Source organism: Aquarana catesbeiana, linkage group LG05, assembly GCF_042186555.1.
Source record: "Aquarana catesbeiana isolate 2022-GZ linkage group LG05, ASM4218655v1, whole genome shotgun sequence".
NCBI lineage: Eukaryota > Metazoa > Chordata > Amphibia > Anura > Ranidae > Aquarana > Aquarana catesbeiana.
The window spans coordinates 208966843-209084029 of NC_133328.1; the positions used below are offsets into that span (position 1 = coordinate 208966843).

The 117187-nt window shown below is 43.1% G+C and overlaps 1 long non-coding RNA gene across 1 annotated transcript; it reads right to left on the bottom strand.

Moving 5' to 3' along the window:
* Nucleotides 1-22730: 22730 nt before the first annotated feature.
* Nucleotides 22731-88332, bottom strand: LOC141145851 (uncharacterized). Its single transcript, XR_012244673.1, has 3 exons — nt 88098-88332; nt 72961-73031; nt 22731-22926 (listed from the first exon to the last, which is right to left on the bottom strand). It is a non-coding gene; the product is annotated as an uncharacterized lncRNA (long non-coding RNA).
* Between the last annotated feature and the right edge of the window lie 28855 nt (nt 88333-117187).

A 117187-nucleotide genomic window follows, 5' to 3' on the forward strand; every position in this document is an offset into this window, starting at 1 on the left:
TGAGAAATGCTATGAAATGGGGATGGGAGGGTGGGTATCGCGCACAGGAAACCGACAAGCACCACAGGTGAGCGGGCTGCTTAAATACCCCCCGGGCTCCTCCCATAAATTCAGGCCACCATACTGGCCTTCCTACTTATGGTCGGAGCCCTATGTCCGATATGGACATAGATAACACTTATAGTAAAGATAAGACTTACCATCGGAAATAGACCTAAAAGTGTGGACTTACCATATGAAATGGACCTGAAAGTGTGCCTTGGTCTAATGGCCGGTATGCCAAAATAAGGGGGCAAAAACATTCAGGTAGGGTTATAATTTTATTGGTTTTCAGTTATTTATTGAGCCAATTTGGAGAATGCCTGTGCCATCTCTGTTTGTGGATTGGGGATGTACCGGGCGAAGCAGGCTGATTTCCACCTGCCTAGTCTTTTGATGATGTGATCTGGCACCCCGTGGTGGGACGCCGCGGAGGCTGCTCCGATGCGGAAAGAGTGTCCGGAATACTGACTAGGGTTAAGGTGAAGATTGCGGAGAAGTATCCTTATGTGACTCACAAACTGAGAGGCGTTTAAGGGTTTGACTGGGAATGGTAGAAGGGGACTGCTGTCTGGTTGCTCAGGCAGGAGAGATAGGAGTCGGTTGAGTACAGCGACTGGACACCAGCTGTTGTTGGTTCTGTAGAGGTGGATGTTCACTCCCGAGCCCGTTTGCTGGGTTTTAGAGACCTCGAGGTGCAGGATAAAGTGGTCTTGGTGTCGAAGCAAGTGTCGTCTGCATAGTACTTGGTCTGTGGGTTTGTTAGAGGTGAATTCGCCAGGCCGCAAGAACCCATAGTAAGCTAAATATATGGCTGCTTGTAAGACCGTGCTGGGGAGCAGACCGAATGGCGATGTAGCCAAAATATTTGACATGTCCCTAAAGATGGGCCCTGTAATGGGCAAGCGCTTAGTGCTGATGACTGGTTGTTGTTTCTGTATTCCCCTTAGGATGGCTCGTATAGCGTGAGATGAGAACAGTGACGATTTCGTCGGGTCTTTAAGTGCCATGAAATGTTGAATGCCGGCTAGGTATAACCGGATGGTGTTGTAGGATAAGGCCAGCTGCATGTGGCAGTGTGCCGTGAAGGCCAGTACCTGTTTGATATCTGTTGGTTCTTTGCGGCAGGACGTGAGGAATTTATTAAAAGCCTTCCAAGCTGTCTGGTAGGCTTTGAGTGTGTTGCGGGAGAGGGAATTATTTATGAGTTGCGTAGCTCCGTGTAGATGTTGAACTAGTCCAGGGTCAGTTGTGACCAGACGGGGATAGGGGCCGACATTGGATCGGCATCGGGAACCTGTTTGAAAAAGGAGGGATAATTGAAACGTGATAGTGCGTCAGCTGCTGAGTTGTATCTGCCGGGTATAAATTCACAGTGTATGTTGAACTGATGTTGTAAAGACAGTTGTACCAACCTGCGCAGGAAGGACATGACTGCTAGGGACTTGGACCTGCCTCTGTTGATGATGTCTGCCGTGGCTTGGTTGTCGGTGGTGAAGACTACGGTTTGTCCTGTCCAGTGGTGGCCCCAGAGTTGTGCGGCTGCCACTATGGGATAAAGCTCAAAGAGGGCAGATGTTTGGGAAAAGCCGGGTATCGACAGTATCTGTTGAGGCCAGGGTCCTGAAAACCAATGATGGCCAAAAATTGCCGCGAAACCTGTGGAGGCTGCAGCGTCAGTCACCACCTGGGGTGAATGGATCGAAACCATAGGTATAAATAGAGATATGCCGTTCCAGGCGGACAAGAATTCCTCCCACATTGATAGGTCCGCTATAGCTGCGGAGTCTAATTTCAAAATCTGATTAGGGTCTTGAGTTTCTGACAGAAATCTAAGCAGGCGTGATACAAATGTGCGGCCTTGTGGGATAATTCGCATAGCGAAGTTGAGCATACCCAGGAGAGACTGCAACTGTTTTTTGGTACTGCCCTTGGTGTGTGTAAAGTCGTGAAGGACTGCCCTAATGCGTGTTAATTTGTCAGGGGGGAGACTGGCCTGCATTGCGCAGGTATCCAAGCTGACCCCGAGAAAGGTGATGATGTTTGCTGGACCATCGACTTTGTGCTCGGCGATAGGAACATTGAGGTTTCCAAAAATTGCTCTAAGTTTGTCGAGATCTCCTGGGGGCTTGTTGGGCGGTTCTATCAGTAGGAAGTCATCCAGGTAATGGATGACTTCATGGCATTGAGCCTTGTGTAAAAGTATCCAAACGAGGGACTGTGCGAACGTGTCGAAGAGCCACGGGCTACTCTTCGAACCGAAGGTGAGTTTCGTGGCAAAATAATACGCTTCCTTCCATTTGATGCCGTGCCAGCACCAAAGGGATGGGTGGATGGGCAGGAGCTTGAAAGCATCCGAGATGTCGGCTTTGGAGAGCCAGGCACCTGTGCCTGCTTTGATGATCGCTTGTATTGCCATGTCAACGGAGGAATATTTTAGGGAAAACTCTTCGGAGGGGATCAGGGAATTGAGACTGGGTATGTGCGAAGAATGAGGCGCAGACAAGTCGTACACCAAACGCAATTTATTAGAGAATTTGCCCTTGACAAGCCCAATAGGGCTGACTCTCCATGTGCTGAAAGGGGGGCAAGTGAAAGGGCCTATTACGTAGTCTCGCTCTACCTCTGCCTGTAAGAGCTGATCTATGGCCTGTTCGTCGATGGCTGCCGAACGAAGATTGGCGCATTCGTGAGTATTGTGGGGCAGTGCAATGAGGCCGGTGTGAAAGCCTACTGTGAAGCCTTGGATAAGGTAGGTGGCCAGGGAAGGGGTGGGGTGTGAAGTGAGATACAGTCCTAACCATAAGATGTTGATTCGGCTTAGTCATGCCCTCTTGTGTTGCTTGACTTCACACAAATTCCTAGGGTGTGCTCTTTGGCATAAAGTGCAGATGTGAAGTAGACGGCATTGGCTGAAGTTGCAGGACCCATAATTGAAGTTGTTACAGATGGCTGCCCCTCCCACGGTTCGGACTGGGCGTCCGAGTTTGTCCACCTGAGGTGTTGGTTCAGGGATCGACTGGCCCTGTACTGTACCTGAGGTAGAGGGGAACTCGAAGGGCCGTCTGATCGCCGTATTGGCGCACCAGGTGGCAGTGTGGGTGGAAGACTGGCAAATTGCACACAGAGGTGAGCGTAAGCCGGCAAAGTGGCGGCAGAAGAGCTCTGTGTCCATGAGACTCCAATCTGTCGTGATCTGGAATTGTGAGAATCTGGCGGCGGCCTTGGCTGAGAAGGAACGATGATAATCGTAGAAGGCGAAACCTCCATACTTGTGGCCCAAGTCTACCACAGTATGGAGGTATAAGTCCAGCTCTTCCCGCCTGCTAGGGGTGGCTGAGCACAAGACATCTCTGAGCATGCCAAAGGCCAGGGTAAATTCAGGGACTGATAGCTTGCGGTTCAGCCTGGGGTCTTTGGCTTTAAGGACCACCGATATGTCGCCCCAGGAGTAGGCCTTATTTTCTGCCAAATCATGCACGGAGATAAGGAGAGAGGCCAGGTTGACGTCCTTGCCGTCCAAAATGTCCTTCCTGATACTGGTTGGGACCAGGTGGGAGGGGTAGACAATGGCGCTTGAGCCTGAGGTACCTGTAGGAAGAGGTGTCAAGGTCTGAGTTGCAGTTGGGTCGGGGACAGCCGTGGCCGGTCGGGCCTCCAGAAGTGCCACCCTGGCTTGGACGTCTGCAACTGAGGTGGATAGAGATGACACCATCGTGTGTAATTGTGAGATGGCCGATGATATGGACTGGAGGGATGCCTGTTGGGTACTGGGTCCTGCTGCTGGTGGGGGGAAGAGGAGTTTGAAGAGCTCGCCTTTCCTCGCTGTGGCGGGGAAGGGGACACCTCTGCGTCTGAGCTCTGCCGTCAGTTTGGGGATAGTCCATCCCCTGAGGGATTGCACGCTGCCGCTTTCTGAGACCGGAGTAGGTGATAGAGGGGCCGTGAAGTCTTCACTGCCGGCCTGGGACATGGTTGCTCTGGTGAGGATCTCTCGAGCTTTATTTCCTGGTTGACTGTAACCTATTGGGGGTGAGATGAATTTCAAGTTTTTCTTTGATCCGCTGAGTCATACTTACCCGACTTATTCTCCCTTTTTTTTTTTTTTTTTTTTTTTTTTTACCTGGGGGGATATCGTCCAACCTGGTGCAGGGTGGACCTACTGAACTTTGACTGACCTGAGGAAGATGAAAGGTGACAATTCGTGAAGGGATTGCTAAGTAACTTGAAGCCATGATTTGTATGGTGCTTGCAATTTTGTGACAATGAAATGATTCGAAATGTTTTGCCTTGATTGTGAAATGAATGAACTGCATGACAGAGGTGCGGCCTGGTCGTGTCACGATTTGTTCGACCGTGGACCGGGCTCTGGAGCGTGTATTGGAATGAGGCAACTGAAAATATTGGTGCTCCTGGGACGAATCGGTGTTTGTTTGATGCATCTGGATTCGAATAGGAGTGCAGTATTAAATGAAATGAGAGAAATGATTGTTTTGACCGAGGCTCGAATTGGTTGTGCCGTGTTAGCGACTGGCAACTAACCGAGCTCTGGTGTAGGTATGAAATGTGATCGGAACCAGTGATGCATGCCGTGACGAATGGTGCGCCTCAGATGCGACTGGTTCCGAAACGGTGATGCGTTGTGGGAGTGAAATGGTAGAAATTGCATGACAGAGATATGGGTCAATCCCCCGATGTCTACGATTTAGCTATGATCCGGACTCTGGAGCATGTATCAGAAATGTGGCCAATCCTGGGCACGCCAAGACGAATCGGTGCATTTTCATGCGACTGAATTCCTGTCGGAACGTGATACGTGGGACTGAAATGATAACCATGACAGAGGTACAAATGACCGATAACGTAACTCTGGAGCATGTATAGAAATGAGGCCAATCCTGGGGCACGCCGGGATGAATCGGTGCATTTTCATGCGACTAAATTCATGTCGGAACGTGATGCATGGAAATGAAATGATAACCATGACAGAGGTACAATTGACTGATAAACGTAACTCTGGAGCATGTATAGAAATGAGGCCAATCCTGGGGCACGCCGAGACGAATCGGTGCATTTTCCATGCGACTGAATTCATGTCGGGACGTGATACATGGAAATGAAATGATAACCATGACAGAGGTACAATTGACTGATAACGTAACTCTGGAGCATGTATAGAAATGAGGCCAATCCTGGGGCACGCCGAGACGAATCGGTGCATTTTTCATGCGACTGAATTCATGTCGGGACGTGATACATGGAAATGAAATGATAACCATGACAGAGGTACAATTGACTGATAAACGTAACTCTGGAGCATGTATAGAAATGAGGCCAATCCTGGGGCACGCCGAGATGAATCGGTGCATTTTTTTTTTTTTTTTTTTCATGCGACTGAATTCATGTCGGAACGTGATACGTGGAAATGAAATGATAACCATGGCAGAGGTACAATTGACTGACAATAACGTAACTCTGGTGCATGTATAGAAATGAGGCCGTAATAACTGGGGCACACCGGAACGAATCGGCGCACCTTTGGTGCGACTGGATTCGAATCGGAGCGCGGTAAGTGACTGAAATGAGAAATGATTTGAAATGTCAGAAATGAGTTTAGAAATGTTTCAGAAATGAGAAATGGTTGGTATCGAACTGACTTGATAAATTGCAATTTGCGACTCGCTATGGCTGTCTACCGACGCATATACATATTTTTTTTTTTTTTTTTTTGAATACCGACATGCTAGAAATGAAGCGACGTCTGCGTCGCGGTGCTGTCGAAAGGGTAACATATCGAACGTACGAGCGATATACATTGCAGTTTGTGAAATGCGAGTGAAACGAAAATTTGAAATCACGGTTTAGTGACATGATATGAAAACGAAAAGTCCGACGGGACCTTACCTGCGACAGCCAAGCCAGACGCGTGGTACAAAATACGAACGAAAAACGCGAACTTCGAAGGTTTTGAGAACGGAATATCGAATACGGGAACTTGCGAGGCAAGAACTTGCGGACGCTGGTATATCGAATAGTCGGCCTAGTGACGTATATCGCGCACAGGAAACCGACAAGCACCACAGGTGAGCGGGCTGCTTAAATACCCCCCGGGCTCCTCCCATAAATTCAGGCCACCATACTGGCCTTCCTACATATATATATATATATATATATATATATATATATATATATATATGTATATATACACAGTATCTCACAAAAGTGAGTACACCCCTCACATTTTTGTAAATATTTTATTATATCTTTTCATGTGACAACACTGAAGAAATGACACTTTGTTACAATGTAAAGTAGTGAGCGTACAGCTTGTATAACAGTGTGAATTTGCTGTCCCCTCAAAATAACTCAACACACAGCCATTAATGTCTAAACCGTTGGCAACAAAAGTGAGTACACCCCTAAATGAAAATGTTCAAATTGGGCCCAAAGTCTCAATATTTTGTGTGGCCGCCATTATTTTCCAGCACTGCCTTAACCTTCTTAGGCATGGAGTTCAACAGAGCTTTACAGGTTGCCACTGGAGTCCTCTTCCACTCCTCCATGACAACATCACAGAGCTGGTGGATGTTAGAGACCTTGCACTCCTCCACCCTCCGTTTGAGGATGCTCAATAGGGTTTAGGTCTGCAGACATGCCTGACCAGTCCATCACCTTTACCCTCAGCTTTTTTAGCAAGGCAGTGGTCGTCTTGGAGGCGTGTTTGGGGTTGATATCATGTTGGAATACTGCCCTGCGGCCCAGTCTCTGAAGGGAAGGGATCATGCTCTGCTTCAGTATGTCACAGTACATGTTGGTATGTTCCCTAGTGCTGGCAACACTCATGCAGCCCCAGACCATGACACTTCCACCACCATGCTTGACTGTAAACAAGACACACTTGTCTTTCTACTCCTCTCCTGGTTGCTGCCACACACATGTAGCAATAACTCTTGGTGGAGCTGCTGGTTTATTATTGGGCCTGTCCTCTATTCTCTTCACCCCTCTTAAGTTGTTCAATCCCCTTGACACAGCTGTAGTGCAGTGTTGTAATGATATCAATACCAACTTTAACCCACAATATACACTTATAGTTATATTTACCTCTACCTGGGTACTTGTAGCTCTACCTGCAGGAGAAATAACAGCACTGCACATAAACTGTAATAACCAAAATAACTTCTTTGTTTGGATAAATGATATATTTATATAAAGAATTATTACAGTGACTACACTATCACACCAACGTAGTGCAACAGTACAGTAAACAGTTCTGACAATCTTGGTAACAAACACAAATATACTTAAAGCGGAGCGCCGCCGAAAAATTTTTTTTTAAAAGTCAGCAGCTACAAATACTGCAGCTACTGACTTTTAAAACATGGACACTTACCTGTCCAGGGCGCCCGCGATGTCGGCACCCGAGGCCGAAGCGTCTCTCTGTCCTCGGGTGCTGCCGCCTCCATCTTCGGTAAGGGAATCACTTCCCGGTTCCCTACTGCGCATGTGCGAGTCGCGCAGCGCAATACGGATGGTCCCTGCTGCCTCTGGGACCCATGTGTTTCCCAGCAGGCAGCGGGGAGGGAGCAGGAAGTGGCGTAAATAACCGCAGATTCTGCGGCTATCTATGCCAGAAGTGGGTACAGATACCTGTAATATACAGGTATCTGTACCCCCCTCCCCCCTGAAAGGTGCCAACTGTGTCACCGGAGGGGGGGAGGAATCTGATGAGTGGAAGTTCCACTTTTGGGTGGAACTCCTCTTCGCTAGCTACAAATTTGTAATTGTAATCCACAGAAGGTTCTTCTTGGGTGTTGCGCAGTGTAAGGTAATACACTAAGGCAATTATAATCCAGAAGATTGATTAAGTGTTCTTATACGAAGAAAACAAACATCTAGTATCAGTTCTTGAATACTGGAATCTATGCAAATGTAATGTTCTCCAACTTAACTTGTTCCGTGGGACTATCAGTCCCAGCAATACTCTGTAACTGTCCTAAGTGTGTGTAGTATTAAACAAAGTTCCGGGTGTTAACCCTCTCACCACCCGGGATCCGGGCAGATGGGTGTCTCCGTTTCAGCAGTTCTCAGTTCGTATGGAGGCACCACCACACCGTCACACTGTTCCGTTTACCAACGACCGGGAGTCCTCGGTTACCTCCCCCATGGGTCTCTGAAACAATCACTTCTGCTGCTTCAGCACACTGGGATACGATGGCAAGATCCCTGCTGCTGCTCCGCTCCTTCACAAGGTAGGCCGCAACCCTGTGGGACACACACACCCACAGAGTCCTGCTGGCAGGCCACGCGTCCCAGGAAAGGGAGAGCTAAGATGGCCGCTCCCAGCCCTTTTATATCCTCCCACAATGCAATTCAGTTCTTCTCTTGTCCAGGAGCATTGTGGGTAGGTCATAGTTAATGTTCAGAAGTAAACAATCAATCACTTCCATGTCACTTCTCTTAATCATGAAACATAAAAGTGTTGTACATTTTCAATTGTCCACTAGATGGCACTAGATCAACTTATATTCTTTTACAACACACATATGACTAACAACAAAAGTTGTCAGCGTTACATACTCCCCCTGCTTATGCAAGACCTTGTTTCTGCTACACATCTTAGCCTCTAAATGAGTGCACAGGACCGACAGAGGAGCCTCCCACCAATTTTCAGGTGTTGGAAAGCTATTCTGTGTACCCACAACTGTCACCTTAGTATCAGATACAGATGTGTCAAGGGGTGAAACAGGGCTCTCATTGTCCAGACTGACTGAGGAGGGACTAGGCTCATCGACATTCCTTTTACTGGTAACCTTTGTTACTTCAGAGCACTCGCCCAATGTATCATATGTCAGTCGTTTGGGTGGGTGAATGCTCCTCTTTCCCCTTTGCTCTTTTGGTGTGTCCTCTATTTCTGAATGAACACTGTTTTCTTCTACTTCAGAGGGAGATAAACAGGTTTCAGCTCTTTCAGACAATGGTATAAACTCTGGAGCATCTGGCCTGAGGGCCTCACTACCCTCCTCGGTTGTCGGAGATGAAACACTCTTTTCAGCTTCAGGTATATCAGATGACCACAACCAACTAATGTCCATGTCTCTCTCCTCACCATCTTCAGTTGTTAAAGTCCCAGACTGAGACCTAGTTACAGGCCTTTGTGCAACCTCTAATGTAGATGGTAACTCCTCCTCAGGGACTATCCTGACTGCATCAGTAAGGGGCAAAAGATGATTCCAATGCCAAGTCTTAATGGGTCCAGCACTTCCCTCTGGTCTGATTTCAAAGACTGGAAGTCCTGGGAGCTGTTTACATACAATGTATGGCTGTGACCTTCAGCGATTTGCCAGCTTGTGCTTCCCAGGAATACCCAAATTCCTTAATAGAACTCGGTCACCAGGTTGTATATCTTGAATTCTTACTTTGAGGTCAAAGTTCCTCTTATTTCTATTCCCTCTGTTGTTTGACATAGTCCGAGCCTTCTCATAAGAAATCTTCAGACTCTCTCACAGCCTGTTTGTATATCCTCGATGAGAAGTCTCTGAGGTGTGGTCCAGAGAAGTTCCGAAGGCCAAGTCCACTGGTAATCTAGCCTCTCGCCCAAACATCAGCCGATAAGGTGAATATCCTGTGACGTCACTCTTGGTGCTGTTATATGCATGTACTTAAGCAGCAATATGCTTACTCCAGTTGGGCTTTTGCTCAGAGGTCAGTGTCCCCAACATATTGAGAAGAGTTCTATTGAACCTCTCTGGCTGAGGGTCTCCTTGTGGATGATAGGGTGTAGTTCTCAACTTCTGAATTCCCAACAGATCCAATAATCTCCTGATGAGCGTACTCTCGACGTCTCTTCCCTGATCTTAGTGAATCCTCTGTGGTAGGCCATAATGGACGAAGAACTTCTCCACTAGTGTCTTTGCCACTGTGACTGCCTTCTGATCTTTCGTGGAGAAAGCTTGAGCATATCTGGTAAAATGGTCTGTGACTACCAGAATATTACCTTGCCCACTCAAGTCAGATTCTAGACACAGAAAATCTATACAAACTAAATCCATGGGACCTTGGCTTGATAAATGACCCATCGGAGCTGCCCGTTGCGGCAAAGTCTTTCTCTGGATACACCTATGGCAGGAATGGCAGTAACTCTCCACCTCTTTCCTCATGTAAGGCCAATAGAATCTATCCTTTATCAATTGAAGAGTTCTTTCTGCCCCCAGATGTCCATGACAATCATGCAGAGCGATTAACACTGTCTCTCTGTTTCTCTGGCAGAAACAGTTGCCACTTCTCCTCCAGATCTTCAGAGGGGCCCCTTCGGTAGACCACCCCCTGCTGCAACTGCAACCGTCTCCATTCTTTATGTAACAACAGAGCTTCTTTCCGGGCACTTTTCAAAAGTAGATCAGGGTGCTGACTCTCCAGAGCTTCCAATACCAAGCTGCAGAGTGGATCCTCCTGTTGGTCTCTCCTAAGGTGTTTTCTTGATAATTTAGGCAGACCTTCTGCTGCAATCTGAGAGACATTACAGTAATACCTAGGTTCCCCTGCTGTAGTCACTCCAAGCTCTTCAGCTCTGGCTCCACCTTACTCCTGCTTTTCTGCTCCTTCACAAAGGGCTCTTACCCCTTCGGGGGCAAGCTGAATCATATCCGCTTGGGAGCTCAGGGGACTGTGAGGTCTTCTGGATAGCGCATCTGCATCTCTATTGCCCACTCCTGGTCTGTATTTTAAGCTGAAGGAGAATGTTGAAAGAGCAGCCAACCACCTATGGCCTGTGGCATCCAACTTCGCGGTGGTAAGCAAGTATGTGAGGGGATTGTTATCAGTTTTAACTACAAACTCTGCACCATATAGGTAATCTCTCAACTTGTCTACCGCAACCCACTTTAAGGCCAGGAACTCAAGCTTATGAGTAGGGTAGTTCTTCTCGGCGGGAGACAGGCTCCGGCTCACATAAGCAATAGGCGTTAAAAGTCCATCATGATCTTGGTAGAGTACTCCACCTAGCCCATCTCGGCTAGCATCCACGTGCAGTTCATAGGGCTTGGTAGGATCCGCATAAGCTAACACTGGAGCAGTGGTAAGGCTCCACTTCAATGTCTGAATGTCTCCTCACACTGCGGAGTCCACTGATCCAGGATAGACTCCTTTTTCTTCCGAGGCCCTTCCTTTCGCCTCCCAGGTTCCTCTGAATCCACATCAGCCGCTTCCTGATTCTTCAGTAGCTCTGTGAGGGGGTGGGCTATCTTCGCAAACCCCTCCACAAACCTCCAATAGTAGGAGCAGAATCCTAGGAATGATCGGAGCTCAGTCACATTCGTGGGCTTGGGCCAAGAAGTAACAGCTTTCAACTTCTCAGGGTCAGTTGCTATCCCTTCTTCAGACACAATGTGCCCCAAATAGTTCACCGAAGATTGATAGAACTGACATTTCTCCATTGAAAGTTTCAAGCCCTCATCATGTAATCTCTTCAGAACCTTTTCCAGTCGCTCTTCATGCTCTTCAAGAGTTCGGCCAAAGACTATGATATTGTCTAAGTATACTAAGACCTCAATCAAGTTCATGTCGCCTACTGTCTTTTCCATAAGCCGCTGGAAAGTTGCTGGGGCCCCAGACAAACCTTGTGGCATCTGGTTAAATTCATAAAATCCCACAAGGGTGATGAAAGCAGTCTTCTCCTTGTCCTCAGGACTCATGGGGATCTGATAATGACCACTCTTCAAATCTAATACACTGAACCACTTCGCCCCTGACAGGCTCTGTAGGGCATCTTCCATACGAGGGGTAGTGTATTGATCAGGAATGGTCCATCAGTTCAGGGTCCTATAGTCAATACACAGCCGTAGTGACCCGTTTTTCTTCCTCACTACTACTATAGGGGAGGCGTATGGACTCCTGGACACCCTGATAATCCCAGTCCTTTTCAGCTCAGCCAGCTGTTCTCGGAGGTCCTCAAGATCTCCCAGTGGGATCCTCCTGACCCTTTCCCAAAAAGGTTTGTCTTCCTCCAACCGAATCTTGTGCTCCGCACTCTTGGCATACCCCACATCAAACTCACTCTTTGAGAAAACCTCTTTCCACTTCATAAGCTGGGCTTTGGCCCTTTCCATCCAAACAGGCGTAAGAGAGGTGTTCTTTGGGTAGAAGTTCTCTATGGGAATCTCCTCTTCAGGTCCTCTTTTGACATCACTTGGGGAAACCGGGGTTGCTTGATTCGCCTGCCCCAGCAACATTCTTGCTGGTATCTTCACAGGCAAGGCTGTCGTGTTCCGAACACTCACTGAAACCCTCCCTCTGCTTCTCTTGAGTGCCTTAGTTGATAACACTTTTGGAATTATTTCCAGAGCCACATCCTCTTCTTGGGTGTCTGTCTCCAAGACAACAAAAGGACCCGGTTGTCTCCAACTCAACTTGACGGAGGCCCTCATGCATATGACTTCACCTGGTTGTAGCAGTTCTTCACATCGGTCTAAACGCCAAACTTTTCCCACCCCTTCTTGCGGGGCCTTCTGTTCGTGTACCATATTCTTGTACACTTGGGTTAGCATGGGGTGTACCTTCATGGCCGGGGGACTTTCCTTCTGTACAAGCGGTGTCAAGAGTCTTCTGACCAGATCAGTATTTGTTCCGATGATAAGGGAACTTTTATGAGCGAAAGTCTCCGCCTTTCCAGCCACACTCGGGTCAAAGGTAAGTTTGATAGGGATATACCCCTCATAAGGGAAGTTCTGGGTACCTAGGCCCCATATCTCCAACTCTTCTAACTTTTGCAGGGGCAGATGCTTGAGATGCTTCATGTAGAAATCTTTATATAATAAGATCACTTGGGCTCCGGTATCCAGCAGTGCTTTGGCGTATATTCCTTCTACCTGGATGGGGATGATCGGAGAGGGTCCCACTAGGTTGGGGGGAAATTCACCATGAGTGTTCAGCTTCTTTTGCCTGTTAGTGCGCGTCCTGACTTCTTGTTTCCATGGACGCTCACTCAACTTCATTCCTCCTCTTACTCTCCAAACTTTGTGAACCTGGGTTTCATTGGAGTTGATGACTGTTACAGGGCACCCAGTTGACTCCTTCACTGGGGCCCTTTGAAGTTTTCCGCCTGTTTTTGACGTTGTACTGCTGCCCTTGGGCTTGGGCATACTCTCCCAACATGTCCAGCTCCTCCACAGTTGAAACAAAGTCCAGATTCCCTTCTGAATGTGAAGTCTGATGTTTTTTTATTTTCTTTAGTTCCTCCATTGGGCAGATCAGAGGATCTTGCGGTCAGCAAAGCCATCATTACCATTAACTGGGCCACCTGAGTCTTAAGGAGTGCAATCTGAGGATCCTCTTCCATCACACTAACTGTCCTGACTCCAACAGTGTGTTTTGGTTCTTGGATTTTTTCCTTCTTCCTTTCTAGGATAGCTTCTTCCTCCCGTACAATCCGAATTAGATCTGGGTACTTCAATATGCCTCCATCTTGACGAGTTCTTAACTGGAGGGTGATGGGATCCAAGGGCTGGGCACCTCTCAACACTTGTTTGGCTCGAACTTCGTCCACCTTACTAGGATCTAATCCCTTCTTTAACAATATCTGGTGAATGACCTTGTCTAACCGTCTCATATATTCTGACAACTTCTCTCCTGTTTCTTGATAGGTGTGTTCTAATTGATAAATTAGGTCAGAAACCTTCTCGGTTCGTCTGAACACATCTTGCAGGATATCTAAGTAGTCTTGGGCTACACAGTTTTGTTTGCTAAGCTTCAGATTTCGAATAGCCTCGGAAGCAGGCCCTTTCAGGCTTTCAGTAATCCGCTGTTTTTTTTGCGTTTCAGGGATGTCCCACTCATCCAACACTTGAGTGGCCTGTTCCAACCACTCTTCAAAGGTGTCTTCTCCTTTGGGTAAAGGCCGTTGGCCCGAGAGAATGCCCAGTTTTCCAGTCCCTGAATATGTTGGGTTCCCTTTTTGACATTGGGACACCAAATTTCCCAGGGCTGTAAAGAGTTCTGGCTCAATTGCAGCCGGTGCTGACTCTGATGGAACCTTAGTTTCTGCTGAACTCATCTAGGGGGAAGATGGCAAGATTCTCCCCTTCTTCCCTTGGGTGGGTCAGATAACATTTGGTCTTGTCAGCAAGTTCAACACTTGCACCCCTGAAATTTTCCGGAACTCCCTTCCTCCACTCCAATAATGCATAAGTACGGAATGTCTCATGATTGGGTCTTACTGCGACCACCTTGGCTCTTTGTTCTGGGGATAGTGCTTTTACCACTCGGTTAATGTGTTCTTTCTCCCAGATATCTCCCCAGAGTTCCATGGCCACGCTTGCTTCTGAGCGGGTGCCTTCCGCCTCACACCACTGTGCCACAGTGGGGGGATCCATTCTATGGTTCTTAAGGGGGTGCTTGGCTTTAGAGTGACAGTTATCCCGGACAAGCCCCCACATGCAGCAATAACTCTCGGTGGAGCTGATGGTTTATTATTGGGCCTGTCCTCTATTCTCTTCACCCCTCTTAAGTTGTTCAATCCCCTTGACACAGTTGTAGTGCAGTGTTGTAATGATATCAATACCAGCTTTAACCCACAATATACACTTATAGTTATATTTACTTCTACCTGGGTACTTGTAGCTCCACCTGCAGGAGAAATAACAACACTGCACATAAACTTCTGTAATAACCAAAATAACTTCTTTGTTTGGATGAATGATATATTTATATAAAGAATTATTACAGTGACTACACTATCACACCAACGTAGTGCAACAGTACATTAAACAGTTCTGACAATCTTGGTAACAAACACAAATATACTTAATTATATTTCTGTACCAGGGAGCTCCCCCTGCTCTAAACCGTAAAGTCACTACCCTTTGTAACTAAATGCAGGGCCCTGCAATAAAAGAGATAGTCTTGATGTCTTCAATCTTCGCTAGCTACAAATTTGTAATTGTAGTCCACAGAAGGTTCTTCTTGGGTGTTGCGCAGTGTAAGGTAATACACTAAGGCAATTATAATCCAGAAGATTGATTAAGTGTTCTTATACGAAGAAGACAAACATCTAGTATCAGTTCTTGAATACTGGAATCTGTGCAAATGTAATGTTCTCCAACTTAACTTGTTCCGTGGGACTATTAGTCCCAGCAATACTCTGTAACTGTCCTAAGTGTGTGTAGTATTAAACAAAGTTCCGGATGTTAACCCTCTCACCACACGGGATCCGGGCAGATGGATGTCTCCGTTTCAGCAGTTCTCAGTCCATCCACAGAGTCCTGCTGGCAGGCCACGCGTCCCAGGAACAAGAGAGCTAAGATGGCCACTCCCAGCCCTTTTATATCCTCCCACAATGCAATTCAGTTCTTTTCTTGTCCAGGAGCATTGTGGGTAGGCCATAGTTAATGTTCAGAAGTAAACAATCAATCGCTTCCATGTCACTTCTCTTAATCATGAAACATAAAAGTGTTGTACCTTTTCAATTGTCCACTAGATGGCACTAGATCAACTTATATTCTTTTACAACACACATATGACTAACAACAAAAGTTGTCAGCACTACACACACTTGACACCCTCTGAACCAAATACATTTATCTTGGTCTCATCAGACCACAGGACATGGTTCCAGTAATCCATGTCCTTAGTCTGCTTGTCTTCAGCAAACTGTTTGCGGGCTTTCTTGTGCATCATCTTTAGAAGAGGCCTCCTTCTGGGACGACAGCCATGCAGGCCAATTTGATGCAGTGTGCGGCGTATGGTCTGAGCACTGACAGGCTGACCCCCCACTCCTTAAATCTCTGCATCAATGCTGGCAGCACTCAATTGTCAAGGCCTGTTCTGAGTGGAACCTGTCCTGTTAAACCGCTGTATGGTCTTGGCCACTGTGCTGCAGCTCAGTTTCAGGGTCTTGGCAATTTTCCTATAGCCTAGGCTATGTTTATGTAGAGCAACAATTCTTTTTTTCAAATCCTCAGAGAGTTCTTTGCCATGAGGTGCCATGTTGAACTTCCAGTGACCAGTATAAGAGAGTGAGAGCAATAACACCAAATTTAACACACCTGCTCCCCATTCACACCTGAGACCTTGTAACACTAATGAGTCACATGACACTGGGGAGGGAAAAATGGCTAATTGGGCCCAATTTGGACATTTTCACTTAGGGGTGTATTCACTTTTGTTGCCAGTGGTTTAGACATTAATGGCTGTGTGTTGAGTTATTTTGAGGGGACAGCAAATGTACACTGTTGTACACTGTTACACAAGCTGTACACTCACTACTTTACCTTGTAGCAAAGTGTAATTTCTTCAGTGTTGTCACATGAAGAGATATAATAAAATATTTACAAAAATGTGAGGGGCGTACTCACTTTTGTGAGATCCTATATATATATATATATATATATATATATATATATATATATATATTCTCTTCCTTTGTTGATTTATTTTTTATGTTTCTTTTTCTGTCGTTCCCGCCTTCTTCCCTCGGAGGGGAGAGGACAGGAATAATTGTCAGGTATGCTAGAAGATTCACTTCAAAGTATATTGTATATTCACTTTAGGACCATATTTCCCTGAAATTCCTTCTTTTTTTTGTGCCTTTCAAAATACTGAGAATGAAATCAACAATAATTCCAGCTGTTTAGAGAGGCATATGACATATATTATACATTTTCTTATCTAAGATTGTATTTAAAGATGCATATTCATCTGCCTTTGGATAACTATTGAAGGACCGTGGAATTGGGTGATTTCAGCGCTGTTGATTTCTTATAATTTGGAGATCATTACTGCTTGGTAAGGGAACTGGCACACTTGTCTGTGAGGTGGTTTGAGATTCTCACATGTGGACTTTCATCATTCTCAAGATTTCACATTTGGACTTTTATATATTTCTGTATATTTACTTCTTTGTTATGCACAAGTAAATTATATGTTATGTGACTGCTAATGCTATTTCACCATTTATGTGATGCACATTGTTCATTATGGTTTAATATAAGGTCATTTTATTTTTTCATACACATAATTTTGTATTGATCACTACAAAGATATTGGTTTTGCGCACCATTTAGATTAATAACGTTTTAAGTTAGTGGCAAGGTCTCTTTAATGCCAGAGGGAAGTCTTGCTGCATGTGGGCGGGGCTTACTGCGCCCAAGTGGAGGCCCGGAGAGAGCGCTCACTAGTGCCCCCAAAGTCAGGCTGAGGCTGCTTTTTGTAATTCCTTTGTGTCTAGAATATAGATTGCTGCATTACTACTTTTTGTACTAAGTGCAGAATTTTTTTCTGTGTTTATACAATAAAAAATTGCAGGTAAATGTTCAGGAAAAAATCTGTATTTTAAATGCTTACTTGGAGTCTTTTTTCATTCCATAAATCATTCTTTATTCACTTGCAATGTGCCTTTAAACTTGCTAGAAAATTTGATCACTCCAGGAGAGTCAATTCCTTATGATAAACAAAAGGATTAAATCCACGCTCAGTTCAAATACCAAAAAAACGAAAATATTAGCAACCACTTAAACTGTGATACCAGTCAACGAAATAGAGAAATATACATATATAAGCGGCTATTAAAATTACCTACAGTGCAAAGGATGTCATATTTTACATTGCAACCCAACCAAATATAGAATAAAGTGCAAATGTGACTGTGTAAATAAATATTGATCTTAACAATATGTGAAAAACATAACAAAAATCAGTCCATATCAATAAAAAGTCCATAAAGGAAATTAATTCATCTTGAAAGTGCTCCGTTCATGACTCAAAATGATTAGGAAAAGAAATACTGGTGCTTTCATAGTGAAGCCCATCATATTATTAAAGCATTTTATTAAAAACAATAACCGCAATTATATATAAGGACATGGAAATGGGGCAATTGTATCCCCGGGATTTTGACGGTGCTTTAAATAATTGATGGTAACAAATGCTACAAAGAAGGTATGTAACTATACAAATATAAACATAAAACCACAATTTTATTATGAAAAATACATATTCACATAAGGTTAAAAGAGATCCACTTTTTGAGAAGGCACACAAGGCCCATCATTTAGAGAATACCAATTTGCGACTCAACATGTTTCGCTCAACTTCTTGAGCTTCATCAGGAGTTTATGGTACATAAATGGTCTCAACTGCGGATGACAAAAATAAGTATAAACCAACAGAGTAAAGTAAATACAACCCATGCTACCAGTGCATGGGTAAAAAACAATAGTTGCATATGGTTATTACACAAGTTATATCAATGTTGTTAATAAATACTCATAAAGGTTATTGCACTATGACAATCATGTCTCAATGTCTGGACATAGTATCAAAAAACACAGTATCAAAAAAACACATGAATTCACAAGAGTATAAAAACAGCTATCCTACCAAGCCTGTTTAAAAGAAAAAGCACTGTGCATTGATTGTGGATATAGGAATGCAGACTATCGCATTTCCAATATTGAGCGGGTCTCAGATACCGATACCTCCCAAGTATAGTGGTCACAGAGGGACTAGTGTAAAAAGTAGTGGTAACACACTGAAATAAATATAAATATAGGGAGTCTATAAATAAAAGGCAAGATAAAGCAAATTAGATACCTGAAACATTTCAAAGGTTAAAAATGAATGAAGGGTTACCTTGAATTGAATCAACAATAAATATGGTAGGGGGCCTTACCAAGGCCTATCAGCATATAGAGTCATTTGTTTGCAGGTCTCAAAGGAATGACAGCTGCCTACAGACTAGCTCAATAAAACTACCAGAACCCAGCAGTGCACATATGCTGCAAAGGAGAATGACAGGTATCAATGGAAAGCCTTTTCCCCAAAAGAGGAGACAAAAGTTCTAGACAAATAAGTGGTCACAATTACCTGAATGTAATAACCTGAATGGGCAAGCAGGGACGGGGAGGGAAAACACCACCTCCCCTTATACCGAGGAGCCTCAGACAGAGCGGTGGCGGCTGCGAGGCCGCACTATATAGTCCCATCCATCGCAGCGGCGCCTGACGTCACAGCCGCGATGCAGACAAGCAGTGAGGCATTTCCCCACGTCTGTGCAGCGTCACAGCGAGGGGTGGGTGGGAGGTACCTTAAGTGTAGGCCGGCCCACCACCCCGGCACCTGGAATTAAAGCGTCCATGGCGCAAGAAGGACCACTGCGCATGCGCTAACCAACAGCGGTGAACAACATAGAGACTCCCTCTATTGTAGGAGTCCTAGAACGCCATCTTGATGGAGGGAAGAAACCATTATCAACAGGGCAACTACAGAGTAACCATTAATCAAATGAGACAACAGGATAGATTTGGGCAAGTTCAGTACCCTGATTAACTATTTAATACATTTTGAAAGTAAAAACAAAAAGAGGAATTGAAATTAATTTAAACTTAATTTAAACTAACAATTATATCTACTGCGGTCATACCGGGTCGCATATCTATTTAGATGAATATGAAAGGGTCTGGCTTTGCTGGAAAATCCAGAAAAACCAGAACTTTATCAGGAAGTAAAGTGGGCCAAAATTTAATGTAGAGAATGGAATCTGTAACCCCTCGGTTCCAAACCACTGCAAATACGTGGGGGTCTGCGCCTCTAGGGCCCCCAAAAGGTGAGCGATTGATTACTCGCAACATCCTTAGGTGCCCCTGGTGTCCGTGTGAGCCAAAGGAGAGGGAGGGGAATCATGGTAGAGAAAACCAGCTTTCAAGTCAACTAGTAAATCAAAATAATGTATGAGGGGCATATATCAGGCTTGGAAAGAGAGTCTGCTGCATACTTAGGAATAAACAATGAAGAAAAGAAAAAATAATATATATATACAAATCACGTTTCAAACACTAGCATAATTAAATTACAATCTAATCATGTACAGATAATTACATATCCCTAAGAAGGGAAAAGGGAAAAGAGGAAAAACGGAGGGGGGGAAAAAGAGAAAGAAAAAGAAGAACAAAAGAGAAAAAAGAAGAAAGAAGAAAGAAAAAAGAGAAGAAAGGAAAGAAAAAGGAAAAAAAGGGAGAGAAAAAAAGAAAAGAAGAAAAAATAGGAGAAGAAGAAAAGAAGGAAAAGGGGAAAAGGAGAAAAGGAAGAAAGATTAAGAAATGCAGGGGATAAGAAGAAGTCCTGTCAGTCGGATAGCCAATCGATGTTATAAAAAAGGTTTGAAGCTGAAGGCGTCATTGAGACCTGGATGCTTCAAAGCTGAAAGGTCATGAATCCAGCGGGCCTCTCGTTGCAAGAGTAATTTGTCATAGTTGCCCCCTCTTTCCCCGGGAGGGATGTGCTCTAGAGCATAGAAGTGCATTTTACTGCTATCGAAGTTATGGTATAGGCCCATATGTCGACTGATTGGAGTTTCCATTTTCTTCTTCTGGACTAGGGATACATGGTCCCTAATCCTACAGAAGAAGGGACGTTTTGTTTTGCCGACATAGAAACTTTGGCATTCGCATATCATAAGGTATACGATTCCAATAGATTGACAAGTGACAGAAAAATTTGGTTTAAACAGACGACCATTGGGAAGTCTGATACTCCTAGCAGCAAATATGAACCTACAGAACTGGCATTTATGGCAAGGCCTGCTGCCTTTTCTGGATTTTGATGGTGATTTGGCATTGGTATCATGGTGACTATGCACTAAGGCATCCCGCAGGGAGCGAGAGCGCCTAAATGTGATTTCTGGATAGACTTTAAGATGTTTCGAGATTTTGTCATCCCCCATTAAAAGATACCAATATTTCTGAATGATATCTCGAACTTGTTTCTGTTGGCCTGAGAATCTCGTGATTATCCGAATACTTGGGTCAGTTTCCTTTAACTTCGCTTGATGCATAAGCGAAGACCTATTTTGTTTTTTAGCTTTTGAGTAGGCCCTTTTGAGGCATTTATTGCTGTAGCCTCGTTCACGTAGGCGGGACCGAAGCAATTTGGCCTCTTTCTCAAAGTCGGAATCATCGCTGCAGTTCCGTCTAACTCTGAGATATTGTCCGTATGGTAAGTTGTTAATGAGGGGGACCGGGTGGGAACTTGTGGCGTGGAGTAACGAATTACCCGCAGACGGTTTTCGGTATAATGTAGTCCTGATACTCCCAACCTCATTGACTAAAATTTGGACATCTAGGAAAGTCAGCTGATATTGACTTACATCAAAGGTGAATTTAAATTATATTTGTTGGTCTTAAGACTGTCCCAAAAAGAAAGGAGGACGTTTTTGCCATATGAAAAAAATATCATCAATAAAACGTCGCCACACCGGAATGCATTCAAAGTAGACCTGCATATCGTCCCTGTAAAATATTTCCCGCTCCCACCCCCCAGGTACAGGTTGGCATACGATGGGGCACACTTGGTCCCCATCGCTACCCCCTGCACCTGGAGGTAGTGGGAGCCCCCAAACAGAAAGATGTTGTTGGACAAAATAAAGAGGAGCAAATCCAGAATATATTTGTTATATTCTGCCGAGATGTCGGGATTCTCAGAGATGAAGCCCTCTACAACTTCCAACCCCAATTCATGGGGGATGGAGTTGTAGAGGGCTTCCACGTCCAGAGCTACCAACCAAGAATCCGGGGGCACAGAAATACCATCCAGGACACGAAGGAGATCACCCGTATCCTGAAGATACGATGTGAGTCCTTCAACATGGGGCCTCAAAAAGTCATCCACAAGTTTACTGGCCATCTCAGTAAGTGATCCATTTCCGGATACTATAGGCCTTCCTGGAGGCTTTTTCGTGTCTTTGTGTATCTTCGGAAGTGCGTAAAGGGTGGGAGTTCGAGGTGAAACTACATTGAGGAATTCCCAGGTGTTTTTGCTGATGAGTCCCTTATGGTATGCTGTGCCTATAAGATGTTTATATCGAGTGATGGTTAAAGTAAGGTGACTGGGGGAGACTTTTCGATACCAATGGTGATTTTGGACTATAGCCAAAACCATGGTTTCATATTGGTTTTTGTCCATAATGACCAAGTTCCCCCCCTTGTCGGAGGGCTTGATCACAATATCTCTGTTGTTCTGTAAAAGTTTAAGAGCCTCTAGTTGTGTAGTGGTTAGATTGGAACAAGACAAATCCTTCCACTTAGTTTGAGTCATTTCTTTTGTCACCTGGTTGGTGAAAGCCCATATGTTGGGGTTCCCTTGTAGGGTGGGGAAGGTTCGAGATTTGGGTTTGTATTCCCTAGGTTTAAGCGAAGTCAGCAAAGGGGGGACAGTCGGGACGGAGGGTGGAGGTGTGTGAGGAGGGGGGTCCGCACCATAATCGAGGGAGTTGGCCTCAGCTAGGTCACTCTCCTCCAGGCCCCCCTCCTCCCATAGCTTGAATATCTGCGATGGTCATACCTTCCCAGCCAGAGCTGGTGGAGGCCTGGTCAATAATGGGTGTGTTAGATTTATCAAACAGAACTTTAAACATTAATTTTCTAGAAAAAAGATTAATATCTTTAATTAGCTCAAACTGATCTATTTTTTGAACCGGACAAAAGGTCAAACCGAGCTTAAGTACAGATAATTGCTCAGTTGAAAGAGGATAGGAGGAAAGATTTATGACTTCATATTGGTTCTCGACATTTTCGAATTTTGCGAATCCGCACTCATTACCTTTTTGGGATCCGTGACAGGTTGAGAAAAAATAGGGGCTGGGCGAAAATCCATTTGGGAAGGCACAGGATTGACATGACTTACCTGTTAGTTTGAAGATGGTGTTAAAGAGGTATTAGTGAGAGAAGTGCTCGAGTGAACGTCACTGTGACCCGGTGCGTGGGCTGTTGAATTTTTGGCCATACTCGCACGAGTGATCATGGGGGCTTTTGTGCTCGGGGTGCGTCTTACAGTGCCCGTGGTTCCGCTATCCTTGTTGTATTTAGTTACTTCTTGAGTTCTAGTACTTCTCACGTCCTGTGCCTGAAGGGAGGAAGCAGAAGAGATGGATGAGTCCGAATCAATGGGCTCACTGGTAGGTTGTTTAGGGTTGAGCATTTGGTTATTGCGCCTTCTAGATTTATTAGTTTTTTGGCCCCAATGGTATGCTTGTTTGTTGTCATATGCCAACTTGTCCCTGACAAGTTTCTTTTCCTTTGTTTTCAAAATTTCAGTGACATATCCCTCCAAATTTGTGTTTAGAGTACCCTCCCATGTAGGGCAAAGGTCATCTAAAGTGATAGATAGATTGTCTTCATATAGTCTCTTAATTTCCTTGTCTACCAAGACAAGGTCATTCGAACATTGTTTACAAAGCAGCTCCATCATTCTGAGGGAGCAGGTTTGCAGATTTACTTCCCATTCCTGCCTGAATTCTATGTCAACATGAGTAATGGAGGGAAAGATTTGAATTCTGAGGCCCCATGATACTTTGTGATCTTCCATATATTTGGTAAAATACCATTTGTTCCAGAATAACCTGGATTTTTTTTCAAGCATCCGCTGTAGCCTAGAGAAAAATCGATCCATCGTTAAGCCTCCACTGGATGCATTCTGGGATTTCTGAATGTGGTTCATCAGACCATCAAAGGCACTGCCACAGTAATTTGCCATGCTGGTTTCTGCTCTCGGGTATAGAGGAGACAAAAAGGTAATGAAGAAAAAGAAAAAGCAAGTGGATTGTAATCTATAAACAATGCGTAAGTGTAAGAAAAACCGCCACAAGATTTTTACATTGTTCTACCTAAGTTGCAAACTTTCCTTATAACGCAAGAAAAAATAGTAATCCAAGGATTAATTTGTTATACACAGAAAAAGAAGGGGGAGGGGTTGTTTTTGAAAAAAGAGAGGTTGGGGAACTGTAACTGGCCTCGAGCGTGTGATGGGCGGGTAGACTGAATAAACGCAATTACTTTGCAACAGAAAAAAACAGTGTGCATATATTAATAATAGGGGATGCAGCAGGCTGTCGGCTCATACAATACCACTTGATGTTGGCTAGGCGTGCATGATGTCATCACTCGTAGGCCACTCCCTGATGTGTTTCCTCTTTAAAAGACGTCTATGGAGGATAGGCCAAATGATGGGCTTCAAAAGGAAGTTTTTCTTTTCCTAATCATTTTGAGTCACCTCATGGGATTTGTCATCCATTAACGACTGCTCTCCTGGATGTCTTGCTGTTTTTGTCTGTGTGACCATTATAATTTATGTTCCTGTATATCCAGTAAGAGGTTTGTTTGTGAGGGTGCTATTGGTGATGGATCTCCTTACTTGCTCACATATGCTCGGAGCACTTTCAAGATGGACTAATTCCCCTTATGGACTTTTTTATTGATTATGGACTCATTTTTGATTTTCATGTATTTTTAAGATCAATATTTATTTACACAGTCACATGTGCACTTTATTCCATATTTGGTTGGGTGGAAATGTAACATCTGATATCCTTTGAACTGTAGTTTAATTTTGAGCGTCGCTTATAAATATTTTTTTCTCTAATTCTTTATCATAGTCCCCTTTTCTCCTTGCATGTCATAGCCCTCTTCTGGCAGTGTTTAATTACAGTTGGCCCAGCATCACCACCCCCCTTCCCCCATTTAGCGCCCTACATAACCTTGTATGTAGAGGCTGGACAGGAACCAAGGACAATACTGTAGAGTGCCACTTGAGTGACAACTCTGAGTCTGCTGGGTTGCTGATGTCACATCCAATATGGCATCACCCAACAATAGTGTCAGAACTTTTGTATGTCTACACAAAAAGGCTTTTACAGGTAAATATCATACTACAGTCTTTTGGAAAGATTTCTGTTCAAGATAATGGTCTGACAACAAGGTTTCTTTAAGGTGATTTGCAATAGTACTCCTTATTTTCTTCTCAAGTCAGTAAGCCCCATCTGATCTTGTTGTTAAGTACCATCCCTGTGATTAAACTGTCCAATGCCGTACCTTATATAGCCAATAAAGCTGGGTACACACGGTCCCAATATTGGCTGGTTCAGTAGGAACCAGCCGAAATTCGGACCTTGTGTACAGCTGTCCTTCTGACAGAACTGGTCTAAGCCCAGATAGCAAGGATAACTTGCCACTAATTTGTATAGCATGATATGACACATGTAAAGAGTCTGTGAGGCTGCACACCCCGAATGACAAAATGTTGTAAAAAAGGAAAATTTCCCCGTGGGGTTTTTTAGCAGCAATTATGAGTCAACAAAATTATAAAAAATATATAAATAATTTTATTATCAAAAAAGCAAGTAGACAAAGTGAACACAGAAGTTAAAACATGAGCTCTGGGTATGTACAATGCGAGACTAATAAATTGGAAAAGGGGAGAACACAATGTTGACAATACCATAAGGGTTAGAAAAAGGATGAAATTATCTAATTTTGCAACCTACAATAATTGAATTGTGGTTGTACTGTTCGATGTTTGGAACAAAGCCCCAATGCATTTTGACCTATATGTTTACGGTCTTCCTCAGGGGGTTCTGGTGTTTCCTCTCCATCAAATAAGCTAGCTTATCCAGAGACTTCTTATTAAATCAAACACATGCGAAATAGACAGCTGATATTCCCACTGATGGTCTTGAAGACTGCTGGGGAGCCGCCCCTACCTCGACCCTGTAAAGGGGCCACCCACGGCCACGGGACTTACAAGTGGTCACAGATTATTGGGCACTAATTTGTGGCAATGTTGAATTGTAAGTCTGTTAACTTGCTGCACATTTTCACTGGCAAGTTGTACACTTGCAGAGCACTAGAAGCACAAGTTATAGTTGACACTTTTCCAATTTGTAGTAAATTTGCATGGCAAGTCTCTACCAAGAGCAAAGTTGCAAGTCTACAGCAAGAGCTCTGCAAATTTACAGTATAGTCAGTATAGTCATCGGTATAGTCAGCCCAGCCACAGCGACCCCTGTGGTGGGATGACTATTGCACAACTTAACTGAACCAGAACATGCATCAGACTTGCAGAATGTTTGCAAAGAAAGTTGATCTGGAGTCATGCAATGTGTCATTTTCAAACTTGCAGCACAATTGCTTGCTATCTGGGAGGACTGGCTTTTGTCAAAGGGACATGCTGGAAATCCAGTATTCGATCAGCGCTCACAGCCAATGGCAAACCCCCTATCAAAACACAAAGGCACAGTGGGAGAGATCTCTGCACTAACATCACTTAGTTAGTACAAGGACCTCAGGGTTTTCTTCCGTTCAACCCACTTAATGTGTGTACCGGGCTTTAGGTCCTGCCATTTGACACTTGAATAATAGGGCAGGGAACTTAATATCAGAAGGGACCCCATAGACATGAACAAAAGATCAGGCCATGTGTACACCATAGACCACTAAAAAGAGTTCTCCAAAAGGACATAACACTGCAAGATAACACCGATACTGTCTAAGTGTTGTTACCTTGGACAATGTTTAGTCTACAAAAGGTGAGTGGTGACTTATTATGAAGTCTATGGGTTTACTACAAACTAGTAAAATGACTGTGGCTTGAAAACTTTATTTTCTGCCATAGTAATTTCACGTGTTCCTTGTGTAAAAGTAAGCTATTTTGTTAAGCTAGTGTATGCTACCATGTAATGCTCACCTGTGGTCATTGCTCACTGTTGGCTCTTCATATAATAGAGATGGCAAGAGAACCTTCATCAACTAACCCAATGAAGGATGTAGCTCATCACAATACAACCTTTGTTCTTTCAGCAACAAGTGGCATTCCTTTGACATAGAAAATACTTATGGCTATTTGCATGGTGAGGCCTACTGTGAAGCTTCTGTTTGTGTTGTTCATCTACCTGCAGATGCTTTGCATGCCAGCATCTGGAAATCTTTCTACCTAACTAGACAGCTGTTTACAAAGCATACATTGTGCCTTGTTTTAGATTCCGAGATAGGTCAGAGAATATTTAGAAAAAGAACATTTTGTTAAGGTTAGCATGGAAATTATTGAAAATGCAGCCATTTAAAATACATACCTTCTGTCAGTATTCAAAGTTTCATATTTCAAAATGTACAGTCAAAACTGTAGATATCTAATATAAGATATAAGTTATTATAATAGCACCTGTCACTTATCCTGCAACCCCCTGTACACATGCCACCAGAAGAGCGTCTCAATTTACAGTATGTAATTGCCTTTAGTGAAATAGGAAATAACATTCTTCCCTGCATTTCTCCAGCCTGAGATTTGGAGCAATTAATACTACAGGTGTTTAGCTACAGTGATAGACAAGTGTTTATTTTGTAGGATGGCTTTGCTCCTAGACTTAACTGAAAAGCAGCTTGACTCAAACATTGCATTTTTTATGTAGTGTACCTAAAGTATTACTGTATTAGAAAATCCTTGTGGTGACAGAAATTTTCTTTGGGGGTGTCAAAATCGAGGTAAAGAGCAATGAAAAACATTTGGGCTGATCATTAAAATTTATACTTACAGTGTGTTTATTTAGATTCTACAAATGCCCAAATGACAAACCTCCAGGGAAATCCCAAGATTTGGGAAGGGTTAAGAAAATCAGGCACTAAATCAGTGCACAAGACTAATAGCAGACAGTATTATCAGGCATCGACAACTATTAAACTTCCAAATCAATGGATGATTCCTTGTATAATCCTGTCACACATACAGTAAAACCATTGTAAGGCTATCAGGTGATTCTGTGTAAACTAATTCGTTCCATTAATGTACAATGTAACTATTACTGGAGGCACTAGCTACTGATCAAACATTTTAAGAATTCAGATATCCATGTTGAAGAATGATTGGTTGGGGTGTAGGCATTCTTTCAGTAATCCTTAATCAGCTGTAGTTCACAGTGATGTAGACAATATTAAAAGGGATTTACCAGAACCAGTTTTGTTTGTGCAGGCTAGCTGGTAAGTGTGCTGGTAAATTTTTGTTTGTGATGTGGGTTGTTGCCCTTCTATATGCGCCTTACTGCAAAGGCTATTTTTAATTTGGGGTGGTTGTCATTTTTTTGAATAGCTTGTTGTCTAGACTTGGTGTGGGAACATACATTATTGCATGCTTTGGACGCTGTTGGGCCTTTAAGGAGGAGGTGGGCTCCCTCCAGGCAAACGTGCTCTTAATTTATCCACTGATATATGTGTTCCAACTTTGAGACTCTCAAATTAGAGTTAGGACCACAGTACACACAAGAGCGTTTGACGTGGTCACTGTGGCTTCCACATATACAGTATTTGCAAAAGTGTGCAACTAAAAGATCTGTTGATTTGTTTTTTGCAAGCTAGCTAGTAAGTGTGCTTTTTTTTCATTTTGTTATATTGCAGCCATAGGCCACACACCTGTCTATATAAGACCTTACAGCTCACAGTGCATGTCAGAGCAAATGAGAATCATGAGGTCAAAGGAACTGCCTGAAGAGCTCAGAGATAGAATTGTGGCAAAGCACAGATCTGGCCAAGGTTACAAAAAAATTTCTGCTGCACTTAAGGTTCCTAAGAGCACTGTGGCTTCCATAATCCTTAAATGGAAGACGTCTGAGGTCTGGCTGCTAGGGCATTGGGGGAGGGAGGAGCCTGGTAATGGCTCTTTGCACGGCGTGAGGATCCTGAGAACCCTCTCCCTGCAGCTGAGAGGAATGATCGGCCTGATGAGAAGGTGTAGGTAGCTTCCCTCCCCGCCCCCCCTGCTCATCACTCACTGAGCTGTCTTGTGGTGTAAGCCAGAGGAAGTTTGTACCTGCGTCTGACTGCATCCCCCCCCCCACCCCTCCGTAGTCGGATGGGCTAGAAGGCTCATCGAGGACGGGGGGTTAGGAGAACTGGAAAACCGCGGAGATCGGAGCGCTTCGGAAGTGACGGCAGCAGGGAAAACGGTGCGCTGCTGGGGGCTGTTTTAAGTCCCCAGCGGTGTTGCCGGCCGCGGAGAGCGGAGGAACCAGCTGAAGTGCACCAGGGAAATTTCGGAGGAGAGAGCCAGGAAGGTGGGTGAGTGGAGCAAGGAGCAGCGGCAGTGGACAATGAAGAGCTGAGAGCAGAGAACAGCTGAGACTTCAGCGGGTCAGACAGACCTGGGCAGATTGATAACATCAGAGACAGCACCTGAGCGTTCGCAGCATCAGAGAGCAGCAACAAGCAGTAGTGAGCGTCCCTTTTTGTCCCAACTTCAACAACAACTAAAAGATAAGTACCGTATTTTTTTTTTTTTTTGGCTTTTTTCTATTGCAATTGTCTTGAAGTGAACAGGCAAAGGAAAAGTAATAGAACAAAAGAAAGGGAAAGGGAAAGAACATATTGAAATAAAACGAAATAAAATGGAATAAAAAGCGAAAGTAAATGAAAGTAAATGAAGGCGAAAGAGCTGAAAAAGTAGAATCAAGTGAGCTAAGAAAAACAATAAAAACAGGGGGGGGAACAGGGGAGAAGGAGAAGGTGAAAGAGAGACAAGCCAACGGAAGAGTTGTCTCCCAGCCCCCACCTGCTTGCTGCTGCTGCTGCAGCAGTATCTCCCTTTCTTGTGATCTTTTTTTTTTGGTCTTTTTTTGTTTTTGTTTTTTGCAAATGGTATTAACTATAGGCTCGATAGTACAAACTATAGAATAAGAAGAAATTTCATAGTAACAAAATGTGGAACATATAAGCTCATACTGGAACTATACTGCTGAATATATAAATCATCTTGCTGAATACTTGAATTAGATTGCATTATACCGCTAAAACATTTGAATTATGTTTATGAGCACCTGGGCCCTCATGCACACGGGCTGTTGGGAGAACGTTGTGAAAACGCCAGTGTCTTTGCAGTGACTTTTTTTTTTTTTAACTTTTTTCAGCGTTTTTGCAATAGCGTCTTTGAGCGTTTTTGAGCGTTTTTTTTTTTTTTTTTCCTCCTCTTTTGGCTCTTTTCTATTGCAATTGTCTTGAAGTGAACAAGCAGGGGAAGAGGCGAAAGAGCTGAAAAAGTAGAATCAAGTGAGCTAAGAAAAACAATAAAAACAGGGGGGGGGGGGACAGGGGAGAAGAGAAGGTGAAAGAAAGACAAGCCAACGGAAGAGTTGTCTCCCAGCCCCCACCTGCTTGCTGCTGCTGCTGCAGTATCTCCCTTTCTTGTGAATTTTTTTTTTTTTTTTTGCAAATGGTACTAACTATAGGCTTGATAGTACAAACTATAGAATAAGAAGAAATTTCATAGTAACAAAAATGTGGAACATATAAGCTTATACTGGAACTATACTGCTGAATATATAAATTATCTTGCTGAATACTTGAATTAGATTGCATTATATCGCTAAAACATTTGAATTATTTTGCTGAGCACCTGGGCCCTCATGCACACGGGCTGCTGGAAAAGCGCTGTGAAGATGCCGGTGTCTTTGCAGTGACTTTTTTTTTTAACTTTTTTCAGCTTTTTTCAGCATTTTTGCAATAGCGTTTTTGAGCGTTTTTTTTTTTTTCTTTCAGCTTAAGAACGCTTATGCCACTTGCAGCTCAGAGATGCCTAGGTGGGCATGAAGCCATAGACTAACATAGACAGGCCTTTTTGAGCTGCGGAGGGGGCTCGGAAGGGCGGCTGTGGAGACGTCCGTGTGCATGGGGATTTAATACTATGGTTTAAACAATTGAACAGCACCAAGGAATGCTTAATGTACTTAAGGTAGTAACATAACTTCTGGAAAACGGGGACTACTCATATCTCATTAATTATTTCTATTATTGGATTGTGGGGAGGATGCCGGGTATGAGAACGGAACAAAAGAAATATTAGTAAAAATAAGTCAATTTAAAAAGGCTGGGAGATTTTTTCATCATTAAGAGACCCCAATCAAGGGGTATTCTGGAAGGCAGCTTTGAAGAACTTATAAATCCAGCCATAGAAACAAACATGAAGGGGAAAACAACAAGAAGTGCGGGAGCAATACCGAAATCACCTAGGACCAGCCTAGGCCCAAGTCCAGGCCCTATGAACAGGTATATACAGCAAGGAATCGGAGAAGGAGAGAAACAAGTGGGTTCAAAGGGCAGACAAATAGATACAAAAGAGAAGGACAACAAGGATAAAAAAGGCCAGTATAAAGTACAAACAGAAACCAGCCACCTCTCAGAACCCAGAATGGAGCCAGAAATGGGAGAGGAAGACAGAGGAAAGGAGGAAGGACAACAAGGGCCACAGTTGCCAACAAAACAGGATATGGAAAAAATGTTCGCGGCACTAGAGAATTCCCTAAAAGCAGAGATGTCAACACTCCATAAAGATATGGGATATATGTTAAACAGAGTGGAAGAAGTAGAGATCAAAGTAGACCTACATCAAAAAAACATAAAGGAACTAGAAGACGAAATAAAGAAATTAAAACGGGAACAACAGGAACAATCATATAAAATAGAAGAGCAAGAAAATAGAGATAAAAAGAAAAACTTGAGAATACGTGGGTTACCGGAAACAGAACAAGCAGAAAATCTAATAGAAAAAATGAACAATCTCTTCAACCAAATCTTGGGAAAGGAAACAACTAACACAATAGGAATAGAAAGTGTCTTTCGAGTAAAAAAACCTCAAAGGTTCGCAAGGGAAACACCTAGAGATGTAATCGTACGCTTTGAAAAATGGGAAGAAAAAAAACAGATCTGGATAAACCTAAAGAGGAAAACACAAATAGAGTTTGCGGGAGGTAAATTACAAATATTTCAAGATTTATCTCAAGAAACGTTGAAAAGACGACGGATACTAAAGCCATTATTAGAAATCCTCCGGGAGCAAGAAATTCAATACAACTGGGGTTTTCCAGCATGTCTAATAGCAAGGAAAAACGGAATAAGTGCGAGGCTAAGACATGTGGAGGAGATTCCGGACTTTTGCAACAAACTAGAAATCCCCTCCCCAGAACTGGAAAAATACGCAAATAGTCAGGAGCGAATAACGGCAAGAGATGACCTACAGTGGCAAGCAAATTCAAGGATCAGACATCAAGATGTGGACTCTCGAGGAAATTAATATCTGAGAAAATACCACACAACGGTGCAAGGGGCTTTAGAGTGGAAAGGGGGGGGGGGGCTGGGGTTGATGGGATGGGAAAAAAGGAAAGTGAAAGGATTGGTAAAACACAACAAAAACGCAGGGAGAGGGAGACAGGGACTCACGGAGTGGACAGGGGGTCGCCCTATTAGTGCTTAGGCAGGGGGGAATAGGGTGTCTTACAGAGCTCCGCCTCACAATAAATAGAGCAGAGGGGGCAGAGCGTGCCCCACAAAACAAAGTAAAACGCTCTCAGCTCTAGAGAATATGGGGGTAAAAAACCCATATCAGAAAAAAGGGAGGGGGAGGGTAGGAGGAGGGAAAAGAGAGGGAAGGAGGGTGGGGAGGGAAAGGTCTGAGTCACATGAGTGGTTACATAGGCACACCTATTTTGAGACAAGAGATGAGGAGACCCCGTGCGTCCGCTGGGTGTCCCCTCCATCCGGTCTCCTAGGGGGACCGCGTGGGGGGGAGGGCCGGAGGACGGGCGGGGAAGAAAAGGCACAAGAATGGAAAACGTAAATAGCATAAAAATAATCTCTTACAATGTCCGAGGACTAAATTCCCCAGGAAAGAGAAACATCATCCTCCGAGAACTAGAAAAAAGTAAAGCAGAAATAATTTTCCTACAGGAGACGCATATAACCCAAAACTCAAGTGCCAAAATTTATTCAAGAAACATACCAACATGGTATCAAGGAGACTCGCCAATAAGAAGGGCCAAAGGAGTAGCCATCGGTATAGGGAAAAATGTACGTTTTCTAATAGATCAAAGGAAAATAGACCCGGAGGGTCGATATCTTTTTATTACAGGAACTATACACGGGGTAAAATATACATTGGCCAATGTCTACTGTCCTAATAAGAACCCTAAAAAATATTTGATAGATATAATTAAAATACTAATGGAATTCAAGCAAGGAAAATTAATACTAGCTGGAGACTTCAACTTCAGCATGGATAATAAAATGGACAGTACCTCAAGAGTAAGGGACAAAGAGGTAAATCAACTAAAGAAATTAAAAAGAACATTATATGAACAGCAACTAATAGACCCTTGGAGAATTCAGCACCCCAGCACAAAGGACTATACATTCTACTCAACAGTACACAAAATTTACTCCAGATTGGATTACATCATGGTCGAACATAGAAACTACAAGAAAAATATAAATGGGGTAATAAACCAGGAAAATACCTAGCAAATCTGGTAAAAAAAAAGAAGTCTTTGAATTACATTGAGAAGATCAAAAATGAAAAAGGAGAAGTGGTAAATAAAACTACAGATATAGCGATAACATTTCAAAAATACTTCAGCTCCCTTTATGCAATAAAAGGACAGGAAAGTTGGAAAGAAGCGAATACAAGAACAAAGAAGATACAAGAATATTTAAAAAAAGCAAACTTACCAAAACTAAAAATAGACCAACTAGAAGAATTGGAAAAAAATATTACGCATGAAGAGGTAAAACTGGCATTAAAGGAAACTCCCGTAGGAAAAAGCCCAGGACCAGACGGGTTTACGGTCAAATACTATAAAAAATTTGAAGAACAGCTGACTCCAAAACTATTAGAATATATGAATTCCTTAGGGGAAGATGAAGAAATAAGAAGTGAATCGTTATTAGCTCATATTACAATACTACCAAAAGAAGGGAAAGACAAAGTTAACTGCTCAAGCTACAGGCCAATAGCCCTATTGAACGCCGATACGAAGCTGTACTCCAAGATCCTGGCCACTAGGATAAAAAAACTAATCCCACTGTGGATCAACCCGGACCAAACTGGTTTTGTCCCGGGGAGAGAGGGGCGGGACAACAGCCTAAAATCATTATTGATGTTGCACAAGAAGGTGCAGAATGAGACCCCAGTTCTATTCCTGTCATTGGATGCAGAAAAAGCATTTGACAGGGTAGACTGGGGTTTCATGATGGATACATTGCGGCACTTGGGTATCGGGACAAAAATTATGAAGTGGATAATAAATTTGTATAATGGCCCGACAGCAGTCGTAAAAGTAAACGGTAGACTCTCTCCAAAAATTCAGATGCAGAATGGAACACGGCAAGGCTGTCCACTGTCTCCACTATTATATGTATTGGCTTTAGAACCACTATTAGCAACACTCCGCAATAACAAAGAGGTAGAAGGAGCGAAACTAGGAGGAAAAGAGCATAAGATTGCTGCCTACGCGGACGACATCTTGATGTACGTATCCAACCCAAGAGTGTCACTCCCAAACATACTGAAAGAAATTAAAAAATACGGAGAACTGTCAAACTTCAAAATTAATCCAATAAAAACGGAAATATTAAACATAGGTCTAGAGAAAAAGGAAGTTCAGTTTTTACAAAAAGAATTCCCATTCACTTGGGTAAAAGATCTAAATTACCTTGGAATTAAAATAACTCCTAGAGTCAAAAAAATTTATCAGGCAAACTTTATTCCACTGATCAATGAGGTCAAAGAAGAAATGAAAAAGTTAAGAATACAGCCACTTTCATGGATTGGAAGAATAAATATGTTTAAGATGACGATATTACCTAAAATAAACTACAGATTACAGATGTTACCAGTAAAAATCCCGCAGAGCTTTTTTAAAATAATTAAAACAATCCTGCTAAAATACATATGGCTTAATAAAAAACCAAGAATTAAATACACGCTGATCACAAGGAAAAAGGAGCATGGAGGTCTTGCCGTCCCAGATATAAGTAGGTACTATAAAGCCATAGTTTTAACACGAATGTTAGAGTGGACAAATGAGAAAAATGAAAAAAAATGGGTGGAAATCGAAAACACAATAAGTGGAGCCACACTACATAAGAATATTTGGATTCCACGGAAATATAGAATACTGGACACCGACACGCACGAAATAACAAAAAATGTATTTAAAATTTGGGACACCATTCACTTAAAGAATGAATGGAAATATAATTCACCACTATTAGCACTCACAGGATCGAATCTCTTCACCCCTGGGAGGGAAATATTTGAAATCCAAGGAATAGGTAACCCACAACTGAAAGATATCACTAGAAATGGCAAAATAAGAACACGAGTAGAAATAGAGGAAAGGAATGGATGGAAGATGAATGAATGGAATTATACTCAAATAAGGCACCTAGTAAGCACAATACCACACCCACTGAGAGATGAAACAAAATTAACTGCACTGGAAAAGCTATGTAGCAATGAAAAACGGAACATCAAAAATTTATAGTATACTGACAGATTTGGAAGCACAAGAAAGACCAGAATATATAAATCAATGCGAAAAAGAAATGAATTTAAAAATAGATAACCAAAAAGTGGAAAAAATGATAGAAATGGGATATAATAAGGCTTGGGATATGAAGACCATAGAAATGAATTATAAACTAGTATCAAGATGGTATATGACCCCAGTAAGAATACACAGATTCCATCAAGATAGAACCTCCTTGTGTTGGAGAAAATGTGGCCAAATAGCAACGATCACACACATATGCCCAATAATAATGGAGTACTGGAAGGAAGTGTTAAATAACATAAAGGAAATAACTGGAGAAGAAATAGAACAAAATATTTGGACTTGCCTCTTCCATATCTACAATAAACCTAAGAAACAATATAGAAAATCAATAATACCTAACCTCCTGAATGCGGCCAAGGCCTTAATTCCCAAGAATTGGCTAAAAAGTGGAAAACCAGACATTAGAAACTGGCTAAAGGAAATAGATTATCACTACAAAATGGAAGGAGGAGAGAAAGGGGATAATAGTAGATGGGAAAGTTGGAAAAACTGCAAAGTCTCGGATATTTATTTAGATAGGATAAAAGAAAGAATAGGTGCAGAGCCAAGTGGATAAATAAACAACATAAAGGAACGGACCAGACACAGGGGAGGGGGAGGGGGGGGCGAGGGGGAGGGGGGGCGGGGGGAAATAAGAGGGACTGAGAGAGACTAAGATAATAATAGGGTTTATAATTATAGAAGGCGTTTTGTTGTCGGTTTTTAAAAATATTTAAGAATATCCTAGAAGGGAAAAATAATAAAGATGTGACGGAAACAATCCACAATATTGTGAAAAAGGAGAAGAGATAAAGTTTGACACATAAAGTTGAAATAATGTCTCTCGGAAAACTTTCGCTGAAGTGGATAAAACAAAAAAAAAATGGAAGACGTCTGGGATGACCAGAACCCTTCCTAGAGCTGGCCGTCCCTCCAAACTGAGCTATCGGGGGAGAAGAGCCTTGGTGAGAGAGGTAAAGAAGAACCCAAAGATCACTGTGGCTGAGCTTCATAGATGCAGTCAGGAGATGGGAGAAAGTTGTAGAAAGTCAACCATCACTGCAGCCCCCCACCAGTCGGGGCTTTATGGCAAAGTGCCCAGAAGGAAGCCTCTCCTCTGCAAGACACATGAAAGCCCGCATGGAGTTTGCTAAAAAACACTGAGTGTGTTGAGACTAGATCGAACTTTTTGGCCTTAATTCTAAGCGGTATGTGTGGAGAAAACCAGGCACTGCTCATCACCTGTCCAATACAGTCCCAACAGTGAAGCATGGTGGTGGCAGCGTCATGCTGTGGGGGTGTTTTTTAGCTGCAGGGACAGGACGACTGGTTGCAATCGAGGGAAAGATGAATGTACAAGGATATCCTGGACGAAAACCTTCTCCAGAGTGCTCAAGACCTCAGACTGGGCCGAAGGTTTACCTTCCAACAAGACAATGACCCTAAGCACACAGCTAAAATAACAAAGGAGTGACTTTACAACAAGTCCGTGACTGTTCTTGAATGGCCCAGCCAGATCCCTGACTTAAACCCAATTGAGCATCTCTGGAGAGACCTAAAAATGGCTGTCCACCAATGTTTACCATCCAACCTGACAGAACCGGAGAGGATCTACAAGGAGGAATGGCAGAGGATCCCCAAATCCAGGTGTGAAAAACTTGTTGCATCTTTCCCAAAAAGACTCATGGCTGTATTAGATTAAAAAGGTGCTTCTACTAAATACTGAGCAAAGGGTCTGAATACTTAGGACCATGTGATATTTCAGTTTTTCTTTTTTATTAAATCTGCAAAAATGTCAACAATTCTGTGTTTTTCTGTCAATATGGGGTGCTGTGCGTACATTAATGAGGAAAAAAAATGAACTTAAATGATTTTAGCAAATGGCTGCAATATAACAAAGAGTGAAAAATTTAAGGGGGTCTGAATACTTTCCATCCCCACTGTATGTAGGAGCAAATTCTCATTCCATTGGGCACTGACATACTGACGAGCATCTCCCAGAATGATGCCCCCAGCACCCCCTTGGACTGCACCTTTGCCTGCACCTTCCTAAAGCCCAGGTCTACACCACATCCTAAGAAATCCTAGATCCATGCCTTGGCTTGACTCAATATCCTGAACTAGTGCACCCAATGTCCTTACAAAGATAAATGCATAGCTGTGATTAGATAAGCCCCCATTGGAAAACAATAAATTTTGCTCACTGAAAGTCAAATTGCCAGCTACTGAAGAAAAGGTTCTTTGACTTAAACACGTGCAACATTGTGGCTAGCCCACATTCATCAAAGCTATTTCCTGTAGTAAAATGCTAATAACATTAACATGAATGCTCAGGACTAGCAGCTTTTCAGTTTTAAAAATATTTTTAGCCATTCAAATTAAAGCTGTAGTTTAGCTATGAATTATTTTGCATGGTTACACTGTCCCAGCTCAGGCCAATATCAGTATACATATGTCATATATGTCATACCTGGAAGAGTGATTAGAATGCTTATCAGTTTTTATTGCTGTCTGTGCCCCTGTTAAAGCGGAGTTCCAGTCGTTTTTGTGTTTATTAAAAGTCAGCAGCTACAAAAAGTGTAGCTGCTGACTTTTAATAAACACACACTTACCTGTCCCACAATCCAGCGACGCGGCCGACTGAACCCTCTGTTCTCTCCCTCACCTCTCCCCGGCGCCGGTGTTACAACTGTGAGCAAAGTGCATGCGCAAGTCGTGCTGCACCTCCTTAATGGCCGGGCAATCTTCTGGGACCTGAAGATTGGAGGGAGGGGAGAGGAGAACTTCTGCTCTAGTCGCCTAGGCGGAAGTGGGAGCGGGGTAACTGTCAAAACAGGGTACCTGCTCCCCCCAAAAAAAATGACATGCCAAATGTGGCATAGAATGGGGTGAGGAGTGCTTAACCGGTTCCTGACTGGCTCACATCTTTTTACAGGGGCAGAATGGTACCCCTGCGCGAAACCTTGTATATATATGGGTTTCCCTTTAAGAGCCGCCAGAGGGCGTGCACGCGCCGGCTGCACGGCAGGGGACCTGAAGCGTGTGGCCAGCGGCAACGATCGCCGCTGGCCACGCGCGATCGCGTGCACGAGAGCCAGCACAGGGATTTGTGTGTGTAAACACACAAATCCCTGTCCTGTGAAGGGAGAGGAGGCATATTGTTTGTTCCTAGTAAGTGGGAACAACGATATGTAGTCAGTCCCCTAGTCAGTCCTATCCCCACAGAGCTATAACACACTGAGGGAACACACATTTAACCCCTTGATCCCCCCTAGTGTTAACCCCTTCCCTACCAGTGACATTTACGCAGTAATCAGTGCATATTTATAGCAGTGATCACTTTAAAAATATCAATGGTCCCAAAAATGTGTCAAAAGTGTCCGATCTGTCTGTCGCAATGTCGCAGTACCACTAAAAATCGCAGATCACCACCATTACTAGTAAAAAAATAATAATAATAAAAATGCCATTAAAATGCCATAAATCTTTCCCATAGTTTGTAGACTATATAACTTTTGCGCAAACCAATCAATATACGCTTATTGCGATTTTTTTTTTTTTTACCAAAAATATGTAGAAGAACAAACTAATGAAGAAATGTGTTTTTTGAAAACATTTTTGGGGGGTATTTATTATAGAAAAACGTAAAAAATATTGTTTTCTTTCAAAATTGTTGTTCTTTTTTTGTTTATAGCGCAAAAAATACAAACCGCAGAGGTGATCAAATAGCACCAAAAGAAAGCTCTATTTGTGGAGATAAAAAGGACGCACATTTCGTTTGGGTACAGCATTGCATGCCCTGCGCAATTACCAGTTAAAGCAGCGCAGTGCCAAATTGTAAAAAGTGCTCTGGTCAGGAAGGGGGTAACATCTTCCGGGGCTGAAGTGGTTAACCGCTTGCCGACCAGCTGCTGTCATTATACTGCAGCAGGTCGGCACAATCCCACGAATCGCTGTAGCTATACATCGGCTCGCGGGATCGGGAGAGCAGGCGTGCACGCACCGTCGGAGGCGCACACACGCGACTGCTGCACTGCGGGGGTGCCTATGCTCGTGGCCAACGATCGTGATGACCGCTGGCCACGAGCGATTGCGGGCACGGGAGGCAGAACAGGGACATGTGTGTGTAAACATATAAATCCCTGTTCTGTTCTGTGAGGAATGACAGATCCTAATAGCTAGGAACCAGGATCTGTCATCCCCTCTAGTCAGTCCCCTCGCCCTACAGTTAGAAACACACACAGGGAACACCGTTAACCCCTTGATCGCCCCCTAGTGTTAACCCCTTCCCTGTCAGTGATATTTTTACAGTAACCAGTGCATTTTTATAGCACTGATCGCTGTATAAATGCCAATGGTCCCAAAAATGTGTCAAAAGTGTCCGATGTGTACGTCATAATGTCGCAGTCCCGATAAAAATCGCAGATCGCCATCCTAACTAGTAAAAAAAATAATAATAATAAAAATGCTATATCATATAATGCTCTATCCCCTATTTTGTAAACGCTATAACTTTTGCGCAAACCAATCAATATACGCTTATTGCGATTTCTTTTTTACCAAAAATATGTAGAAGAATACATATTAGCCTCAACTGAGAAAAAAATTGCTTTTTTAAAAAAAAAAAATGGGGATATTTATTATAGCAAAAAGTACAAAATATTGTGTTTTTTTTCAAAGTTGTCTCTCTTTTTATGTCTATAGCGCAAAAAATAAAGACCACAGAGGTGATCAAATACCACCAAAAGAAAGCTCTATTTATGGGAAAAAAAGAATGTCAAATTTGTTTGGGTGCAGCGTCGCACGACCGCGCAATTGTCAGTTAAAGCGATGCAGTGCCGAATCGCAAAAAATGGCCCGGTCATTCAGCAGCCAAATCGTCTGGGGCTGAGGTGGTTAAAGGATATCTAAAGCTTCATTTATTTTTTTTTAAAACAAACATGTAATAGTTACCTCCTCTGTGTAGTTGGTTTTGCACAGAGTGGCCCTGATCCTCCTATTCTGGGGACCCTCAGTGGCACTCCTGGCTCCGTCTCTTCTCGAGTGTCCCATTGGAGAGCCGCTCTCCATTGGAGGATTCATGCGGGCGTGCTCCCGTGTGCTGATGCTGCTTCTAATGGCACAGACAGCAGGACTTGGTCCCGCACTCCGGCTCCCGCATCATTGCATTTGATTGACAGCAGTGGAAGCCAATGGCTGCACTGCTATCAATCTATCCATTCAGGACCCGAGACACCGGCTGGTGTGCTTGCCCCGTCGCTGGAAGAACCGGGTTCAGGTAGGTAAAAGGGGGGCTCTGGGGGGCAGTTGCATCACAGGAGGTTTTTCACCTTAAGGCATAGTATGCCTTAAGGTGAAAAACCTCAAGGGTTTATAACCCCTTTAAAGCAGAACTTCCACTTTTGGGTGGAACTCCGCTTTAAAGAGATTCACCCTAACTATTTGTCCTGTATACCATTATCAGTGAAAGTAAAAGAAAATCTCCCAAATTTTGGGTTGTCCCCAGAAAAGTTATAGAGGAGAAATCTTCCAATGGGGGATACCTGGGGGTCCCCAAGGAATTCCCTTAATTTGCAGGAATATTTTCTCACTTCCTATTTAGCTATGGCACAGGACGTGCAGGAAAAACTCCACAATGGGACACAGATGGTGAAAAAAAAAATCACAGGGATTATAACCTCCCCTTACTCTATCCTAAAAGAAAAAAAAAGTTTTGCCTATAGTTCTACTTTAACTGCACAAAGTAAAGCAAATAAGTTCATATCCACTGTAAAAATAGTTTTTAGCCAAGTAGGAAAAAAATATAGCTGTGTGTGTGGGTATATTTAAACATTATTGGGGTGCGCCTCCCCTTTCTGATCTTCAACTCTTATATTCACCTGTCCCTGATCCACTTAGATCTTAGCTGTGTGGCTTCTTCTCAAAATCGACTTCATGCTGCCTGCAAAATACCATTAATGAGCTATAGATCAACAATGAAATACATAATCCTGTCCTTCTGGCAGCCAAAATCACTATTGCAGGGGCATGGAAGACCCCATCAGTATCCTTTAGACGATTTTAACAAAAAATTTAATGGATTATGATTCATGAAAAGGTTGCTAGTATTATTAATGACCGATGAAATGTATTTGAACGGACTTGGCCATGGGCAACATATATGTATAATGAAAGAGATATTCAGCGCTGACTGCAAACAGGACACAATAACAATAAACTGCTAGCAGACACTAAAGGTAAATCCAACAACACCTCCAATAAACATGTAAATCTAGACAGTGCTGCGCAATTAATAAATGTCCATAATTAGTTGGTGTGTGTTAAAAAAAAAATGTGAAGACAATACCAGTGACACACACATAGGGAGACAAGGATATCTGATCCGGTGACTTTGATCCCTCCACCACACACGGATGGCCTCTCACCTCAATGATTCGACCTGAGACAGGTCACATAGCAGAAATCACTTGGCAGGTAAGGCAATCCTAACAGTGGAATCCACGGATCCAGCGCTCATCCAGGTCAGTGAGTAAAAAGTACCAGATATGCAACGAGATAATGACAAAATCTAGTGCTCTCTGTATATAAAATTTATTGCATTTAAAAGAAAGATCTTACACTTACATGCAGCCGCATTCAAATCCGGATCTGACCTGGATGAGCGCTGGATCCGTGAATTCCACTGTTAGATTGCCTTACCTGCCAAGTGATTTCTGCTATGTGACCTGTCTCAGGTCGAATCATTGAGGTAAGAGGCTATCCGTGTGTGGTGGAGGGATCACAGTCACCGGATCAGATATCCTTGTCTCCCTATGTGTGTGTCACTGGCATTGTCTTCACAATTTTTTTTTTAACACACACCAACTAATTATGGACATTTATTAATTGCGCAGTACTGTCTAGATTTACATGGGGAATATATACATATGTGCCTTTATCCCTGACACCGGGTCCTATACTGTTACCAGGTAAAGATGAGCTCCGGCGTGTTAGCACAGTCCATGTGCAGAGCCCGCCAGGAAGTCGGCACTGCGCTGCGCTAATCATAGGCAATGAGACGTTTCCCGATCTCTGCAGCCGCGTATCAGGAAATGTCTCACTGCTTGTGATTAGCGCAGGGCCGACTTCCTGGCAGGCTCTGCACGTGTGCTGTTCGAACACGCCGGATCTCATCCTTATTATTAGATCATTAGTTGCAGCCCTAAACACCACGAAAAGAAAGTTCTATTTATAAAAAAAAAAAAAAAAAATATGACATCCATTAGGCTCGGTTCACACTAGGGGTGGCACGACTTGCAGGTCGCCTCACCAAGGCGACCTGCACACGACAGGGGCGGCGACTTGCAAAACGACTTCTATATAGAAGTCTATGCAAGTTGCCTCAAGTCGCCCCAAAAGAAGTACAGGAACCTTTTTCTAAGTCGGAGCGACTTGCGTCGCTCCGATTAGAACGGTTCCATTGTACAGAACGGGAGGCGACTTGTCAGGCGACTAGGTCGCCTGACAAGTCGCCCCCGTGTGAACCGGCACTTAGTGTACAGTGGTGCATAACCAACTGTCATTCAAACTGTCATCACAGTGCTGAAATCTGAACAATGTCCCGATAATGAGGGAATATTTTACAGACTGGCACTCAAGGGGTTAAATACTATATGGCCAAAAAATTTGAATTTTCATCACCAGAATAATATCACATGATCAGTAATTTCAGTTGGGATCCAGCAGATCTGAACATGACAGTTACAAGCTTAAAATAGATCTTTGTCCTGATGTTAAAGCTTTGTGAATTGTGTCCATAGACAGAAATAAAATGATGTCTTTATGTGCTGGATACAGAAAACATAAATAATATAGGTGCCGCGGGCCACATCAAATATGGGGGGTGGGGAGGCGCTGGACTGCTTCATTCTGACAGCAGGAAGTCAGCTTGTCAGATATGCAAGTCCATACATCATGTGGACGGGATAGTAGGGGGATTACACCCTGTACAGGTTGAGAACTATGAGGAGTATGAAGTACAGTCCATTGTTGACTCCCGTAGGTTCCGTAGGTGCATACAGTATTTGGTGCATTGGAAAGGGTATGGTCCGGAGGAACGCTCTTGGGTCTCATCCTAGGCCGTACATGCCCCTGTCCTCCTCCGTGATTTTCATAGACATTTTCCCCTCATGCCTGATGGTCCTCTGAGGGGAGGGGTCATTGAGGAGGGGGTACTGTCAGGGCTGGGCTCAGCCCTTCCTTCTCAAAGCTGGCCGCTCAGCTGTCTGCTCATTGCCAGCTCTTATCTCTCCACAGTGACTCACCTGTTGATGATATCCTGATTGTCAGTCCTGCTTAATTAAGCCGTCCAGACCAGATGATCTCTGTCTTCGCCTTGGTCACAGAGACGCTCTCCTGTGTTCCTTTTAATGACTTGCTTGGCTGCCATTCCTTCTGGCTGCAGATACTGCTTGCTGTTCTACTACACTCATCTCTGACTCCCTGACGTTTTGGTTTGTCTGTCTATCCATTCCAGTTCCTGAACTCTGGCTATGTTTTGACTATGTTTATTCTGTTTACTTTTTTTTATTATTATTAAACAAGTGTGATTTAACTACTTCTGTCTCAGTCTGATTCATGGTTTCTGACACCATGTCAATCACAGGCTGTGTGCTGGAGCTCCCTCCTCTGTCACCTTTTTTTCTCTCGGTGTCAGGAAAACTTGTCAGAAGCAACTTTTGCAAATAACAGAGGAATGAGGCTGCAAAAGGAAATATCACTTAGTGCTCTTGATTGAGACAAGCACACTCTATAAAGGGATAGGTTTGTTTTTTTTCATCTTTCATGTCTGAGGTTTACAACCACTTTAATATACCAGGAGGATTCGGGTAGACATGTGCAGAATGAAAACATTTGTTTCATTTAGTTTCGATTCGTTATTTACATAAATTTGTTTTGTTAATTTTGTTTCATTCATTTCATTTGTTTTCGGAATTCGCTTCGTTTATTCGTGTTAGAAAAAATTTGAAAAGTTTTCAAATCAATTTGAAAAGTTTTCAAATCACTTTTGAATAGTTTTTAAATTTGAAAGGTTTTTGAACTCAAATAGTTTTCCAATTTCCAAAAAGAATAAAATAGAATAGAAAATAGAGGAATAGAATTTTTTTTCTATTCTATTCCTTTATTTTCTATTCTATTTTATTCTATTCAATTTTTTTTTTCGTTATTTCGGTTTCGTTTAAATTCGGTACTATTCTAATTCAGAAATTCGCATACATCCGAATTTCCGAACAACGAAAATTCGCCTGAATTTTAATTCAGAACGAAACGAACCGCACATGTCTAGATTCGGGTGGGAAGGAAGGGGGGGGGGTTGTTCTCACCTAGGTGAGAAAGCTGAAAGTGGCTGGCCAGGACCAACAGATGGGGGTATTCACATACCATGGTCGTGATGCTTTGCACCCGTGGCAACCCCCCCCCCCCCCACCCCCCACATTCACTGACTGCGAGCCATTCAAGGGGATAGGAACACACTGCAAACTTTACACCCCCAACCCCTAGGGAAAAAAATACAGGGGAGTTGAGGAAAGGGGAAAAGGAGGGTGAAGGTCCACTTTAATTGGCTGTAATGCCCCACAATGCATTAGAAATTAGTGCATACTGCAATTTTTTTTGTAGCACAGCGCAACACAGTTGTTGTGGTACAAGTGTGCTGTGGAGGTGCTTTGGGGTAGCAAAATTTTGGTTATAGCAATAGCAATTAATAGCAATGCAAAGCACCAACATGCATTAGGTGCGTTATTGCAACAAGCTGATGTGAATGGGCCCCTAAGGTACATTGCTCCTGAGATTAGCCAAGCTCTGGACAAACCAGGCACTTTGGGGTTGATGTACTAAAACTGGAAAGTGCAAAACCTGGTGCAGCTCTGCGAGTGTCGCAACGCATAGGGACGGAGGCCGGCGGCAAATTCAAAATTGTACACAATACATAACACACTGTAATCTGTAAGATTACATTACTGTATCAAAGCATTTCACATCCCTTTTGTCCCTAGTGTTTTGTCCAGTGCCCTGAATGCAGTTTTATATTATATATACTGTTCTTTCTGCCTGGAAACTTGGCAACCAAAAAGCGTCCCTTTACTTCAAAAGCGGTTTTAGACCAGCTATAAAACAGCGATAGTGAATTAGAATCACTTGCAGAATTGAGCGATAGTAAATCATGGGGAAATTTGTCATCAAACACTGAAAGTGACAATAGCGACAATTCTAATGCCCCGTACACACGGTCGGATTTTCTGATGGAAAATGTCCGATCGGAGCGTGTTGTCGGAAATTCCGACCATGTGTGGGCTCCATCGGACATTTTCCATCGGATTTTCCGACACACAAAGTTGGAGAGCAGGAGATAAAATTTTCCGACAACAAAATCCGTTGTCGGAAATTCCGATCATGTGTACACAAATCCGACGGACAAAGTGCCACGCATGCTCAGAATAAATAAAGAGATGAAAGCTATTGGCCACTGCCCCGTTTATAGTCCCGACGTACATGTTTTACGTCACCGCGTTTAGAACGATCGGATTTTCCGACAACTTTGTGCGACCGTGTGTAGACAAAACAAGTTTGAGCCGTCGGAAAAAATCCTAGGATTTAGTTGTCGGAATGTCCGAACAAAGTCCGACCGTGTGTACGCCCTATAAGACTGAGCAAATTTCAGTGTTTTTTATTTGATTACATTATTGAATAAAATGTATTATTATTCTCTGTCACAGGCCTCAAAGTCAACTGGACAAAGTCCCTTCTATTCCCTATAGACCCCGCAGCCCGCACAAATGCCCCTCCCGATATTCCTCTACAGTGGGTCGAAAGCTTCAGATACCTGGGGGTGGTGGTCTCCCGACAAGCCTCAGATTTTATATCCCTAAACCTATCCACAGTGCTCCAGGAGGTTCGGCTAAGACTGAAGGTGTGGGAGGCATTACCTCTCTCATTATTGGGACGCATGAATTTGATCAAAATGAAAATCCTACATAAATTCACCTACTTATTTCGTCACAATGGATCCCCAAATCTTTCTTCATCCGTCTGCACCGCCTCCTCGCCTCTTTTATATGGGGACCCCAGTCCCCTAGATACAGCTGGTCCACACTAGTGCATCCGACCTCCCAAGGAGGCCTGGCGTGCCCTGATCTCTATAAATATTTTTTGGCCACCCAGTTGGTCACTTCTGCTTGGTGGCTTAACCCAGATATAACCAACATCACCAACATGATCGAGGCAGCAGTGGTACAATCCCTGGAGGCGCTAAAATTTTTACTGTTCCGCAGCCCCCAGGCCCCTTATCCACTGACACCCTATATGCGCACCACATTACATGCGTGGGGGGCAGGTCTCAAAATGGAACACTACCCCAAACATGCGATTTTCCCCAATGCCCCCCTTTGGCTGAACACCACCCTGGAACACATCTACAAACTGCCCGAACCCCATGCCTGGACCAAATTTAACATTAAAATAATAGCCAGATAATCTCCGACCAATCCCTGGCCCCGCTCTCCAAACTGACTTCTGAAAGTCCCACGGTCCTACTTTTTTCATTTCTTTCAGCTCTCCCATGCCTTCAGCTGCTAATTCTTCCTGCTCCCCCCCCCAACTGGTCCAACCTGCACTTGAGGACCTCCTCAGATCAGACTGTGTAAGGAAACCCACTTCTCAGCTATACTCTCACTTAATAATCACCTCACTCCCATCTCTGGATAAACTCAGATCTAAATGGTCTTAGGACATCCCAGACTTTGACAACTATGACTGGAACGACATATGGGACTTCCCATCGTGCATACTTTACGCCCCACAGACTACACACCCTGGGTGTTGGCGTTGTGGGGAGACCCTGGGGGACTTTACCCACATCTTCTGGACTTGCCCAGCCATCGTCGAGTACTGAAAAGAGATACTAGCTTTTGTAACTCAAATTACCACCATACCACTACAACAGTCTATGGCAATCTGCGAACTGGGCTTGATAGAGCAATTAATCCCCACAGTAGCGAATCGCACTCTGGTGCGGTTTCTCTTATTCTATGTCTGCAAAGCCATAGCCCTCAGCTGGCGTAAACCTACTCCCCCTCCTCTCTACCTATGAAAACAATTAATCAACAACAGCTTACCCCTCTACAAAGTCACCTACACTAACAGAGGCTGTCCTCAAAAATATGACAAGGTCTGGTCCAAATTTATATGGACCCCTCTACAGCCTCCGAAGCCCCCTAACTAAACCAGATATCCAGGATACCTCATATCAGATCCTAATTGTATGATGCTGTAAACTTAATATCCTGTCTAGTTCTGTACATCCAAGACCGGCACAGACTTACAACCCCAGGAACCAGTCTATTGTACTCAATATAGTGACCCTTATTTCCTGATCTGCTTTATATGATTGTATACCAGATGATATGTCCCTTGCATGGGTCACCCAGATTCCTTTAATGACCAGTGTATGTTGTTTTGTTCTGTTTTTTGAGTGTTCTAAAAACAATAAATAGATTTAAAAAAAAAAATGTATTATTATTATTTTTTATAATTATTTATAGTTATTTATTATATTATAATTTTATGATTTTGTGTTTCAAACTTTATCATACCCGGGATGTCTACTAGACTCTTGTTTGGACAGATTTAAGTGAGTTATTCCTAAGAATTACAGACCTACAATATAAAATGCCAAATTTCTATGCAAAACAATGTACCGCTTTGAGATTCAAAAATCTGACATAATCATACCGCCAGGGAGGTTAAGTTTTTCTTGGCTGTCACTTGACAACTCAAAGTCTCAGCTCCCTCCATAAATTTTCTATAGGATTAAGGTCTGGAGACTGGCTAGGCCACATTGCTGGATCGTGGGACAGGTGCGTGTGTGTTTATTAAAAGTTAGCAGCTACACTTTTTGTAGCTGCTGACTTTTAATAAACACAAAAACGAGTGGAACTCCGCTTTAACATGCTTCTTCTTGAGCCACTCCTTTGTTGTCTTGGCGGTATGTTTTGGGTCATTGTCATGCTGAAAGACCCATCCATGACCCATCTTCAGTGTTGTGGCTGAGGGCAGAAGGTTCTCATCCAAGATTTTACAATACATTGCCCGTCCTTTGGCCCCTCAGTGCTGCAAAAGTCGGTCTGTGCCTTTAGCAGAGAAACAGCCCCCAAAGCATCATGTTTTCAATTCAGTGCTTGACTGTAGTCAGCATTTTTCTTCCTCCAAACACGGCGAGTCAAGTTAACGCCAAAGAGTTCCATTTTGGTTTCATCTGACCATAGCACTTTCTCCCAATTCTTCTCTGAATCATTTAGATGTTCATTGGCATGACTGTATATGTGCCTTCATGAGGAAGGGAAACAGCTCCAAAGCATAATATTTCCACCTCCGTTCTTGACTGAAGGGATGGTGTTCTTATTGCCCTGTACACACGACCGGTTTTGCCGTCAGTATAAACTCTGAAGGTTTTTACGATGGAGTTCCGACGGAATTCCGCTCAAGCTGTCTTGCATACACACGGTCACACCAAATTCCGACCGTCCAGAAAGCGGTGACGTACAACACTTACGACGGGACTAGAAAATGGAAGTTCAGTAGCCAGTAGCCAATAACTTCCTTCTCATACTTGCTTCAGAGCATGCGCCCTTTTTGGTGCGTCGGAACAGCATACAGATAAGCATTTTTTCCGATAGTAATTTGTTCCGTCGGAAAAATATAGAACATGTTCTCTATCTAAGTCTGTCTGAATTTTCGACAGAAAAAGTCCAATGGGGCATACACACAGCCGGAATATACGATGAAAAGCTCCCATCACACTCTTTCTGTCGGAAATTCCGCTCGTGTGTATGCGGCATTAGAGTCATGAGTCAACATTTTTCTTCCTTCAAACACAGCGAGTCCCCCTCCTCATGAAGGTACATGTACAGTGATGTCAATGAACATCTAAATGATTTGGCATTAAGTCGACTCTCTGTGTTTGGAGGAAGAAAAATGCTGACTATGGCCCTAAGAACACCATCCCTACAGTCATACAGATGCTTTGGGGCTGTTGCTCTGGTAAAAAGGTACAGGCCGACTTTGCCGCATTGCAGGGCCAATAGATGGGGCAATGTATTGTAAAATCTTGGATGAGAACCTTCTTCCCTCAGCCAGAACACCGAAGATGGGTCATGGATGGGTCTTCCAGCATGACAATGTCCCAAAACATACCGCCAAGGCAACAAAGGATTGGCTCAAGAAGAAGTACATTAAGGTCATGGAGTGATCTAGTCAGTCTCCAGACCTTAATCCTATAGAACATTTATAGAGGGAGCTGAAACTTCGAGTTGCCAATAGACAGTAAACAAAAGTGGATCAAAATCCTTCCTGAGATGTGTGCAAACCTGGTCACCAACTACAAGAAATGTCTTACCTCTTTGCTTCCCACCAAGTACTAAGTCATGTTTTGCTTGGGGATCAAATACTTATTTTACTCACTTCATTTATAGCAATTGTTTTAAGTGTTTTTTTTTCCTGGATTTGTGGTTGATATTCCATCTCTATCATTTAAACTACCCCTATGATAAAAATTATATATATGGTGTATATATATATATATATACACTGTATATATATTACACATACACATATTTTATTCCTAAAGCATCAGGAAGGTACAACTACCGAGAGAACACCAAACACAGAATATTAGAAATCATTTCAATTATGAGAAGCAATGATGGAATTGATATAAGTGAAAATGGTGCAAAGAGAAGTATAGAATAATCAGAAGCAGCTACTGGTGATAATGCATATACGATAAAAAATAAAAATCTGGTTTGTTAAAATAACCTAAAAGTTCATAGGAGTCTATAATAGTCCATATACTTTAGTGGCAGCTCCTCAGTGAGACTGAAGTAATCTCTGTAGCATTGTTATGTGTGTGAAATAAGAATCCCTGTTTATATGGAAAGTATTCTAGAGTGTATAGCAATGTGCAGAGAAATGGCAGGGGCCCGCAAATAGGATTGCATCGAGAGGGACTACAGTAAAGCCTATTGGTCGGTTTTTATTGAACCCATCAATGTTTCCCATGTATACTGGGTATAGGAGTTTGTTCACACCATACATGAGCGGTGGTGTACAGAAGAATGGAGCTCAATGGATATGGTGTGACCAAGCCCTAGAGCACAAGAGCTACTTAGAAAAAAGCACACTATGTAATAATCCAGTATGGCTTCCTCTTTGTAGCCGATCAGTGGTCTTTGGCACTAAGATCACAGTGTGATCAAATATCACATTAGGATTGCTATCGTTTAGTGACCTGAAAGTGTAAGTATGGTTACTCAACGTTTAATAGCTGTTAGGGATGTGGACTCATAAAAGCCATGTACCGAGACTAGATACCCAGGGGCTGAAGAACTAATATATTGTTTCATTTTTCTTTTTTTCCATTACATAGTAAAAAAAAAACAACTAAAAAGCAAAAAAACAAAACTGTGGATATTAACCACTTTAAAGTGATTTTAAAGACCTTTTTTTTAAATAACAAACATGTCATACTTACATCCACTGTGCAGCTCGTTTTGCACAGAGTGGCCCGAACCTGCTCTTCTGCGATCCCCCGGCGGCTACTTGCAGCTCCTCCCCGCATCAGATAACCCCTAGGAGAAGCACTCTCCCGGGGATTATCTTGCGGGTGCGCTCCCAAGTCCAGCATTTGGCATCCATAGCCGCCGAATGCAGGACTTGACCCCGCCCCGGGAGCCAATGACTGCGCTGCTATCAATCTATCCAATCAAGAGCTGAGAACCCTGGGCAGAGAGACAGCGCATCCCCTTGGGTGAAGTTTGAGGGCCCAGGTAAGTAAAATGGGGGGGGGGGGGCTGGGGGGCCAGTCACTGACAGATGTTTTTTCACCTTAATGCATAGGATGCATTAAGGTGAAAAAACATACGTAGGTTTACAACCCCTTTAAGACTAAGCCTATTTTTGACACTTGTTGTTTACAAGTTAAAATCTGTATTTTTTTTCTAGAAAATTACTTAGAGCCCCCAAACATTATATATCATTTTTTTAGCAAAGATCCTAGAGAATAACATGGCAATCATTGCAATATTTTGAGTCAGACAGTATTTATTATTATTATTATTATTATTATTACTATAATGCAGGTTTTATATAGTGCCAACAGTTTGCAACAAAATAAAGGCAGACATTACAGTTACGTTACAATTTGGTACAAGAGGAATCAGAGGGCCCTGCTCGTTAGAGCTTACAATCTAAAAAGGGAGGGTCAATTGATAGAAAAGGTAATAGCTGTGGGGGATGAGCTGATGAAGAAAGTAAAAACAATGTATTAGTTAGAAGCAGGATAGGCTTCTTTGAAGAGAAGGGTTTTCAGGGATCGTCTAAAGATGGACAGATTAGGGGACAGTCGGACAGATTGGGGTAGGGAGTTCCAAAAGATGGGAGAAGCTCTGGAGAAATCCTGGAAGCGAGCATGGGAGGACGTGACAAGGGAGCTAGAGAGCAGGAGGTCTTGGGAGGACCGAAGAGAGTCCCTTGGTTAGTATTTTGGGACTAGGTTAGTGATGTAGCTGGGGGCAGGGTTATGGATGGCTTTGTAAATTATTGTTAGTACTTTGAATTTTATTTGTTGGATGAGTGGAAGCCAGTGGACGGATTGTCAGAGAGGGGTGGAGGACACTGAATGGTTGGTAAGGTGGATGAGTCTTGCATCGGCATTCATTAGGGACTGAAGGGGGTGATAGGATAGTCTATGTAAAGGTAATCCAATGAGGAGGGGGCTGCAGTAGTCGAGGTGAGAGATAACCAGGGAGTAAATTAGAAGCTTGGTGGTGTCATTAGTTAAAAAAGTGCTTATTCTGGAAATGTTGCAGAGGCTAAGGCGGCATGATTAGGACAGGGATTGTATGTGGGCCCGAAAAGACAGTTCAGAGTCTAAGGTTACCCCTAGCACTCTGGCATGTGCGGACGGACTGATAGATGTGCCATTGATCTTGACAGAGAAGTCAGGGGAATGGGCACATGGGGGAGGAAATATTAAGAGCTCAGTTTTAGATAAATTCAGTTTGAGGAAGTGGTTTGACATCCATATCTGTTAGTAAATCAGTGATGCATGAGGAGATTGATGGGGTGAGCTGAGGGGCAGAGAGATAGATTTGGGTGTTATCAGCATATAAATGGTAGTGGAAGCCATGGAGGCTATCAGCCAACCCAGGGAGGACATGTGGATCGAGAATAGTAGAGGTGAAAGGACAGAACCTTGGGGGACCCTGACAGTGACACTGAAGGTTCCATGAGATAGGTAAGATTCGAACCAATGGATAGTGCAGCCATGGAGACCAAGCAAATTGAGTTTTTTTTTGAGGAGGAGGTGGTCAACTGTATCAAAGGCAGCGGAAAGGTCCAAGAGTATGGAATAATGACCATTGGTTTTGGCTGTTAGTAAGTCGTTTGTGAGTTTTAGGGGGGCAGTTTCTGTGGAGTGCTGTGGGCGAAATCCAGACTGAAGGGGGTCAAGAAGGTTATTCTCAATGAGGTGATCGCTCAGTCGGTTGTAGACTAAACGTTCAAGTAGCTTGGAGGCAAAAGGGAGTAAAGAGATGGGTCTTATGTTGTTAAAGCGGTGTTCCGGCCGCAACTGTACTTTTTAGATAAAAATAACCATATAATCCTCATGCTTAATGTATTCTAGTAAAGGTATGCTGTAAAGTAAGGTCCATTTTGTATATTTGTACCATTGATTTCTCATAGTTGCCAACATTGCAAAAAAAATATGTGGGACACTTCTGGGACACTTCTTTGGCTGTAGGCGGAGCCGTACAATAATTAGGAGGTGGGGCATTCATTTGTAGGCGTGGCTTAGCAAAATATAAGTGTGGCGCGCAAAGCGTGCCGCAGCGAAAAATGGGCGTGGCTTGCCTGAAATAGTGGTGTGGCTTAAATGGGCGTGGCTCAAGAGGGTGTGGTTAGAGTCTGAGATGAATGAGGGATGGAGAGGGAAAGGGGGAGAGGGAAAGGGGGAGAGGGGAATGACGGGACAGCAGCCCCAGATCCTACACAATAAAAATGTGTGTATTCTAGAAAGTTTAACAATCAGCAGATAAAGATACTCCAAACACCTGGTGTTAACTCTTCAATCATCCCGGCACCATGGTTGTTATGGTGTCAGGATGATTGAAGCGCATTATTTCTATTATTACATTGTAATATAAAATTAAATCATTCAACTCACCATAATGCCGAATCAGTGGGATCCCTGAGCGTGTCACTAGCCACTTCGCCTGCCACCAGCAGAGTCTGTCCTTGCATCAGGTGCCCCCGGCAGAGTCTGTCCTTGCATCAGGTGCCCCCAGTAGAGTCAGTATAGACCCCCTCAGTGCAGACCCCCCTCAGTGCAGACCCCCTCAGTGCAGACCCCCTCCATCAGTGCAGACCCCCTCCATCAGTGCAGACCCCCTCAGTGCACCCCCTCCATCAGTGCAGACCCCCTCCATCAGTACAGACCCCCTCCATCAGTGCAGACCCCCCCTCTATTAGTGCAGACCCCCTTTATTAGTGCAGACCCCCCTCAGTGCAGCCCCCCCATTAGTGCAGACCCCTCCTCAGTGCAGCCCCCCTCTATTAGTGCAGACCCCCCCTCAGTGCAGCCCCCTCTATTAGTACAGCCCCCCCTCAGTGCAGCCCCCCTCTATTAGTGCAGACCCCCCTCAGTGCACCCCCCTATTAGTGCAGCCCCCCTTCTATTAGTGCAGCCCCCCCCTCAGTGCAGCCCCCCCTCTATTAGTGCAGACCCCCCTCAGTGCAGACCCTCCCCTCATCCAGGAGCGGCCGGTGTTCTGCCGGGAAAGTTCCCCTCGGCAAGTAAGGACCCCCTGTACTGCGCAGGTGCAGCGCTTGCGCAGTACAAGCCGGCAGAAATAGCCGAGCTGGGGAACTTTTCGGCAAGACACGGCGGCGCCGTGTGTTCAGTGGAGAGGGGAGGGGCCAATCCGTGCAGCTAAAGAAGCCGATTCATTGGCTGCACGGATCGAGCCCCCTTCCTCTCTCCACTGAACACTAGGGGGAAGATCGAGCGGCGGCACCGGCGGCCATTTTGCTGGAGCCAGCTGCTCCAAAAATTAAAAAAAACAACATTCCCGATTTTCCTGATGGAAATCCCGATTCGGGACATCCTCCAATCGGGACGAGGGTCCCAAAATCGGGATTGTCCCGGGAAAATCGGGACTGTTGGCAACTATGATTTCTTACTTTTGTAAGTCCCAGCAGGCCACGGCCATCTTATGTGTGGGCATCTGAAGCCAGATTGTATCTCTTCCTGTATTCCATGCATGCTGGTACCCAGCATGCACCTCCAGATCTCGCACATGCTCAGAGCAGCACGAGCAGTGTAATAGGTTGTAGGTCGAGTTTCTATAGCAGCAGCAGTGTCAGAGGAAGTTGCCGCCCCTTAGCTATCGAAACCTCTCCTCCCCCTCCAGGAACCAGAAAGTTTATCTACATTTACAAAGATTATAAATCTAGAAATATAAAAAGCACCTGCATAAATATATATATATATATATATATATATGCATAGAAACAAGGGATATCATTTACAATTAGCATCTTTTAAAAAAGTAATTACCTTTTGCAGGAGCTGCCCCAAATTGCCCCCATCAAAATTGCCACATTATACTGCCACCATCAAAATTGCCCCATCAAAACTGCCCCTTCATAATGCCCCCATCAAAATTGCCCCATCAAAACTGCTCCCATCAAAACTGCCCCATCAAAATTGCCCCATCATACTGCCACCATCTCAATTGCCCCATCAAAACTGCACAATCATACTGCCCCATCAAAACTGCCCCATCAAAATTGCCCCATCAAACTGCCCCATCATACTGCCCCCATCAAAATTGCCCCATCATACTGCCACCATCAAAACTGCCCCATCATATTGCCCCATCAAAATTGTCCCGTCAAAACTGCACAATCATACTGCCCCCATAAAATTGCCCCCATCAAAATTGCCCCATTAAATTGCCCCATCATACTGCCACCATATAAATTGCCCCATCAAAACTTCACAATCATACTGCCCGCATCAAAATTGCCCCATCATACTGCCACCTTTAAAACTGCTCCCATCAAAACTGCCCCCATCAAATTTCCCCCATCAAAATTGCCCCATCATACTGCCACCATCTCAATTGCCCCATCAAAACTGCACAATCATACTTCCCCCATCAAAACTGCCCCCATCAAAACTGCCCCATAATACTGCCCCCATCAAAATTGCCCCATCATACTGCCACCATCAAAACTGCCCCATCAAAACTGCCACATCAAATTGCCCCAATCAAAATTGACCCATCATACTGCCCCCATCAAAATTGCCCCATCATATTGCCCCCGTTCAAAACTGCCCCATCATACTGCCCCCATCAAAATTGCCCCATCAAATTTCCCTTATGAAAATGTCCCCATCAAAACTGCACAATCATAAGCCCCCATCAAAATTGCTCCAATCAAAACTATCACATCATACTGCCCCCATCAAAATACCCCCCATCAAAATTGCCCCATCATACTGCCACCATCTAAATTGCCCCATCAAAACTGCACAATAATACTGCCTCCATCAAAATTGCCACCATCAAAACTGCCCCCATCAAATTGTCCCATCAAATTGCCCCATCATACTGCTCCCATCAAAACTGCCCCAATCAAAACTGCCCCAATCAAAACTGCCCCAATCAAAACTGCCCCATCAAAATTGCCCCAATCAAAATTGCCCCAATCATACTGCCACCATCAAAATTGCCCCATTATACTGCCCCAATCAAAACTTCCTCATCAAAACTGCCCAAATTAAAACTGCCCCATCATACTGCCCCCATCAAAATTGCCCCAATCAAAATGGCCCTGATCAAAACTGCCCCATCAAAATTGCCCCATCAAATTGCCCCATCAAAACTGTCCCCATCAAAATTGTCCCCATTAAAACCACCCCATCAAAACTGCCCCATCATACTGCCCCAATCAAAATTGCCCCATCAGAATTGTGCCCATCAAAACTGCCCCATCAAAATTGCCCCATCATACTGCCCCATCAAAACTACCCCCATCAAAATTGCCCCAGTCAAAACTGCCTCATCATACTGCCCCCATCAAAATTTCCCCATCATGCACCCTATCAAAATTGCCCCCGTCATAGTACTCTTTTATAAATGATTAGTAAAGGCTGTGCTGTCCCCCAGGCTCTGTATGTAATCAGAGCTGAGATGTTCCAGCCGCCTCCCCCACCGCCTATCACTGTGTATAAGAAGCTTTGGCAACCATGGCAACAAAAGCCTGGTTACCCTTTTTAAAAATGGCGCTGGCCACCGCCTTGCCTTGCGTCATTTCCGGTTTTGAAATAACGCAATGCTATGGCCCAGCGATGCCTATTGCCTCCTGGGATTGATGACAAACATCTCCCAGGAGGCATTGCAGACAAGAAAAGAAGTGCTCGGCCGTGGCCGAGAGGAGGAAATGAAGATTTCAATCTTCATTATAACAGTGAGATTAAAAAAATTAATTAATTATATGCCAATTCGTTTTAAGCGCACAGCTTTGGATACCACTTACTTTAAAATTTGGGTGGAACTCCTCTTTAATGGAAGCATGTCAAGAAGAAAGCCATTGTGGAAGGAAAGCAATAAGAATGCACGCCACACTTTTCACATATTTATTTGTGAAAAATGTTGAAAACCATTTATCGTTTTCCTTCCACTTCACACTTATGTGCCACTTTGTGTTGGTCTATCACATAAAATCCCAATAAAATACATTTACGTTTTTGGTTGTAGCATAAGAAAATGTGGAAAATTTCAAGGGGTATGAATACTTTTTCAAGGCACTGTAAATCCCTCCCTTTCTCTTGGCCTCCTTTTGCCCCTCTTTTTTCTCTCTTCTGTAAACCTCAGTGTCATAATGATTGGTCAGTCGCTCCATCCCTACCAGAGTGCATTTAGCAGTGCATACGGTGATTATTTAAAGCCTATACGTGCTTTTTGGACATTGTCTTATGGGTCTTTTTTGTCCCCCCCCCTTTTTTTTTTCTTTTAGTTTTTGGATGTAGTGTAAGCTGCTCCAACAGCACATTGTATTTGTCCCGTCGTTGTTTATGTTTATGTATTTCAATATCTGATACCTGGTGTGGGCTTTTCATTGCATCATTATAAATCTGATATGTCATTTATCATATACTGGATATACGTCACTTGTACCACGTTGGCTGACACTGTAATGTCAATTTCTGATTGTAAAGTCTGATTTCTGATATAGTACAATAATTAAGCCATGCACTTAAAAATATGGGTCCTTGAATAAAAACATATCTTCTTTGAAGTCATCCAAAATTGTACAGTGCTGCAAAAAACAAAAAGCTACAACTATAGCTGAAAAGGGAACATTGATGGAAATATATTCAGGAAGTTGGAACTAAAAGTGGACTAGCAGGGTGGTAAAATATTGTCATTGTTTTAGGTGTACTAAATAATTAGTAAAGCCTATAAAAGTCTAAAGTGGTAGTATTTTTATTAATATACATATACAGTGCTCCCCCCAGAGTTTTTATGCCAGGTGTTTCGCCAAGATATTTTTGGTGGCCTTCAAGGAAGTTTCTAGGGCCTAAACCTCTTGCCGTCCGCACTATAGCCAAAAGACGGCTACAGCGCGGACCTACTTTGCCGGGAGGGCATCCATGGACGTCCTCCCATGCTCAAGCGGCCTGCTCATCCCCTGCAGGGCGCGTGCGGCGTGCTCTGTGATCAGCTGAGTCTATGAGACATGGCTGATCACAGATCGGAGTAAGGGGTCGATTCCGACCCCTTACCACGTGATCAGCTGTCAGCCAATGACAGCTGATCATGTGATGTAAACAGAGCCGGTAATTGGCTATTTTTTCTCCTCATGCTGTTAACGTGAGGAGAAAAAAAAAAAGCTGATCGCCGGAGGCTGTGAGAGGGACATCAGTTCCGATCGTGGAGAACCTCTGCAGAGGCTTCTGTGCCCACCTGTGCCACCTACCAGTGCACAACAGTGCCGTCTACCAGTGCCCACCAACGCCACCTACCAGTGCACACAGTACCACCCATCAATGCTCACAGTGTCACCCATCAGTCCCCACAGTGTCACCTATAAATGTCACCAATCAGTGCCTCATCACCAGTGCTGCCTATCAATAACACCTACCAGTGCCCATCTGTGCCACCTATCAGTGTCCATCAGTGCCACCTATCAGTGCCCATCAGTGACATCTATCAGTGCCCATCAGTGCCACCCATCAGTGCCACTCATCAGTGCCACCTATCAGGGCCCATCAGTACCGTCTTATCAGTGCCTATGAGTGTCGCCTTATCAGTGCAGCCCATCAGTGCCCATCAATGCAGCCTCATTGGCAAATATCAATGAAGGAGAAAAATTACCCGTTTGCAAAGTTTTATAACAAACTATGAAACGTTTTTTTTTTTCAAAAATGTCTGTCTTTTTTTTGTTTGTTTAGCAAAAAAAAAACCCAAGTAGTGATTAAATACCACCAAAAGAAAGCTCTATTTGTTTGAAAAAAATGACAAAAATTGTATTTGAGTACAGTGTTGTATGACCGCGCAATTGTCATTCAAAGTGTGACATCGCTGAAAGCTAAAAATTGGTCTGGGCAGGAGGGGGGTTTAAGTGCCCAGTAAGCAAGTGGTGGAGAAACGGGCATGTCTGTGCACACAGAGCAAAATGTTGAGGTAGGATACCACGATGACCAATTTGGGTCAAATCTAAGACTTATATAATCTTTTAACTGAACAAAAAATGTATAGTTTCTAAAACTGTAATGTCACATTATAATTACATGAATTGAAAAGTAGATACAATAAATATACAAGGTTCCAAAACTGTATAATGCATAGAATGTATCATCTGCACATCTCAAAGTAGACCTAAGGCACTCAGTAGAAGACCGGGTTACGAGCCAGTGGTCTAGCAATGCCCCTGGTGGACGCCCAGCAATAAAGCACTACAGGGGGCATCTGGATTGACAGTCCATATCCTCTACCCTAGCAAAGAATAAACGTTTTATTGGATTGAATAGGGATTGCGGTACACATGCACTGGTCTGATGAGCTAATTCTTTTTAAAGAAGAATAAATATAACAAGTTTACACATTCACCTACATACATTAAAAGGGAGTTAATACACTGCAATTTATGACAGACAATACTCTGAGAAAGAAACATAGGCCCAAAATGTGTTACTGATGTGAGGTATTGCCTCTTAAACATTGGAGAATTGATTATACATTCTGTAGACCAATGGTGTATCCCCAATATCTGCAGTTCACACAGGCTGCGCTTGACTGAACTTCATAGACTATAAGAGGAGGGAGGGGAGGAAGCTGTAATTGGGCACACCTCAACTACGTAAGCCAGAGCCGAGAAGAGAGAGAACAGCGCTAGAGCCCAGGAATGGACTTCGAATCTGCTACCAACTGCTGGGTTAACAATCTTAAAGTGTCACTAAACCCACATCATAAGGGGGGGCGTGGCTTGATGGTGGAGCGAGCGGCCGCATAGTTACAGCGCTCCGGCTCTCAACAACCATCCTACAGGCATCCTGAGTCCTATATCCTCGCCGAAGGTCTCAATTTGTTCCCCACGGTGGTGGGCACAAGGCAGGCTGGCTACCATGGTGAAATACGGGCCGGCTTGGCCCCCATCTACGTCGGACCGTCTGGCGGGATTCCGGAGGCAAGATGGCGCCGGGACACAGGCCTCTCAGGCAGCCACGCTGCAGGCGAATCTGTCTGATGACCGGAGTTCTGCTAGTGGGGTGAGTGCTTCTACTCCTGCTATCTTCCGTACACAGACTGTCTCCCAGTTATCACAAGACCCCCAGACCACTCAGGACCCCCAGCAATCCACTGATGATGATGGTGAGCTTAATCCCCCTGCTGAACCAACCCTAACCACCATTATGCTGGCTATACAAGATTGTAAGGCCTCCCTCAATAGCATCCATGAGAATGGATTTCTCACTCCTCAAGCAGGATGTCCAAAACCTCCGTGACAGGGCTGGGGATATGGAGGAACGTATTAGTTCCATGGAGGACACTATGCACCCCCTAACTGTTAAAGTGAGAGATAATACTGGGGAACTAGCAGCTCTCCGCGCCAAAATTGACGATTTGGAGAATCGTTCTAGAAGGAACAATTTACGTTTTGTTGGATTCCCTGAACGGGCGGAAGGCTCTCACCCTGAAAAATGTTTATACTCCTGGCTGAGAGATATCTTTGGCACTGATGCGCCATCGTTCTCATATGTGATTGAGAGGGCACACTGTACACCCCCACGTCCTCCCCCAGAGGGAGCACCTCCACGTTCAATCATCGCTCGCATCCTCAATTTCCAGGATAAAGTGGCCATTTTACGAATAGCAAGAGAGAAAGGTCCGCTTAAATACAACGGCAACAATATCTCTATTTATCCTGACTTCTCTGCTGAGGTGCAGCGCCAGCGCATATCATTCTCAGCAGTGAAGAGTCGTTTACGTGAGGAGGGATTGAAATATGCCATGCTGTTTCCTGCCAAGCTCCGCATCATATTCGATGGTAAAGCTCACTTTTACTCTAGCCCTAAAGAAGCCATGGCTTGGCTAAACGACCGCTACGGGCCAGCAGACAGGCGCAGAGGTCACTAACAGCTTCCCCTGTTTAATGTTCCCCTCTGCTGAACTCCTTATGGACGAAACCATGCAGTCCCCCATCCACTAAATGTCAACCTCATCATACGGGGCTACTCACCCATACCTGAGGTCTTATAATGAAGGGAAAAGGAGAGAAGAGAAAGAAGAAAGATCTATAATCCTGCAACAACCTTTAACATTCCTGCTTGGCCTGTCATTATTCTTGTTTTTCTTATTTTTTTTTTTTTTTTTTTTTGGGTCTTCCCATAAAACATACCGAAAAGACATCCTGGATCAGGACATAACTTTATTTTTTTTTCTACTGTTAGTTGGGAGCCACACTGATCTCCACGTTACCTCCCCACCAGACAGTGGTGTGACCACGGAATAGTTGGACCCTTAATAACACTTCCCTTTCCCCTTTTTTTTATGGGGTAGGAGGGGTCTATTTGGGTTTTGGGATCCAAGGCTCGCTAAGTTGGGGATGGCCGAGCGGGGTGGGGGTTATGGGTTTTTCAAACAAGGTTTGCACTTTTTTGTGCTCTTTTGTACTTTTTTTTGTTTTTTTCCCTCTTTTTTCTTTTTTGCAATTTATATAGATACTGCTCGGAACGGTTTATTGGCTTGCTCGGGCCTGTATACTGGCAATACAGACTCGAGTAAACATAGGTATTTGAAATGTGCTATACATATCATTGAATGCATGTGGCCTGGCGCGGCCTGTGAGGTACTAGATAAATATGTGCTTATTTGTCCTTATGATCATGATATATTGTTTGTCTTACAATGTCAGGGTCCTTAAAAATAGTGTCATGGAATACTAGAGGTTTGAATGCCCCCCAAAAACGATCTCTCGTTTTTTCAGTCCTAAAGAAATGTCGTCCTCATGTGGTGTGTCTACAGGAGACCCACCTAACTGACACTAAGGTGAGGGCCCTTAGGCGTCCATGGCTGGCTCAGGGTTATCATGCTACGCACACAAATTACTCTAGGGGAGTTTCTATCTTAGTGGCTAAATCCCTCCCAGCAGAAACTTTACAGGTCAAGACAGATCCAAATGGGAGATATGTCGTACTTACTCTACAAATCTCCTCAATAACGTTTACTATTGTTAACCTCTATATTCCTCCGCCCTTTTCGGCAGAGGTACTATTGAAATTGTCACTGTACTTATTGGATAGACCCCCCGGACCTCTCCTTTACATTGGTGATTTTAATGCTGTACTGGACCCAGCCGTGGATCGCTTGGGGGGTAGGGGTAGACCCTTTCCCTCCCTTTTGAACTGGATGCAGGTTTATGACCTTACTGAATTATGGCGCTGGAAACACCCAGATGATAGTCAGTTTTCTTGTCATTCAGACTCATTTCACACCATGTCTCGAATTGATATGGCCTTCGCCCCGGCAGACACTCTCCCCTTTGTCGCTGCAACTTCCTATCTACCTAGAGGGGTTTCAGACCATGCGCCCCTTTCTGTGGACCTCACCATCCTTCCAGGATCTACCCCCTCCATTTGGAGGTTAAATTCTTATTGGCTGGAAGATGAGGTGGTACAGGGAACATGTAGGCAAGGTATTAAGGAATACTGGAGGGACAATGTGGGGACAGTGGACCCTTCTATTGAGTGGGAGGCCTTCAAGGCCTCATTGAGGGGCACCTTTATGTCCATCACTGGGGTCTTGAGGAAAAACAACCAACAGCATACAGCGGAACTTGAAACTGCCATAGTACAGGCAGAATCTGTATATACCTCTGATCCGACCCCAGACACAAGAGAAACATGGCTATTGAAACGTAGGGAATATGAAATACGTCTGTTAGACCTTACAAAAAAGAAACTGTTACACACAGCACAGAAATCATTTGAACATGGTAACAAGGCTGGACGCCTTCTAGCATATCTGACAAGGCCTGATCGCCCTCCAGTATCCATTCCTCGTATCTATACTAAGACAGGCCAAATGAGTGAGGTCCCTGGGGATATTATGGAAACTTTTTTAAACTTCTACACAGAACTTTACACTTCTAGAGCTGAGTACACTAAACGAATACCTTGCTGACATATCTCTCCCCTCCATTTCTACTGAGGGGAGGGAGATGTTAGACGCTCCCATCTCAGTTGAAGAGATTGCAGTAGCCATTGCTCAAATGCCAGCCCACAAGACTCCCGGGCTGGATGGTTATCCCACTGAATGGTATTCACAATTCAGGGATTTACTGTGCCCATTTCTGCTACGTACATATAATAAGGCCTTGGAGGCTGGTATCCTTCCCCCCACCATGCGAGAAGCCTTGATCGTGCTCCTGCTGAAACCCCGCAAAGATCCACTTAAATGTGAATCATACCGCCCAATATCCCTCATAAATGTGGATGTTACGTCCCTGGTCAATAGTGACCAAGGGGGTTTTATACCTGGACGGTCCACAAAAATGAATATCCGCAGACTATTCCACAACCTGCAATACCCTCATGAGTGTTCACGTACCCGTGCCATTGTGTCTTTGGACACATGTAAAGCATTTGATAGTGTGGAATGGCCATATCTCTTTCGTGTGCTGCAGGTGTATGGTTTCGGTCCTCGTATGGTGGCATGGATTAGACTACTTTACACATTCCCCCAAGCCCGAGTGCGCGTTAATTCCTCAATCACTAAATCATTCTCCATTACAAGGGGCACGAGGCGGGGATGTCCTTTGTCCCCGCTTCTGTTCGCCTTGGCTATGGAACCGCTGGCGGCTCGAATTCGTACATCCCCTTCCATCAAAGGCCTGCCTATTGCTACCATTGAGGAACGTATTTCATTGTATGCAGACGACACTTTGGTGTATCTGGCAGATACTAATACATCACTTCGGTCGCTGTTGGCCGAGATTAATAGGTTTGGAGATTTCTCTGGATTCCGGGTGAACTGGGACAAATCCAGCCTGTTCCCTTTGGATTCAGCAGCAATCTCCCAGATCCACCCGGACTCCAACTTACAGGTAGTAACTTCCTTTCGATACCTTGGGGTATTGGTACAATCGCCTTTATCCACCTACATTACTAATAAGTTAGACCCCATACTGAATAGACTACAGGAACAAATTAAGCAGTGGATGGACTTGCCCCTAGATCTTATGGGAAGAGCAAGCCTACTTAAAATGATCTACTTACCAAAACTGCTATACGTGCTGGCTAACTCCCCTTGCAAAATCCCCAAATCTATTTTTAAAAGGATGGATACGATTTGTACAACGTTCCTGTGGAGTGGGGGGACCCCCAGGGTGGCACTGGAGACGTTAAGGCTGCCATCACATATGGCAAGGTTGGCGTTTCCAAATTTTTTTCTTTATTACTTAGCATCACAGTTAGTGCATGTGCATGATTGGCTATGTCCGGTCCCGGCAAATGCATGTACTACCACTGAGGGAGCCATTGCGTCTTCCATGGAAACTCTACATAACATTGTTTATAGAGGTAGGGTTCCAAGTCGACCAGGCACCTCTATGCTAGCAACTTCTCTTTTACTTTTTCGATATATAATTACAAAAATCTCTAAATATTCCTGGTCCACATCCCCAAATAATCCCCTGTGGTTCAACCCTACTTTGCAGGAACTATACTCATTGCCCGACACTCAGCGATGGCACTCTAAGGGAATAAAATACTTATGTCATTTGTATGATGCCCAAGGGTTTAAGACTTTTCAACAACTGAGCTTAGACTTTGGCCTACCACGCTCTTATTTGTTCCACTATTATCAACTTAGGCACGCTATACGAGCTCAGTTTGGCTCCCTAAAGAATCCCATTAATTTGCCCCCACTAGAGAGACTACTAAGACAACCAGACCCTAATAAGCTTATTTCTACCTATTATGCGGCCCTAATGACGGACGTTAACCCCCGATTTAGTAAAGCGCAGGAAAAATGGACATCCATGGACATCTCATTTACTGAGGAAGACTGGACTGAATTCAGAGACACATATAAAGCCACGGTCATTTCATCTAGAGATAGAGTTATACAGATTAAATTTTTTCACCATTCTCATCTTACTCCGGCTAGACTACACAAAATGGGGCTGAAGACCTCCGCTGAATGCTTTCGTGGTTGTGGAGGGAGTGCTGATTTCATGCACTGCTTCTGGACCTGTCCAGTGGTTCGGGACTTCTGGGTTGAAGTAGGCTCCTTCATTTCCTCTGCTTTAGGCCTCCCCAATATCATCCACCCAAAAAATGGCCTGTTGGGGATCTTTGGAGATTTACAACTACCAACACAGGCCAAAAGATTACTACGAATCCTCTACTTTTACTTGTTATTAATGTTTACCAATGACTGACCGAGCATATTAAGTGGATGTTTGTTGTGCTTGTTTTGTACAACTGATTAGTAAAATTAATAAAAATATCTTTAAAAAAAAAAAACCCACATCATAAAAAACTATCAATAAATGCTGTATTACATGCTGTTCATACTCACTCAGTCACTATGAAATTCATTTTCTGTATTCTGCAAAAAACCTGGTTGATCCTGCTGCTCTCTATCTCCACCTTCTGTTCATGTCCCCAATTTATCTAGGGATTTTGCAGCTGTGGTGACAACTCTGCACATGTTCAGTTTTCAGTGAGTTTCTATACTGAGCATTTCCTCCCTATCACATCTAAGCAGCCCATGTGACTATAGAGTCACACATGTGGGTGTATACACAGTGGTAAATGACAGCCCACTCCCTCACTCCTCCTCCATGCCCACTAACCAGCTAAACACAATAGGGGCGGGATTTTACATGTAGATAAATGAAGGCTTCACCCCACTCTTATTTTAAGGCACAGGCTGGGGGGAGGGGTGTAACGCAGCCTGCGACTGGCAGAAACCATGTTATTTCCACAAAATAATAAAGATTTCATTTCATATATATATTTGTATGCCAATTTAAAACAGTTTTTTGATATCATTTATTTACTTTTACTCTGTATTCCAATGGCTGTTTTTTTTTTTTTTTTTAACATGTGACCAGCAGCAGAAGACTAGAAGTGCCTCCTGCTTATGTTTCCCGCAGACAGGCTGGGAAAGATCTGGGTCATGTGACAGCTGTATCTCGATTAGGAAAAAGGTACTTAGATGTTTGTTTTTTAATTAAAATAATTACAATGCCATCATCCACATAGAAATAGAAGAGACAATGTAGATTAAACAGTGTGTCTTTAGTATCACTTTAAGGACAAAATCAGTGTGGCAACAAGCGGGGATGATGGAACCTGTATGTACTTCCTACTTTGTACTGCCTGTCCCCACCATCCACTGCCACCCCCTTTGTACTGCTCGTTTTTTTCCTCCCACTAAGCCCAACGTAGGGACATTTGTTTTTTAAAGTGAAACGGGGGCGAACCTTTCAATCATTCACTCATCCTCCATTCACAGATCATGTTTCATTCATAGAAGCTGTAGTAACGGCTTCTATGAATGGAGGATCTGGGCGGAAAGGGTGGGCATAGTAAGGCTCTGTTGATGAGTGCATGTGACAGCTCCTCGGTTCTTTTTGGAGGGGGAGCATCAAAGCAGGAAGATTTCTACTGATCTATAAAAATTATCGCGGTGATACCTCACATGCGTGGTGCGATCACTGTTTACATATGTGTGCCAGACCGACATGTGCTTTTGCCACTGCGTGTGAGCATGGGGTGAAGGGGGGGCGCTTTAAAAAAAAATTTGATTTGTTTTTACAGTGTTTTTTTTTGTTTTTTTTTTATCACTTTTATTGCTGTCAAAAGGAATGTAAACATCCCTTTTGATGGCAATAGCAATGACAGGTACTCTTTATGGATAGATGGGGGGTCTCTCCTTTGGGCTCCAATGCAGCCGATCAGGCACAAATTGGTCTGATCGGCTGCTTCACTGGCCACTATGCAGCCAGTAAACAAAGAGCCAGAACTTAAGTGACGACATAGTCGACACTTGCTGGTTCTGACGTCACACAGTCTGCGGAACAGCTTCAGTTCCCCTCACTGTGAAGCTAGACATGGATGCCACCGCTGGTCGCATCGCTCCGGGGCTTTGGATCATTCGGGAAAGCACGGAAATGGAGGGTGTGGGAGGGGGGTGGGACCCCCTTCCTCCACCTGTAAAAGTATTCCAGCGGATGCTCATCTGCTCAGGAATACTTTTAAATGAAGCAGAATCGCTAGCTGAAAAAAAATTACACTGGGATCATGGTTGTAGCCTCAACCATGATCCCAGTTCAACCGCCTCCCTACCAGGACGTATATGTACAGTGGTCGGTAGGGAGGTGGTTAAAGTAAAACCGCGGGTGGACCTTTCAATCATTCGCCCATCCTTCATTTACAGATCATGTTTCATTCATAGAAGCTGTAGTAAAGGCTTCTATGAATGGAGGAGCTGGGTGGCCGGGAGTACGTCTAATGATGTCCACCCCTTTGCAGCCTTACCATGCCCCCCTGAAGGGTGCGTGCAGCACACGCTGTGGTCACCTGAGTCAATGAGACTTGGGTGATCACAGATCAGAGTAAGGGGCCGATCCTGGCCCCTTACCACGTGATCAGCTGTCAGCCAATGACAGCTGATCACGTGATGTAAACAAAGGATCGGTAATCATTTTTTTTCCTTCTCACGCTGACAGCGTGGGGAGAAAAAAAAACAATCACCGACTTCTGTTTGCAGGGACATCGGTCCTGAAGAGGAAGAGCCTCATGTGCCCACCAGTACCGCCTGCCAGTGCCACGGATCAGTGCCCACAGTGCCCACCAATCAGTGCCCACAGTACGTAAGTGCCAGCAATCAGTGCCACCTATCAGTAACCACAAGTAGAAAAAATCTAAAGTTGGTGTTGTGCTCCAAAATAAATATAAAGTGCTAGGATAAATGACAGTAAATAATATTTGCACTAATAAACTGACATAAATAAGTACACACAAGTGCCACCTATCAGTGCCCCCCAGTGGTGCCAATCAGTGCCTCATCAGTGACATCTAGCAGTGCTGCCTATCAGTGACACCTACCAGTGCCGATCAGTGCCCATCATTGCCACCCATCAGTGCCAGTTATCAGTGCCACCTATTAGTGCCCTTCAGTGCCACTTATCAATGCCCTTCAGTGCCACCTCTCAGTGCCCACAATTGCCACCTATCAGTGCCCAGACCAGTGGCGCCTATTAGTGCCCATCAGTTCTGCCTTATCAGTGCCCATCAGTGTCGCCTTATCAGTGCCCATCAATGCAGCCTATCAGTGCCCATCAATGCAGCCTATCAGTGCCCATCAGTGTAGCCTCATCAGCGTACATCAATGAAGGAGAAAAACTACCTGTTTGCAAAATTTATTAACAAAATATAAAACGGTTTTGTATTTAAAAAAAAAAATTTGGTCTTTTTAAATTTTTTAAACATAAAAATAAAAAACCCAGAGGTGATGAAATACCACCAAAAGAAAGCTCTATTTATGGGAATAAAATGATAAAAATTTCATTTGGGTACAGTGGTAATTACGACCGCGCAATTGTCATTCAAAGAGTGATAGCGCTAAAAGCTGAAAATGGTCTGGGCAGGAGGAGGGTTTAGGTGCCCAGTAAGCAAGTGGTTAATGAGTGCATGTGATAGCTCCTTTTGGGGGGGAGCATCGAAGCTTTTTACTAATCTGTAAATCAGAAGCACAAGGGACACATCACACTGAAGGTAAGTAATGTCCCTTGTACATGTTTTGTATTTATTTATTATTTATTGTTTTGTTTTTTAGGTAGACTTAGTTTTTAATTCTGCCCCTTGTACTTTACTGACAGAGACATGAAGATACAACAACAATAAATATTGCTGTGTTTCTATTAGGATTATGTTATCTGTTCATTTTAGATGCAAATAGGGCTTTGCAATGGGTTTTTTTTTAAGTTAGGAAAGGGAGGGAGAGAAAGGCGCCAGGCACATGCTGGTGCAGTAAATTTTATTAAACAAAATAACATAAAAACAATGTATTATGCAATCACGAAAGCCTCTGTGTGGTAGGCATATCAACAGCTTTAGATTAGAAGTAAGTCTACAGCCAACAAGGTATGCTCCTCTCCCGGTCCAAGCCAATAAGATCACTGAAGTGCTTGAGGGAAGCTGGTGCAGAGATCCAAAGAACCGCCGAGGAAGACTTTCTTTAAGTTAAACCTTTTAAAGCCCCACTCCAGGATATTTAAAAAAAAAAAAAACATTACATGGATTGAGCACAACTATAGACAAAATACCCTACAGAAATTAAACTAGTTATGTATATAGAAAATCCTCAATTTATACTCACTTCTTGTGATCCCCTGTACAAAGCACTGAAAACCAACATGCTCTACTGCATTGTACATTACTGTCAATACAACAGAGATGACAGGAGAAGAATGTACAGAATTATCCTTGTCACTGTGCTGCTACTCTTTTACTATCCAATCACGGGCTAGGGTAAGTCAATTGACCAAGTTGTACTGTTATTAACAACAAAAACTGCAAAAAAAATTTATGCCAGAGAGCTGTCTTATGGAATGGGTGAGTAATAATGGCCATACATTAATAGATTTACAAACATTTGTACAAAAATATGCTGTACATTTGATGACTTGATAAATGTCAGAAGTACTCCAACATTTCATTTGCTTTCAACATTCGATCTTGAAACTCATAGACTCTCCCAAATGAAAACCACATTCACTGCTAGAAATTATTATTATTATTTTTTTTTTTTAGAACATTTTTCCATCCTACTCTTTTAAATCAAGAAAAAGGAACCCCCCTTCATTGGGACTTTGTAGGCAACAAACACACATATGATTTCAGGAAATATAATTTATTGAATGTACTGTACATAAAATCATTGTGATGACCGATGTTAAAAGGACATAGAAAAATACTACACAAGTATGTAAAACAGCATAGACAAAACAAAAAACAACAAGTTACATGGTATGTATGAAAAAAAGGTTGTTACTCTCAGGTATATAGTGATCCCTGGTACCCGACGCATTTCTGGTTCAAGCACCTTCGTCAGGGGTATTAAGCAAGAGTATATGTGGTCATAATTTTGTCTTTACTAAAAAAAATAGAAAAAGACATATCAAGATGGTACAAAACATGGATATTCTTGACAGCCATATGGGACGGATGAACAGCAACGTTTATGAGAAGCACCTACCATGTGAAAAGTTCCATCATATACCAAAATGGATGAAGCACTGCCAGTGGGGGTGCCGGTAGACGCCAGCCCTCAGGCATCAATGTTACACGATAATGTTATGAGAACAGGAATTTACCTAATTCAAATTGCCTGGTGATCACAGGGAGTCAGATATGGCAAATTGCCAAACTAGCAATAAAAAGGAAAAAGAAAAAATATATATAATAATAAACGCACACAAAATATGAAGAAAGAAGGTCCCTAAAAGCATTCCATTGCAAAACAAGAGAGGTATTTCCAAGGAAAGGAATACATAAGACCCCTTCTACTCTTTTAAACGGGCAGTCAAAAACAAACATCAATTTGACCTCACTAATGATTAGAAAATCGAGCAAACTTTCCAAAAACTCAGTTTTTTTTAACAAATCTCTATAAATTTATGGCTAATTTAAATCCTTTGGGTGGTTGAACAGAATTACAAATCTTTTGGCCAGTAAAACAATTTGACATATACAGTATGTGTGTTTCGGATGCCTGCCTTTAGTTCTGCTTCAAAAAAAGGCTACAATTAGTGAAAATATCTGAAACAGCAGCCTTTTCATGGTATTCTGGAAAAAATATTTCCTCAAAAAAGGAGGAAACCTATACTATTATAAGTAACAATGCTAAACGTAGTTTTGGGCGTAGTACACGTTTCCATCTTTGCTGCATGTATACAAGACTACTATAACTTCCTGTGATCATTTTCCCTGTAATGGTATGAGAAACAAAGGATATCCTGTTTTGTTTCCTTGACCATTACCTGGTTCCAGACACATCCTTATTGCACATCTTAAAATGACTTAAATAACAACAAAATACGGATTGGTTTAGTGCATGTGCCTATTTTATAATTGTTCTAGTTTACATGTAGTAAAAGAAAAAAATTGATATGTTTCTTCTATGTAGTAATGCAAACAGATTTAATATTGTTACTGTTAGGCCTCATTCACACAAGCTCTGCAGAGGGCCTCATTTATGCACCTGGGGAGTGATAAGTGGTCTATGCAGCCGTGTCCAGCCAGCCTGTAAAAATCAATGATATGCTGAGAGATGCAGTGGCTGTGCGGATCTTCCCTCACCCCCCGTGTATGCATCCATCCATGTGTAAATGTAAATACTGGGATGTGCGGGAAGATCCATGCAGACATTGCATCTCTTAGCTTGTCATTCTTTTTTACAGGCTGGCTGCATGTGTCTCAACATACAAAATCCCATGAATTTCATTTGTGTGTGTTGACACCTGAGCATAAAGTCACTTAAAAATGTAAGCTTGTAGCTCGAAAAAGCACATGAGCTCCTCTTAAGCTACAATCTTTAAGAGTTTTGGCCCCAATAGACTTCAATGAGAGCGAAAAACTGTGCGAACAACAGAGGTGGGGGACTCGAGTCACATGACTTGACTCGAGTCACCTGTTTGAGGACTTGCGACTTGCTTGACAAAATTAAATAAATGACTCGACTTGACTTTGACTTGTCACTAATGACTTGCGACTTGACTTTGACTTGGGCTATTTGACTTGCAATGACTTGGCACCACTAGTGCTGTGTCTTGGCCTAGGCAAAAGCCGCCCCCCCCCAAAAGAAAGCTCCCCCCAAGTCCCGGCTTCAGGGTAGATCAGTATTTTGACTTAATTTGTGACTTGACCAAAATAAATGACTTGACTTGACTTGCTTGACTTCTAGCAGGGACTCGACTTGACTTGCTTGCTTTTCGCCACAGTAACTTGGGACTTGCTTGTGACTTGAAGGTTAAGACTTGAGACTTGCTTGTGACTTGCACATGTGTGACTTACTCCCATCACTGGCGAACAAGTGCAAGAAATTAGGCGAAACAGACAGGCTAAAAATACTTTTTAAAAATACTCCAGTGTAAGTTGCCAGCAAAAAACATCTGCTAAATAAATGAAAGGGGCTCCAAAATGACCAAAGGCATGCAGCTCAAATGTAAATATAGCTTTAAAGGGGAACTAAAGTCCACAAATAACGTACTTCTTTTTCAGAGACGCAACCATTGAATTCCTTGCTGGCTGCTGCCATCTACTCCTTGGACTTGATCTGTATTTTTGTTTTTTTGGCCTCTTGATTGGTCGGCTGGAATGACAAGACTCCCGCGCATGCACATTGGATCACTCTTCCCAGCACACTGGCACTGTGCACTCGCAGAAGGGAATTTAACAAGATTCCTGGCCACTCATTAGAATTAGAAGAAAAGAGGTTTAACCTTAAACTACGTAGAGGGTTCTTTACTGTAAAAGCAGCAAGTATGTGGAATTCCTTTCCACAGGCGGTGGTCTCAGCGGGGAGCATCGATAGTTTCAAGAAACTATTAGGTAAGCACCTGAACGACCACAACATACAGGGATATACAATGTAATACTGACATATAATCACACACATGGGTTGGACTTGATGGACTTGTGTCTTTTTTCGACCTCACCTACTATGTAACTATGTAACTGTGCCGAGAATGTATGCTGATCCGCGTATGCATCAAAAGAACATTGGAAACAGGCAGGTAAGTTTGTTTTATTGCAGAAGAGACATAGAATGTCTCTTCTGCAACTAAAATCTGCCTGCTTGCAACTTTTGTTGATAAAGATTAAGTTCTACTTTAAAGAGCAATATCTCAGCTCCAGTCCTGTCACTTTGCCTAGGCTGAGATCAGTCTGCTGCCACGCATTAGAAAAAAACATTTGCTCACTGCTCAGTCCCCTCTTTTGATGATCAGACTGCAACACTGCAACTTTGTAGAAAATCACAAAAGGGAGAATCTACAGCAGGGGGCTGATCTCTGTCAGACATTTGTTAACACTGCCAAGAATGGCATAGGCATCAGGATTTACATAATTGCATTACCTTTGAGCAGCTCAGTCAAGGAATCGGATCTTGACAATGAATGAAGCCTAAACAAACATGGCTCCATTTTCCTGGAAAGAAAAGGAGATGAAGACATCGTCATTGGGAGTACTGTGATCTCTAAGAGAGGTAATAAATACATGCAAGTGGTACAAATACATGTTTCTTAGCATGCACACATTGCAAGTATGTGTAAAGCTGAAGATTCTTGTGATGGTTTTGATGGATTGGGGAGTGGTTTAACTCCTAGCAGGTTATATTTTTCTGCCTGTGTCCCACTGGCGGCAACTGAAAAAAAAAACTGGAAATCTCTCCAAAGTGAACAAATTCCCAGCTGGAAGAGATGTGACCTGAAATGATGTCCCTATTAGAAGATTTCCCATGCCCCCACTGACCCAATGGCTCTAATATGCATTCTTACATACTGTAAAGTTCACAGACCAGGCTTTCTTTTCAATGCATGCATTATGAAGTTTCTTGAGAATCTTTAAATGTGTAATGCATTTGTTGCAAAGAATAGTTTTTAAAATGGGATTCTATACCATCACTGCCAATGTGGCGTGGCTGGCAATGTACATGTGAACATATGAAATTACTGTCACACCACAATACATATATATATATACACTTTATATATGAAATTACTGATCTTGCTGTTACAAGGATGGAAGCCCGGTGCACGTGATGCTGTCCACGCTGGGGTAGAGGGTGTTTGTTTCACTTCCTGCCGACGCCGACTGCAATACAGAGACCCACTGAGACTAGAGTCACAGATGGACTGGTGCCTGTGGGCAGCTACTCAGCCACCGGCCCGCGCCTTTCCGACTTCCATCTGCTAACCCAGACACCAGCCTGGATACCTGCTCCTCAGTAACAGAGGAGCAGTGTCTGTACCAGTCCTTGCCCCCCCAAGGAAGCCTTCGAGCGAATGATGAGTGCGGAAGGCTGCAGGCTGTCCAAGTGAATCCATGTACTGGCCGAGGAACTTAACCCAGAGATCACTTGAAGGAGTTGCCATTTCTCTCCTGGAAGTGCACACAAGGTTATAGTGCTGAGAGAAAGGATGGATTGGAGGATGCTTTTTAGCTACTGTAACAAACTGATATCCCTCACAGATCTGTGTGGGTTTAAAATGACACATGGGTAATCTGAGAGGACTATTTAACATATGACTATACTACTATATTAGTTATCTATCAAGGGCTTTTTTTCTCAAACAATAGGTGCTGGAACTCAACCATGACCCCTCAAAACCCCTCCACCCACACACACCCTCAAATTACATCAAATAGTGGGTGTGGTCAGTCAAATTTCACAAACAGTAGGAGGGTCTTAAAGGGGCATTAAATACCAGGATTACATTACATACAGCGTGCAGAGTTCAAGGGGGTTACACACAGAATGCAGAGCCGACGCTTGTAAATTGAAACCGGACTTCTGTGTTTACAAGTGATTATGGTGAGCAGGCCTCCCCAAGGGTCTGAGCCAGAGGTGGTGGAACTGAGTTCCACCAAGTTCCCCCTGAAAAAAAGCCCTGTATCTATCTATCCATCCATCCACCCACTTTTCCATCCATCCGTTCTTCCATGACAGATATACATCTGGATCTAATAAAGTGCTTCATGGAACCAGGTAGCCACCCCTTTATAAACTTCATTACCTTCTACACCAAACACAATGGTGCAGACCCAGCCGAACGTGCACCCATACACTCAGACACCCATCCACCCACCCATTCATCCAGCCAATCATCAACCAACCACCGACTTACTTACTCATCATATACTGATACAGTGGATGGTAGAACTGTGCTCCTTCTCTGAAAGTATAACTATCCAAGCGCTGACGGGATCCCCCTGGGAAGTGGTGGTGAGTGTGTCTGGTGGTAAGTGGATAAAGAGGACAAGATCAGAGGCAAATCAAATAAATTGGGGGGTGGAAAAGCGATGCAGACAGCCCCCATCCCAGGAGGGATTCAGTAGTACATGTCTGCAGAGACAAGTGTAATAAAGGAAAGCTCCAGTATCCCAAGGCAGACAATGCCAACCTGGACAGGGGGAGGCAAGCAAAAACCCAGAATGGAGGCTACAATGGGTGCGCAATCCAGTGGCCTAGCATCTAGCCACCCGAGAAGTATGGGGGGTAACCCCACAGGGACCCTCAAAGCATAAAATAAGGAGTTGAAGGAAGCCCGTATGGCAGAGTCAGGAATATCAACCAAGGACATAGGGGCGGCTCAGGAAGTCCAAGCAAGCATACTACTAACTAAAGATGTCTTAGCGGAGAAGCTGGCAAAACTGGAGCTGTCTTTGAAAACAGATATTGCCGCTGCACAAGCTGATTTGAGGCAGGTCCTCGATCGAATAGAGGAGGCAAAGGAGAGACTTGATATACACGATCAAATGCTTGAGGAGATGCGAGAGCAGGTGAAAACTCTACAGAGAGCACATAGATCACTACTGTATAAAATGGAGGACCAGGAAAACCAAAGCCGAAGCAAAAATTTGCGCATAAAAGGCCTACCTGTGAAATATGGAGATGGAGACCTCCCTGCAGTGATGTGAGGAATATTTAACCTAATACTGGAGAGGCAAACATCAGAAATATTAAAAATTGATAGAGTGCATGGAGTTAGAAAGCTCCGAAGTCAGACAACAGAGTCACCAAGAGATGTCATTGTGAGGTTTCACTATGCGGAAAAAAAAGCAACAATGATGGAAAAGGCACGAAGTCTACTTAGAATCATTTTTGAGGGAGTAACTTTACAGATTTTTGAAGATCTTGCTGTTATAACACTAGCAAGAAGAAGGCTTCTGAAGCCACTGACAGAGCAAACGTGCTTAGCCAATATTCAATTGGCTTTCCATCCTGTCTCAAAGGGACAAAAGATGGGTGTACGGCAGTACTAAGATTCCCAGAGGACCTACGGAACTTTTGCAGCAAGTAAGACCCCCAGCTCTTCATGGGTGGGAGGAGAATGGGGACAAAATACTCCCTTTAGGAAATAAGCAGTGGTCCCGAAAAGAAAACAACGGGCTCTTGGACGTTTTTGTGCACTGTGGAACTCCCTGCCTTATGATGTGTGAACGGTTTAATGTCAGGCTCCTGAGACATAGAATTAGGAATCAGAAATGGGTGGTGAGAGATCTGGGCTAGAGGTGGTGGCCAGTTGGGCGGCTGGAGGGGATGGGTGCTCGGGAAACCTGCAGTGTTGGGTGGACAGAAGTGCAGTGAGAAGTTACCTCCTCCAGAGGGTATGGACAAAGGGCTACACCTATGGACAAAGGGTGACACCAAGTTGTGTGTACCCAGAGCCGACTGCCGGACATGATCTAGAAGTACACCCTACCACGGAAGGGGGGGATAATTCCCCTGAGGGGGGAGGAGGGGGGTTTCACTTCTTTTTTTCTCTCCTCTCTCTCTGGCTCCTACAGAAGAGGTAGGCTGGGTAGCTGCTTCAATAGTTGACTATGGCCCTCTTAATCTTAGTGACCTGTAATGTTTGAGGTTTGAGTACCCCTAGTAAGATAAAATAAACAGAGAACTACAGCAATACAGTGCCATGAAAAAGTATTCACACCCCTAGAAATTTTCCACATTTTGTCATGTTACAACCAAAAACATAAATGTATTTTATTGGAATTTTACGTCATAGACCAACACAAAGTGGCACATAATTGTAAAGTGGAAAGAAAATGATAAATGGTTTTCAAAATTTTTCACAAATAAATATGTGAAAAGTGTGGTGTGCATTTGTATTCAGCCCCCTTTACTCTGATATCCCTAACTATAATCTAGTGGAACCAATTGCCTTCAGAAGTCACCTACTTAGTAAATAGAGTCCACCTGCATGTAATTTAATCTCAGTATAAATACAGCTGTTCTGTGAAGCCCTCAGAGGTTTGTTAAAGAACCTACAATGGAATGATTTAGACAAAGCATATTCATGTGTTAGAATGGCCCAGTCAAAGTCCAGACCTAAATCCGATTGAGAATCTGTGGCAAGAATTAAAAGTTGCTGTTCACAGATGCTCTCCATCCAATCTGACAGAGCTTGAACTGTTTTGCAAAGAGAATGGGCAAAAATGTCATTCTCTAGATGTGCAAAGCTGGTAGAGACATACCAAAAAAGATTTGCAGCTGTAATTGCAGCGAAAGGTGGTTCTACAAAGTATTGACTCAGGGGGGCTGAATACAAATGCACGCCACACTTTCACATATTTATTTGTAAAAAAATTTGAAAACCATTTATCATTTTCCTTCCACTTCACAATTATGTGCTACTTTGTGTTGGTCTAGCACATAAAATCCCAATAAAATAAATTTACGTTTTTGGTTGTAACATGAGAAAATGTGGAAAATTTCAAGGTGTATGAATACTTTTTCAAGGCACTGTAAATCCCTCCCTTTCTCTTGGCCTCCTTTTTCCCCTCTTTTTTCTCTCTTCTGTAAACCTCAGTGTCATAATGATTGGTCAGTCGCTCCATCCCTACCAGAGTGCATTTGGCATGGTTGTACCATGACAAAATGTGGAAACTTTCAAGGGGTATGAATACTTTTTCAAGGCACTGTATGTGGCAAACATAATTTTTCTGCAAGAGACACATATTACACATGCCTCAGGGTGTAGAATGACCTCTCAATATTATCCCAGCTGGTTTTATAGCGATTGAAATGGATCTGACAGTAATACTCTGTTTATGGTAGAAGAGCAACTAGCAGACCCTGAAGGGAGATTCTTGTTTATTAACGGAAGACTGTTTAATATGAAATGCATGTTTCCAATATCTATTGCCCTAATAGTGAACCAAATATGTTTTTGAAAAAAGTATTGAAAAAACGAATGTTATTTACCGACTTAATGACCTGAAGATTTGCCCCCTTAGTGACCAGGTCATTTTTTGCAATATGGCACTGCATCACTTGACAACTGACAATTGCGCGGTCGTGTGACGCTGTACCCAAACAAAATTGATGTCCTTTATTTCCCACAAATAGAGCTTTCTTTTGGTGGTATTTGATCACCTCTGCGGTTTTTATTTTTTGCGCTATAAACAAAAAAAGAGCGTAAATTTTGAAAAAAAAAACAATATTTTTTACTTTTGCTATAATAAATATCCCAAGAATTAAAAAAAAAAAATCAAATTTCTTCATCAGTTTAGGCCAATATGTATTTTTCTACATATTTTGGGTAAAAAAATCGCAATAAGTGTATATTGATTGATTTGCTCAATAGTTAAAAAATAGGAGATTTATTTATAGCACTTTTATTTATTTTTATTTTTTTACGAATAATGGTGGTGATCTGCGATTTTGTCTGTGACATTGCGGCAGACAGTTTTTTGGGACCATTGACATTTATACAGGGATTAGAGCTAAAAATAGCCACTGATTAAATGTATTAATAATTAATTATGTATGATTAAACTGTATAAATGTCACTGGCAGGGAAGGGGTTAACACTAGGGGGCTATCAAGGGGTTAAGTTTGTTCCCTGGGAAGTGTTGCTAACTGTATGGGGGCTGGGCTGACTGGAGGAGGAGAGAGATTGTTGTTCCTAATCACTAGGAACAGATGATCACTCTCAGCTCCCCTCACAGAACGGGGATCTGTTTGTTTACACTGACAGATCCCCGTTCTACCTGTCTCTGGAGCAATCATCTAGTCAGCCAGACCCACTGGTTGGCTCCCCCGCTCGCAAATGGGCACGCGCCCACAAATCGTCCGACATACAATGAGGAGCTAGCAGCCGCTATAGACCAGGATACAAGGCGTGCATTTCATATGGTCATGAAGGAGAAATATCAATGGGGTAACAAACCTAGAAAAAGATTGACAAAAGCTCTCCGGGAAAAGAAAAATGCATCCTTTATCTCAAAAATAAAGGATGAGAAAGGTGAAATGGTGCACTCATCCCTGGAAATGGCTAAGGTCTTCCATACATACTATAGTAAGTTATATAAGGTGGGTCAGTCAGAAAACTATATGGAGGGGCAAAAGAAAAATCTTAAAATACAAGAGTTCCTTTCAGGGCCTGAACTTCTCGACGGTACCTAAAGAAGGCTGACACAGTTAGAAAACCCAATTACACAGGAGGAGGTGATGAATGCAATAAAAACATGGTGACAGGGAAAAGTCCAGGCCCTGACAGATACTCGATCATGTATTACAGAAGGTTCCAAGGGGTATTACTTCCTAAGCTATGTAAATATCTGAACGCACTTGGAGACAGAGCAAAGATGCGGGAGAAGTCATTGTTAGCCCACTTAACCCTTATCTTAAAAGAGGTGAAAGATCCAACAACCCCTGCAAGTTATAGAATGACAGCTTTGCTAAATGTTGATGTAAATATATTTGCAAAGGTCTTAGCTGATAGACTAAAATCCTTGAAGTCCAAATGGATCCATACCAATCAGGTGGAATTTGTATCGGGAGGGAAAAGATAATTGTCTTAAGACACTTTTTCCTGATCCATGAAGCGAAAAAGAGGAAGTACCCAGTTCTACTCCTGTCAACTGATGCTGAGAAAGCCTTTGACAGGGTAGACTGGGGATTTATGTTTGAAACGTTAAGACATCTTGGAATAGGAAGTAAGATGATGCAATGGATTATAGCACTATACCACCACCCAACAGCGAAAATTCGGGTACATGGAAATTTATCTGCACGGATGCAAGGATGCCTGCTCCCGCCAATGCTGTTCGTACTCACTCCGGAACCCCTGCTGTTGGCAATCCGAGAGAGTGTTGACATCAAGGGCTTGAGAATTGAGGAGAAGGAGTATAAAGTAGCTGCGTATGCCGATGATATTCTTTTTTATATTGCTAATCCTAGGCTGACACTACCGAATGCGATGAAGGAAGTAAGAAGATAATAGTTATTATCAAATTTTAACTAAATCAGAGATCTTGAATATAACAGTGCCCCTGGGACAGAAGCTGGCAATTATGCCTATGTTCACCTTTGTGTGGGACAGAGAGGAACTGGGATACCTTGGAATTAAATTAATAACATCACTGAAAGCACTATATAAGGCTAACTATATCCCCTTGCTTAATACAAATAAAGAGAACTTAAATTCCCTCAAATATAGACCTATTTCTTGGCTAGGTAGAATAAATGCATTTAAAATGAATATTATGCCCAAGGTGCTATATACATTTCAAATGTTCCCAATTACCCTCCCTCGGGAATATTTTAAGAAATGCTGTGTTGGTAAAAGAGAGGAAAGTAGGCGAGTTGGCGATCTTAAAAAGTATTTTTTAAGAGGGGGTCACTATTTCACGATTAGCAGATTGGATTCACAATAACAAAGCGAACAATTGGGTTGAGATTATTATTGTTATACACAATTTATAAAGCACCAACAGTTTACGCAGCGCTTTACAGTGTAGAGGGGGGACAGCATAATTACAGTACAGTTCAATACAGAAGGGACAGGAGGACCCTGCTCGTAGAGCTTACATTCTAAAGGGAGGGGGTGGTGGTACAAAAGGTAATAGATGCAGGGAATGATTTGATGGGGATGGCTCGGGGACAGTTGTTAGGTGTGGGATAGGCTTCCCTGAATAATTGAGTTTTCAGGGATCTCCTGAAGGTGGACAGGTTAGGGGCTGATCGGATATACCGGGGCAGGGAATTCCAGAGGATGGGAGAGGCTCTGGAGAAGTCCTGAAGGCGAGCATGAGAGGAGGTAACAAGGGAGCTAGAGAGCAGGAGTTCCTGGGAGGAGCGGAGGGGACGATTAGGGCGATATCTCCAAATGAAGTTGGTGATGTAGCAGGGGATGTTGTGGATGGCCTTGTATGTTGTGGTTAGCATTTTGAATCTTATACAGTGTGGTAGAGGAAGCCAGTGAAGGGATTGGCAGAGAGGGACAGCAGTCTCGGATTGGTTAGTGAGGTGTATTAGTCTAGCAGCAGCATTCATAATAGACTGAAGGGGGGTTAGCCTGCGTAAGTGTAAGCCATTAAGGAGAGAGTTGCAGTAGTCAAGGCGGGAAATAATCGAGGAGTGAATAAGTTGCTTTGTGGTGTCATTAATCAGGAAGGGTCGAATTCTGGAGATGTTGCGGAGGTTAGGGCAACAGGATTTAGCCAGTGATTGAATGTAGGGGCTGAAGGAGAGCACAGAGTCAAGGATTACACCCAGCACCCTGGCATGTGTGGAGGGACCAATGGTTGTGCTGTCGATCTTAATGGTAAAGTCATGGGGGGAGGACTGGGAAGGAGGAAATATAACAAGCTCAGTTTTAGAAGATTGGGTTTGAGAAAGTGGTGTGACATCCATACTGATATGTCATTCAGTAATTTTGAGATCCGTTAGGAGATCGAGGGGGGGAGTTGAGGCGTGTTTCACTAATAGACACAAATTATTTTTTACCAGGAAAAGAAGACTAGTTTTATTTTGTTAGATGGGCAAAAAAAGAGACGATTCAGTTACAAGACGTGATGAAAGGGGACAGGATATGTTCACTTTTTGAATTAAAGGAAAAATGGGGTAGTATGCCAATAGATAAATGGAGACATGCAAGAATACAACACTTTTCACAAACACTGCCACAACCACTACGAGGAAAAAATAATGTCAAGCCAATAGAAAAACTGCTTAGCTCTCCTTCTAGTATTCAGCACAGTATTTCAAAAATATACTAAAACTAGCGTGCTTTTCCTTAATGGATGCTAAGATGACAGAAATTAGTTTTAAACTTTTTTCCAGATTGTATGTGGCCCCAATGAAGGCCCAGAGCTTTGGGGAGGATGTATCCCCCTGTGTTGGAGGGGATGCGGTTCACCGGGAACCTTTGCGCACCTGTGGTGGGAATGTATCAAGATACAGACCTTTTGCAGGGAGATCGTTAAGGGACTCAGGAAATAACAGGGGAGCACAGACAGGCTGAACCTTGGAGTTGTTTTTTTCGTAAAGTAGATAAACTTGTAACACAAAATAGGACATCTTTAGTGCCTCATCTATTAAATGATTCCCAGACACTGGCGAACACAAAAAACTCCAAGTATAAACGAGTGGATACTGAAAATCGATCAGATACATATGATCGAAGAGACCATATATACAGAAGTGGATTTAATAGAAAGATACAAGGACACCTGGGGGAAATGGATGGAGCTTAAGAAATCAGGGAGGTATATTGAAATGATGGGCATAGAAGAATGAGAACAGACTGTGATCAACATTATGTATATGTTGGAGACGGGCTACTTGGTGAAGGTTAAGGAAGGAAACTATGGGATCCTAGAGAGGAGAGAGGGTAGGGTAGGGTTTTTGTTTCTCTCTGTGTTTTGTTGGGAAGGGGGTAGGGATAGAGGGAAATATTATTGTTCAGTGGGGATGAGCCTAACACCCCCCGGTTCGGTTTGCAGCAGAACATGTGAACAGGCAAAAAATTTGTGCGAATAAGTGAACACCGTTAAAGTCTATGGGACGTGAACGCGAATAATCAAGTGCACATTTCAGTATCTCAGAAAATTAGAATAATACATAAGACAAATAAAAAAAGTATCTTTAATACAGAAATGTTGGCTTACTGAAAAGTATGTCCATCTACAGTATAGTATGCACTTAATACTTGGTTGGGGCTCCTTTTGCATGAATTATGGCATCAATGCGGTGTGGCATGGAGGCGATCAGCCTGTGGCACTGCTGAGGTGTTATGGAAGACCAGGTTGTTTGAATAGCGGCTTTCAGCTTGTCTGCATTCTTGTGTCTGGTGTCTATCATCTTCCTCCCAACTATACCCCACAGATTCTCTATGGGGTTTAGATCAGGCGAGTTTGCTGGCCAATCAAGCACAGTGATACCATGATCATTAAACCAGATATTGGTACTTTTGGCAGTGTGGGCAGTTGCCATGTCGTGCTGGAAAATGAAATCAGCATCTCTATAAAGCTGGTCAGCAGAGGGAAGCATGAAGTGCTCTAGAATTTCTCGGTACAGGGCTCCAATGTGAACGAGGGCTTAGCGCTGGTTCACACTAATGAGATGCGGGAACCAGCGCGATTCCAGTTCAGGTTCCCGCATCGTATAGGACTCACAGGCAGTTCACACTGCCCTATTCTAGCCGCTGCAAGTGTCAATAGAAAGTTAATGACACCCCCAGATCGGTTTTGCAAATCGCAGTGTGAACTGTCAAATGGTGCAGGAATCGGATCGCATGAGTGTGAACACCCATGCGATCTGATTCCAGTGCGAACCAAAAAAAGGTTCCTGGCTTAATTCATATCAGACAGACATTGCATGTGATCTGCACAGTAGTGCAGTGCGAATCACGTGCGATGTCTAACATCACACCAGTGTGGTGATCTGCAATTTTTAGCAGATCTGCAACATTGCGGCAGACAGATCGGACACTTTTGACACTTTTTTTGGGACCATTGACATTTATACAGCAAACAGAGCTAAAAATAGTCACTGATTACTGTATAAATGTCACTGGCAGGGAAGGGGTTAACACTAGGGTGCGATCAAGGGGTTAAGTGTGTTCCCTGGGAGGTGTTGCTAACTGTATGGGGGCTGGGCTCACTGGAGGAGGAGAGAGATCGTTGTTCCTAATCACTAGGAACAGATGATCTGTCTCTCCTCCTCTGACAGAACGGGGATCTGTTTGTTTACACTGACAGATCCCCGGTCTGCCTGTTTCTGGAGCTATCGCAGGTGGCCGCAAGTCTGTCAGAACCCGCTGGTTGGCTCCCCTGCCCATGAATGGGTGCGCGCACACAAATCGCCGTGTACTCGCCTGATGTACAATAACGGCGATTCGCGCAGGGGAGCCAACTTGCCGCAATACAACTGAGGCGGAAAGTCGGTAACTATTTAAAAAGATTAACCAAGGTAAATCTTTGCCGTGCCCCTACTATATTCTTACAGCACAGAATGGCTGGGCTGTCCTGCTTTCAGTCAAGCTCTTTGAAACTTTATTAAACAGCCTCTTCTTAGCAATCAGGATCCCATAAATTAGTATTAAACGGTCAGCATTTTTTCAGCTTAACCCATGGAACACACTAAAATAAACATTCTCCAGAAAATTATTTGTTAAAATAAATTCCCCAGCACTTGTAGTTTACGGTCTTTAATGCCACTGGCTCCTGGTCTCTCAGTGCTGCTTCCAGAGAATTCTTTGCACCTTCTGAATAAATGCAAAGCGTTCTCTGATTGGACAAGGTGGAGAGCATGACATCACCTCCCCGCCTCTCTACCTTGTCTAACCAGTGAATACTTTGCATTAATTCAGAAAATGCAAAGCATTCTGTGAATGGCACTATGCTAAGAGGCTGACCTCCTGTGTTCAGGATGCAGCAAGCCATCCACTCAGAACAGGACACAGAAGCTAGTGGAGATCACTGGAATAGTGTTGTCTGCTTCAGTGATTCCCAGCTTTCAGGGGGATCGGCCAGTTATAGTATATGCATAGTTACATTGGTCCAAGCTAGAACAATGTAACTAATTATAACACCCATACCTGGCATTCACATTTAACATACAGTGCCTTGAAAAAGTATTCATACCCCTTTTACACATTTTGTCATGTTACAACCAAAAACATAAATGTATTTTAGTGATATTTTATGTGATAGACCAACAAAAGTGGCACATAATTGTAAAGTGGAAGGAAAATAATAAATGTTTTTCAACATTTTTTACAAATAAATATGTGAAAATTTGTATTCAGCCTCCCTGAGTCAACACTTTGTAAAACCACCTTTCGCTGCAATTACAGCTGCAAGTCTTTTTGGGTATACCTCTAGCTCTCTTTACACATCTAGAGAGTAACATTTTTGCCCATTCTTCTTTGTAAAATAGCTCAAGCTCTGTCACATTGCATAAAGAGCGCCAGTGAACAGCAATTTTCAAGTCTTGCCACAGATTCTCAATTGGATTTAGGTCTGGACTTTGACTGGGCCATTCTAACACATGAATGGGCTTTGAGCTAAACCATTCCATTATAGGTCTGGCTGTATGTTTAGGGTCGTTGTCTTGCTGGAAGGTGAACCTCCGCCCCAGTCTCAATTGTTTTGCAGACTCATGCCCTGTACACACGGTCAGACATTGATCGGACATTCCGACAACAACATCCATGGATTTTTCCGATGGATGTTGGCTCAAACTTGTCTTGCATACACACGGTCACACAAAGTTGTCAGAAAATCCGATCGTTCTGAACGTGGTGACGTAAAACACGTACGTCGGGACTATAAACGGGGCAGTAGCCAATAGCTTTCGTCTCTTAATTTATTCTGAGCATGCGTGGCACTTTGTGCGTCGGATTTGTCGGAAAATTTTATAGCAAGCTCTCAAACTTTGTGTGTCGGAAATTCCTATGGAAAATATGTGATGGAGCCTACACAAGGTCAGAATTTCCGACAACAAGGTCCTATCACACATTTTCCATCGGAAATCCTATCGTGTGTACAGGGCATAACAGGTTTTCTTTCAAGATTGCCCTGTATTTGGCTCCATCCATCTTCCCATCAACTCTGACCAGCTTCCCTGTCCCTGCTGAAGAAAAGCATCCCCACAACATGATGCTGCCACCACCATGTTTCACGGCGGGGATGGTGTGTTCAGGGTGATGTGCAGTGTTAGTTTTCCACCACACATAGCATTTTGCTTTAGGGCAAAAAGTTCAGTTTTGGTCTCATCTGACCAGAGAACATTCTTCCACATGTTTGCTGTGTCCCCTCCATGGCTTCTCGCAAACTGCAAACAGGACTTCTTAGGGCTTTCTTTTAACAATAGCTTTCTTCTTGCCACTCTTCCATAAAGGCCAGATTTGTGGAGTGCACGACTAATAGTTGCCCTGTGGACAGATTCTCCCACCTGAGCTGTGGATCTCTGCAGCTCCTCCAGAGTTACTTGGGGCCTCTTGGCTGCTTCTCCGATTAATGCTCTCCTTGCCCGGCTTACTCTATCCATTTTCGAATGATGGATTGAATAGTGCTCCATGAGATGTTCAAAGCTTGGGATATTTTTTAATAACCTAACCCTGCTTTAAACTTCTCCACAACGTTATCCCTGACCTGTCTGGTGTGTTCCTTGGCCTTCATGATGCTGTTTTTCACTAAGGTTCTCTAACAAACCTCTGAGGATTTCACAGAACAGCTGTATTTATACTGAGAATAAGTTACACTCAAGTAGGCTTTATTTACTAATTAGGTGGATTCTGAAGGCAATTGGTTCCACTAGATTTTAGTTAGGGGTATCAGAGTAAAGGAGGCTGAATACAAATGCACACTTTTCAGATATTTATTTGTAAAAAAAATGTGAAAAACATTTATCACTTTCCTTCCACTTCACAATTATGTTTCACTTTATATCATCAGAAAGGTACACTCACCAGACCAGTCTGACCATCTTGGGGTAAGTCAAAAATCATTTTGTGGGTCAACCTTCTGGCACTCAGCTAACAGGTCACCATCAGCTCCACACCCCAGTTAGACCATATTACTCTCCCCCATGGTCCTCCTGCTGTCTATATTACAAGGGAAACATGCAACACACAACTCCAGTCCAGAAAATGGGAGATGAGGAAGAACACGTCTATTGAATTAAATTGACACAAAACAAAACTCTGATTAAAAAAAGCTAATTCTATTCAAGTATGTTTTCCTAAAGTGGTTCTAAAGGCTGAAGGTTTTTCACCTTCATACCTTAATACATTCTATGCATGAAGGTAAAAAAACTTCTGTGTGCAGCGCATTCCCCCCCCCCAACCCTTACCTGAGCCCTCTCTGATCCAGCGATGTTCACAAGAGCCTTGGCTGGATGGGGACTCTCTCCTCATTGGCTGAGACAGCAGCGGGAGTCCTTTGGCTTCCTCTGCTATCAATCACAGCCAGTGAGCCAATGAGGAGAGAGCGGGGGCGGGCAGAGACACGGCTCTATGTGTCTTATAGACGCTTAGAACAGCGGCTCGGGAGCAAGCAAGCAGCAGTGTCCCCAGGGCAAGCAGCTTTCTCTGGGGGCACTGCTCGAGCGCTGGCAAGTGACCCGAAAAGAAGAGGATTCGGGTTGCTGCGTGCAAAACCACTGCACAGAGCAGGTAAGTATAACACATTTGGTATTTTAGAAAAAAAAACAAACAACGCTTTAGTATTACTTTACTTCACAAACAGAAAACCTTCTATTGCTCTCCGACAACAAAACCGTGGATTTTTGTTCGAAGGTTGTTGGCTCCAACTTGTCTTGCATACACACGGTCACACAAATGTTGATCAACAATTACGAACGTAGTGAAATCTCCTTTACGGACGCTACTTGATTCCGAGCATGCGTGAACTTTTGTGTGACTGACTTGTGTACACACGATCGGAAAATCTGACAACAAAGTCTTGTTGGCGGAAAATTTTAGAACCTGCTAGCCAACATTTGTTGGCGGAAAGTCCAACAACAAATGTTCGATGGAGCATACACACGGTCGGACTTTCAGCCAACAAGCTCACGTGTTACATTTCCCGTCAGAAAATCCGACTGTGTATACACGGCATTAGTGCACAATGGTTAGACAGTTCTGGTTTGTGTACCTGATAATGTTGAGGAATCCTGATTGCTCAGACGCATTTGTTTTAAAAAGGCTTTTGCTTACTTTAAAAGGATTGGCACTGTTTTGGAAAAACACACCATAACCCGCAAAAAGACACATAATTATAACACTGGCTACAGAATGGCTAAAATGTGGAATGTTGTGATGTTTTCTACAAACTGTCTTCAGAAGTTCCCTAGCTGTGCCTTAACATATTCTGTTAACTTATGCACTCCTTCCCCCACACTAACATATGAATGAATTAGATGAAGATTTCTAATAAAGAACACATGTATGTCACACATTCCAGCGCTTACAAATGCTTTGTGCTGCATGGGTTTCCTGCTGTACAGCTTTCACTGTTGAATTTTCCCATGTGATTGCACATCTTATGACACACAAAGTGATTTTATTTCTATGTCTTGACATGTAAAGACTTGAGAGTAAAAATTTCTATTCATTCAGATGTCGTTCATTAGGAGGGACATAAAAACGAACTAAAAGAAGCTGTATATGAGTTAATGTTTTAAACTCAAATGGCACTAAATTATGGTTTAAAAAAAATATATATTCAAGTATGTATTCTTAACTCTAAAAGTACCTTCTATTGCTCTCGGTCTCCTTCAATTTTTTTTTTCTTTTGCTGTGTGATCTGATTTCCCGTTAGAGGGTGGCCACCATCGCTCTCCATGGAACCAATGTATGTAGGTTGGTAAGACTCTTGGCTCAAAAGCAGAGGGCTTGAACCTCAAAATGTGGAAAGCCTTAGGATGCTACGAGGGCTTCCTACACCACTGGCTGAGTACTGAGGATCTGGAGGTGGTCTCGTCTGCATCCTTGTACATGCCTATGCTTGCTTTTGCAAGTAGAATACTTTTTACATTTTAAAATAAAATTGTTATGTTGGTAATGCACTAGGTTGGTGCGCCCTTTGCTTTTGTTGTTTCCTTCTTCAAGGATGTTGATTGGAAGGGGCTGCATATGAATTATTCATAGATAGCACATGGATTCATGGAACATAAACACCAAGCCATACAGTGGCCCGACAGAAAGTTCAGGGAAGCATTGCAGAGGATAGATTGATGAGAACCTGTATACTTATAAATTATGGAGCATGTTTTATGTACTGTTCAGTTAAAATGAGGAGGTGAACTAACTCCAAATATCCTGGCTACTCTGGAGCCTGCTGCACATAGCAATCGTGATGCCCTGTGTTGCCGGTGTAGCAGTCAATACACTGCAATACACCGCTCCGGAGTGAGTAACCATTATAATACTTGCAATGACAAGCTTTTGTTGTCCAGCGCTTCTTTTTGGGACAGCTTACCGGAAGAATAATCCTCAGATGTGCTTCTTGTTGGTGCATGGGGTGCGCTGATCAGTGAATGCTTGTCATTAACAATATGATGGATACTTACTCCGGAGCTGTGTATGGATGTGTACAGTATAACACCTCTACAGCGGCAGCATGGGACCTTACTTATGCTATCTGCAGTAAGGTCTGCATGGGTCGCCAGGATATTTGGAGTTAATGCACATTTCAATTTTTTGTGAAAAGGTAAACTTACCCTTTAACATAAAGGGTAATATTTGCCTGAGAATATGATACTACTTAACTACAATCAACTCCATCTGAGCATACTCATACAAGAGAAATACCCAATATTTCCAGTTATAGGACACATGTATCTCATTCCCCCTTTTACAAGTGATAACGCTGAGCTTGATCTCTTCCATGGGTCTCCAACCTACTGTCCATGGGTGGGTGCAGCCCTTTAACTGCCTTTATGTGGCCCTTGGGGTATAATTGCTTCCACTAACATGAGGCACTATTCCTCCCATTGATACACGGCACTATTCCTCCCTTTGACACCAATGATAAGGCACCATTCCTTCCACTGACACCAACAGTGGGGTACTATTCTTCCCACTAACATCAACAGTGGGGAACTATTCTTTCCACTGATATCAACAGTGGAGCACTATTCCCCCAACTGATATCAGTAGTGGGGTACTATTCTTTCCACTGACATCAACAGTGGGGCACTATTCTTTCCACTGACATCAACAGTGGAGCACTATTCTTTCCACTGATATCAAAGGTGGGGCACTAGACCCTCAACTGACATCAGTAGTGGGGTACTATTCTTTCCACTGACATCAACAGTGGGGCACTATTCTTTCCACTGATATCAACAGTGGGGCACTATTCCCCCAACTGACATCAGTAGTGGGGTACTATTCTTCCCACTGACATCAACAGTGGAGCACTATTCTTTCCATTGACACCAAAGGTGGGGCACTATTCCTTTCACTGACACCAACAGTGGGGCACTGTTCATTTCACTGGTACCAACAGTAGGACACTATTCCTTCTACTGACACGAGTGATGGAGCACAATTCCTTCCACTGACACCAACGATGAGGCATACTTTCTACCACTGATATAGATGATTGGGCACCATTCTGCCCACTGACATGTACAATGGGATGATGGGGCACTATTCCTACTGACCACAGACACTGTCATTTTTTACTACCTGGAAAGTGCAAAATCTGGTGCAACTCTGCATAGAAATCAATCAGCTTCCAGCTGAATTTAAAAACTGATTGGCTACCATGCAGCGCTGCACCAGATTTTGCACTCTCCAGTTTTAGTAAATCCATCTCATTATCTACTTCTACTGATGCTGGGGCATTTTCTACTCCCACTGGCCACACCAGCTCTCCTAATGTCGGAAGGACCGTAAACAGGCCCTTTGTTTGGAATGGTTGGAAACCACTGGTCTATTTTAAAGGTAATCTCAGAATCAAAATGAGACATACTGGAAATGGGACTTACTGAGATTAGAGTAAGGTTAAGGTCAATATTAGAAGCCACATAAGGACAGTAGAGGGCTGTGTTAAAGCTGAGGAAGCAAAAAGCAGTAATGTTTAACTATATGTTTAACACACCACATTCCACTCAACACTAAATCATCATTGCTACTTGAAAACACCTTATATCATTGCAGTAGAAAAACTGCAAGGTCACTTACTAAGCCAATATAGAGAGATTAGAGATGATGTTTTGCTCTAACCCTGTGCTGTGATTGTTCTACAGAAACTGCAGTGAGACCAGAGAGGCAACAGATACTAGAGAAAACAATTAGCTGCTTGTAATGAGTGTCAAGACTTGGCATCACTACCCCGCCAGCAATCTATCTGGCTACAATTCATGCAGTATTCTCCCACTCATTCAAGCTTATAGTTGAGCATCAAAGGTCCTGCCAAGCCAACAAAGGCGGTTTTATTGTAAACAAAAGATAGTAGTATTGATCCATTTATTATGGTTTTTTTCCTCAAAAGATAGTGGATGTCCATATATTATCTAATGTTAACTATTTTTTGATTAATTTCAGCAGGAAATCTTTTCCTCTTCAAAACACAGACTCATTTACCACTAGTCATAAAGAGAACCTGTGGTTATCTGCAATAGCTTCCGCTTTTGAATTTTTTAATTACCTCTCAGGGATTACTTGATTTTTTTGTCATATGCTTTCTCAATTTGAACAGATGTGTCAGGCTAAGTGTGAGGTTAGCAATCTTGTCTCCTGTCTAAGCTCAGTGCAGGCCTGACACTGTGCTGATATTTCTGCTCTGACAAGGAGAAAATAGAAGCAAATAAAAACACACCTATCCCTGAGGAACAGGTCCACAACAACTTAAAGTGGTTGTAAACCTCAGACATGAACTATGAACAAAGCATATCTCTCTATAGTGTGTACTTTTCTCCTGACACCAAGAGAAACATGGTGACAGGGGAGGGACCCCTGGCTGATTGACAGCCTAGGCTTTGTTCCAGTGTACTGTGTGGAGGGGGGGGGGTAGGGTGTCCCATTCCTCAAATCATCTGTCAGAGCCCCCATCACTGAGCTCTGCTGAGTGTAATTTTAGCTTTCCACCCCTTTTTTTTCTAAACTTTTTTCTAAAGGGTTGCTTGCTTGGCCCGGCTGCTATTCAGAGAACACCTTGCATTTTTCTTCTTCTCTGGCTGGACAAGGTCAAGACCATCGTGCCTCCTTTTCACCCCAATCAGCTCTCTGTGCTTACTGTGCTTACCAGCTCTCTGTGGTTACTATTTAGAAGGGCAGCCACTCTGCACAGCACCCGGAAAACAGCTTCCTAAAAGGACAATCTTTAACCACTTAAAAAAATGTAGACACTATAACTTTTGCACAAACCAATCAATATACGATTATTGCGTTTTTTTTTTTACCAAAAATATGTAGAAGAATACATATTGGCCTAAACTGATGAAGATTTTTTTTTTGTGGGGGGGGGATATTTATTATAGCAAAAAGTAAAATATATATATATATTTTTTTTTAAATTGACACATTTTTTCGCTTATAGCACAAAAAATAAAAACTGCAGAGGTGATCAAATACCACCAAAAGAAAGCTCTATTTGTGGGAAAAAAAGGACATACATTTTGTTTGGGTACAGCGTCGCACGACCGTGCAATTGTCAGTTAAAGCGACGCAGTGCCGTATCGCAAAAAATGGCCCAGTCATTAAGGGGGCAAATCTTTCCAGTCCTTAAAGGGTAAGTTCACCTTTACAGAAAAATCTGTAAGGTGAACTTACTCAAGTCCGCATCCTCGCCCCCCCCCCCCCCGGCCTGCTGACTTGGACCGCAGCAATCTCCGGTTCTAAGCCCTGGTATACCTGCGACAGGAGCCCGGGGGGTTAGAGATCCTCTCTGTATCCACGCAGCATCTTCATAGCTGACAGGACAGGCTATGCGGCTGTTGATTGGTCGGCGCCGCCCATGTGACAGCGCTGACCAATTAGAATGCTCCAAAATATCCCCCTGACGAGGGACGTTTTGGACATTCACCTGAGAGGATTTCTAAGCCCCGGACACCTGGCGCAGATAAACCGAGGCTTAGAACCGGAGATTACCGTGGTCCAGGTCAGCGGGACCGGGGGGGGGGGGTGAGGAGGGGGACCTGTGCAAGTTCATCTTACAGAGTTTTCTGTAAAGGTGAACTTACCCTTTAAGGACCGGAAAGATTTGCCCCCTTAATGACTGGGCCATTTTTTGCGATACAGTACTGACAATTGCCCGGTCGTGCGACGCTGTACCCAAACAAAATGTATGTCCTTTTTTTCCCACAAATAGAGCTTTCTTTTGGTGGTATTTGATCACCTCTACAGTTTTTATTTTTTGCGCTATAAACAAAAAAAAGTGTAAATTTTGAGAAAAAACAATATTTTTTACTTTTTGCTATAATAAATATCCCCAAAACATTTAAAAAAATAATTTCTTCATCAGTTTAGGCCAATATGTATTCTTCTACATATTTTTGGTAAAAAAAAAATCGCATAAGCGTATATTGATTGGTTTGCGCAAAAGGTATAGTGTCGTCATTTTTTTTTTTACTAGTAATGGCAGCGATCTGTTATTTTTAGCGGGCTTGTGACACTGCAAGGGACAGATCAGACACATTTTTGGGACCAATGACATTTATACAGCGATGTAAGCACTGATTACTGTGTAAATGTCACTGGCAGGGAAGGGGTTAACACTAGGGCAGTGATGGCGAACCTTGGCACCCCAGATGTTTTGGAACTACATTTCCCATGATGCTCATGCACTCTGCAGTGTAGTTGAGCATCATGGGAAATGTAATTCCAAAACATCTTGGGTGCCAAGGTTCGCCATCACTGCACTAGGGGGTGATCAAGAGGTTAAGTGTTCCCTAGGGAGGTGTTTCTAACTGTGGGGGCAGTGTAGTGACTGGGGGAGGAGACAGATTGCTATTTCTAATCACTAGGAACAGACGATCTGTCTATCCTCCCCTGACAGAACGGGGATCTGTTTACATTGACAGATCTCCGTTCTGTCTCTCTCAGGATCGATCGTGGGTGGCTGACGGACAGCGTCATCAGCGTCGCGCCCCCTGGTGGTCTTAAAGCGGCCGATGTACAAGGTCGTCGATTCGCCCAGGAGAGCCAACCTGCTGCAGTACAACTGCGGTGGCTGGTCTTTAAGAGGTTGAAATGTATCATGTATGCCCTCCACCACAGTAGAACATACTCACCTTTCTTTTGCTACCCTGTCACTCCATGTAGCCAACGGGAAATAGGAAAAAAAGACTCAAGTTGCTCTTGTTGGAGCTGAGGGCTCTCTCCTCCTCCATGTTACAGCTCTTAGGCAATGACAAAGGGCAGTAAAGTAAATTAATAAGCTATTACGCTGACTAGACCCATAATTTATTGTGGTCCTAAGAGGACCAGGAGAGTGGTGGGGAACACCAGGTGAAATGCATGCAGCTCCTCTCAGGTTAGGTCACAAGATCCTAGTGCACATATATAAAACAAGGGCGCCTCCATCTAGGTGTAGAGATTTATTAAAAAGAGTAAAGGACAATATAAATGCACTCACTAATTAAAAGTGGATCATGGCTTGTCAAAAATCCATATAGACTACCATAGGATCATCATGAGGCTGCAGAGCTTGGCAGGCAAGCAGCTGGCTGAAGCTGAGTTTGGCCGTTTAGCTGTTGGTGGAAGTATAGCTGTCAGTCTTGAGGCTGGGACATAGGCAGCAGCGGCTTCTGGGTGTACCAAGATGGCTGAGGCTCCAATCAGCACCTCTCTCAGCTGGGTGAGGATGACAGGAAGTGGAGGCGGATTGGCTACATGTTTCAGGGCAACAGGACTACCCTTTAATCAAACCATAGGACTACCACATTGATTTGCAGTTTCCACAGGGATCAGTCTCGTTATGAGCTATGCATACTTATATTAGTCCAAACTGTAACCATGCTATAGAAACTCTACCTAAACTCCAACTTTAACAACAAATCTCTCTTCTTAACAGTAAAACTATATTTTGTATACTTTTTTGAAGTTATTGTTTATATTTGCCTCATAAAATGAGCAAAATCATAGATCATATATGCTAAACACCAAATTGGATCTGCCAGAAAAAATGAACCATGTAATTCATGTTCATTGCTTGTGCTTGAACCTTTCTGCAGCATTCTGCCATGCACCCCAATCAGAGCTAGAGCTCTCCAATCAGCTAACCGTATTGTTCCTCTCACCCATCTAATAATTCCATGGCTTTAAAGCAGTTTATTCCACTTGACACACCTCAAGCAAGGGTGTACACTTTTTTGGGGCAGGTGTTATTAAGGGTGTAAACAGCAATAAAATTAAAATGAGTAAAAGGAAATTAACTACACTGTTGGGAATTGTGGCCAAATGTATTTTTAGCAAACTGAGCAACTATTGCTAACACCTTATCAGATCACAATGTTGTTGTAATACTTTAATACTTTATAAAAGATCATTTACAAAGTTCAAGATTGAAACAAATGGTATAGCATGCATCATTTATTAAACATCACTTCTATTCCAGCTAGCATGGTCCTAAATAAAAATATTGGACTGTGAACTGGGGATAATTTTACCTGTGGCTTTAATGTAGCAAATTACTAAAAATTCTGTGCTGTGCTAAATAAAGTAATTATAATGCAAAGATTAGTGAAATCCCAAAGAAAAGCTATTTAACATAAAAAAAGTCCCATTCTTCAATTTGTTATGTTCCATTCATTTAGTTGCAGCATTCATTCTTTCGGATAATTTGTAACTTTAGATAAATTCGTATTCGTTACGTTCACTAACAGCCAAATTTGAAAGGAAATTCCAATAACTATAATGTAATAGTTAGTAATTATTATTAGTTAGTTATTGTTTCCGGATTTTCAAATTTTTGGGTTTTCGAATTTCAAGTTTTCATTCTTATTTTCGGATATACGTTATTTTGAATTTTTGGATTTTCATTATTTTTGAATTTTCGAATATTCATATTTACGAATTTTCGTTTTCGGAAAAATTAGTTAAACAGGTTTTCGTTAAGTCCAATATTTCCTAATTAACGAATTTGTCAAATTTCATCGAAAAACGAATTTGGAAGGAAGCGAATTGCATATGCCTAATGGAAAGGTCATAACTCGCATGGATGGGAGCTCCCTGGCACACTGTGGGACACACAACTTGATAGTAGATGCAAAGTAAATGCACCCAAAGATGTCAGATGGTTCTCATATAAGGGGTAGAAAGGAACCATAGGGCCAGTTGACAGGACTTCCTCTGATGCCATCCCCCCTTGCACTTGCGGCTCTGTTCCCGTCTCTCTCCTGGATGACCGTGCGTCACCATGCGGGCAGTCATTCGGAAAAGAGGCAGGAATGGAGCCGCAAATGCAAGGGGGGATGGCATCAGAGGAAGTCCTGTCAACTGGCCCTATGGGTCCTCTCTACCCCTTATATGAGAACAATCTGACATCTTTGGGTGGCTTTGCATTTGATCTACTATCAAGTTGTGTGTCCTACAGTGTGCCAGGGAGCTCCCATCCATGCGAATTATGACCTTTCCATTAGACATATGCAATTAGTTTAGTTCCAAATTCGTTTTTCGGTCAAATTCGTTGATTACTAAGGGGGTTGGCCCATGGCGAGTGGCTAACCCCCTATGTCCGCCACGGGACCTGGAAGCTAGTGGAGATTACTGGAGTTGCGGTGTCTACTACAGTGATTTCCAGCTTCTAGAAGGATCCCACAGGTATGGTAATTTGTATGCATAGTTACATTGTTCCAAGCTGTAAATATTTCCATACCTGGAATTCCTCTTTAAAGTATATGGCACTTTTTGCATTGCTAATTTTGAACTATAGTGAACTAGGGATAAGGCTGCAGCAAAGAGGATGTCAGAGGTTTTCTGTATCTCTCCCATGAGAGTGTACGTATATATGGCAATACAGTGAAAAATGATGAAATGGGGCCAATCCACTACCAGTCTGAAGGAAGGCCAGTTCACAGTAAATGGAAATCTAAAACATAAGCATCAAGTTATTCAAACTGGATATCTTATTCAAAGTTATCATTTCTTTCATTGGTTGTGCTACCAATCATCTATTAAGATATATTATATTGGGCATTGGGCTTTAACACAAGGATTAGCATTTTTATTTTAGCTATCTGGTTATAACTTTCAAATCATACTGGACTTGGCTAAAAATAAGGCCTCATGCACACGGGATGTTAAAATAACGTTATGAAAATGGCAGTAGCTTTGCAGTGATTTTTTTAAACTTTTCTCAGCTTTTTTCAACGTTTTTGCAATAGCGTTTTTTAGCGTTTATTAGTGGTTTTTTAGCGTTTTTCCGCGTTAGCGTTTTTTAGCGTTTTTTTTTTCAACATTTTTTTTTTTTCAATGGATCAAAAACGTTAAAAAACGTTGGTGAGCTACGTTTTTGAGCGTTTATCAGCGTTAGAGCGTTTTTACAGCTGAAAAACGTCTCTCAGAACCCACTGGTCCTGGGGTTTTTTACAGCTTAAAAACGCCTATGCCATTTGCAGCTCAAAAACGCCTAGGTGGGCATGAAGCCATAGACTAACATAGACAGGCGTTTTTAAGCTGCAAAAAACGCTCAAAAAAGCAGTTGTAAAAACGTCCGTGTGCATGAGGCCTTTTTTTTTAACTTAAGATTTGTATGCTGGTGTCTGTGAATTGAGCCTATTGCATGTATTATTACTCGATAACAATATACATATTTAGTGTTTGGTAGTTGTAAAAATAAAAACTTGGAGTAATGCTCCATAAGTATAGATCCGCCAGATTACAAATTGCTGGATTTGCTAACACCTTAAATGAATAGTTATTGTAATAATAGTTTAGCCATTAGGCCTCATGCACACGGGATGTTGGGATGTTAAAATAACGTTATGAAAACGCCAGTAGCTTTGCAGTGATTTTTAAAAACTTTTTTCAGCTTTTTTCAACGATTTTGCAATAACGTTTTTTAGCGTTTATTAGCGTTTTTCCGCGTTAGCGTTTTTTAGTGTTTTTTTTCAAAAATTTTTAATTTTTTTTTCAATGGATCAAAAATGTTAAAAACCGTTGGTGAGCGACGTTTTTGAGCGTTTATCAGCGTTAGAGCGTTTTTACAGCTGAAAAACGTCTCTCAGAACCCACTGGTCCTGGGTTTTTTTTACAGCTTAAAAACGCCTATGCCATTTGCAGCTCAAAAATGCCGTGTGCATGAGGCCTTATAGTCATTTAATATTACAATAGATTCCATCCAGGAAACCTAAAAAAGGGCTGCACCCTCACCACAAGGGTTAATTGATCATTTAGTCTAGGTCAGGAATATGCAATTAGCGGACCTCCAGCTGTTGCAAAACTACAAGTCCCATCATGCCTCTGCCTTTGGGTGTCATGCTTGTGGCTGTTATTCTTGCTATGCCTCATGGGACTTGTAGTTCTGCAACAGCTGGAGGTCCGCTAATTGCATATCCCTGGTCTAGGTTAACCACTTGACGACCGCCTCACGCCGATGTACGTCGGCAAAGTGGCACGGACAGGCAAAATCACGTACATGTACGTGATTTGCCTTACGCGGGTGGGGGGTCCGATCGGACCCCCCCCCGGTGCCCGAGGCGGTCGTCTTTTGTCCAGCGGCGATCCGTGATGAGGGGGAGACCATCCGTTCGTGGCCCCCCCCCTCGCGATCGCCGCCGGCCAATGAGAACACTCCTTTGCTGCTGTATGCTAAACAGCAGCAAAGGAAGTGATGTCATCTCCCCTCGGGTCGGTATTTTCCGTTCCGGCCCGAGGAGAGAAGACATCTATGTGAGTGCACAACACACACACACACAGTAGAACATGCCAGGCACACAAAACACCCCGATCCCCCCCCCGATCGCCCCCCGATCCCCCCCCAATCACCCCCCCCCCCTGTCACAAACTGACACCAGCAGTTTTTTTTTTTTTTTTTCTGATTACTGCATAGTGTCAGTTTGTGACAGTTACAGTGTTGGGACAGTGAGTATTACCCCCTTTAGGTCTAGGGTACCCCCCTAACCCCCCCTAATAAAGTTTTAACCCCTTGATCACCCCCTGTCACCAGTGTCACTAAGCGATCATTTTTCTGATCGCTGTATTAGTGTCGCTGGTGACGCTAGTTAGTGAGGTAAATATTTAGGTTCGCCGTCAGCGTTTTATAGCGTCAGGGACCCCCATATACTACCTAATAAATGTTTTAACCCCTTGATTGCCCCCTAGTTAACCCTTTCACCACTGATCACCGTATAACCGTTACGGATGACGCTGGTTAGTTCGTTTATTTTTTATAGTGTCAGGGCACCCGCCGTTTATTACCGAATAAAGGTTTAGCCCCCTGATCGCCCGGCGGTGATATGCGTCGCCCCAGGCAGCGTCAGATTAGCGCCAGTACCGCTAACACCCACGCATGCAGCATACGCCTCCCTTATGCCGCGTACACACGGTCGGACTTTCCGGCATACTTGGTCCGGCGGACCAGAGTGTGCCGGACAATCCGCCCGTGTGTAGGCACCGGCGGACTTTTCCGGCGGACTTTTTCCCAAAAGCCCGCCGGACCTAGATTTGAAGAAAGTTCTAAATCTTTCCGCCGGACTTAGTTTCGGGCGGAAAGTCCGCTCGTGTGTGTGCTGGTCCGACGGAAAGCCCACTCGTGTGTAGGCTGGTCCGACGGATAACAGTAGTAACACGTGGTGACGTGGCGAGTCCCATAAGTGCAGTTGAAGCTGGTGAGGTGGCAAGCACAAGTAGTGTCCCGCTGCCACCAAAAAGACAAACACAGGCCCGTCGTGCCCATAATGCCCTTCCTGCTGCATTCGCCAATCCTAATTGGGAACCCACCGCTTCTGCAGCGCCCGTACTTCCCCCATTCACATCCCCAACCAAATGCAGTCGGCTGCATGAGAGGCATTTTTATGTCCTCCCGAGTACCCCTACCCAACGAACCCCCCAAAAAAGATGTTGTGTCTGCAGTAAGAGCGCGGATATAGGCGTGACACCCGCTATTATTGTCCCTCCTGTCCTGACAATCCTGGTCTTGCATTGGTGAATGTTTTGAACGCTACCATTCACTAGTTGAGTATTAGCGTAGGGTACAGCATTGCACAGACTAGGCACACTTTCACAGGGTCTCCCAAGATGCCATCGCATTTTGAGAGACCCGAACCTGGAACCGGTTACCGTTATAAAAGTTAGTTACAAAAAAAATGTAAAAAAAAAAAAAAATATGAAATAAAAAAAAATAGTTGTTGTTTTATTGTTCTCTCTCTCTCTATTGTTCTGCTCTTTTTTACTGTATTCTATTCTGCAATGTTTTATTGTTATTGTTATTGTTATTATGTTTTATCATGTTTGTTTTTCAGGTGTGTAATTATTTACACTTTACTGTGCTTTATTGTTAACCATTGTTAACCATTTTTTTGTCTTCAGGTACGCCATTCACGACTTTGAGTGGTTATACCAGAATGATGCCTGCAGGTTTAGGTATCATCTTGGTATCATTCTTTTCAGCCAGCGGTCGGCTTTCATGTAAAAGCAATCCTAGCGGCTAATTAGCCTCTAGACTGCTTTTACAAGCCGTGGGAGGGAATGCCCCCCCCCCCACCGTCTTCCGTGTTTTTCTCTGGCTCTCCTGTCTCAACAGGGAACCTGAGAATGCAGCCGGTGATTCAGCCAGCTGACCATAGAGCTGATCAGAGACCAGAGTGGCTCCAAACATCTCTATGGCCTAAGAAACCGGAAGCTACGAGTATTTCATGACTTAGATTTCGCCGGATGTAAATAGCGCCATTGGGAAATTGGGGAAGCATTTTATCACACCGATCTTGGTGTGGTCAGATGCTTTGAGGGCAGAGGAGAGATCTAGGGTCTAATAGACCACAATTTTTTCAAAAAAGAGTACCTGTCACTACCTATTGCTATCATAGGGGATATTTACATTCCCCGAGATAACAATAAAAATGATTAAAAAAAAAAATATGAAAGGAACAGTTTAAAAGTAAGATTAAAAAAGCAAAAAAATAATAAAGAAAAAAAAAAAAAAACACCCCTGTCGCCCCCTGCTCTCGCGCTAAGGCGAACGCAAGCGGCGGTCTGTCGTCAAACATAAACAGCAATTGCACCATGCATGTGAGGTATCACCGCGAAGGCCAGATCGAGTGCAGTAATTTTTCCAGTAGACCTCCTCTGTAAATCTAAAGTGGTAACCTGTAAAGGCTTTTGAAGGCTTTTAAACATGTATTTATTTTGTTGCCACTGCACGTTTGTGCGCAATTTTAAAGCATGTCATGTTTGGTATCCATGTACTCGGCCTAAGATCATCTTTTTTATTTCATCAAACATTTGGGCAATATAGCGTGTTTTAGTGCATTAAAATTAAAAAAAGTGTGTTTTTTCCCCAAAAAATGCGTTTGAAAAATCGCTGCGCAATTACTGTGTGAAAAAAAAAAATGAAACACCCACCATTTTAATCTGTAGGGCATTTGCTTTAAAAAAATATATAATGTTTGGGGGTTCAAAGTAATTTTTTTGCAAAAAAAAAAAACTTTTTCATGTAAACAATAAGTGTCAGAAAGGGCTTTGTCTTCAAGTGGTTAGAAGAGTGGGTGATGTGTGACATAAGCTTCTAAATGTTGTGCATAAAATGCCAGGACAGTTCAAAACCCCCCCAAATGACCCCATTTTGGAAAGTAGACACCCCAAGCTATTTGCTGAGAGGCATGTCGAGTCCATGGAATATTTTATATTGCGACACAAGTTGCGGGAAAGAGACAAATTTTTTTTTTTTTTTTTTTTTTTTTGCACAAAGTTGTCACTAAATGATATATTGCTCAAACATGCCATGGAAATATGTGAAATTACACCCCAAAATACATTCTGCTGCTTCTCCTGAGTACAGGGATACCACATGTGTGAGACTTTTTGGGAGCCTAGCCGCGTACGGGACCCCGAAAACCAAGCACCGCCTTCAGGCTTTCTAAGGGCGTGAATTTTTGATTTCACTCTTCACTGCCTATCACAGTTTCGGAGGCCATGGAATGCCCAGGTGGCACAAAACCCCCCCAAATGACCCCATTTTGGAAAGTAGACACCCCAAGCTATTTGCTGAGAGGTATAGTGAGTATTTTGCAGACCTCACTTTTTGTCACAAAGTTTTGAAAATTGAAAAAAGAAAAAAAAAAATGTTTTTTCTTGTCTTTCTTCATTTTCAAAAACAAATGAGAGCTGCAAAATACTCACCATGCCTTTCAGCAAATAGCTTGGGGTGTCTACTTTCCAAAATGGGGTCATTTGGGGGGGTTTTGTGCCACCTGGGCATTCCATGGCCTCCGAAACTGTGATAGGCAGTAAAGAGTGAAATCAAAAATTTTCACCCTTAGAAATCCTGAAGGCAGTGATTGGTTTTCGGGGTCCAGTACGCGGCTAGGCTCCCAAAAAGTCCCACACATGTGGTATCCCCATACTCAGGAGAAGCAGCTAAATGTATTTTGGGGTGCAATTCCACATATGCCCATGGCCTGTGTGAGCAATATATCATTTAGTGACAACTTTATGAAAAAAAAAAAAAAAAAAAAAGTGTCACTTTCCCGCAACTTGTGTCAAAATATAAAATATTCCATGGACTCAATATGCCTCTCAGCAAATAGCTTGGGGTGTCTACTTTCCAAAATGGGGTCATTTTGGGGGGTTTTGTGCCACCTGGGCATTCCATGGCCTCCGAAACTGTGATAGGCAGTGAAGAGTGAAAGCAAAAATTTACACCCTTAGAAATCCTGAAGGCGGTGATTGGTTTTCGGGGCCCCGTACGCGGCTAGGCTCCCAAAAAGTCCCACACATGTGGTATCCCCATACTCAGGAGAAGCAGCTAAATGTATTTTGGGGTGCAATTCCACATAGGCCCATGGCCTGTGTGAGCAATATATCATTTAGTGACGACTTTTTGTAAATATTTTTTTTTTTTTTTTTTTTTGTCATTTTTCAATCACTTGGGACAAAAAAAATAAATATTCAATGGGTTCAACATGCCTCTCAGCAATTTCCTTGGGGTGTCTACTTTCCAAAATGGGGTCATTTGGGGGGGTTTTGTACTGCCCTGCCATTTTAGCACCTCAAGAAATGACATAGGCAGTCATAAACTAAAAGCTGTGTAAATTCCAGAAAATGTACCCTAGTTTGTAGACGCTATAACTTTTGCGCAAACCAATAAATATACGCTTATTGACATTTTTTTTACCAAAGACATGTGGCCGAATACATTTTGGCCTAAATGTATGACTAAAATTGAGTTTATTGGATTTTTTTTATAACAAAAAGTAGAAAATATCATTTTTTTTCAAAATTTTCGGTCTTTTTCCGTTTATAGCGCAAAAAATAAAAACCGCAGAGGTGATCAAATACCATCAAAAGAAAGCTCTATTTGTGGGAAGAAAAGGACGCAAATTTCGTTTGGGTACAGCATTGCATGACCGCGCAATTAGCAGTTAAAGCGACGCAGTGCCAAATTGGAAAAAGACCTCTGGTCCTTAGGCAGCATAATGGTCCGGGGCTCAAGTGGTTAAAGAAGAAGCACTTTACCTGATCTTCCACTTCCTGACAGATAGTACTCCCCCATTCTTTGGCGGGGAACTCTCCCTTGGTGTCATGATCACATCCAAAGCAGAGCTATGGAAGCTGAATTGGTTTTGATGACCTTGGGATCTTAGACTGCTGGAGCATGGGAGGAAGACACAGGGACCAGTCTATCATTGCAGAAGAGTGGAGGATCCTGTAAATAGAACTTCTTTTATATGTCCTTTAGACCTACACAAGCAATTAACCCTTGCAGTGCGGGTCCAGCCCCACAGCAAGGGATCATTTTTTAAGGGTTAGTTCACCTTTGCAAAAAAAACTGCCTATGCAGATAAGGGGTGTCTGTAGATAAAAACAAACTGTGCAGCTCTGACTAAAACTGAATTATGGCCTTGCTATAGGTGTGGGCCATTTATGTACCTCTTGAAGCCTGACTTGAATACTCGTTGCTAGGTCGTTGCTAAGTGGGGATTAGTCATTACTGCTCAGGAACAAGCTTTTTCTCTGATCTCCCTCACATGCTCCTTCTTTTCCCTGATGCAATAGATCTGAGCTCTGTGTTTGAGAACGCACTCCTGTGGTGGAGAAGGTGAGCAGTAATGACTAGGCCTCACTTAGTAACATCCTATGCCTATAGCAAGGATATGATTCAACTTCAGTCAGAGCTGCACAGTTTGTTATTTTCTACAGACACCCCTGATCTGAATAGGAAGTTTTTTGATAAAGGTGAACTAACCCTTTAAGTTTCCTGAAGTTGGGATTTATTACAGATGGCTAAAATAAAGCTGTTTATCCTCATGTTAAAGTTTTGTAAATTCAGTATTATGTCTAATGAAACAGATCTGTGTAATTACTGAGCTGTGCATGAACAATCTTATCAGAAAGATATAATTTGAGATTACTTTACACATTTTCTTGCATTGTACAGACTAATGACTGTCAGCATTGACTGCCCCATTAGCGCTCACTGGAGCTGCAGACTGTAGAGGGGGCGGGAGCTGCTGACGCAGACACTCAGTAGCACACTGAGAAGCTGAGCTGACTGTCGGTCAGGTATCTGGTTGGATCCCGACGTTATGGTTGGGATCCCTGCAGAGCCTTGGACTTTAGCCCGCTGTCAGCTGAATCTGGGTCACAGGAGTGCAGAAATAAGCTTTGGCTGTACTTCTCTTTTTGGGGCTTGTTTACATTTGCAGCAGCCCTTGCGCTCTCCACCACAGATCGCTTTTCAGAGTGTGGCTGGCAACTAGCTGGGGGGCTATATGCTTTCTCCTTGGGACTTGTTTTAACCCTTAACGGCCCACACCCATAGCTCCCAACTGTCCCTGTTTTCGAGGGACTGTACCTGATTTGGAGTAATGTCCCTCTGTCCCTCTTTGCTGCTCATTTGGCCCTCATTTTGGTCTGATCTATATAGTTGTTATAAAATGCACTTTTATCTTTCAAAAAGTGTTTTCCAGTGCTAAACCTTTCATACAAATTCTAAATTGCTGCATTTTGTGAATTTTAAAAGCCAAAATAAAGGAATAGTATTGGATTTAATGAACTTTTTGGTTAATTCTCCTTTAAGGGGGTGTGGCAGGGGGCGTGTCCTATGCCTACATACGTTTGCTAGTAGGTGTCCCTCATTCCCATCTTAAAATGTTGGGAGATATGCACACCACTGTGCTGCAACCACGTGAATTGCACCAGCATTGCTCACTGAATGAGCCAGGAGGTATAATTTTTCCATCTGGGTGAGTTGAGGGGGCAGTAGAACCATTGCCAATTTTTACTGCCCCCCCCCCCAAAAAAAAAGTGTAAATTAACCCTTACTGCTTGCTTAGAAAGTGTAAAAAATGTAATGTCCACAGTCTGGGCATGGGTGAACTTTAAAGTCTAGGCCAAGTCTACTTTTTGGTTTAAATCCCAACTCCTGTCCATTTTCTTTACCGAATGGGGAAGGCATTAGAACCTCCAGTTTTTATTTATGGTCTGTTTCCCCATTAGGAAGATTTCCTTGCATCTCCTGATGGAACTGGGAACCATGGGAAACTTTTCCAGCAGGTACACAGACTGAAACAATAATTATTTACTAAAATAAGCGGGAGCGGGATAAAGCCCTGTCAGGTTTTTATTATTATCTGTTGTCCCTGTTACTGTTGAAGTGCGCTCCCCTCAATTCTTGTCCATTTTTGGTCACTCTAATGCTGGCCATACATACAGTATACTGCAGTTTTTATGCAGTTCCCACTAGTTCTGATTACAATTAACGATCAACTGGATGAAGCTACAACCAACAGTTTCATCTGTTGCACAGGTTGGGTTATGTTTGCCTGCAGATCCAACTAATGTCCTTTTTACAGTTTTTTTTTTTTTTTTTTTACTCTAAATTATCTAGCACAAGCAAAACAATTTATCATCTATTCTGTATCTGAAAAACAAACATTGGAGACATTTGTTCTTGTTCTTCTATAGTCCATTCTACTAGTCACAAAGTGACATTTACGATAGTTTAGATAATAATTTAACTGTCATTCTTGTGAAATCTTGTAAACAACAGGTGCATCCTGTCTACCTGGAAATGTATTGTACCTATATAGTAACTGTCAATGCCTGTGCTTGTAAAAGGGTTTGGACGGAGTACGCAAAATCATTTTTACATTTTTTTTTTCATTTCCCCCAGATAAACTGCAAACAACATTTAATTGTGGCAAAAAGAATAGTGAAGATTTAAGGACACACTAGTGACTTAAAGCGGTATTAAATTCATCAGAAAAAATGATATATATTACAGCATAAAAATCCATAAATGAGGCAGCAGCATTGGTTTTCTTTCTTATTTTTTTTTTTTTTTTTTTATTTATTTTCACCTAGTGAGCCAGCCAGTAACGAACTTCCTTTCTAATGCCCTGTACACACGAGCGGAATTTCCGTCGGAAAAATCTTGGATGGTTTTTCCGACGGAATTCCGCTCAAGCTTGGCTTGCATACACACGGTCACACAAAAGTTTGCTGAACTTTCGACCGTCAAGAACACGGTGACGTACAACACTACGATGAGCCGAGAAAATTAAAGGGGTTGTAAAGATGTTTTTTTTTTTTTTTAAAATAACAAACATGTTATACTTACCTTCACTGTGCAGCTCGTTCTGCACAGAGTGGCCCCGAACCTGGTCTTCTGGGGTCCCTCGGCGGCTGTTTCAGCTCCTCCCCGCAAGCATTTACCACCTTCATGCGAGCTCCCTCGCACGGTGGTGAGTGCTTGCGGGCGCGCTCCCGTGATACAGCCGGCGGCTATAGCCGCTCGCTGTATCACTCGGCCCCGCCCCCCGGCGCGCCGCGTCATCGGATGTTATTGACAGCAGCGCGAGCCAATGGCTGCGCTGCTTTCAATCCATCCACTGCAGCCAATCAGCGACCAGGCTGAGCTGCAATGAAGCTGACGAGGACGAGGAGCGAAGATTCGAGGCGTCAGGTAAGTAAAACGGGGGGGCTGGGGGCGGCGGTACTGTCAAAAGTTTTTTCACCTTAATGCATAGAATGCATTAAGGTGAAAAAATTTTTACCTTTACAACCCCTTTAAGTTCAATGCTTCCGAGCATGCGTAGGAATTTTGCGCATCGGAATTGGTTTCCGACCGGAAAATTGAGAACATGCTCTCAATCTTTTGCTGGCTGGAATTCCGCCAGCAAAAGTCCCATGGAGCATACACACGGTCGCATTTTTGGACCAAAAGCTTTCATCTGACTTTTGCTGGCGGAATTTCCGCTTGTGTGTACGGGGCATTAGGGTGTTCCCACTCTATATGGAGGAGCAACAGAGACACCTTTAGACAGAAGTATTGTTGATTGGGGGGGGGGGGGGTGTAGTGTTTGATACACTAGCAAATTTAGATGGACTAGAGTCATTTGACTAACAATTTAAAGCTGTAAAGCTGTACTCCAGCTAACCATTTTTAAACCGTTATAGCAACTGTTTTTTTTTCTCCTTTTGGGATAAAGTTTTTACATAAATATATAAAAGCTGATCATTTATAACACCTCTGCCAGTGTTAACTGGTTTGTCTCAACACTTTAACAGCTACTTTTACTGGAAAGCTTAGTCTGTTAAAGGAAGTTAAAAAATAACAGACTTAAAGTGGTTGTAAAGGCAGAAAGTTTTTATCTGAACCGCTTCAGCCTCAGAAGATTTTACCCCCTTCCTGATCAGAGCACTTTTTGCGATTCGGCACTGCCTCGCTTTAACTGACAATTGCGCGGTCGTGCGATGTTGCACTCAAACAAAATTGATGTCCTTTTTTTCCCACAAATAGAGCTTTCTTTTGGTGGTATTTGATCACCTCTGCAGTTTTTATTTTTTGCACTATAAACAAAAAAAGAGCGACAATTTTGAAAAAAACACAATATTTTTTACTTTTTGCTATAATAAATATCCCCAAAAATATATAAAAAAACACCTGTTTTTTTCCTCAGTTTAGGCCAATATGTATTCTTCCTAATATTTTTGGTAAAAAAAAAATAGCAATAGGCGCATATTGATTTGATTGATTGATTGATTGGTTTGTGCAAAAGTTATAGCGTCTACAAAATAGGGGATAGTTTTATGGCATTTTTATTTATTTTTAAAATTTATTTATTTATTTTTACTAGTAATGGTGGCAATCTGCGATTTTTATCAGGACTGCGACATTATGGCGGACAATTTGGACACATTTTTGGGACCATTGGCATTTATACAGTGATCAGTGCTATAAAAATGTATTGATTACTGTAAAAATGTCACTGGCAGGGAAGGGGTTAACACTAGGGGGCGATCAAGGGTTAATTGTGTTCCCTAATGTGTGTTCTAACTGAAGGTCAGATGGGACTGTGTAGGGGAGATGACAGATCGCTGTTCATACTCTGTATGAACAATCAGTCTCTTCTCCCCTTAGAGAACCAGAAACCGTGTTTACACACACAGATCCCGGTTCTCCGTGTGTCAGCAGCGATCGCGGGAGCCCAGCGGTGATCGTGACCACCGGGCACTCGCATTGGCTCCGGGGGCCACAGGGCGAAGCGATGTAACATAATGTTGTTTCGCCCAGCTGTGACATTCTGCCGCAGTGCAACTGCGGCGGCTGGTCAGCAACTGGTCTGTGTGCAGCAGCCCCCCTAACACTTACCTGAGCCCCATCTCTCTCCAGGGGTGTCCATGAGTGTCTCGGCCGTCCAAGATTCTCTCCCTCCTGATTGGCTGAGACACAGCAGCGGCACCATTGGCTGCCGCTGCTGTCAATCAAAGTCAACTAGCCAATCAGGGGAAAGAGGGGGCCGGGTCTGTGTTTGAATGGACACAGGGAGCTGTCACTCAGCTCAGATGCCCCATAGCAAGCTGCTAGCTGTGGGGGGCACTAAACAGGAAGGAGGGGCCAGGAGCACATAAGAGGGACCTGAGAAGAGGAGAATCTGGGCTGCTCTGTGCAAAACCAACTGCACAGAGCAGGTAAGTATAACATGTTTGTTATTTTTATAGCAAAACAAAACAAGACTTTACAATCACTTTAATAGCTGGATCACCAGATGGAAATGCTGGGGAAAAAGGATAAAAAGAAAATGAATGCAGCCACCGCATCTAGAATTGGTGAGCTGCAACATATTACATTTATCATTTTTGGTTTAATTCTGCTTTAAATTGGAACCTATGCTCACCTCCACTCCACTGCTGTGATGTCCTGGAGCTCCCGCAGCGGCTGCTGACATCTTTGACAGGTTTTCGATCTTTAGCCATTTTGATTGGCTGGGCCAGGAATTTATTTGAATAAATTTTTGCAGTTTTCTAAAGGCCCACTCTAACCCTTTGAGCAGCAGTCCCATTGTGTGTGCATGAACTTTGTAGTTTTGTCAAACACAGTGCAAATCATCCCAGTAGCAACATTATCCATAATTTATACAGTATATGGCTGATGAAGTCCATTTTTCTCTTGCTCCCTCTGCTAGATAGTATGTCAGAAAGCTTTCCTATTCAGTTGAATAAATAAAGGTCATTGCCTTTCAGTTGCCGTTCCTTAAAACAACTTTATAGCAAATTATTTCAATATTTCATAATTTATTGCATGTATTGCCAAATATGTTCCTATAAACAAAAAAAACAAAAAAAACCCTCAACAAAGAGAGGTTTGTCCTTTAACAATATCCATTGTAAACTCTGATTTATAAATAAAAGCACCATTCATAAAATTTAGTGTTGATTAAAATATGTGTCATTTATCGTTTATAGTATCTACTGAATATGTTTAGAGTTTATAAAGAGAGGTTTGTGATCAGTTGATAAGGTCTCCAGTCCCTGGATATATAAATGATTAGTTACAGGAGATTCAGAATAAAATTTAGTCACCTGAAGAACCCAGTTCTGATGAGAGTGAGATCTGTGTGCTATAGTTTTGTGTAGAAATAGGGGGGCGAGGAAAGGAGATGAGTTTGGCACCACCACTCTTGAAAGACTTTCCTTGACTAAAAGGCAAGTACCTGCTGATATTCTTGTGCGATAGTAAACCACATTCAGACATGCCATGTGGAACTGAATTTGTTAAGTTTGTGTTAATTAGATTTTTCATTAACATGGTTTTATTAATCTTGTGAAACCACAATTCTATTTTGATGGTAGGTTTGTTTCCATATGCTGGTATACTGTGTACATGCTCCAGTGGTATTTGGAGGATGTATTACCAGGAATTCATGTAGCTCTTTTGTGAATGGTTGTTGAGATGTAATACGTATGTTGCTGGTTGAAGGTCTAGATCAGTGGACTCCAAACTTTCTAAGCAAAGGGCTAGTTTACTGTCTTTCAGACTTTAGGGGGGCTGGACTGTGGCCATTGGGAGTAGAACAGGTCCTGGCATCAGTGGGAAAAAACAATGCCCCATCTTTGGTGTCATTAGGAGGAATTGTGCCCCATCATTGGTGTCATTTGACCCAATTGTTGGTGTTATTGGGAGGAAGTGTGCCTCTTCATTGGGGTCAGTTGGGGGAGGGGGGATTATGCCCATTGTTGCTTTCAGTGGATTAAATAGGGCCCCAAGGATTGGATAAAAGCAGGCAAAGGGCCACATCTGGCCTTTGGACCACAGTTTGGAGACCACTGGTCTTGATGAACATCTAGAATTCTGTGAAGTTATTTGGCTTTTATCCAGTATGGATTCCCTACGGTGCACTCCACAGTCACACTGTCTTTTTAGATGCTGGGCAGCTGTGTTACAAAGCCCAGCTCCAGCCAAGACCTTTTTTTTCTTTTTTTTTTTACAGTGGCTTGGAAATGTAAGAACTTTATTTAGACAAACATAATAACACATAAAAGAGGATCACGTACACTTTTTAATTCTTTAATTAAAATATGAGCTCCAGAAATCCCCCTGCTAAAGTTTCCTCAACTTAAGCATCTCCAGACACCAGCTGTTACGCTGATTGCCACTGTAGAATTTGGCTGAGTCTTCTGTTTGCTCAGATCATACAGTCAACCCTTGTGTCACCAGCAGGCCTCTAGGATTAGAGTGGCCAGATTGTGACGTGGATCGTTAACTTTTCTGTCTAACAATGCATCTAAACACAAAATACAGACACAGTTAAACAGGTGTTTATATGACCCAGTGATTGCTTTTCTTCATGTTTTATATGTAGATCCCTTTTAAGGAAAACTGATATTAAATAAAACACCTGTGTGATTAAGCTCTGACGGAAGTAGCCACGCTATGGCTCAAGCTAGTGGACAATAACCATGAGCCTAATCTTTGAGTTCATCCTGGAACTCGTATATTAGTAGTCAGTAAATGCTTCCATCCGATATCACTGACATTGGAGTTTTGTTTCAGGACACAGACCCTCGAGGGCCAATTCACATTTGCTTTATGTGTGCCACAGCAGAAGATCACAGCGTGCTGAAAGAACACGAAAACAAGTTCCCATTATAATCTATGAAGCTATTCACATCAGTGTGTTGTGTTAGAGAATAATGAATTGCATTTTTTACAAAATTTGCTTGCTGCATCCTTTGTGCGTTTTGGTAAAGACACTGGTTACAATAAATTAATGGAAGATGGAAATGGAAAACACACTGAAAAAGCAATATCTGTTTTAATTCGTGTTTTTCTCTGTACTACAAATTAACCACTTCATATCCCGCGTATAGTCAAATGATGTCCGCAGATGGGATCTCCCATCCTGGGTGGGCAACATATGACGCCCTCAGCTTCCCGCCGGCATAGGGGCGCGCACGCGTGCCCGCCTCGTAGGAGCCGATGCACGTGCCCGGCGGCCACGGTGTCCGCCAGGCACCCGCGATCTCTCCTGACAGAGCAGGAACATGAATCTGTGTGTGTAAACACACAGATCCACGTCCTGTCAGGGTAGAGGAGACAGATTGTGTGTTCCTAGTATATAGGAACACTGATCAGTCTCCTCCCCCAGTCAGTCCAATCCCCCCACAGTTAGAATACGCAGTCAGAGAACACAGTTAACCCCTTGATCGCCCGCTAGTGTTAACCTCTTCCCTGCCAGTGACAAGGAAATCAGTGGCTATTTATAGCTCTGATCGCTGCATAGATGTTAATGGTTTCAAAAAAGTGTCAAGTGTCCGATCTGTCCGCCGCAATGTCGCAGTCACGATAAAAATCGCAGATCGCCGCCATTACTAATTAAAAAAAAAATTATAATAAAAATGCCATAAATCTATCCCCTATTTTGTAGATGCGATAACTTTTGCACAAACCAATCAATATATCCTTATTGCAAATTTTTTTTTTTTTTTACCAAAAATATGTAGAAGAATACATATTCTACATATAAGAAGAAATTATTATTTTTTTTATATTTTTTCGGGATATTTATTATAGCAAAAAGTAAAAAAATATTGCTTTTTTACAAAATCATCGCTCTTCTTTTTTCAATTTTCGTCAATTTTGTTTGGGTACAATGTTGCACGACCGCGCAATGTCAGTTAAAGCGACGCAGTGCCGTATCGTAAAAAAGGGCTTGGTCAGGAAGGGGGTAAATCCTTCCGGGGCTAAAGTGGTTAAAGACGGCCCTGCCCTTAGGGAGCATCTCACCAAAAGTAAAATTTTTGTTGCAGAGAACGCCTAAAGCCTGACTTGTATCTTAGTGCAGAGTTCTTTACCCGAGCAGGAAATTATAGTTCTGGGGGGTATTCTGTACACAGCCCCCAGGTTGGCACATAGCATTGAATTTTACGGAAAATTACAGCAAAAAAAAAAAATGTCAGGATAAGTAATTTTTAGTAACAATAAATTACAATATGGCTTCTGTAGAAATTGCATATGCTAAATTATTTTTTGATATACTAATCTTTTTTGTGCAAAAGTTGAGTAATCTTTTAAATCCAATGCTAGGCTAATTTTTCAAAAGGTCTACCAGCTAATTTTAAAATAAAAAACAGCTCTCACTGCTTAACTTCAATCCAGTGCTCACCCCTAAGTGCATTTTGTATAGTACTAGATATACTCAATCTTCCTGGGGTAAATGATTCCCAGTGTCAGTTTTCATGAGAACAAGTTAGACTTACCGGTAACGGTATTTCTACGAGTCTTTCAGGACAGCACCTGGAGAGAGCGCAGCTCCACCCACTTTCCCAGGAAACACTGCAGTCAGTTTCTTTAAAGACCGGACACTTCCACCATGGCCTCAGTTGTTCATAGAGTACCTCCAGTCATGCTGAAATTAGATAAGCAGAACATAGCAATAACACATTTTATAACTTTAAAACTTAGGGCGGGTCATCGGCGCTGTCCTGAAAGACTCATAGAAATACCGTTACCGGTAAGTCTAACTAGGGTTTTCTCCCTTCGTCTTTCAGGACAGCACCTGGAGATGATAAAAGAGTACTTACTCTAGGGTGGGACCACCGCCTGCAGGACTTTCCTGCCGAATGATTGTTCCGCTGCTGATAGGAAGTCCAACCTGTAGTGGCGGGTAAAGGTGGAGAAACTTGTCCACGTGGCCGCTTTACAGATCCGACCCGGGGAAGCCCCTGCCCTCTCTGCCCAGGACGTTGCTACTGCCCTTGTTGAATGGGCCACTACCCCCTTAGGGGGCTCTGCCCCTGAAGCTCTATAAGCTTCACTGATGGCCATTCTTAGCCATCTACCTATGGTGTTTTTGGATGCACTATACCCCCTACGTGGTCCAGAGAAGAGAACAAAGAGAGAATTTGATCTTCTAAAATCTTTTGTTATCTCTATATAGTGTAATAAACACCTTCTCACGTCCAGGGAATGGAAAGACCTCTCCTTAGCACTGGACGGGTTAGGACAAAAAGTAGGGAGAACTATCTCTTGTGCCCTATGAAACGCTGTTGACACCTTCGGCAGAAAACCCGGGTCAGTTTTTAGCACTACCCGGTCTGGAAAAATATAACAAAAGGGTTCTCTTATGGAAAGAGCTTGTAACTCGCTTACTCTCCTAGCTGAAGTTACTGCTACTAACAGGACTAGTTTTAGCGACCATAGCCTGATTGATGCTTCCTCTGGAGGTTCAAAAGGCCCTTTGATTAGACCCTGCAGAACCACAGACAGGTCCTATCTAGGAAAAAACTTAAAAGGTATTGGCCTAGCTCTCTAATAATGAGCGGCTCCTTAGATAATTGTCTCTCAAGGAAAACCGACAATGCAGCTACCTGCACCTTTAGGGTGCTAGCTGCCAACCCCATCTCCATTCCCTCATGGAGAAATTCTAGTACTGGAACAATTTCTTATCCGTGCACCAGCTATTAAATCGCTTCCACGTCTTGAAATAGATGGCGCTGGTAACCTCCTTACGACTATTCAGCAGGGTAGAGACCAGCTTATCTGAAAGGCCCTTATTCTTCAACATCTGCCCCTCAGTAACCACCCTGTCAACCTGAGGTGCTCGGTATTTGGATGATGAAGGGGACCCTGCGTTAGGAGATCCTTCCGCAGTGGAAGCACCCAATAAGGTTCCACCGCCATCCTCTGTATCGTTGCGAACCAAGCTCGTTTGGGCCAAAAAGGTACCACTAGAATCATACTCGTGGTCTCTCTTTGTAGCTTCTTTAAGACCAAGGGAATCATCTGAAAGGGGGGGAAGGCGTAGCACAACTGGAAGTTCCACGGATGTGCTAATGCATCCAATCCCTTCGCCTGATCCTGCCTGTTTAGTGAGAAGAAGGCCTCTACTTTTGTATTCTTCTGGGATGCAAAAAGATCTATTTGGGGTACCCCCCATCTTTCTGTTAATTTTTGGAATGTTCCTGTGTTCAGACTCCATTCTGCTTCTAGTACTCTTTCTCTGCTCAGAAAGTCTGCTAGAAGGTTCAAATCTCCCTTCAGATGTATTGCTGTTATGGACTTTAGGTTGTTTTCTGCCCAGGCTAGAATTTGGAGTGCCGAGGATAGTAGAGTCCTGCTCCTTGTTCCTCCCTGCCTTGATATATATGCTACCGCTGTGGCATTGTCCGATAAAACTTGAACATGATGGTCCCGGACTGTTTTCTCGAAGGCCCATAGTCCTAGGAGAATAGCCCTTAGTTCTCTCCAATTGGAGGACCTTCTGGCTTCCCAGTCTGTCCAACTCCCCTGAGCCATCTGCTCGTCCAGGTGGGCGCCCCAACCCCAGGAACCTGCGTCTGTTGTTAGTCTTTTCTCCAAAGGAAAGCCCCAGAGTAGACCCTTGTCCAGGTTTGAGTGACTTCTCCACCACCAAAGCTTCCTCTGAACCTGCGGAGGCATTTTTATTAATTTTTCCAGGGACTCCCCATAGGACCAATTCATTAAAATTGCCTGCTGGAGCTCCCTTGTATGTAGACGTGCCCACTGCACTGCTGGTATAGTCGCAGTGAGTAGCCCTAAAACCGACATAGCTGCTCTTATGGAGATTGGCATGTTTGTCTGTGTCTTTTTTACCGCACCCTGAAGTTTCTCTATTTTCTCCTTGGGGAGAAAGATTCTCTCCTGGATGGAATCTATAGTATAGCCCAGGAATAGTATTGTCTGTGACGGAATCAAGTTGGATTTTTCCTTGTTTATTATCCATCCGAGACTTACAAAGTGTCTCATTGTCTTTTCCAGATCCCTCACTAATAGGTCCCTTGTTTTGGCAAAAATTAGTAGATCGTCGAAATAGGGTAGGACTGATACTCCCTCTACTCTGAGTGGGGCTAAGGCCTCTGCCAGGATCTTTGTGAAAATCCTCGGAGAGGATGACAGCCTGAAAGGGAGAGCTCTGAACTGGAGATGTAGGGTTGATTCCCCCAACTTTATTGCAAACCTTAGGTGCTTCTGAGATGTTGGTGCCACTGGCACATGTAAGTATGCATCTCTCAGGTCTATGGACGCCATAAAACAGCTTGGGGTCAGGAGACTCCTCACTGAGAATATTGTGTCCATTTTGAATTTTTTGTACCTGATAGTCTTGTTGAGAATCTTCAGGTTCAGAATGAGCCTGAATTTTCCCAAAGGCTTCTTCACCAGAAATATGTGCGAATAGCACCCCTGTTCTAATTCCCCGGGGGGCACGTGCATGATCACCTTTTGTAGCATCAATTCTCTCAAGATATCTGTCATTGCTACAGACTTTTCTGGGTCTCGGGAGCCTGGGTTACGTAAAAATGCACAGGTGGGGGTTGAGAAAATTCCAGCCTGTAACCCTCTACAATGGTCTTGAGGATAAACTGGCTGTTCGTTATAGTCTTCCACTGTAAAAAGAAGGTTTGTAACCTTGCTCCCACAGTTGGATGACAGTCACTGGGTTTTTGTGTTTGTGGTCGGGGGGCGAAATAGTACTCCTGACTTGCCCCTCCCTCTTTGAGATTTCCAAGGCCTTTTATAGCCTGCCTCTTTGGTATCTGGGGTTTTCAGAAAAGCACAAAAATTCTTGTTGCCTTGCGGAATCACCTTTTTCTTTATAGGGAAAGCCTTCTTTTTGTCAGCTGTTCTGTCAAGTATAGCTTCAAGCCCAGGGTCAAACACCAGATCACCTTCAAAGGGTAAACCGCACAACTTTGTTTTTGAGGCAGTATCCCCTGTCCATGTCTTGACCCATAAAGACCTGCGAGCTGAGTTTATCAAAGCTGTGGATCTGGCTGACATTCTGATTGATTCTGCTGAGGCATCTGCCATATACCCTACCGCCTTTGATAACACCGGGAGCGTATCTAGCAGATCTTTACGAGGCGTCCCCGCCTCAATATGAGCTTTCAGCTGCTCCAGCCAGTGTTCCAGATTTCTGGCTACCACCGTTGAAGGCATGGCTGGTTTCAAATTTGCTAAGGATGAATCCCATGCCTTCCTTAATAGGGAGTCTGCCTTTTTATCCATGGTATCCTTAAGGATACCCATGTCCTCAAACGCCAGGTCAGTATTCCTTGATACCTAGGAAAACGCTGCGTCAAGTCTTGGTTTCTTGACGAGCTATCCTCGTCAAACGGAAATGTCCGCTTGAGGAATTTAGAAAAGAAAGGGGCTCTTTCTGGATCCTTCCACTCCCTTTTAATGGTTTATGATAGAAACTTATGTACTGGAAAAACTCTGTGTTTTTCCTCCCCAAGGCCCTGAAACATCCTATCGTGTAAGGATAGCTGAGTTTTATCCTCTGTGATGTTAAGGGTAGTGTGTATTGTCTTTAGTAGATCATCTACCTTTTTTTTTTTTTTTAAGGGATAGTTTGTACCTAGAAGAAGAAGAAGCTTCATTCTCTTCTTCCGCTTCCTCGTCAGAGTTTAGTAAAGCGTTACATTCTTCCTCCTCTGAGTCGCTGCCCCCTCTGGATGCTGAAATAGGACTCAAAGGTGTGCGCCAGTTCCTTCCTGAAAGAGCTCAGCAATTCCCCTTGCTGAGTCGCAGGACTAGCAGGAGCTGTCTCCTCCTTAACTAAGTCTGCAATACATGACTTGCATAATATTTTGGTCCAGGAATCCCTCAGTAACCCTTTACATGACGGACATTTCCTTTTAACAATAGGGGAGACATGCTTGGTCTTTTCTTTAGCCTTCTGCAATATCCCAAAGGAAAAAAAGATATTTGCTGAACCATATTTCACTAAACAGTTTACATGCTGTACAAAAGGAACACAGAAACCCACAAGGGAAGTTAACCCTTTAACCCCTATGTCTTGTTACACAGCCGGTGAATCACCCCACAGATCCACCTTCAACCAAATAATCAATCACTTATCCTTCTACTAGTACTCAGGAAAAGTGATTTGCAGGCCCCCTTTTTTTTTTAAGGAAGGGAATATAAAT